Below are 126,304 nucleotides of genomic sequence, written 5' to 3' on the forward strand. Positions count from 1 at the left end.
AATTTTAAAACAGTTTTCTTAAATATGTTCCAAAGAAAACTAGCTACTAGAAGTGATGTGTTAGTCTGCTTTCCGTTACTGTGACAAAATAACTGAGATAATCAACTTATAAGGAGGACAGGCTTGCTTTGGCTCACTGTTTCAGAGGTTTCAGTCCATAGCTACTTGGCCTGTTCCTTTGGGTCTGTGGCAAAGCAGAGCAGCAGGTGGGAACACATGGAGAGCAAGCTGCTCATCTCCTAGCCAGGAAGCATGAAGAGAGGAGGTGAGGTCCCAATACCCACTTCAAGTACACACCTGACGACCTTACCTCCTCCCGCCAGGCCCTGTCTCTTAGTTTCCACCAACAACCTGGGCTGGCAACCAAGCTTTGGGAACGTGTCAGATCCAAACCCCAGCAGGTGGCACTCGATGCAAGGCTGGACGGAGGCGAGGCTGGGTGGAGCGCAGCTGCAGGGAGTGCCTCCCAGGTACTACCTGGACCCAGGCCACGGCGTGAAAGTCCCCGGGACAGCGCAGGGTGCCATTCCCAGAGCAACTCGTAGGATTCGTGTTCCGAGGAACGCCAGCCTGGAAGAGTAAGCGCCGTTCAAAAGACGTGTACAACAGAAAAGGTGTCCAAGGCAGTGACAGAGACCGATGACACCGTGGGCCACAAAGGGACCCTCAGCAGGGCCAACGCCCAATTGTTTTTCAGGCCACATTATCCACAATGCAGTAAAAATAGAAAATAAAAATGAAAGAATAAACACACACACAAAAAAAAACCCAAATCACTTGGAAATTTATTCCTTAATAACTCGAATCAAAGAAAGGAAGAATTCCGCAATTATAGGCCACGGGAACTCCACATAGCGAAACTCAGGGAGTGCCACCAAAGTGCTCCCCGCTGCTCGAAGTGTTTGTGTTATTAAACAAGAAAGACTCAAAATAAATGAAGCATTGAACCCAAGGAGCAAGAAAATAAGCAACAGGATAAACCTAGGAGAGAAGTAAAAGATAAAAATGGATGAGCCAGGTGCAGGGGTGCAGCCTGTAATCCCAGGGACCCAGGAGGCTGAGGCAGGAGGATCACAAGTTCAAGACCAGCCTCTGCAACTGAGCAAGACCCTGGCTCAAAATAAAAAATAAAAAAGAACTAGAAATGCGACTCAGTAGTAAAGCACCCTGGGCTCAATCTTCAGTACCAGATAACAATAACAATAATAGATAAAAGAGAAAACATAAAAATCAGTAGAACTAACCAAGTTGAGACATGGTTGCTGGTAAATAGCTATCAGATGGCCAGCTTTGTGGAAATCTAATTAAGAGAGGACTCAGGAGGAAAGGGATTGAGACGCAAACACTCAGCATGAGAAAAGGAAAGCAAGTTAAACCCAAGGTGCAGAGGATTGTTCAGGTCCCAAGAGAACTCTAAGTGTATGGTGCACTGGTTCATTTGGAGAGTTCGGTGGTGAGCAGGTCTTAGCTCCGGCTGCCATGACCAAATAGCCTGAGTGGCTTAGACAACAAATGCATTTCTCACAGTTCAAGTCCAAGGTCCAGGTGCCAGCAGGGTGTATTCTGGGGAGGTCTCTTTCTGGATTGCAGACATGAGCTACTCCATGTGTCCTGGGCCTTTCCTGTGTGCAGGGTGAGAGGGCTTTGGTGTCTCTTCCTCTCCAGTCCCATGTGATTAGGGCCCCGCCCTTATGACCCCATTTAATTGGACCTCCTTATATTCAAATAGCATCACCTAGAGAGTTAGGGCTTCAACCTATGAATTGGAGAGGGACATAATTCAGTCCCTAACAGGATGCTTTTCTAGGAAATGGAAATTACCAAAAAAGAAAATGGAAATTGCCAAGAGAATTAGAAGCCATGGAGTCAACTTTACATTTGATTGACCTTAGCCAAAAGGCCATGAAGCAACTGGAATTGACTTAAATTGACAGAACCATTTCCAAAAAGGGTGTGGATCAAGTAGTTGGCAAGATAGGAGGCAAGTTCTTTCAGGCTTTCAAAGAATGTATCTGGACAATTAAACTGTCCAGAAAACAAGCAAAGAAAAAACTGAATGCAGGCTGGTTCATTTTACAAATCTAGCACAGGTGAGACACCTGCCCTGGCAAAGGTGATCAACCTCCACCCAGTCGGCCTTTGCCAAGATGCCAGGTGAGGAGCATGCATGTCATAGGCTGAGAAACCACGTGAGGCTACACTGAATGTCATACCATGGAAAGAGTTTTCAAAATAAGACCTTCAAGATTAACACCCACAATATATAAAGAATTCAAAACACACCCCCCAAACCCCACAAATAGCCCAATTAATAAATAGGCAAATTAATTAAATAGGTACTTCTCACAAGAACACAAATGGCTGGCAAACATATGAAAATTGTTCAACATCCAAGCAATCAGGGAAATGTAAATCAGAACTACACTGAAATTTCATTTCACCCCAGTCGGAATGGCAGTCATCAAGAATACAAACAATAATATATATATATAATATCATAAAAATACACACACACACACACACACATATATATATATACATATATATATATATATTTTTTTTTTTTTTTGGTGGTGCTAGGGATTGAACACAGGGTCTTGTGCATTTTAAGCAAGTACTCTACCAGCTGAGCTATATCCCCAGTCCTACAAACAATAATTAATGTTGGAGAGGATATGGAGAAAAAGGAACACTTCTACACTGTTGGTGGGATTACAAATTAGTACAACCACTAAGGAAATCAGTAGAATTTTCCTCAAAAGATTAGGCATAGAACCACCATATGACCCAGCTAGATAGCTCCTCAGTATTTATCCTAAAGAATCAAAGTCAGCATGCTATATAACAGTACATGCACACCCATGTTTATAGCAACACAATTCATAGTAGCCAAATTATGGAACCAGTTTAAGTGTCCATCAGTGGATGAATGGATAAAGAAAATGTGATAAATATGGTATATACACAATGGCATTTGATTCAGTCATAAAGAAGGAAATCATGTCATTTGCAGAAAAATGGACAGAACTTGAGAAACATTATGTTAACTGAAATAAGCCAAACTCAGAAGGTCAAGGGTCATATGTTTTCTGTCTTATATGAAAGTAGAGAGGAAAATTGAAAAGAAAGGTGATAGTGGGGGGAATCTCATGAAAATTGAAGAGAGATCAGTAGAATAAGGAAAAGGCAGGGGGAGGGAGGAGGGAAGACAAGGGGACTATGGGGCAGTGGTATTAGCTGCATTATATTGTCCTGTTGTGCATGTACAAATACGTAACAATGAAGCCGCCATTGTGTATAACTAAAATGCACCAGCAAAAATATAGAAAAGCAAATAAATAAATAAAATAAATTAAGACCCTCAAATTGAAGGGGCTGTCAGGAGTCCAACAGTTGAGACCAGGGGACCTTGAGAAAGGAGCAGCCCCCAGAGAAGGGCGGTGTGCAGAAGTCCTGGGTCAGAGCTCAGGTGCATGCTCGGGTGGCCTGTGCCGTCCACACCACCTGCCTTGGGACACAGCAGGGAGACCATAGAGCGGTCACGCCCACCCTAGTGGCACCTCACATGGCGTGGTATTGCCAATCACTGCTTCGTGGCATGCGGAGGGAGGTGAGCTCCGTGGAGACCTAACACTGAACTGTGTGGAGAGGGAGTGAGCTCCCCGTGACTAGGGGGCCATCCTCCAGGTGTGCTCCGGAGGGGACACTGGCCTTGAAGACATCAGACTTCCTCCACGCCTGAAGAATTCAGGTTCATCATGACTCAAATCCCCCAGGGGTTCCATCCCACCCACAACAATAATCGCTGTCCCCGCTGACCAGGACACACGAGTTTCGTTGTTAGAGAACACCGTCTGCATGCCTGGCGACTTCCCTCCCTGTGCCTGCCTTACCACCGTCAGCAGCATCTCTCGGGCTAGAGCTTAGGGCGGGAGGGGTGAGAGGAAACAGACCAGACCTCACCTGCATTATTAGTCACATCCACGCAGACAGGCGTCTGTGCATCCCTCTTTCTCTGCTCAGGTTGCCATGGTGAGCAACCAGTCACATCCCAGGCTCAGAGCAGGTGCGGGGAGCAGGCTGCCAGCTTGAGGACCTTTCAAGATGTCCATTAAAAGCACCAGCAACCCCGACCTTCTCTCTACATAATGGACTTAATATCAGCCCACGGCACTAATGGGTGCTTGGCCTCAAAGAATCGTGCAGTGGTTAATGCCTGTTCCTTGTGATGTGATTTCCATGAACAATAAGGAGCTTCTTCTGGCCTCCCTAGGCAGACTTGCAGGGGCCCCAGTATCCAGTGCGGGCCACCTGAGTGAGCACCAGGTGTGGAACCAGGAATAAGAGGAGCTTTGGGGTTGTGTGGAAGGATGCTGGCCTTCCCGTTGACGGCCAGGAGAGCCAGGGCCCGATTCCTCCACACTGGGTGGCAGGTGTGGAGAAAATGGGCTCCCCGTCACACATAGGGCATGAACTACACTCACCAAGGCCAACTTCTCAGCAGAGGGAACCGGGAGCTTCTCTTACCCCATGGGTGGGCTGGAGCACCACGGGCACAACTCCTCAGCCTCCTTCCTCCCAGAGAGAAGCTGGCTGGGCTGGAGACCCTCAAATCCCACCCGCCTGGGGCAAGGGCCTGCCAATCTCTAGAAGGCCCGAGTGAGCACCGACTCCTGAACCCCAGCTCCAAGCTGGGATTTGGGTTTTCTCCTTGGGGAGGAGGGCATGTGTTATGTGTGTGCAGCGAAAAGGGAAAGGAGGGCTGGAGCAAGCAGGGTGGAAGGGCGAAGTCCTCGGCACACCTGGTGAAGCTCCTTTTCTCTTCTGGGCACGTACAGGATCCTAGAGGTCAGGCGTAGCCATAGGACTTACTTTGGGAGCAAATGTCAGTGGGAATTATGCTCATCATTTTCTGGGGACAGCTTTAAAAGCCAGTGTGTGATTCTCCACATCCTCCTCCTTCTTCGAGAAGGAAGCAAGCATTGCTACAGTCACTCCATGGGTCCCACTGACCATGAAGAGCAGATTCCCCCCACCCCACAGCTACCTGTTCAGACTTTATATAGGAGTGAACCACAAACCTTTGGTGCTTTAAGAGCCTGAAGTTTTGGTGCTGTATGTTACTGCAGCCTAACCTCACCTATTCTGACTGGCACACCCAGCATAATTAAATAGCATGGTCATGAAAGCTCCTTTTTCTGGACTTCTCAGTCTAAACCTGGGTTTCCATTACAATTTCTTACTATGACATCAATGACTATCATATAACTATGTTGTCCACATGTCATATGATAGGAACGAGATATCCTCCATGCAAAGTCACATCACAACAATGTAACGATGGGGACAAAGTCAATCCATTCAAGACTCAGGAGGGCCATGTACCATGACCAGGATGTGGCAAAATGGAAAAAGTACCATTTAAAATGGTGGAAAAATGGTCAAAAAAGGAAAAAAAAAGTCTAAAGCATCAAAGATTAGATTTAAAATGAAACAAAACATGCAAGATCAACATAAAGAAAACAAGATGCCTGGTGGTGTAGCTCAATGGTAGATGCCTACAAGACAGGACATCCTGTGTTCCATCCTCTGCATGGGAAACCAGGAAGGAATGAAGGGAAGGAACTAAGTCAGCAAACTAAAACTGAGAAGATACCATCAAAAGAGTTTAGTAGGGTTGGAGTTGTGACTCAGTGGTAGCGCATTTGCCTGGCATGTTTGATGCCCTGGGTTCGATCCTCAACACCACAAAAAATAAATAAATAAAATAAAAAGATTCACTGACAACTAAAAATATTTTTAAAAAATAGAATTTAGTAAATTCAAGGCACTACACACACACACACACACACACACACCCTTTACCCAGATTCACACAGCTGATAAGAGGTGGGACAGAGGATTTAAATCCAAGCAGTTTTTTGAACCACTAGCAAATTAAGAGATTGGAAAAGAATTGACAAGTTGTTTACAAAATTCATCAAGTTGTTGGCAAACTTTTCTGAAAGGGGCAGTCAGAAAACATTTGCAGTTCTATGGATCATCTGGACTCTGTTGTAATTACTCAAATATAGTTTGACAACAACCGATAGACAGCATGTAGACTTTATTTACAAAGTTTAATTACCTGGATTCAGAACATAGGTCATAGTTTCTTGATACTTGATGCAGAAGAACTAACTTTTTAACGATTACATCACTGTTATTGTTTCCCGCCCAGTGATTTTTCTAGTTTCAATGTCTTCCCCTCAAAGTTAAATGAGCCGTCAGGTGGCATACGCCTGTATTCCCAGTGGTGGGTGGGGCTGCAATAGGAGGATCAAAGTTCAAAGCCAGCCTCAGCAAAAACAAGGTGCTAAGCAACTCGGTGAGACCCTGTCTCTAAATAAAATGCAAAAAATAAATAAATAAATAGGTCTGGGGATGTGGCTCAGTGGTCAAGTGCCCCTGAATTCAATCCCCGGTACCCACCCCCGCAAAAAAAGTTAAATGAAAAAAACTTTTTAAAAAGTCTAAAACTGGGTCGCTTGGCCCTTTCTCTTCTTGTCGCCTCCCCGTTCTAAAGGCTCCTGTCTCCTGATGGCCAGCGTCCCCTTGCAGCTGCAGTTTGTCTCAACACATTCAAACCTTAGCACAATCTTCTTCGTGGTTTTAGCCTTGGCCGAGCTGCTTCCGGTCACAGCGCTTCCTCCCTTGGGTGTGAAGGGCTCCTTGCCCTTCTTACGCGGGTCCCTCTGTGAGGCTGGTGCTCACTCGCCATGCTTTCACAGGAAGTCCTTTGGGTTTTATGTCCATTGACAGTGTTTGCGGCAGGTGCCTACATGACAAAAACTGCAGATCTCGAGGCTGCAGCCCGCCCCTCTCCACACTCGCACCTTACAGGACAGGGAAGGATGGACTTAAAGGACTAATTCTCGAAGATAGTCAAGCTTTAAAAAATAAAAAACACTTGGAGATTTAACTCAAGGGTACTATGCCGCTGAGCCACATCCCCAGCCCTTTTATGTTTGTTTTGTTTTGTTTTTTGAGTTGGGGTCTCCTAAATTCCTTAGGGCCTCACTAAGTTGCTGAGTCTGGCCTTGAACTTGTGATCCTCCTATCTTAGCCTCCCAAGTTGCTGGGATTACAGGCGTGACCACCACACCCAGGATTCAAGCTTTTTCTCTTTCAATAAATAACATGCAGAGACTTGGTAGGCATGTGCTCTACCACTAAGCTAAAACAAAACTACTACAGTTAATTGTTTAGAACTTCATTGTACTTATATATATTAATTTACATTGACTATATAATTTATATCATTTGAAGAGGATGCTCATGTTTTATCTATGATTCTGAAGTTCCCAATCAGGAATATGGTATTTCTACTACCACTGAGATCTTGAGAAACAGAAACAAAACAAAACAAACAAACAAAAAACAGTTTAACTCTGGAGAACTCAAGGCCAATTTATCCATGAAAACTTGGAACTAGGAAGGTGAGCAGAAAGTCAGCACACCAAAACCACTTACACCCAGAGACGTTGCCAGTAGTGTGCATTTGGACTTTGGTTCAGTCCTGTGTGGGCAAGTAGAGCCACCCAATATGAAGAGTTTCATGAAAAAAATCTTTCTCACTTTAAGCTGGGACACCAAAGGACTCCATCTTCAGGGCTCTATGGATAGATTTAAATCCTTCCTCACCCCAAAGAGACTGTACCTTGGCTTCAGCAGCACAGCCGGAGGGAGAAAGGCAAGCCTGCCAAGTCTGCCTACAGACCAGCCCTCATGCCAATTCCGACCAGGTGCAGGAGCCTGGCCTAGCTAAGGAAGCATGAGGTGGGTTAAGGAACCCTCTGCCTAGCAAAGCCCTTCTGAGGAAAGGCACATCTACCCCAGGTTTTGTGAAAACTCCCTAAATAAGTTCTCAAGGACAATAAACAGTAAGTCATTAAAGATAATCAGCGCACAAAGGGACAGTGCCCATCAGTGAAAACCTGCAGAAACAGATCCACACAGGCTCAGACACAGACTGGAAAACAACACAACTTTCCATGCTTTACAAAAGTTACAAACTTGAAAATACTTCAGGGAATGAGAAACTATACAAAGTGATGTAGCAGTTTTGAAAAATAACCAAACTGGGATCCTAATTAGAATAAGATGTACTCCATGTTTGTTACAATTATGTCAAGATACACTCTACTGTTAGGTATAAGTAAAAAGAGCAAATAAAAATGCAAAAGAAAAAGAAAAGCAACCAAAACCTCTAGAAACACAAAATATAAAAACCAAAATTCAAAGCCAATGGGCATATTTAACAGCAGACTGACCTCTACAGAAGAGAGAAATAGTGAACTAAAGTATAGATCAGAGGAAATTATCCTAAATGAAGCACACAAAGAAAAAAATATACAGAGGAGAGGATGTGAGATGCTGACAGGATAGGAGAAGGCCTACCACTGGGGGCTCCAGTTTGAAGGGACAGTGGATGCACATTTTCAAAACTATTGAAAGATACCAATCTACAGATCCAAGATGGCCACAGGTAAATAAAAAGAAATTTACAACTCAACATCATGATGAAACTGTAGAAAAACTAAAGATAATAAAAAATTCTTTATAATACTCATAAAGATAAATATTACCTTCTAAAGAAGTTAGGCAGCTGGGTACACCTGATGGTGCACACCTGTAATCCCAGGGGCCAGAGGCTAAGGCAGGAGGATCATGAGTTCAAAGCCAGTCTCAGCAACTTAGCAAAGCCCTAAGCAACTCAGTAAGACCCTGTCTCTAAATAAAATACAAAAAAGGGCTGGGGATGTGGCTAAGTGGTTAAGTGCCCCTGGGTTCAATCCCCAGTACCATGAAAAAAAGAAAAAAAAGAAAGGAAGAAAGGAGAAAAAAAAAAAAGAAAAAGAAAGAAGAGGATGAATCAGACTTCTCCAGACAAACAGAATCAGAAAAGTTTATCAATAGGAAATTCTAAATGATAAACTAGCCAGGCATGGTGGTAGCATTCCTGTGATTCCCAGCTACTTAGGAGGCTGAGGCATGATGATGGCAAGTTCAAGGCCAGTCTCAGCAACTTAGTGAGATCCTGTCTCAAAAAATAGAAAGGGCTGGGGATATAATTCAGTAGCAGGATATTCCTGGGTTGAATCCCTAGTACTGTGAAATATAAATAAAAGTTAAGCTTTAAGCAGAAAGACAGTGACCCCACATGATAGGTCTAAGTGCAAGGAAAAACATAATAAAAAAGACAGGAGGAAAGATGAGGACAAATGTAAACAAACTTCTTTTAAAATATTTTTTTAGTTGTCAATGGACCTTTATTTTATTTATTTATATGTGGTGCTGAGAATAGAACCCAGTGCCTCACACGTCAGGCAAGTGCTCTACCATTAACCCACAACTCCAGTCCCTGTAAATGAACTTTGACAATACAAAATGACAATCACAATAATATCTACTTAAGCTTTTTAATTAAATTTAACATGGAATAGAATCATAATAAGTGATGATGATTATGAGAGGATGAAATAAATAAAAAGCCCTATATTACCCCAGAAGAGGGCAAAATATTTAAACTTTGAACTTTAATAAATTATCTATGAATGTTTTAATTTGTAATTACCAAGCCATTAGAGCATAGGTAAAATAGTTGGGGGTAATGGAAAGATTTTTTGAAGTATTTAAAATAAGGAAAGGAAAAAAAAAAAAAAGGAGCTGGGGATGTGCTCAGTGGTAAAGCACTCCTGGATTTAATCCCCAGTACCAAATAAAATGAATAAACAGCAAAATAAAGTAAGGGAAGTGGGTGGGGCATAGCTCAGTGGTAGCACTTGACTAGCGTACACCAGACCCTGGGTTTAGTCCCCAGTGCTGCCAAATAGGGGAAGGAAGGAGAAAAGATAAATCCAAGAATGGGTTAGAAAGCACAAAATAAGATGGTAAACATTTAGGGACTTTTATTAAAGTAATATGGGAGGTAGAAGACTTAAATAACAACATACATGGCATGAACAATTTTGAATGTTTTCCTCCAAAGCCATGCCCCCTCCCAAGCAATGGACAAGAAGTAGCCTTTTCCTGATGACTTCAGCTGCCCATTGTGACTGCTCATTGACATCACACAGCATATCCTATCCCTCTGAGTCAAGGGGGGCGGCCACATAGCTTCTTCACCTCCCTGTGCGGCTGCTGTGATTTTGGCTCTTGCGTCTGCTTTGTGTAGTTCTTCTGCTCCACGGGCCTGTGTGAACTCTGTTCTCTGCAGAGCTGTTTCTGACAAAGCTCAAAGGTTCAGACCTTCACCTACAGAGTTCTAAGGGCCACCACTGGGCAGAGGACAGCTCCACCCTTCTTACAAAAGGGATTTTCCACAAGGGGTATTTCATTTAGACTCTGGGCAGTGGGATACTCAACTTCAAGTACAACGTCTCATGGAGCCAGAAGCCTTAGAAATCTGCCCTTACAATCCTCACCACCGAATCCCACTCAGCAGATTCCAGTACCACCTGGCATCGTGCAGGAGAAAGAACCCCAAGAAAGCCAAAAAGATGGCCAGCTGCAAATACAATGCCTGCCACGTGGTCCCCATCAAAAAGCTGGAGGAGCACGAGGCTGCCTGTGTCAACAGGAGCTCTGTGGAGGAGGAGGACACCCTGAGCCCTCTGAGAGTGAGTCTTCCGAGCGCACAGCCCAACGACGAGCCCCTGCAGGTCTCTCCCTGGCTTTCCAACCCGGATATCTGGAATGTCGATGGCGCCAACTGCCACCCCATGTTTGTCCTTAAGACTTTTGTTCCCCAAAAGCTTGTTTGTGAAAGTGACACAAGAGAGTCAGAGAGAGAGGAGACCAACCCCCAGAAGATCCTCAGACCGGGAGAGTAAACTACCAGCAGGAGGAACAACACACATCTCTCAAATGCATGAAAGGATATGCAGCTCATCAGAATAAAAGGCATGCAAAGTAAAAGACCCCGGATGCTCTTTCTCCCCCAGCACCTAGTGGATGGTTAGGGTTAGAATGTAAGTTGACCCCACCTCCAGGGAGGGCAAGGTGGCAATAGCTACGTGGGCTGTGATGGAGCGATTCTGCTTCTAGGCCTTCATCCTGGAAATGCACTCACGCAGGTAGAAAATGGGGTAAGTACAGCTATTCCCTGAGCTGTCTGGAGCAGCTGCCAAAGGTCAGGAGTGACCTGACTGTCCACCAGGAGGGGCTGCCGAAGTCGGTTATGGCGCAGTCTCCAATGAGAGTACGCAGGCTGCTATAAACCAAGTGCTGAAGCCTTGGTACTGACGCGGCTGGGCTGGATGAATAGCTCCATCAAGGGCTTTGCTAGACTAAACCAGGCAACAAACAACTTGACCGTGGCCATAGCACGAAAACAGTCACAGATGGGGCATAAAAGAGGGAACAGGGGTTCCATTAACCTATTTACAGAAACAGGCAGGCGGTGGGCTGGATTTGGCTGGTGAGAAACAGTTTCCCGATCCCTGAATCTAACTGATGAAAGTCAAATCCAGGGCCATCTGTAGATATGCCACCACTTTTTCAGGGTTGAGGGGGGAAGAGGTGACTGTCTGTGCTTATAGGTGCTTAAAATTAATCTTCAAGGATACACTAGAATAGGGCTCTGCCCACAAGGCCTTACGTGTTTACCATCTGATCCCGACAGGAAGTTTGCTGACCCTGGGCTGGGATCCTGGCTCAGTGGTGGAGCACTTGCCTCTTGCGTGTGAGGCACTGGGTTCGATCCTCAGCACCACATAAAAATAAATAAATAAAGGTATTGTGTCCATCCACAACTAAAAAACAAAAAGTTTGCTGACTTCTTCCCAAAAACTCAGCCCAACTGCCTCAGGGAGAAGTAGGGAACTGCAGGATGGGAAGAGAATACATGTGCATGTGTCCTCCAGTCAAAAAATTAAAATCCGTATTTTTAAAATAGCAGATGGAAGCCAGGCACAGTGGCCCATGACTCTGAAGTCTGAGGCAGGGGGATATCACAGGTTCAAGGCCAACCTGGGCAACTCAGCAAGAGCCTGCCTCAACATTAAAAAAAAAAAAAAAAAAAAAAAAGGGCTGGGGATGGAACTCAGTGGTAGAGCACCCCTGAATTCAATCCCCAATACTAAAAACAAAAAAATACAAAACACCCAGCAGATAGAAGACTTCCTTTTGAAAAATTTTCAAGAGGAAACCTTAACTGCTATTTTTTAAAGAAATAATCACAGGGGCTGGGGAGGTAGCTCAGTTGGTAGAGTGCTTGCCTTGCAAGCACAAGGCCCTGGGTTCGATCCCCAGCACCAAAAAAAAAAAAGAAATAATCACAACTTTCCCACTATTCCACCCTTACTCTTTCACCTGTTTCCATTAATATTGTTTTTCCAAGAAGGAAATAAAGATATCTTCTTGCGGTAGAGAGATAGTAGTTCTGGGCATTGGCCTTACGAACTCCATGATTTTAAAAACAGCGCATGAACTAGAGAATTGCCTGAGAGGAAGCAGAGGAAACAGTGATGTGGAGAATATGTATCTGCACACTATGAGCCAACAGGACCAGGAGAAAGAAATTAATCTTGTTTGGGGTAAGAATGAAACAAATCAGTCATGAGCTAATCATTGTTGAAGATGAGTGACAGATAAATTCTACCATTCTCTCTACTTTTATATATTTATTTTTTACTCCTTTCCTCTTCTAATTTATTCATTTATTTTCTTATTTTGGTACTGGAGCTAAAACCCAGGGCCTTGCTCAGGCTAAGCACATACTCTACCACTGAGCTATACCCTAGCCTTCTACTTTTACAGACACTTGGAATCTCCCATAATGAGAACTGTTTTAAATGTATACACATATATACAAAATGCAGTGGTGTCTTCAATTGGATTGTAGAACAGAAAAATATGCAAGTGGAAAAACTGGAGAAGCCGAAAGTCTGACGTTTAACAACGGGCTTCTTGGTTTTGCTGATGCACCATTGTTCCCTAAGATGCGAATGTTTGGGGAAGCTGCGTGAAGGGTACACGGGTACTCTGCACGTGATCTCTGCAAGTTTTCTGTACATCTAAAATAATTTCAAAATAAAAAGCTTAAATGCAGAGAATGAAGAGCAACAAGACAAGAACGGACTCTGCGCATGCTGTCTGGGTTGAACCCCAGCTCTGCTGCCTGCTGGCTGCTGGACTTCAGGGAGTTACTTAAGGTCTCTCTGATGGTTTCTTCATCCACAGTTTAGGGACAGTAAATTCATATGATTGTGAGGTGGAACAAATGATTCAACATATGTAAAATTATCAGAAAAGCCCTCAATATTAACAACTATTAAATAGTGGTATTATTCAGCAAAAAATGTAAGGGGTAAGAGACAATGATGAATAAGTGAATTTATGAAAGAGTTAAGCAAATTTAATCATCTGGAAAAATAATCAAATTTTGCATTTAAAATGATTTTCAAAACTTCTAGACAAAAAAAAAGCTAGGGGAGGATATCATCAGGATAGAAACATTGAATAACAAATGCATATATTAAAAATGTTAAATAGTTTCTAAAATAAAATATTTAATATTTCCAAAACCAGGCAAGAAGAGAAATGGGACCAGAAGATTACAGAAAACTTGATAAATTCAACAGTAAAGAGAAAACACCAAATTAAATGGTAAATAATCAATCCAAAAATATCAATATATCATATAAATATAAAAAGGGTTTAACTCACCTATTTGAAAACATTCCATTTAATGCACTAAGTCAAATACAAGTCCATTCTGATCCATAATAGCCAATTCTTTTGAACCAGAAATAGTAGTAAATATCACCAACCCCTCCCAGCCACAACTAACCAATCACAGCTCTCCTTCCCAAGCCTGGACAATACCTTCAGAATCCTCAACACAATGCCCCAGGCCACCACACACAGTGACAGGAAGCGCCATCTTGCCCAAGTTCCCTGTGGGCAGGCTTCTACCCAACCCACTCTCACCCTCCTGGCCTAACTCAGGCTGTTTCAGGAATGACCTGTCAAGAAAGGAATGTCAGTTCTAAAACTCCTGAGCTGGGATTTGTTCCCTCACCTCTTCATTCTTCATACTGTGGTCCACTGATCACAAAATCCTAGCCATGACTGGCCATGGCCAGCAAAGGATGAGGCTGCCCCTGGCTGAGCCACAAAGGAGAGCAAGTTCTCTAAATTGGGTTCCTGGTGGAAATAATCTTGGGGAAGAGGAAGGAAGGAAGAAAGAGGACCTGCCCTGGGGCCAGGTGTCTTGCAAAAATTATTTTATGAAGTCCTCGGCCCCAATACTTGAGGAACAGGTTCCAATACTCAGATATAAAGAGTGAGTCTTAGTAGCTAAGTAATTGCTGTGGTTCACAAAGCTAGAACCCACCCCACAAAGCTGGAACCCACCCCAGAAATTCCACTCTCAGATATGTAGAATACAGAGATGAGCACAAGAGCTTACCAAAATATGAGGACAGGATGCTCACAGGAGCACTATTTATAACAGCCAGGCTGGAAACAATCCACACACCCTTGGGGAGCATGGGTAATTTGGGGAAAAGTCATATGAAGAATACTAGGCAGTTTTATCTATTTCAAAATTGAAAAAAAAAATAGATTTTAAATGTCCTTATCACATGCCAAAAAAAGATAAGCTTAGGCATGTGAGGTAATGAATATGTTAGCTTGATTTAATCATTCCACACATGAAAGCATCACATCATACCCCGTGAATATTTACAATTATTGTCAAAAACAAAACGGATGGTCATGAGAATGAACCATTGACCCAGATAACTTGACTGAACTCACATGGTGTGAAATTCAGTTCACATGCCTTTAAGAAGAAAAATCTATGGCATTGGAAGTCAGGATGGTGGTTATCCCTGGTAGGTGGGGGAGGGTCCCTGGGCACCAGTCCAGTTCTGGGTTTTGGTCTGGAAGCTGTTACATGAGTCTGTTCACTTTGTGAAAGTTTACTCACACCCACTTTGGGTTTGCGCTGTTTTCTGTATGTTGCACTTCCACGGAAAGTGAACCTTTAATGCTGTTTTCCTACTGCACCGGACTCCTTCATGGTTGGTTACTACGACACAGGGCATGGAACAGGGCACACTGGGGTGCTGGCCTTGAAGTCCAAGACTGGGTTCAAGTCCTGACTTGCCACACTTAGAACTAGAAACCCAGCCACTCATTCCTCCTCTCCCGTGTAGGGCTTACCATGTACAAGAAAGAAATAAGAAAGAATTTCGTAATAACTGAAGAGCCTGTGTTCATCTGAGCACCAAGTGTGTGTTATGTTCTCTCTAATCCCTTTGATGGCTCTGAAAATTTAGGGATTTTCCATTTTATAGCAGAGGAACCCTAGGATCAGAGCAGTAAAAGAGACACACAACTAATAATAGCCACGCTGGGATTTATGCCTTGTCTATGGGATTCAAAGTTAGAGCTTTAGCCAGGACTACCAGGAGGAACATGGAGGGTGCCAAGATGCCAGGCCCCCTGCTTTCCCCAGGTGCCTCCAGCCCAACGGAACAACCAAGACACAACATAGTCACAATGGTTCTGCATTCCAGAATCCTCCACCCGACTGGTTTCCAGCAAAGTTCTGGAATCTCCAAAGTTCCTAAGCTCCTCCCCCACCTGATTGAGCCCAGGACACAGCCTTCATTTTCCTCAGGGTTTTATAGTAGACACAAGTCGCTCTGCTGTAATAGCTAGTTATCACAAAAATGCCAAGAAACAAAACCATCTTAACATACAGTGGCTTAAAACAATGTTCTTACCATGTATCATTTGGGGTCTGGCTAATCTAAGTCCACAAACAAGCAACCCCAGGATATTGAATATTTGGAACATAGTGTGAACAAATGACCTAACTTAGAAAAAAAGGGGACACTTCCCTAGCCACATTCTTTTCAGATGCAGAAGACATTTAAAATGTTGATCATATGCTTGACCATGAAGCGAATCAACAAATTTTAAAGCTTGGAATCCAAACAGACCATGTCCCCTGACTATAGTAGAATTAAATTAAAAATCAACAATAAAGAAAACAACAAAGTCTTCCCTACCCCTTTGGTCCCAGCTGCTCTAGGATTTTCTCTGCCCCATTGCTTCATGGCAGGATAGAACAATTACTGAGCACCAACTGTGTACTAGGCTTGTGCTGATGCTTGCTGAGCAGGTTGCAGGGGCTTTTATGGAGAAGATGGACATCCTTCCAACTACCCCTTCCCAAGGGGCATTTGACTCAGGCTTGGCACCCATCCTTGATAGAGACCAACATAACTTTCACCTGCATACCTGCAGGTCAGTACCGATTAATACACAAGTCACACCTTCATCCTGACCAGGTGAGACCACTCGTCTTATCAATGAAAAGCTTGATTCCCAACTCTGAAACTCAATTTTAATTACTTTCAAACACATCTGGCCAAAGGTAGAAACATAAAACTCATCCTAGGGGGGCTTAAACCTACACTGCTATGATCTCTAGAGACAATAAAATAGACCAGACTTGCTCTGGGGGCTGCTGAGAAAGTGGCTCACTCTGACCCTCAAGCAATTCCTGGTCTACCTGTCCTGGGAAGCAGTTTCCCTATGAACCAGTTTCCTGTGCCCCTTAGCTACTTCTGATGCTCTAGATATTGCAAGCAGATTTTTTTTCTTCGAGAAACAATTCACAATTGCTTCCCAGAAATGAACTTGACCATCAAGTAACAGTCACCTCTCCCATTACTAGAAGTATTAAAGCAAAGGCCAGAAAAGTGCTTGGTAAAGATGCTGAAGAAGGGGCCTAAAATTCAGAAAAATTCCTTCTAAGGCCCATTTTATCTGCTGCAGCAAAGCCACCAGTGGCCACAAGGTGGCCTCAGAGAGGCACCATCAGGGCACGGTCTAATCCACCAGCATACTGCTCTTCCTGCAAATAGAAAACCTAATTGAAACAAAGCATAAACTATTAAAATTAAATATACAATTGACATGTGACCCACCAGTCCACTTCTTATTGCCAAGGGAATCACAAGCAGCTTCTTGAAGACATTTGTGAGCTCACGCTCATAGCAGCATTATTCACACTGGCCTAAAAATGGAACCAGCCCAAGTGCTCACTGACAGATCAACAGATAAACAAAATGTGGTGTAGCCATACAATGGAATAAGATTCAGCCTTCAAAGGAAGGAAATTCTGACACATGCTACCACAGGAATGAACCTGGAGGATATTGCTAAGTGAAATAAACCAGTCACTGAAGGACAAATTCTGTGTGATTCCCTGTACATGAGGTTCCTGTAATAGTCAGTCAGAGACAGGAAGTGGGGTGGTGGTTGCCAGGGGCTATGGGGAGAGGGAGCAGGCACTGTCTAGATAGGTAGTTTCGATTTTGCAAGATGAAAATGTTCTGGAGGTTGGTTGCACTGGGTTCTGCTGAGCTAGACTTATGAAAGAGTAAGAAGGAAGCCAGGTATGGTCAGGTTTCCTGTGATCCCGGCTACTAGAGAAGCTGAAGCAGAATTGGAAGTTCAAGGCCAGCCAGGGCAACTCAGTGAGACCCTGTCTCAAAATAAAAATTTAAGAAGGGTTAGTAGCTCAGTTGTAGAGCACTTGCCTCAGATGTACAAGGCCCTGAGTTCAATCCCCAGTACTAAGGGAAAAAAAAACTTTTTTATGTGTTTTTAAATTTTTTTGATATGTGTTTTCACCACAATTAAGGAAACAGAACATAAACCCAGTACAGTGGTGCACACCTGTAATCCCAGAAACACGGGAGACTGAGGCAAGGAGGATTGCAATTTCAGGGTCAGTCTCAGCCACTCGGTGAGTCCCTAAGCAACTTAGTGAGACTCAGTCTCAAAATTAAACTATAAAAAGGGCTGGGAATGTGGCTCAGTGGCTAAGCCCCTCTGGTTCAATCCCAGTAGCAAAGAAAAATAAAACAGAACATAAACAACTGAGCCCAGCCTGCAGAAGGGATCTGAGTCAGGTCTGCAGGGCCACTGCAGGACCTTGGCACCCCAGGACAGTAAGCACTCAAGAAACACGTCATTTGATATGGGACAGGGAATCCTGCATCTGGGGTGTGACTGGGCTCCTGGAGGGGTCTATCTGGGCACTGCAGTGAATGAAGTGGCAGCTCCTTCTATCAGCCTCAGATAAAGTGCATCCCAAGAGGACGTTCTGTGGGGTGGACATCACCAGGGTAGGGGCATTTGTGATCAAAGGTGCCTTGAATCTGTCAAACTGACTCCCTGGAGAGTGAGGCTGTGGGAGATGCTATGGAGACCCAGGAAGAAGGAAAGATGGCAATGCCCTAAATCCTTCAAATAATGAATTTGAATAAACAATATGGGGCCTGCTGTTCTCACCCTGTGCCAATGAGCACACTGGCTCAGTGAGCGCCGTGCCCAGAATGCACCACCTAAGAGCTTCCTGGAAATGCAACGGCTCAGGTCACCTGAGACGGAGTTGCAGCCTGCATTTGACCAAGGTCTTCAGTCATTCATCTGCACAACCCAGGAGCTCTTCACTAGCCCCTTAGTGCTGGTTCTCTCTGAGGAAAAGAGGCATAGGTGGTTAAGAGGAAGCTGCTCCATTTTAATTTCTACATTTATGAATGTCATTTAAATGCTATGTAAGTTTTTTAATAATTAAAAAAAAGACAAATATAGAGGAGTGGTGGGGTAGGCTGAACATATCAAATGCATAGGGCTGGAGATGTGGCTCAGCGGTACAGTGCTTCCCTAGTATGCGTGAGGTCCTGGGTTCGATCCCCAGCACGACGAAAACACTAATAGAAAGACATACGGCATGGCCATTAAAGGGGAGATGATGCAAGTAAATGGGCTCCCACGTCTCAAACTGCGCCCCAAGCCCACGCCCTGTGCCTTGACCTCTCTCCCCAAGAGCCTCCCTCAGTGTCACCTCCCCACTTCACCAAGCCCTGTGGCTCCCTCAGTGATACCATTCTTCCAGGCAAGCTTCTCCCAGCCAAGCCTCCTCCTCCACCGTCATGTTGGCCCAAACCCAGGCTCAAGCCATTGGCTGTGACCTCCCCCTGCCTGTCCCTGCCAGTCAGGACACTTGATTGATTGATTGATCCTGGACCACACAACCACTCCTGCACCCAGCTCCCTATGCCAGCATCTGTCAACTTCTGCTATGTGACAAGCCACCCAAAACTTCGTGTTTCAAAACAATACAGATCTACTATTTCTACCAGGTCTGTGATCAGCTGAGCAGTCCTTCTGCCTGGGCCACATCAGGTAAGGCTGGTGGTTTGGGATGGCCTCGCTCCAGTTCTCAACTGGGACAGCTGAGAATTCTTGTCACCTTCAGCAGATTCCAAGTCACTGGGCAGAACAAGTCATGTGACCCACTCGAGCATGTAGTATAGGGAGCAGTGACTCACTGGGGGCCACTACTGGAATAACCCACCCCAGCCTTTGTGTGGGCTTCTGCTTCTCCCGGAGGCCACCATCCACGATCTTACCTAAAAAGCCCCTTCCCAGGCAGCCGCCAGCGCTCCCACCCCTGTACCCCCGTCCTCTGCCCCTCGGCACTCAGGCTGGCGCATCTCACAGATCTAGGAAACACCGACCCTGGACCAATCCCATGACCAAGTTCTCTCATGGCTGCAGAGCCCACTAGAAAGAACTCTGAGGTGCCCCAAAGTCATGATCAAACAGCAGCTGGGCTCGAGGCTCAGCTTGAGGCAGTGGTTGGTTTGAGGCCAGGGGAACCCACGGCCAGTGTCACACAAGGTTCAACTGTGTCATCCCACTGCACCTTCCCACCAGTCAGTCCAATCTCACCCCATTTATGGCCAAGAGTTCTGAGAGCTTTGCAGAGATGCCTGCTGGGAGCAAAGCCAAAAGAACCTGATCACTGGGCCCCTCTGGGGAAAAGGGTCTGGAGCACCTCAGCCAGAGATGTACAGGCAAGACTGCATTCCAAGGATGAGGGACCAGGAAGAGTCCAAAGCAGCACAAGGAGAAAGGCATTTTTATTTTTGCAAGAAAAGGTACCAACAGAGGTTGAGAAAAGGAGCACCCAGCCCTGTCCCCTGTCCCAAGCAGGGGTCTGAGATGAGGCCAGCCTGACCCAGAGCTTAGGAGAAGCCAATAAGGGTTGCTCCCTGTGGCACTGGGGAGGGGACAGGCAGGCCCAGGAGTGGGACTTTGTTCTGTTAGCACCAGGAACCGCCTGCAGCTGGACTTGGTGACAGGACAGCGTGTGGCCCTCCTGCCGCCACCTGAGCAGTCAGTCGAGGAGGGGCTGGCAGCAGAAGGCTCCCTGTAGGTAGTCACTTGAGTGTGACTCTTGAACCCAGACCCCTCCGCCACCTCCGACCCCTGTAAACATGAGAACAGGTACGTGTCCTCCAAGCCCTTCAGGACAAGATGAGGGTCCGCGATGTGTGGCTGGGTTTCAAGCGGCCCAGGAGCTGCCGGGCTTTTTCCTGCATGAAGAGCTGGTCCCTGGTCCCCCCGCAGGCCACCTTCTTCCAGGCGCTGGTCATCTGGGAGGAGGCAAGAGGGTTACCAGCCAGGTAGGACAGCAAGCTCCCAGCAAACCTTTGTGGCCCTGGCCAGGGAGGGTGAGGGACATTTCTATGACCCTCCCTCTAGAAGCCAGGACACCTGTCCTCTCTCTGAGACTTCCCTGGGTGGCCCTCAGGGAGCTGCTCCCCGTCTGTGGGCTTTAATTGTGAAGCAGGAGGCTGGTGAGGACAGAGATGCACTAAGCAAACCCACAATGCCTTAGTTACAGTGAGACCAGGTCGGAGTGAGACACGGGAGTCTCTCCGCGTGGGGTCGAAGGCTTCCCCGAGGAAGTGGTGCCTGGACTGAGGTGACCGACAGCAGGGGCAGCATTCGGGCAGAGAAGAGCCTCAGAGGCCCGAGGTGAAGGGGGCAGCAGAGCAAGGCCCAAGGAGGTGGACCAGCACTCACAGGGGCAGGGGCTGGAGAGGGGCCTCTGGGCTTCGGGGCGGCCACCTTCCCGGGCTTGGCCTGTAGGAAGCCCTGGTTGAGCAGGCTGTTGTCCTCTTTGACACCTGGCAAGGTGAGGCTGGAGGAGCCGGATGGGACATTTGTCGGCTGAAATCAAAACCAAGTCAGTTGCACTTAGCGACAAGATCTTAGTGAGCCGGGAGGAAGACAGTCTGGCACCACCACCTCCGGGCTGCTGAGATTCTGGAAAGGACATTGGCTTCCCTAAGCCCGAGCCCTGGCTTCCTCCTTCAAATGTGGAGTGTGATGAACTTGCCCAACCTTCTAAGGATCGAGCACGTCTGCAAAGTGCCTCTCAGAGGCTGCACCCACCCCGGCAGAAACGCTGCTCCTCTTGTGGAGCCCCAGGGCCAACATGGCACCTAGCTTTCCTGGTGCCAAAAACGCCCACCAATACCAAGGAGATGCAGCAGATCACGGGAGAGGACTCCAAACCCTCCTGCCACCCATCCAGCCTCCCTGCTCTGCTCTGCTTGACAGTCCACCAGACCTGTGCCCTTTCACAATGAGGACCCCAGAGAGTACACGGTGGCATCAGGGCTCAAGCCCCGCCCGCCCGGCCCCTGCAGGCTCCTCACCACCCGCAGTGGCGTTTTCCTTTGGGGTAACTACTTCACAGGCCTCTCTCGCACAGAGAACATGCCTGGTGTGTATGAGGCCCTAGGTTTGATTTCCAGCACCACCAAAAGGGAAAAGAGACATGCCCAGCCTGGTGGGGTCCAGACACAGTGAGATTCTCCACCAGGAGCACAGGAGCAGCAGTCTAATTTAAGACATTATCAGATGGTTATTAACCTCTGGTCATGACCCACTACTCCTCTCACCGTCTCCTTCTGGAGGTCGGGACAAGCCAGGCTCACCCTGTCCTCAACTGCAAGGGATCACCAGCACAACAAGGCCTCTGGGACCCACACTCTGTGTAGGCACTGACCGCCCATCTGAGGTCAGCCAGGCTTAGCACAGGAAGCCTATTGGTCTGGGAGCTGGATGGCCCCCGCCCCAGGGTTGATGTGTCCCAACCACCTAGCTGTGCCTTGAGACACACCACCGACCCTCTGTGGGGTGACATAATGCAAGGGAGGGTGCTGGGGACCCAGACCCATGGTTTGGAAACCACAGTGTCCTAGCAATGCCACTCCCGCCAGATAAAACCTGTGAAAGACAAGCAGAGCTGCTGAGGGAGGCGGGCCCACCCCTCCCCGCTGGGCCCGGCCCTGCAAGTCCAGTTGGAGAATCACAGACCACCACAACCGACACTGGCAAAACAGCTGCAGAGGCAGAGGCTCCCAGGGAGATCACCTCCCCGGGCAGAAGAGCCTCTGCAGCCCTGAGGCAGCACGGCCACAGCCGACCCCTTACCAAGGACAGACCCTTGGGCAGCGTAGACATCACCAGCTTCACATCCTCATCCACGATGTCAAGAGCCAGAGACTTTCGCACCTTCTTGATGGGGCTCCTCCGCAGCTGGGTGGGGAGGAAGGAGTTGTTAGGGATTCCTGTGGTCTGTGCGGGGACGGCCCTGCCACAGCGGAGTCAGTGAGGTCTCACTGGTGGGGACTGGCTGTTGTGGACATGGGGAACCAGGACCCCTCAGCCCTGGTACCAACAGCACCCGGGTGGACCCTGTCCTGCAGGACACTGCAGTAGTGAGCAGGACACAAGATGAACGTCTACCCACTAAGAAGCCTGCTCCTCAACCCCAGGTGGACCACACGCAGCCCCGTCACCCCAAGCTTTCATCACTCCAAACTCGTCCCTAAACATGACTGGCAGAGAAATCGCCCCAAGTGATGCCAAAAACATGTGCCCACAGGCAGTGCAGTGGGAAGGAGGCTGGCTGAGCTTGGCATCTGCGCCAGTCTGAGGACAGCCCTGCCCTCACCCAGGTGTGTCCACCTGTTCCGCCTCACCTAAAACCACTCCCCAGCCCCTCACACGCCACACTCTTGCCCGGCTAGCTCTTCCCACCTGAAAGAGTCCCTGGGAACCTGAGTCCCCTTTCTACTGCCCTTCATCCCCGTGGATTCAGAGGTCATGGGATGCCTGCCCGCTGAACTCTATGAAGGGGTGACGGGGCCCTGGCACTACTGCAGCCACCACAGCCAGCCCAGGGCCCACCTCAGAAGAGTCCGGTCACAACACTGGGTCAGTGAATTCACCATTCACAGGGAGAAGGGAGGGTCCAGGTAAAATACCGGGCCTCTCGTCAGTTTTCTCAATGAGGCATCCCACTTTCGCCAGCTGTCCCCAGGCCCATGTTCCTCCCTATGGCTCCGGCTCCCCTGCCCAGGCTGCGGGCAGGGACTCGCACCCCCTCCACTCACCCCAGGCTTCCTCTTCTGTTTCTCAGGCCTCATGTCGTCCTCGATGATCAGCTCAATGCCGGCCTCAGAGCGCAGCACCTCCTTCAAGTCTTCCTCCAGATGTGGGGTCTGGGGCTGTGGGCAGGGCAGAGGTGGTCACATGAGTCTTACACTCAGGCTACAGGACACAGCCTGCTCATGGGACAGTGGGGCACATCAGTCACAGCTGGGCCAGCCGGGAAGCAAGCCTGTGCTAGGACACTGACCTCACATACATCATTCCCAACAATGGACAAGTGGACAAAGACCTCAGCTCCCAAGGCTGCCATGGCTGGAGTAGTCCCATACCCCACAACAGCCCCCACAGTCCTGGGCAGCACAGCAGAAACTCGGGCCTGGGCCAAGCACCTGCCCAAGGCCACCGGCTGCTCTAAGAGCCTGAATTTGCTGAAAGCCTCTGCTACACACTAATGGGGACTCTTGGATCCACTTCTCTTGCCCAGGCCTGGGGTTTTGGCAATCTCTCCAACCTCAGGGGAGGGAGGGAATTCCTGGAAGTGGAAGGTGTAGGGCACAGTGACACATGCCTATGACCTCAGCTATTAGAGAGGCCGGAGGATCACAAGTCTGAGGCCAGCCTGAGTAACTTAGCAAGACCTGTCTCAAAATAAGAAATAAAAAGGGGATGGGGACATGGCTCAGCAGTAGAGCACCCTCAGTTCAATTCCTAATTCCACACACACACAAAAGAAGAAAAACAACCAACCCTGGGCTTAGATCACAGCTGGCAAAGCAAAGCCTATTTGGACAGCACGCAGATATTCAGCATGGCCTAGTATCTCCACTGCAGCAGGAAAGGGCGGTGCGACTCATACCTTGCCTTGACCACAGGCCACGTGGTCCCTAGAAATCCCATCTAATTCAGAATAGTGCCACTGCAGACCAGGGACCCCAGCCACGCAGAGGGCAGCACACAGTGGAGGCCCAAGGCATGGCAGGCTGTTCAGACTTCTCTGCAGCCATGTCTTTCTCTCCCCCACTCCCCAGTTCCCAACTAGCCTCCTGTTTCAGAGGGGCCCTGAAGGACGCCTGCTCTTTCTTTTTTCCCAGGGAAAGCAAGACCTTGCCGTCAACGGAAGCTTCCTCGCCTGCCCCCGCCCCACCCCCCCAAGCCCTGGTGGCTTCCCTATGCGCTGAGAGTCAACAGGCTCCAGGGTGAGGAGCGACGTGCCACTTTTCAGAAGCAGGCACGGGACCTGAGACACCCTTCAGCTTTCCAGCACCTGCTTCCCAGCCTGCACTGTACACTGAAAGCAAAGCAGTCATTCGTGTGTGCTCCACCATCCACATGCTGAGCAGAACCAGGGTGCTGCTGTGAACCCCAGCACCTGCTCAACACGCTGGAGGAGCTCAAGGAAACGCCAGCCAAGTGATGAGAGACAGCCTGGTGTCCTCGTTTATAAAAACATGCACCTCAGAGCGGAAGGGCCCTGTGACCCACGTGCTGGATGAGCCCAAAGACCCTCAGCGACCGCCCACGTACCAGGGGCTTCAGTGGTCCATACTTCTCCAGGGCGTTCTTGAATGGGGTTGGCGTGTGGGGAGTGTTGTCCATGGAGTACTTTTGATCTGGGGTTACGAACCTGCCAGGGACCAGAGGAGCAGGGTCAGTGGTGGGCCAGACTTCCACCTTCCTTAGGCTCAGGGGTTGGAGATCCCGCCCAGCTCCCTGCCCCTCAGGTCTAGGCCAGGGGCCCAGAGGAATGGCCATCCTCAGAAACAGGAAGGACAGGAATGAGTTTTAGGGGCCAAGAGACCCAGACAGTGACACAGAATGCTGCTCGGTCACAGTCCACAGCCAGACCTGGGACTTTCCAGAAATAAAGTCTATGGTCATGCTTCAGGCACGGCGGTGGTCCTGGGGACCCCGGAATCTAGGAAGACCACATCCCTCCGCAGCCTCTCTCCAGAGTGTGTGGTGAGCAGCCTCAGGTACACGGTAAGGCCAGCACCCCCCTCCCAATCATCACAGCCGGGTCAGAAATATAGAGGGAACGCGTTCGCAGGGAGAAACCTAGAAGAGCCTGGCCCAGAAGCAGAAGCACTGCGATCCCTCCCTCAGACACAGCATCCCAAGAACGTGCCTGTGACGGAGAAACCTGCGAGGGAAGAGGGAGGGGAAGGGGACAGAGACGGAAGTGGCACCTCACACCCCAGAGTGCCAGCAGCAGAGGCCAGGGTGGGTCACGCAAACTTCAACTCTGGCAGCAGGAACCAGGCTCCCAAAACATGACCCCCTGTGCAAAGCCCTGGGCTGGCCTGGGTCACCTACAGAGGCTGCCCACTGATTCTCAAGGTAGAGTAGGGCACCTGGAAGAACACACCCATCGTCAGAACGAGGGGGCAGAGGCCAGCTCCTGGATGTGGCCACCTGTGCCTCACTGGCTCCTTCCCTTAGCCTGAACCAATCCACGGGAGAGGACAGGTAGGTCCAAGGCAGGTCATTCTTATCTTCCTTTCTCAGGACTCGGAGCTTAAGCAGGGAGCCACCATGTCTTCCCTACCTCTACTCTCCCCCACGCAGGGCTCCCCTCTGGAAGGCAGAGTGAAGAGAGAAGCCTGGACAGGCGTCAACACCTGACAGTGCAAACCATGGCTCAAGGGGAGCCTGAGAAATGCCGGCAACTCCAGTCTCCCCAACCCACCACGTCAGCAAGACTGAGCGCTCGTGCGTGTCAAAGACCCAGCAGGTGGGGGTGAAAAGGAACCCAGCTGGGAGTGGAAGATGGAGTTCTGGAGGCAGGGGGCTCAGTGGTGGGAGGCCACAGAAAACCACAGCAGCAACTCCAGAGACATTCCACGCGTCCTCCCTGCAAGGGCCTCAAACAATGAACAGGAATATGAAGGTGAAAAGGAAGGTGGAAGGGGCCGGGCTGTGGCCCTGGTAGAGCACTCACCTCGCAGGCAGAGGCCCGTGGTCCATTCCAGAACGGGTGGAGGTGGGGGCAAAAGTAAATAAACACAAACCCATATGCAGCTTAGCAAATTGAAGAGGTAAAAAATTCTGAGCCTGGTGGCACTGCCTGTAATCCCAGCTACTCGGGAGGCAGAGGCAGGGTGATTCAAGTTTGAGGCCAAACTAGGCAATTTAGCAAGACCCTGTCTCAAATAAAAGGCTGGGGATGCAGTTCAATCCAAAGTAGGGAGGGGAGGGGAAGGAAGGAAAAAAGAAGAGAAGGGAGAAGAGAGGAGGGAGAAGAGGAGAGAGGAGAAAGGAAAGAGAAGAGAAGAGACTAAAAAAATAAAAAACCTATAAGGAAGGATCGAGGCAGAAAAAGACTACAAAGGAAGCACCTGGGTGGATGTCAGCTTTTCCCACGACCTGAATACTGTAAGAAAATGAGGGACAGGCCACCGTTTGAGGTCATGTCTATTCTCAAGATTTCTGTCTCCAGCTTCATTGCTGAGAAACAGGAAGAAGGCCCAGATCTGAGCACAGCCCTCGCCCAGGCAGCCTGAGAACTCTATTACACCCACTCTACTTTTTAGAAATAATGACATACGCAAAACTTTACTGCAGAATAGGTTCATGTCAGATTTTGCCCAACCAACTGCTCAAGAGCTCCGCCACTTTTAAAGCAGGTGGAGCTCAGCTGTGATGTTCAGGAGGATGGGTGTGCAACTCGCACTGGGTGTAAAGGGGTCACAACCCCTGGTCAGTCAAGAAGCTTCTAAATTTGTTAGTGAACACTCCCTTTCAAAAAACCACAACCTTTTTTCTTCTGAGAGCAATAAAGCCAAAAAACAATAAAACTAGAAAGATGGGATATAAGATCAGAGGGCAACAAATACCAATAAAGTCTGGAATTTAAGTCTAAGTCATTCTTGTCCTGGCAAACATCAAAAAGAAGTTTTGAGGGGCTGGGGAGATAGCTCAGTTGGTAGAGTGCTTGTCTTGCAAGCATGAGGCCCTGGGTTCAATTCCCAGCACTGCCCAAAAAAAAAAAAAAAAAAAAAAAGAAGTTTTGAGAGAGAATATAGAAAACCAAAAATTCTTTAGTGATAATAACCTGAATGAAAGATGAAACATCAGGCTTCTACTTCTGCCCAAAACAGACCATCAGGGAGCAGATGTAGCCTCCCACGTGGAAGAGCAAAGAAACCAAGATGCAACAGATGAACAGACCCCAACACCAGGCAACAAAGGACAGGGACCCCTGAGACGGGCTCGTGGGGGCAGGTCAGCGACTGCTCCAGCAAACTGCACTGGGACTGCTGGCCACGGCACAAGCAGCGGACACTCAGGTGAAGCCGGCAGACCCTGGAGTTGCAGATACTGAGAGTCCAGGGAGTCCTAGGCAGCAGCTAGAGGTCACAGGGCACAGCACCAGAGAGGAGAGGGGGGCAAAGGAGAGGCTGGAGACGTGCAGAGGAGCCCTGGTGTACTCAACAGAGTGCTAAGCTGCACATTCGTGTCAGGAAACACCAGAGACCCAGGGAATGACCTTCAGAAAGATTAGAGGGGCTCGGTGCAGGGGTGCACACGTGCACGCCTGTAATCACAGCAGCTCCAGAGGCTGAGGCAGGAGGATCGTGAGTTCAAAGCCAGCCTCAGCAACACAGCAAGGTTCTAAGCAACTCAGTGAGACCCTGTCTCTAAATAAAATACAAAAAAGGGCTGGGGATGTGGCTCCAAGGTTGAGTGCCCTTGAGTTCAATCCCCAATAAAAAAAAAAAAAAAAAAAAAAAAATGATTATAAGGGAGCAGCACAGCACACACAGGGCTAGGAATACTGCTCATTCTCACCAGTCAGAAGGGACAAGCTTTTCATTCACAAGGCATCCGGTACAGCACTGAAGGATCTGGAATTGAACTGCCCTATCCTGTTCTCTGTTTTTTTTTTTTTTAAGTTGTAGATGGACACAATACATTTATTTATTTATTTTTATGTGGTACTGAGGATCGAAGCCAGTAACCCTGAGAGACCAGGCGGTTGGGAGACGGGGGTGAGAGCCAGCGACTCATGGGCAAGGCAAGCGCTGCACCACTGAGCTAAAACCCCAGGCCTCCATCCTCTCTTAATGTATCTTGAGGAAGACCCTTAGGATCAAACTTTTTAAGTAACTCAACTGCATCACAGAACAAACTCTAAAAGTATGTAGGAATACAAAAATATACACCATTGCTGGACATGGTGATGCATGACCATAATCCCACTGATTTGGGAGGCAGAAGCAGGAAGATCATAAGTTTGAAGTCAGCCTGAGCAACTTAGTTACATCCTCAGAATTTAGTAAAAAACTTAAAGACCTGGGTGTGGTGGTGTATGCCTATAATCCCAGGCTCAGAAGGCTGAGGCAGGAGGATCTCAAATTCAAGGCCAGCCTCATCAACTTAGGCCCTAAGCAAGTTAGCAAGACTCTGTCTCAAAACAAAAAATAAAAAGGGCCAGACAGGTAGCTCAGTGGATAAGTACCCCTGGTTTCCATCTCCAGTACCAAATAAATACATACATACATACACACAGCATCTCACAAAATAGAACCGTGCCTGGTAGGTAACTGGATACTCCTGGGCTTGAGAAGGGAAAGAGGGGAGGCATCAATGCCTTCTGGGGTTTGGCATCTCTGTTTAAGGGCTTAGATGTAAAATCTAGAATTCTGGTTTGAATGGAGAATCATTTCTCACAAAACCTATCTTTTCATTGTGTGTGTGTGTGTGTGTTTACCTACTGATTTACTTGTGGTACTGGGATCCAACTCAGGGCCTGGCACATACTAGTACTCTACCCACTGAGCAACATCCCAGTCCTAAAACCTATTTTTTTAGATCTACTGTTGAGATTGATTTCTAACCAAAGGATGCATGAATTGTTTCTGAAATCACCCGTCATCATATGGGGCTAAATTCCTGAATTGGTTCCTGAACCACACAAACTTCTTCACAGGACACCAGCAAACTTCTCCTGCAGCAAAGGCAACAGGCAAAAAAGCAGGGAAGCAACTCCGTCTGGAATTCAGTTACCTGACCCATGGGGAAAAGACCAGAAAGCTCTTCCAAAAGACAGGCACTGGGCAGCCCATGCAAGCTGCGGAGGCGAGCTGCTTCCAGCCCACACGCAAGGCTATCAAACACTCCAGGTCTGCACTCGGAGTTTGTAAGAGGGGAAGAGATCTCAGTTTGTGTGTCAACTTGGACTCTGCTCAAGTTAAGAAATAACAAAAATAAGGGAAGAAGGTAAATAGCAGTCTACGCTGACAAACATGAAGAGGTGTGGTGACCCAAGGGAGAACACTTCCCAAGACTGATGTGCTTTCCCAGGAGCAGCTCCCCACTGCCCCAGGACACGCACCGGCCACTGAGCGGGGAGGGGCAGGTGGAGGCCAGCACTCACGCAGCATGCTTCTGGTGCAGGGGTGTCTTGTCCCGGTGTAGGGGCGTGGTGACTACCACCTTCTGGCTGCACACTGGAGTGGACGTCAGCGAGGGGCTCTCTAGCTCCAGGGTGTCCTGTTTGTTCCAGAAGTTCAGAAACTGCCAGGGAAGAAAGAACACAGGACAGGATGACTTACAGGTGGCTTCCTGAGGCCCTGGGACTGGGGCAGCAACTTCAGAAGCCCCTCCCGCAATATAGCTGCCCTAAGGCCGAGGTACCCTCCTGAGCTGTTGGGCACCAGCAAAGACCAAGACAGGTGGACAGGACCCACAAGTAGTTGTGAAGACCCAGGCTCACCATCACCCAAATCCTAACTCTGACACAGTGCAGTTAAGACAGAGAAAGCCGACTGCGGTCCTTTACAGCTTTGAAGTGGCTGTGAAGGCACAGAGGTGGCCATTTGCAGGACTAAGCACTCCAAACAGGCATTAGTCCCTGTGAATCCTGAGACTCAGGTACCCCCAGCCCTTTCACAGAAGCACGTGGTGTTCAAATCCTTGCACCAGGTGTGTAGGCCAGGCTCACAATCTAGCTAGAGCTGGCATCTGCGCTCTCTGCACACCTGCACCTAAGCCCTCCCTGCCCTAAGGGGTTGTCCTACAGGTAGCCTTAGGCCCACCAGCCCAGGCAGTGTCTCTGGGGAAAGCGGCCATGCTCCCTATCCCTCAGGGCTATTTGGGTAGCCCAGGGCTCTGCTGTCATCCTTCTCCACCCAGGCCCCTACTCAAGACAGGCTAAACCATGTCCCTCTCAGGCTCACATACTAACATCTAAACCCCAGCACCTCAGAATGGGATTGTATTTGGAGACAGGGACTTTAGTTTTGTTTTTCAATTCTGGGGATCGAACCTGGGCCTCGCATATGCTATGACTGAGTCCCCAGTCCCTGCATATGTGGATTTGAAGGAGGTAATTCATTTAAAAAAGTCATTAGGGTGGGACCTAACCTAATGATTGCTGTTCTTATGAGAAAATAAGGGACTGTAAGAGAAAAGACAAAAGATTAGGACAGTGTCCCACAAGGGAGGACAATTAAGACACAAGGAGACCTCAGAACCAAGGTTGCCCACTCCTTGACCCTGGGCTTCTTTCTATGATAAGAAAACATTTCTGCCATCCAAGCCACCCAGCTACAGTACTTTAATAAGGCAGACCTAGCAAACAGGATCCCCCCAGGAAACGCCATTAGCCATTTCGAACCACAGGCTGAGCCTCAATCCTCCAGGACAGAAGCCCTCCTGCACGTGCCACTGCTGGGCTGGGCTCCCTCCACAGCCTCACAGGACAGGCAGACCCTGTGCCTCATCTCAACAGTCACGCTGTGGAAGATGGGAGATGCAGGACCTGCCTGAGCAGGTACGATACTCCTATCCTCCCACTGCCCAGGGAGCACGTAACCTAGGCTATGCCCAGGCTCCATGGCCTGTCCTGCCCCCAGGCAATTTCACTCTTGGTCAAGGTGATGGAGGAAAGGAGACCCAGCTCTAACACTGCTTTCCAGGAAGCTTGGGTGCCTCCCCAGGCCCTTAAAAAAGGGCTAGCGTCTTTCCTGGCTGCCCCAACACCAGCCCTAGAGGCAGACCCAGGATCTGGCTTGCTTTCTGTAAGCTCCTGATGACCCAGCAGTTCCCACTTTCTACACTGTAGTCTGGTTAATTCACCGTCAGCCGGCCCCCAGGACTGACTACCCCACAAGGGGCTGTCACCTATAGCTCAGCTCCCTGGGTACTTGGCCAAGTGCTGTGGAACAGATGGTCAAGGGACAGGATATTCTAGCAAGTAAGATGGAGTTCTCTTCCCCTCTTCAGCGCTCAGTGGTCACCTGCGCTCCACCTCCTGAGTCCTCGCGGCCCCCCAGCCTAGATGCACACACAGCACCACAGGCTGCCTCCTTCACACCTCTTATCACATTTGAGCTTCCTTATTAACAGCCTTCCTGCCACAGCGGAAGCTCTACACAGGTAGAGCCAAATACAGCTGCGTATCGCCAGCTCACGGCAGCTGCTCAGTCAACACTGGCTCAACGGTGCGTGCTTCTGGGTCTGGCCTGAGTCGGGATACGCACCTGGGAGGGCGAGAAGGGCAGGGTCTTGACAGGCGTGCTCTTAGGGGTGAGACTGTTGCAGGAGTCCAGGAATGACAGACTGGCACTGTTCTCTGTGACAGGGGACAGGGCCACTCGCCGCTTCTTCTGCCGCTTGAGCACGGAGGGCGGTGTACCAATGCCCAACCCCCCAACCTCAGTGCTGGGGGAGATGGGGATCAGTTCGCCCCGGCTGCTCCGGCTGAGGTCTGAGATAGTGTGGCCATCCAGGCGGTACTCCGTGACATTGGGTGCCGATGCAGCTGGTGGGCAGGCTGGCAGTGCCTGCGGCTGCTGCTGCTGCGATGAGGCTTGAGACTGCCCCGGGCTGCTACCAATACTGCCCTCCACAGAGGGCTCCTCCGGGAGGTCGAATTTACTCAGGTCACACCAAGCATCGGGGTCCTGTCAGAGAGGGAGGTTAGGAACCACTCTACTTTTAAAGCAGAAGGACTCACTCAGAAAGAAAATACACACGGTCCCTTAAAACCAATGTTGACATTTCCATGCATTTCCTCAAAGAGTTTCTGGTGGCCCAAGGGATCGAACTCAGGGCCTCGTGCATGTTAGGTGAGTGTTCTACCGCTGAGCCACGTCCCCAACCCTGTACATTTGTATTTTCATAGTTACTTTTAGAAATCAAAATATAGACAATGGAAGGGATGCCTGTCCATCATAGGTGCCTCCCTGGGGCACTTTGAAAGTTGTTTCAATCCCAACAATCCTACTGGGGAAGCAAGACTTCTCCTATTTTCAGACCAAGGAACTGGCACTAGGTTTCTGAGAACAAACCTGAGAGTCACCCCAGGTCTTTCCACCTTTACCCAGAAAACGACAGTGCAAGCCCAGAGGCTTCCGGAAAGAGGACTCTGCTCGGTCCTGGAGGTGCAGCCCTCAGCAGAGCCAGGCCTAGCAGCGTTTCTGGTCCTTGGGACTTGCTGGAGGTGGAGGAGGTTCATTCTTAAAGGTGGAAGCCAGCTTGGGGGCAAGGTGACCTCAGGCCCACGTCCCAACCTCAGGGAGGTCCCGGAACTGACAGCATCTGGTAGATCAGAAGCACATCCCACAAAAGCAGCCTAGAGCCAGGGGGACGGCAGGTTTCTCACACACTGCAACTCCCCTTCAGAAGCAGAAAGAAACGGAAAGAACCCGAGTTCTGGGCCAGACAGCCAGCCTGATTCCGGGACGATGCAAGAGGTACAGACCCCAGCTCATGCAGCAGCCTCGCATGGATACGGGCTGCTTACCCTGAGCAGCAACAGACCACTTACCACTGCAGAACCAGCCCCCAAACTGCACTTCCTGGGTCTCCCTCCAGGGAAACCTAACCAACCGTGTGCCCTCATCCTTGTGGACTGTTGCAGCGCCCTCCTCTGGAAGGCCTTCCCACCCCACCCGGTGCTGCAGAGAGGAGTCAGGTCACCTTGCACACACCGATGCTCATACCAGAGGGCAAGAACCAAGTCAGTGTCCTAGGACCTGCCCAGGGTGGCTACTCACATCAGGTCAGTAAATGGTAGTAGGATGACAGAGTGAAGAGAAAGACAGGTCCATGAGGAAAACGTTCCCTGCTGGGGGTGCCCTCTGTGAGCTGCTCTGGCCAACATACCGACTCGATCAAGTCCAGCGCTTCAGAGAAGCTGGACCCCACAGCAGGGATGAGGAGGTTTGCCGCCTCCACCACCCACTTGTAGGGCAGGCTGGTTTCTGGAGGGGAGCCCTCTTGGTCTTCATTCTTGGGGAACTCCTCCAGCAGCTCTGGGGTGCGCACCCCATCCGGCTCTGCAGGGACAGGCTCCTGCTCCTTAGACATGGCAGCTGCCACAGTGTCCCCCTCGCTGCCCTCCTCTTCCTTTATGGTGGTGGACGTTGGCGGCCAGCTGGTCATGAGATTTTCCTGTTAGACACAAGTGTGCATTTTTGTTTCGAGATATGGACTATGTAGTGGTTTTCAGCTAAAAAATACACAACTTGAATCTAATAATAAGCAAACTCAAATGAACCCCAAATGAGAGACATTCTACAAAAAAACTACCCATACTGCACACTTCAAAAAGTATCAATGTTGTGAGACAAGAAGCCTAATGAAAGCAACAGAACAGCTAAAGGCACAGTCCCAGAATGATTATGGGAAAAGGTGGCATATGGACTGTGGATGAGATGAAAGCCCAGAATTAATTTTAAAGTCCACTGGATAGTCATACTAAGGTAATGGAAGTGAATGCCCTTATTCTTGTAAAATCCACACTGAGGCGTTCAAGGGCGTAAAGGCACAATAACAGACTTTCAAATGGCAGATACATAAAAGAAATACATACAAAAAAAAGAGGAAGCAACTGGCAAAATGTCAAAAATTAATGAACCCAGGAAAGCATGTACGGGAGTTCATTATACTATTCCTGCAACTTTTCTGAAAACTTAGTGGACAATTTGAAAAAATGTATGTACAGTGTATTAGTCTGTGATAGGAAAGAAAAAAAAAAAAAAAAAAATGAAGGCAAATCCTTCAGATCAAAAACTCCCAGCAGAACTCTGGACACAGCTCAGCATGTTTCTATGAGATGCTAAAGCGGTCTTCAAAAGGGCACATGCAGCAGCGAGAAGGCTGCCTGACAAATAGAATTACCACCAAGGAATAACTGTAACTTTTTGCTGAATCTCTATTTCATCTTTTGTTTATTTTTTTGTTGTTGTTTATTTGGGGGGGCAGGTACTGGGGCTTGAATCCAGGGACACTCAACCACTGAGCCACATCCCCAGATTATTTTGTATTTTATTTGGAAACGGTCTCACTGAGTTGCTTAGCACCTCACTTTTGCTGAGGCTGGCTTTGAACTTGTGATCCTCCTGCCTCAGCCTCCTGAGCCACTGGGATTACAGGCCTGTGCCACTGCATCTGGCTTCTATTTCATCTTTTGTGTGGCAAGTTTTTGACATAGCTGGCGTCAGGCTGTACCCTCATTCACAAGGATTTTTTTCCATTTTCTATCTCATTACAAGTTTATTACTGACAGTTTTTGATAACTGGTTAAGATTCTATTATGATCTTAAGAAATTACTTGTTCAAGGAATATGCTTTTAAGAAAAAAGAAAAACCTGTCTCTTAAAGATACATCCTTAAGTATGTGAAATCTAGGGGTTAAAATAATTCAATACAGGCAAGTGAGCAGAAGTACAGATGAAAGAAGGGTAGCCACGAGTTAGCAATTGTCGGGCTGGGGTTGTGGCTCAGTGGCATAGGGCTTGCCTAGCATGTGTGAGGCACTGGGTTCAATCCTCAGCATCACATACAAATAAATAAATAAATGAACCGTGTCCATCTACAACTAAAAGTATTTTTAAATTAAAGAGTTAGCAATTGTCGAAGATTAAAACTGAATGTTGGGTGCATGGTGGTTCCCGGTACTCTTCTTATTCTTCTTATCATCTACAATTTTCAAAAGTTTTTGAAAAAGAAAGAAAAAATAGCACATGGGATAATCAAGGCCATGTGGAGAACAAGGCGCAAGATCCCACATTAACAGGGGCACAGTGGGGCTGGGGGAGAGCACAGGCCTGGATTCAGATAGAGCATTGCCACTGCGTAGCTGACTCTGAGCAAGTATATGACCTCTGCCTGTAAAATGAGGACACTAAGGTTTACAATGCAAGGATATTAGGCAGATCAGCAAGGACCTGTGAAGTACCTGACCGAAATGAGAGCTGTTAATGTCACTGCTGTCAGGTGGATACAATGAAAATGGTTTGTCACACACACACACACCCAAAGAAAGGAGATAGGATGGATTAACACGTCTGATTGAAAACTTTTAACTGCTACCTATAATGGGGCAGGTGGATGCCAAAAACACTATTTAGAAACTACCAATAAACCACCGCCACTTAGGTCAAGCACACAACTGCAATCTCAGTGAATCAGGAGGCTGAGGCAGGAGGATTCAAGTTCAAGGCAAGTCTGGGCAACTTACTGAAACCCTCAGCAACTTAACAAAACGCTATCTCAAAAGAAATAAAAAGGACTGGGGATGTAGCTCAGTAGTAAAGTACCCTCAGGTTCAATCCCCATTACCAAAACCAAAACAAACAAAAAACCAAAAGAGAGAACAACCAGTTTTAGGAAACCAGTTTTGTAGCTTCTTATAAAGTTAGGAATACAGTCACCATATTTACATAAAGAAACGGAAACACATTAAAGCAAAATCCTGTACATGTGCCTAAGGATATAGCTTAGAGGTAGAGCACTAAGGATATAGCTTAGAGGTAGAGCACTTGCCTATCATATGCAAAGCCCTGGCTTCAACGGATGGCTCAGTTAAAACAAAACCCATAAGGTGATGTTTACCATAGCTTTATTTGTAAATACTACCTGGAAACAATGTCCCACAGCTGGGAAATTGATAAACTGTAGTACATCCATACAACCGAATATTATTCATCAATAAAAGGGAACATACTACAGATAAACACAACATGGATAAATCCTAAATATATTATGCCAAGTGAAAAAGTAACACTATGTATATGGCTCCATGCATACAACCTTCTTATAAAGAGAAAATTACAACCCAAAATAGCCAAAGTAATCCTTACCAAGAATGAAGCAGGAGGCATCACAATATCAGACCTTAAACCATATTACAGAGCAATAGTAACAAAAACCACATGGTATTGGCACCAAAATAGACATATAGACCAATGGTACAAAACAGAAGATACAGAAACAAACCTACATGAATACAGTTATCTCATACTAGACAAAGGTGCCAAAAATATACATTGGAGAAAAGATAACCTCTTCACCAAATGGTGCTGGGAAAACTGGAAATCCACATGTAACAAAATGAAATTAAACCTCTATCTCTCACCTTGCACAAAAAAATCAATTCAAAGTGGATCAAAGACTTTGGCGCTGAAACCCTGCCCCTAAGAGAAGAAAAAGTAGGCCCAAATCTTCATCATGTCAGCTTAGGATGGGCCTTCCTTAACAAGACTCCTAAAGCACAAGAAATAAAATTAAGAATCAATAAATGGGATGGATTCAAACTAAAAAGCTTCTTCTCAGCAAAGGAAATAATCAATAATGTGGAGAGAGCCTACAAAGTGGGAGAAAATCTTCACCACACGCACCTCAGATAGAGCACTAATCTCCAAGATATATAAAGAACTCGAAAAACTTAACACCAAAATAACAAATAACCCAATCAATAAATGGGCTAAGGAACGGAAGAGACACTTCAAAGAAGAAATACAATCGATAAACAAACATGAAAAAATGTTCATCTCTTGCAATTAGAGAAATGCAAATCAAAACTGCTCTAAGATTTCATCTCACTCCAGTCAGAATGGCAATGATCAAGAATGCAAGCAACAATAAGTGTTGACAAGAATGTGGGGAAAAAGATACGCTCATACATTGTTGGTGGGACTGCAGATTAGTGATACCACTTTGGAAAGCAGAATAAAGAGTCCTCAAAAAACTTGGAATGGAACCACCATTTGACCCAACATTCCCACTCCTTGGTTTATATCCAAAGGACTTAAAATCAGCATAATACAGTGATGCAGCCACATCCATGTTTATAGCAGCTCAATTTACAATAGCTAATTATGGAACCAACCTAGATGCCCTTCAACAGATGAATGGATAAAGAAACTGTGGCATATATACACAATGGAATGTTACTCAGCCTTAAATAAGAATGAAATTATGGCATTTGCAGGTAAATGGATGGAACTGGAGAGCATTATGCTATGTAAAAAAAAAAAAAAGCCAATCCCAAAAAACCAAAGGCTGAATGTTTTCTCGGATAAGTAGATGCTGACCCATAGCAGGGGGTAGGTACGGAAGAATGAAGGAACTTTGGATTATACAGAGGGGAGTGAGGGGAGAGGAGGGGTAGGGTGGGTGGAAGAGGAAGGACAGTAGATTGTGAGATAGACATTATTACCCTAGATACATGTATGAAAAGGATTTTTAAAAAAAAAAATATTTATCACTGTCAGAAAAGTTAATGAAAATAAATAAAAGTTAGAAAAAGACAAGATTACAGACAGACAACAGGCAAAAGTCTTCAGAGGATAAGGGCAGAGAGAGTGGGCAATTATACTTTGGAATCTGGGGGGTTAATAAAACGTTTGGTATTGATTGTGATGATGGTTACCTAACTACATGCATTGTTAAAACCAGCAGAACTCTCAACTCAGGGTGACTTCTGCTGTGTGTAAATTTGACCTTTCAACTTTTATAAAATAAACAGATGAGGAAGCTACCAACACACCGGAAAGAAAGTTACAAGATAAAGGGACAACATTTTAATATACAGTATAAATATATTTGCAAATCAAACAACACTGGGTACCGTGGCAAACGCCTGTAACCCTTGTGACTCAAGAGGCTGAGGCAGGAGATGACAAGTTTGAGGCCAGCCTCAGCAACTTAGGGAAACCCTAAGCAACTTAGCAAGCCCTTGACTCAAAATAAAAAATAAAAAGGGCTGGGGATGTGGATGTGGCCCAGTGTGCAAAGCACCTCTGGGTTCAATCCTCAGAATCAAGAAAGAAAAAAGATAAACAAAAACAAGTGAAGGCAAATGACACATTAAGAGAAAACAGTCACCCTCACCAGTCAGAACATTGCATTGTGATATGTGCATAAAAGTTACTATGCCACACAAACATTCCACAGCAGACATTATAAATATATGTAATTTGTATCTGCTAATTATGTCTTTTTGTTTATTTGTTCTTGTGGTGCTGGGGACTGAACCCAGGACCTCACACATGCTACCTAAGTGCCACACTCCCAGAACTGTCAATTATGTCTTAACAAAGTGGGGGGATAAAGATCAACTCAAAAATAAGCATAAAGTTACAATTAAAGCAATGATAATTGTATTTGGTGCTCATAAAACTGGCAGATCTTTTATGTAACCACAGTCGGCACGAACAGTAACATGTGCAACGAGCAGTCCCACGCTGTCACCATAAGGTCAAAATGGCGCCCAGTGTGGTGGTACACACCTGTAATGCCAGCTACTCAGGATGCCAAAGGAGGAAGATGGCAACTTCAAGGCCAGTCTGGGCAACCTAGCAAGACTCTGTCTCAAAATAAAATTTTAAATAGTGCCCCTGGGTTTGGTTTCCAGTACCCCCCCCCTCCCTCTAAACATCACTGGAGGGACAGGTAAAAACAGTTGCTCTGGGGTGTGGGATGGGGGTACATTAACATGTTCATATATCGGTTTTATTTTTAAATTTTAAATGGAAAGCTTTATGATTTCATATGACTTTCTAAAACAGGCAAAATTACAGAGATAAAAAATAGGAGGAAGCGAGGGGTAGGAAAAAGGTCATCCAATAGCAGCACAGGGGACTTGGTGGTGGCTGAACATGACTGCATGCTTTTTTTTTTTTTGCGGTCTTGGGGTTTTGAACCCAGGGCCTTGTGCTTGAGAGGCAAGCACTCTACCAACTGAGCTATATCCTCAGCCCTGTTTTTCTTTTTTTAACAGCAAAAATGCTTTCCATTGTAGGACTGGAAAAAGCAACAGGTGAGAAGGAAGCTGCTGATGAGGACAGGAGACTGAGAGCCTCTTCCCCAGCCTGTCTCAGCATCCACACCAGACAGCTCTGTTCTCCTTCACCTGCGGGCACACAGGTATGTGCAGTGCCTATTACAAGAAAGGTCCTAGGACACCAGCCGCGTGGAGACCCTGTGGCAGAGCCCAGGGACGCAGTGGATGAGGAGTGCTACAAGATGGTGTCAGATAACCGTGAAATGGAACCAACTGGAGGTGAAGCCCTGAGGCTGGGCTGGGTTGCAGCCACCTCACCTGGCCTTCTGCAGGCTGAGCACTCTGGTGGCCGTCCTTGTCCTCAAGCTCCAGCAGCAAGTACACAGGGGGCTTGCAGTCTTTGGAGTCGCTGAGGAAGCCTCCCGTGTCCACCTTCCTCTTGATGGTGGAGTTCCAGTGATTCTTCACGGCGTTGTCTGTCCTGCAGGGGAAACCAGAGACCTCTGAAGCCCCAGTTCTGGGCTGGCGCACCCCGAGGCACACCACAACCTCCCTGAGCTGAGTTCCACTTTGGCAGATGGAGGTGCAGCAGGATGAATTCTACGGCTTCACAGCTCTAAGGCACTATCTGTTTCTAGCCCTGGAAGAGGATTTCTACCCATCTCTATGAAGTAAGCAAAGGTATTATTTAGGCTATGGTGAAAACTGCAAAATCTAAAATGTATTTGGAACTCACTCCCCCCACTGCCGTTGTGAATCTGCAGAAACCGTAAGCATACTGCTGACCCCTGACAGCAGTCTCACAATGACCTTGCATGCAAGTCTTGCTGAGCTTGCAGACTTGGAACGGCTGGAGAGGGTACAGGGTCCACGTACTGTCTACCTCTCTGAGCCTCTTCACCTGAAAGCACAGAAGACTGCTTCGTGTTCCATCACTTAATGGATACTGAGGACACGTCAGCAGAAGTGTTAACAGTACATAGAGGACAGCGGTTGTGGAAAAGCACAGAGCAGGATGGGGTAGTACAACCAGCATGCGGAGGCACAGAAGCACACAGCGTGGGCGTGGAGATGCAGGACACTAGAGAAGGAGGCAGGGTGTGGTGCACGTGGCAGTCCAGCCAGGAGCCAGGCCACAGCAATGCAGAGCTGCCAGCACACACTAGGCACCGCCTTCTTCCGGGCTCTGAACAGAGAGCTTTTCCATTGAGACACGATCAGAAGAGAGTAACAGCTCAACTGAGCAGTTCAGGAGGAGGGTCTGTATCTCTGGCCCTTCAGGACACAGGGCTGACAGGGCAGGGTGTGGGGCATGGGATATTGGTGCTTTGCCCAGATCCTCCAAGTGCACGTGTACCCAGCTCCCAGCTGCTCTAAGTGCTGCGGTCAACAGCTTCTACCTATGACTTTCTCTGGAGGACGGCCTTGGAAGACAACCCAACCCCCGCAAGCATGCAAGCCCCTGCCTGCTCACGCACCAACCCACACACCGTGCCTCATTCAGGCCCAGACCAGACTTCACCAGAGACCCCATGCTTGCTCCACCCTCTCCCTGTTCTTCTCCGCTTTTTCCCCCCCGCACAAGTGGCAGCCCCTCCTCAGTAAATTCCTTGTACTTGATCTCTGTGTCTCAGGTTCCTGACCACTAGGAGACCCAACCTACAACACCTCCCCAGTCCTCCCACCCACAGGTTAGAGCCCAGGATGCTCCAAGCTGTGAGACTCGTGCCTCTGCTCACAGACATTTATGACGCACCCACTGCACGCCAGCCTCGTTCCAGGTACTGGGGAAACCCAGCAAATGAGACAAGTGGTTGTCATTTAGTCTCATCTAGTGGGGGAGACAGGCATTAAATCCACCTGCAACTGGGTACAATTACTCAGAAGAAAGGTAGGGCACTGCACTACAGAGGTCACCGGGGACTAACCAGAGTCTGGAAGGACAGAGAGAACTTCACTGAAGAAATGAGACCCTCACGGAGAATGAAGGGCAAGAGCCCAGAAGTCACACAACAGGGACAAGGCAGCAGAGGCTTCCAGGCCCCCAGAACAGCACAGAGCTGTCAGGAAGAGTTCATGGTGTCTGAGGGACTGCAAGGAGGCAGAGTGGCTAACGACTACCAAGTGATCAAGGGTGACAGAAGATCAAGGTGAGGCTGGGTGGCATCTGCAAGGCCAACCAAGCTAACGAGGGTAAGAGGCCTGCATCTCCAACCCAAGTGTCAGGGAAGCCCCCAAAAATGACACACTCGGGCTTTGAGTTGTGAAAACACCTAATTCCAGACTTCAGGAGAAACGTCACCTGGAATTTTCTTCTCCCTCCCAGGGCTGTACTGCCATGACAGAGAAAAGAACTAGAATGAAAATAAATACTGTAAGGCAAAAATGCACAAGGACTGAGACCAGGGTAGAAGACAGCACAAACAGATTTTCACAAGTACTTGCAAGCGGAAGGAAGATTTATTCTTAGGGAAGAAATGACTGGGCAACCCTGGCCACAGCAGAGGGCTGGAATGGTGCACTAGGCTGAAGTTGGAACTGACAGAAAATCTGCATACCAGATGGGAGGCTCCTGCCCGCTTCTCCATGCCCTGATCTCTAAGTCCCATCAGGCATCAGTCTGAAGGACTTATTTATCTCTAGGAAAAGTAACCACCCAGGGAAAACTGATCAGTTCTTGGAATATCCTTCTGAAAGGCCACTGGCTACTCAGTCACATGCAGCAAAGTCCATCAGCAGATACGCACAGTCTGTGTGCAGTGGGCTTCCGAACCATTTTTAGCAACTGGTTCCTAAAGATGAATGGCCGTCAAGAATCAGGAGACTCTCAATGAAGCCTCCAAAATGAAATGATACTTGCAAAACAAACAAAAGAAACAGGGAAGGAAAACAATGTAGGAAGGAGGAAGTATTTTCAAAAAACATAAAATTGTGAAAAAAGTTGTTACAAATATAAAATAAAAATAGGGCCAGAAAAAGTGAGGAAAAAGTGTGACCTTATAAAGTAAACCTTCTTAAGTCAACATAATTTCCAAAGAAAGGTGAAAAGTAAGATCAAAATGTATACACAATGGAATATTACTCAGCCATAAGAATGAAATTATGGCATTTGCTGGTAAATGGATGGAACTAAACAATATCATGCTAAATGAAATAAGCCAGTCCCAAAAAACCAAAGGTCAAATGTTGTCTTTGATATGTGGATGCTAACACACAACAAAGGAGGGTGGGGGGAGGAAGAATAGAAGTCCATTGGATTAGACAAAGAGGAAAAAAGGAAAGGGAGTGCGGAGAACAGGAAGGACAGTACAATTAATGGGACGTAACTTTCCTATCCTTGTATTTGAATACATGACCAGGGTAACTCCACATCATGTACAACCACAAGAACAGGAGCCTAATTAGAATAAGTTATAGTCCATGGATACAAAATAGATCAAAATACACTCTATTGTCATGTATATCTAAAAAGAACAAACAAAAATAATGGTAATTCCTAAAATCCATAATTATTAATAAGCTCATAATACAGTCATTATAAGGTTTCAGGTGCTGCTCATGAATTTCTTATTGAATCCTCTAGAATGTTCTCTTTAAAAGAGTTTACTATTGTATCTATTTTATATATAAGGAAAAAATAGATAAGAGATTTTGTTTTGTTTCACATGCTGGGGACTGAACCCAGAACCTCATGCTTGTTAGGTAAGAGCTTGACCACTGAGCAACATCCCAGCCCCTAGATGAGGACATTTAAACACAGGGAAGAAGAGGGAAGAGTAGAACTCAGTTTTATTTACCATAATGCTTTTCTCTAAAAGATTTCTAACTAGAATACATTGAATGTGATGCAATGAAGTATTTACCAAAATATATTGTAACCCAAATCTACCAATAAAACAATGCTTGTTATGGAGATAAAGAAAAAAAAAAAAAAGAAAGAAATCTCCCAGAAAACCAGAGATGGAAAATAGGTCGTATGTGAGACAGTACAATAAGGTTTAGAGGTGAAATGACTAGGTTATGATAGTTTTAACCCAATCAGTGAATTAATCCTGACAGGGATTAACTGAGCGACAACTAAAGGTGGGCAGGGTGTGTCTGAAGGAGGTGGGTCCCCGGGCATGCCTCTGGGGACTAATTTTCTTAGCTGAGTTTAGCTCTCCTCCCTCTGCTTCCCAATCATCATGTCTTCAGCCATTTCCCTCCACCGCTCTTTTGCCATGATGTCCTGCCTCTCCTTGAGCCTCAAGGAATGGAGCCGGCAGTCTATGGACTGAGATCTCTGAAACAGTGAGCCCCCAAATAACTTTTCCTCCTCTAACATTGTTTTTTCAGATCTTTCAGTCACAACAGTGAAAAAGCTGACTAGAACAAATGCTTTCAATATTCTGAAGGAAATTATTTCCAGACTCTTTTCCTCCAAGTCATCAATCAAATGTGAGGTAGAATGAAGATGTCTTTGGATGTGCCATTACCAAAAATTTACCTTCCTCGTACTTATCTCAGGATGCTAATAATGTGCTTCACCAAAACAAGGAAGTAAACAAAGAAAGAAGAGAAAGCTAACACAGAGGAGGCAAAGGAATGTTCCAAGGTCACAACAGGGCAATAGTCCTGGAAAGAAACCAGCAAATGGAAAAGAAAAGATCTCCAGGATTGGTTCACTGAAAAAAAAAAAAAAAAAAAAAAAAAGTCAAAAATATTGCCAGATACATTATAAGCATTTCACTAAGGCCCTGGGTTCAATCCCCAGTACCGCCAAAAAAAAAAAAAAATCATTATAAGCATTTGTAAAATAGCACTTATGGATGCTCTGAGAACAGGATGGGCCACTGACAAAGACTTAAGAGCTATAAGACTTAAAAACTGTGAATCAAAAAAAGAGGCAAAGATTAACTCCACGAAAAGCAATATCAGACAAGAAGGAAATACCTCAGATATCAGTTCTAGCAATTGAGTTATATTTACAAGGTAGTAATAATATAAGCACTGTTATTTTAATTAAAAATTTTTGTACTATATTGGGCAATAGGTAGGTCAGGAGGATAGGAAAGTCTAAGAAAGCTAAATGTTCTCCTGTAACTAAAAACCAAGATTAAAGAAGAAATCAGCACATCCATTTATAAATATGGAGGTAAAAACCAGAAACTAAAAAAAGATGTCTATTTCAAAAGAAAGTGGAGACTTTCATTCAGTACAAAGTGGAGGAAACTGATGTTTTGGATTATAGTACAGTACAACCCGATTTTCTGGCTGTAGCCCCCCTTGGCACTGTGTCCTCCGTGGTCAGGAAGCCTGGGGCACCCACCTTTTCTCCTGACAATGTGTGCCTCCGGGCAACCTGGAGACGAGGCTGGATGGAAAGTAGAGAGCAGAGTACAGGACCGCAGTGCCCTCCAGGAAGCATGGGCTTGCCTCCTGGACCATCACCCTCCTGCCCCAGTCCCCACGCCCCCAGAAGGCAGCTCACCTCCCCGGCAGCATCTTGGCAATCTCGGCCCATCGGTTGCCCAGCACCTTGTGGGCCTCACAGATGATGCGGTCCTCCTCCTCCGTCCAGCAGGACTTCTTCACCTCAGGGTTGAGGTGGTTGTGCCAGCGCTCGCGGCACTGCTTCCCCAGCCGGCCCTTCAGGTGCTTGGCGATCAGTGTCCACTTCTTCGTGCCGTACTTCTTGACCAGCTCAATGACCTTGCAGAAAAGCCTCTGTGAACCAGGAGGTGCAGGCCCCCCTCACCCACACTCTACCTTCACATCCGTGCGAGCCTCACTGTGGTGCTGAGAGGTACCACTGGCCACAACCCCTCAGGAACACGGGAGTTACTAAGGACGCAGCTCAGAGCATGACTCTCTGCGGTCCACGTCCATGTCCCTGTCAGTTATTGCCTGAATGAACCAGGGCCAAGAGCAACTGAGGCTCTCTAAAGTGGAGATCAAGCAAAGGGAAAGGACCCCAAGGTCCTGCCTTCCTCTTTAGGGCTCAAACCAGTCAATGCTCTAAAGAGAAAAAGGCCCAGAAGCTGCCTACAGGGCTCAAACCCACAGCACCTAAGGCTCACTCCCCAGATGCAGAGCCATGTACACTAAGCATAGGAGATGTATCTTCCTACTCCCAGACACATGCCAGGGTGCCACAATCCCTCTAGCACTTTTGTAGAAATCAAGAGGGTACAGTCCCCAAGTCACAACTGACCATGGCTTGATTTCAGTTCCCAACTGCCTCTCGCCAGGCTCTGTTGCTCAGAACACAAACCACAGCAAATGCAGCCTCCAGAACCAGACCAGGCCCCTCCTGAATTCTAAATACATACGTTCTCATGTACACATAGGCCACAGCACACTGGGAAGAGCAGACCCTTCTGGGCAAAGGGATTTGGTGAGGAAATATAAAATTTATTTTTGTGTAGTTTAAATTTTTATAGCAACCACACATCACTTTAAGAAGGAAAAAAAGGAGCTGAACATGGTAGAACATGCCTATAATCCAAATGTGGGAAGCTGAGAAAGGAGGATCGCACATTTGAAGCCTGCTGGGCAACTTAGCAAGACCCTGTTTCAAATTAAAAAATGAAAAGGGCTGGGGATTTAGTTCAGTGGTGAAGCAACTCAGGTGCAACCTCCAGTACCAGGAAAAAAAAAAAAGAAGGGGGGTGGAGTTTAAAACCAGTGTAAGCATTTCCAGCTCCCTTCACTTCCCTGTCTTCCTGGGCTGTGCCTGCCACATGGAACAGCACCCCTGGGCTGACATCAGGGAGAAGCACCAAGATGAGGAACTCCCGCAAAGCCGCCCAGGGCGGTCAGGGGCTGCCTTCCTAGTGTGCACACATCCTCACCCTCTTTGAGCCTTGGCCTTCCTCTTCTGCCCACCTCAAAGGGCTATGGGGCTACAAAGAAACAAGGCACCCCTAAGCTCTGAGCTCCTTTATATCACAATAAAGATCAGCAACTGCCGCCTGCTAAGCAAACCCCTCGCACGCCACCCGCTCACTGTGTGTCATAAAGCAGGTACCATTGCCGTTTCCTCTTATGAGTGGGAAAAAGCAGTCAGGCAACTTGTCCAACAGCCCTGAGCACATAAGTGAGAAATGGGGAGACCTGCAGACACTCTGAGACTCAGAGCCTTGGGGCCAGTGTGGCCATGTCCGGATTGACAAGCAGGATGAGTCACACCCACCATTTAGCTGGATACTCCTGCCAGCAGGCAGGGCAGCCTCACGATGCCCAACTCGCTGGCAGTGAGTGAAGTCCCACTCTGTGTGCAGCCTGTGCCAACAGTTACCTTCTGGTCTTCCTCTTTGGTCCAGGGCCCTTTGACAAGGTCCGGATTCAAAACCCTCAGCCACCGGTACTGGCATTGCTGGTCTGTGCGGTTCTGGGAAGAGAACAGGAAGAACAGGAACCTGTGAAACTTCTGGGATGAGGACACTGGGCTCAGGACCCTGAGGCCTCAGGTGGCTGCATCCTATCCCACGCACCCATCACATGCCACACTCCCACATGACAGAACCTGGTGCGTTCCCTGTACTACAAAGGAGGACAAACTCAGGTCCTTGTGGAAAGCGACCTCCCACACCTGAGCCCAGGGGCCCTTCTACAGAAGCCTTCTGGGGCAGGAAGGGATCCGTTTTCTGGGGAAGCAATTTTATTCCTTGAAGTATTCAGACTACATATGAGAGAGGGAGATGAAGGGGAGAGGGGTCTGCTGACTCTGCCCTGGAGTTGCCTGAGGGACCCCAACAGTCAGCCAGATGGCAGCTACAGTGACACTCCAGACACCTAGAGGCCAGGGGCTGGGGTCCCAGCAGAAGCCCTTCACCCTCAGAAGGCCCTAAATGCTCAGAGGTGGTGGGACCAGCCAGCTCTCAGGGGCCTCACTGTGAAGCCTGCTGCAAGTATCACTTCCCCTCTGTGGAGACTGAGCATCTATTCTCTCCCAGTTTGCAGGAAGAAATGCAAATATGCTGGTGACCACGGGTTACAATGTCTCCAAGCCTAAAGGCTTCCAGGCATGCTGAAGCAGGTATGAAACATTTCTGGGAGGCTTCCTCACACCGGTATGGAAAGAAAGGTCCTGGGCAGGTAGTTTTGTTGGGGGCAGCAGCAGGTGGGGAGGGGGTTGGTAAAGAACCCTCTTTTTTTTTTTTCCCTTGGCAGAAAGTCTACCCCAGCAGAGGGGCTCCAGAAAGGCCTACTCACGGGAAAGTGGCTGGCCAGGAACTTCCAGTCTTGTTGTCCAAACTGCCTCACCAGAGCCCTCAGCTGCTCATCCTGCCAATGAAAGGAAGACCCGCTCACATTGGCAGGAACCCTCATGGCCACCCCTGATGGAGCCCCTGTTATCCACTCTTCATCAAGCGAGCACTTACTTTGTGCCAGGTGCTAGTCCTAGCAACAGCCAGCGACAATTATGTCCAGACCTCATGGGGTTTACAATCTGGAAGGAGGCAGATGCTAATCAAACTGCCCCATTACAGGGGGATCCCCTTACAGGGGACACAGTGATTGCGTGTCCATAGAGACCAAGGGAAGGTTCTAAAGAAATGAAGTATAGCTGGAATGCAGGGAGGCGCAGAGGGAGAAAGATGGTTCTGGAAGGGATGGCAGGGGCCAGAGCACAGGGAGGATTCACTTAGGCCTCTACCTCAAACAAAGCCACTGGTACATTTGGGCAAAGCACAGTTAAGGTTCCATGTGTTTGTTACAAAGTTCCCTTTGGATGCTCCAGAAAAAACTTAAAAGAAGAAAAAGTGCATATGAAGGCCATTATCACACCAAGGCCAGAGCTCATGGCAGAATCAAAAGTAGCTCGAAGGCAAAACAGAAGCTGTAAAAATATTCTCCAGAAAATTAAACGACGATTCACACAGCAACATGAACCTCAGCACCATGATGATGAGTGAAAGAAGTCAGACATCACAAGTCACTACATAATCACATGAATGAATTCCAGAAAACATAACCCAAGGTAAAGGGGCAAAAGGTAGTCAGTGGTTGACTGAGGCTAGTGGTGGAGGGAGGACGCTGGGGAAAATGGAAATGTTCTAAAACATAACGATGCTGGTAGTTTCATGGCTGTAATATAAGCATCTGTGGAAACTCACTGAATTGTACTGTAAAAGGTTGTGGTTGGTTTTACATTAAGTATTCCTCAAATTGATTTTTTAAAAAATCTGCCAGGAGTGGTGGTACACACCTATAATCCCCGGGACTTGGGAGGTTGAGGCAGGAAAATTCCAAGTTCTGGGCCGGCCTCAGCAACTTAGTGAGACCGTCTCAAATCAAAAAATAAAAAGGATAGGGGACGTAGTTTAGCACCCCTGGGTTCAATTCTCAGTACCGTTCAACCAAAAAAAAATAAAAAAATTAAATTAAAAATAAATAAAACTTCCCACAGCTCCAAACTGCAAACTGCACACTCCTAGAGTTTCGGAGTCCAAAATTTAAGGCCTCTAGGAACTGATCTCACTCTTTCCACCTCACTCAACACTTCCCCTTCAAAAGCCAAACTCCAGCCAAACTGGACTCCAGCACTCACTTTTCTTATCTACAACCACTTCCTACTCTGAGTTACCCAGTTTTTTCCAGTTTGTCTTCCCTCACTGATGGATTTCAAAGGTGCTTGCATAGCACTCCCTAACCTCAGGCAGGAGTGATCACTCCTTTGAAAGGTGTGCCGACACCCCTCATCCAATAATCAGCAAGTGCCTCCTACTGCCAGGAGCCCGAGGGTAAGACAGAGGAGACACAATGGTGAGCAGCCAGACACCACCCTGCCCACGGGGTGACTACTCTCCAGCCAGGGCAGCCACTGCCCTGGGTCAGGAACCCAGTCTTGTTTGTTCAGGGCCCACAAGAGTAGAACTCAGTGCCTGGTCCACAGTGGCAGGAACAGAAAAGGCATGTTTAGTACCTGACTGAAGAAACATCAGGAAGGACTAAAAAGGGAGTTGTAACTTGTACAGAGAGGCTTGCTGGCTGGTTGGTTTGTCTAAGATGAGCAACTATGTTGCCCAGTTTGGCCTTACACTTCTGGTTTTAAGAGATCCCGCAACCTTAAGAGTAGCTAGGATCACAGGCCTGGGCCACCATGCCAGGTTTTAAACAAGCAGACCTAGAACTAAACACGTAAGGAAATCAGAGGTGGAATGAAAAGACAAGACCAGGAGTATAAAATGGAGCAACCAGTTAAGGAGAAGATCTGGCTGGAGGGCGCTGCTCAGCGACAGAGTATGTGCTTAGAGTACGTGAGGCCCTGGTTTCAACCTCCAGTACCAAAAACACAAAAAATAAGGAAAAGAAAAGGTATAGTGGTTTCTATAAAATTAAACCAACACCCATCCTATGAACACTATTTATGAATCTTGCCAAGAGGAATGAAAACATATTTACATACATAAAACAAAACAAACAAAAACTTATAAAAGAATCTTCATATAACTACTATCCACAATTACCAAAATCCCCAATAGTCCAAACATCCATTAACACAAATATTGGAATAACCCCGTAATAAAAATGGATAAATTACCCAATCATGCCAGATACAAGCCAGGCAGTGGTGCATACCCATAATCCCAGGTACCTCAGGAGGTGGAGAAGAAAGACTGTAATTCGAGGCTAGGCTCAACAATTTAGTGAGGTCCTAAGCAATTTAGCAAGATCCTGTCTCAAAATAAAATATAAAAAGAACTGGCTACATAGCTCAGTGGCTTAGTGCCCCTGGGGCATAATCCCTGGTACAAAAAAAGAAAAAGAAACTGTAACAAGTTTGAGGCCAGCCCTGGCAACTTAGTGAGATCCTGTCTCAAAATAAAAAATAAAAAAGGGCTAAGGGTGTAGCTCAGTGGTAGAGCAACCAGTTCAATCCCGAATAGTAGGGAAAAAAAGATACAGAAGAATACAACGGTATGATTCCATTTATAGAATGTTCAAGAATAGCACACACTGAGATATTAGTTCAGTGATTGCCTGAAAGTGGGGGGTGGGGAGTGCCACACCTAACCAGGAACCCATGCAAGAGAACTTTTGGAATAATCAGGATAGTGTTTACACGAGTATGTATTTGCCAAAACTGATCGAATTGTTTCATTTAAAAAGGTGCATCTGTAGCGGGGGTGTATCTCAGTGGTGGAGGCTCTGGGTTCCGTCCTACCCACCTCCCCCACCAAAAAACACAAAAACAAAAAGCATCTGATTATATACAATGTGCTTAGTGTACATGAGGCTCTGGTTTCAATCCCCAGAACCAAAAAACAAAACAAGGAAAGAAAAAGAAAAGGTCTGGCATGTCTAAAAATTAAACCTTCACCCACCCGATGAACATTATCTATGAATCTTTCTAAGGGTAATAAAAATATATTAACCCCCCCCAAAAAAAAACTCAGGCAAGAATCTTCATTTGATTGTACACAAATTAAACTTCATTAACATGATTAAACAATAAATTATATTTTCAATACTTCTTCTAAAGAACAAAAAGATGTAGCTAGTAGAATTCAGAGTTTCATGTTACAAGATTCAATATGATTAATTAAAAAATAAAGAGGGGGTTGTAGATGTTGACTGCAGTCCAAAGATGCTATGTTCAGATGTTCCCACCAAAACTCACGTGACAATTTAATCCCCCCACTGTGAGGTATGAAGAGATGATTATATCAAGTCTCTGCTCTCATGAATGGATTAATTCATGAAGGATTAATTCATTCATAGATAAATCAATGGGTTAATATCTTGATAGTGGATCTGTCCAAAAAAATTGGTTATTTAAAACTCTTTCTCTCTTACTTTTTTTCAGCACTCGGGAGTGGTACATACCCTGTCCTTTTTCTATTTTGAGACAGTGTGTTGCTGGTCTTGAACTTGCGATCCTCCTATCTCAGCATCCTGAGTCACTGGGATTACAGGCATGCACCACCAAGTCCAGCTGATTCTGTCTCTTGTATGTGATGCTCTGAACTGCCTCAGAGCATGCAAAGTCCTCAGAGCAAGAAGGCTGTCACCAGATACAACCTGTCAACTTTGGATCTCCCAGCTTCTAGAATGGTACAGTCAACAAATCTTTATTCTTTGTAATTACCTAGTCTCTGGCTACGAGGTTAGAGCAATGATTAAGATAAAGAATATCTGGGCAGGGTGTGGAATATCTGTAATCCCAGCAACACAGGAGGCTGAGGCAGGAGGATTCCAAGTTCAAGACCTGCCTTAGAGACTTAGCAAGACCTAAGCAACTCAGGAAGATTGGCTCAAATTATTTAAAAAAAAAAAAAAAAAAAAAAAAAAAGGTCATGGGATGTAGCTCAGTCAGTGGTAAAGCATCCTTGGGTTCAATCCCAAGTATCACAAAAAAGAAAAAAATAATAATAATAAGATAATAAGCACAATCAATATTCATAATATCCATGATGCAGAACACACCAGACTTTCAGGCAGCACAAAAAGAACTGTAGGCCCTGAGGTCTGAGACAAACTCCACCCCACGGTGTCCTCAGATGAGAGTGCCTAAGAATGTTCTGAGAAGAGACGCGGGAGAAGCCGAGGACCCATCCCCGTCTTCCTTTGGCTCCTCCTCTTCATCCCATCAGTGGGGACATCAGGCAAACAACCCAGGCTCAGCTCTCTGGCCAGGCCCCCAGGCGCCATCAACCCTCTTCACCCCAGTTCTAAGGAGTCGCTGTGTCACTCACCTCCTCATGGGTCCATTTGACCTTGCACTTGCTGTCTCTCTGCTCCAGAACGTCTGAGTCGATGTCCTGGTAGTGCAGCTCATCCAGCTCCTCACTGCAGGGAGAAGGAGCTAAAGGTCAAGGGCAGTGTCCACATGCTTTTACATCACGAGTAGACTGTGTGTGTCCAGCAACCAGACAACTCTAGGGAAAGGTTTGGGGAGGCAGCCTTTTAGTTATTCTGCTTTTTAAAAAGTTGGTACACTTTTGCCTTCCTCTCTTTCTACATTTGTTAATGAAATGAGGTTATGGAGTTTTTTTGTTTTCTTTCTTATTCTTTACTGTTAGGAACATTCTAATGATTTCAAAAGCTACAAGAAAAAAAGTTAAGGTTGGAGATGTGTTAAAGAGTTTTGCCAAGAATGAAGCCTGGGTTTGAGGCCCAGCACCACCAAAACAATAAAAAATTTTATGATATTCAAAACCAGATTCCTAGTTGGGTGTGGGGGGGTGGGGTACACGCCTATAATCCTACTGACTCTGGAAGCTGAGGTGGGAGGCCCACAATTTCCAGGGCAGCCTGGGAAATTCAGCAAGACCCTTTCTCGAAATAAAAAATGAAAAGGGCTGGGGACGTGTGGCTCTGTGGCAGAGTCCTCAGTTCAATTCCTGGAAACACACACATATACACAAGATTTCCAATCAATATTTTCTTTTCAATAAAATTACATTTGCAATGGATATTTTAAAGATAATATATGCGATCATCAGGCACCAGAATTTTAAGAAACATTAGTTACTTGGGAGCTGGGCGTGGTGGTGTACACCTACAATCCCACCAACTTGGAAGACTGAGGCAGGAGGATTCCAAGTTCAAGACCAGCCTCAGCAAGCAGCTAAGCAACTTAGCCCTAAGCAACTTAGCAAGACCCCTTCTCAAAAAGTAAAAAGAGACAGGGATACTACTCAGTGGTTAAGTGCCCCTGGGTTCAATCCCCAATACCCCCCACCAAAAAAACTATTAGTTTTATTAGTTACTTGGGGAAAACATTTTAAATACATTATCAGTAACTATGATTTATCTAGTTTATTGGCTACAAATTTGGCGATGATGCTTATCTCCAGGTTATGTCAGGTGTTCAGAGAGGACTGGTGACCTCCCCTGGTTCCACCCAAGACCTGTCTTAAGTTACCTTTGTCAGATACATTCCTAGGTCAGGCATTTGTAAACTGAAAAAAAGCCTACAGATTTCCAAACAAAGCAAGCACAGGTCTTGTCGCCTAAAAGAAGGCTTCCTTTGGCGTCTCCACTCCTTCCCCTTCTTCCCCAGAACTCAGCATTGCTTCCTAGCTACTCCTACAGTTCCACAGGATGCTAGAAACCCTCAAATGCAACTGCCTGTCTTGACATCAACCACAAAGGTTAGCTCCACTTGTGTACTCTGGAGTGTGGCACTAAAAGGCCTTGACTGTTTGCCCAGGGAATGACTGGATCTAGAAATGAGTAAATAAATGTGTAAACCTGCTGCCTCCTGGTCACTAAGAAATGCTAATGAAAGAGGAAGTGTGTCTAAACCCAGCAATATATTGGTCACAGAAGGATCTGGAATTCAGTCTTGTCTTGTCATTCCTGACCCAATTCATGAGTCTACCACCATTGTGAAGGAAACAAAAATCTATAAGATTCTAGTAACAGAATGAAATAGGCTTTAAAAATCAACTGCCCACAAACACCTTGCTGACAGAAATAATCTTTGCTTCTCCAGTACTCAGCACAAAGCCCAGCTTCTAGGAGAAGCTCAGCCAATGTCAAGTCCAGGGTGAAAGGTAGTATGCACATTCTGGTGACAGCATCTCAGAGCTGGGAGAAGTCTGTGTCACCCACAGGTGCTGGCCATCCACTTCCATTCTCATTGTACCCATGTAACAGATGTGGAAATTCAGGCTCCCAGGAATTATGCCACTTGCCAAATCCACAACCAGGCTCTGAACCTCCTTAACTGCACAGTCCTCACCTTATAACCTCAGCTTTAAAAGTAAAGGTGCAATATACCCTTTCTCCTGCCCTTGGATGAACTGGGCTCTGCACCAGGGCCAGATGAGTAAGGCTGAGTGAGAAATGAGGCAGTGAGGAACAGGACAGTCACAGCAAGTGGCCAAGAGCTGAGGCTGTGGAATGCCCAGGTGCAGAAGCCATCCCTCATATGCAAGGGGGTTCCTCCACTGAGTTCCAGGGGCAAAGTTGCAGAGGACCTGGGGATGGCCAAGGGAAAGTCATTCCTGGAGTAACACTTCCTGAAAACTCTTCCTGGGCATTAGAGCTGCCCTAGGAAACTGGGGACTGAGGAAGACATTCCCTGTGCCAGGTGTCCTGACCACAGCTAGGAACCAGATGCTTCCTGGTGGAGAGGAACTCTGGGGAGAGGCAGCAAGAAGGGCTTCTCAGATCTGTAACGTCAGCCTGTGAAGGCCAGCATCACCATCTGAAGACCAGACCAAAGTTATTTGGGTTGCACAGACCCAGGGCGGGAAGAGGGCTGGATCGCACGGGCCCCACACCCAGACAAGATGAAAAGACCACAACTCAGGTCCAGGCTCAACCCTGTCATTTATTCTCTGGGGAATAAGTAAAATGAAGCCGCAGTTCCTCCCTTTGCCCCAGGGGCTGCTGGCAGAGCGGTCCTGATACACATCAGTTTCTGTACCTTCAACCCCAGCTGCCCAAAACTCGTGTGGAACAGGAAGAGAGATCTCTGAAACTAAAGCGAGGCAGGCGCGTGACCCAAGTGGGAGAGACAATGGAGCCCCCGCTTGGCACACACCGCAGTCGGGGCAGAGGGCTTGGGGGTTCTGTACTTCCCGGAATGTGAGAAGGAATACCTACGGGCAAATATGAACCATAAGCGGGCTTGAACGACAAGTGTACCCCAGTCTTTGGCCTCCCACTTGCTGTGACTTGGACAATCACTTTCTTCCCATGGGTGGCCTCCCTCCCCAATAAAGGGCTTTCCAGTTTAACGCCGGGCGTCCCACCCCCACCCCGAAATTAGGCGGGAGACAAAATGACATCACGCAAGGCTTGGTCCGGGTCTCTGGAGACCCGCCTGTTCCGGCTCCGAGGCCCAGCAGGCCCGAGACCGAGCTAGGGGTCCCCAGAGCCCCCCGGCGTTGCGCGCGACCCAGCGTCGGCTGGACGCGGACGCAGCATTTTTCGCCGGCACCCCTCCACCACCATCTCGTTGCGCTCGTAGGGGCCCCGGCGAGGCAGCGAGGAGAAGAGGAGGACCCCAGCCCACCCGGCTCCGCTCACCCGCGAGTCCGCCGAGACATCCCCCCGGCCCGGGCCGCGCCGCGCTCGCCCGCCCGCGGCTGAGCCCGGAGCGGGAGCCGGGCCGGGGTCAGGACGCGGGCTGCTCCGGCCGCTCCGGGCCCCTGGCCGCGTTCCGAGATGTCAGAACGTCCGCAGGTCCCGCCGCCCGCTCGCTGGAACTGCGGCCGCCACCGGCGCGCACAGAAGCACTTTCCTATCTCCCGCCAAGCGCGTCGGCGCCGCCCGGGCCTGGCGCGCGAGCGCAGGGGCGGCGCTGGAGCGGGGGTGGGGCCTGCGGGGGGCGGGGCCTGCGGGCCGGAGCCTCAGGGAGGGCGGGACCCAGCCAGTGCTGCGCGCGCCCCGAGCCCGGAGGGCCTGGGGCAGCGCCTTGGGAGGCGTGGGCCGGCTTAGGCTGCCACGTGACTGAGACCTGATTCGGGCCACGTGTGGATCCTGGGCGGCTCAGGAGTAGCCCACAGAGCAGAGACCCAGAGACAGTGAGGCACCAGGGTGGACAGTCAGGCTAGAAAAACCACCTGGGCAAAATCAAAACTAGTCCAAGCCACTCCTGCGTCCCTACAGCTCTCAAGCCACCCTTAACAGGCGGACTGCGCCTTCTGAACAGTTTCCTGTCCCGCCTCAGAGCGTCCCTCCTAAAATGCAAACGAGATGTCTTCAGACCTTAAGTTTTCTCTCCCAATGTCACCTTAGATTAAATACCCTACTCCGTAATAGGGCTTATAGGGTTCTGCCAGTTAACCACGCAGGACCTTGCTGAGAGAACTGGGCTGCTTTTGATTGAGCCACAATCTGAACCAGGAACTCCGCGCCCCTCCCACCAGGCTAATTCCTGCTTTACCCTGCCCACCATGTTTGTTGACTGATGCATTTCCCCCTTTCAGCTGTGATCATAGGCGGGTGAGCAAGGGGAGGCAAGCAGCCTCTCAATTCATCCCCAAAGCCAGTACCAGACCTGATGCAGGAAGCCCCAGGTAAAGGTTGTTGACTTTTAAAAATTCAGTTTGTCATGCACTTAACAAATTCCTAGAAGGTCAGCAAGAATTTTCCATTTTATGTTGTCACTAACCAGATACCCACTTAGTGTCACCCTGGGAGGAGTGGGAGAGGCCTGGAAATGAACTGAGAAAGGAGTCTGGGGCAAACATGCCAAAAGCCAAAAGCCTCAGATCCTTCCAGAAACTGCTGGCTACCTGGATACAGTTCAGTCAGCCTCTGCAAACTTCATTTACCATAGAAGGAAGACTTAAGAGCTAGAAGATTGCACATCATTTAATTCATGACTTCCTCCACCTACTCTGGAGCCTGATAAAGTAATTTACATGGACACTCCCTCTTCACTGTGAAGCTCTACAGCCAGACTTCTTGGGGTTTAAGTCCCAGGCTACCACTCATTGTTACTGGTTATTCTTTTTTCTTCTTTTGGTACTGGAGATTGAACCCAGGGGTGCTTTACCACAGAGCTCCATCTCTAGCCCTTTTTTTATTTTTTATTTATTTATTTATTTTTTTTTTTGTGGTGCTGGGGATGGAACCCAGGGCCGTGTGCATGCAAGGCAAGCGCTCTACTGACTGAGCTATCTCCCCAGCCCCCCTTTTTTATTTTTTGATAGGGTCTCAGTTATTTGCTTAGAACTTTGCTTAAACTGCTGGTTTGGAACTTAGGATCCTCCTGCCTCAGCCTCCATTGTGGCAGGGATCACAAGCATTTCCATGCACCACTACACCAGGCAACTAGTTGTCATCTAAAGCAAATTACCTAAGTTCTCTGTGCCTCAGTTTCCTCATCTGTAAAAATGGGACTTATCAAACTCTTTGATTTTACTCTGTACTAGTCACTGTTCTGTGTATAAATTTTAATTCATTTAATCCTCATAACAACCCTAAAAACTGAGACAGACTTTCCTAAACCTCAGTTGTCTAGTTCTAGAGTCTGTTGTAGGAAAAATTAGCCTCCCTCTGCTGCCCTTTTGGCTTTTTTTTTTTTTTTTTTTTTTGTACTGGGGATTGAACCCAGAGGTGCTTAACCACGGCACATTCCCAGCCCTTTTTAAAATTTTTTTAGATTTTGAGACAGGGTCTTACTGAGATGCTTAGGGCCTTGCTAAATAGTTCAGGCTGATCTTTAATTTATAATCCTCCTGCCTCAGTCTTCCAAATCGCTGGGATTATAGACATGCCCTGTTCACAGCCCCTCTGGCTTCTTTGCCTGGGCTACAAATTAAATTTATATAAAACAGATGATGAGGTGATGAGAGAAGATGCTTAATACTACATCCTTAAAGAATGTAAATTAAAACCACAATGAGATTTTACCTACTAGAATGGTTAAAATTAGAAAGACTAATCATACCAAATGTTGGTAATGTTACTAATTTTTGACCCACATTGGGTTCATTCTTTCTTGGAATCTTGGAACCAAAACCAAAGCTGAGTGCTGATTACACAGTGAAGGAAAGTTTATTCTTCTGCTAGAGAATAAAGAGAAGTCAGGAGAAAAACCTCCCAGATAAGCTCCTCAAAGAATTAGGGTCCTTTAAGAGTAAGGAGCTGGGCATGGTGGCACACACCTGTAAATCCCAGCAGCTCAGGAGGCTGAGGCAGAAAGATCGCCAAACTCAGCAACTCAGTCAGACACTATTTCAAAATAAAAAATAAAAAGGACAAGGAATGTGGCTCAGTGGTAAAGTGCCTCTGGGTTCAATCCCCAATACCAAAATTAAATAAATAATTTTTTTTAAAGGGTAACAGGAAACCAGGCATAGTGGCATATGCCTTGTAACCCCAGGCACTTGGGAGGCTGAGGCAGGAGGGAGGATCACAAGTTCTAGGCTAGTCTAGAAAATTTTTATTGTTTTTGGTAAGGACTTGCTAAACTGCTGTGGTGGACCTTGAACTAAGGATCCTTCTGCCTCAGCGTCCCAAATCGCTGGGATTACAGGTGTGCAACACCACACCCAGCCAACCTAGACAATTTAGTGAGACCCTGTTTCCAAATAAAAATTTTAAAGGGCTGGGTGAGAAAGCTTAAGATGAAAAAAAAAAAAGAAAGAAAAATTTAAAAAACCATTTTCAAGATCAAAAGTGAGGGGACTGGGGATGTAGCTCAGTGGTAGAATAACTGCTTGGTATTTATGAGGTCTTAAGTTCAATACTCAGTTTGCAAAAAGAAAAAAGCGGGGGGTGCAGATTTCAGTTAAGGAATTTGTTCTGGGGTGGAGTTGAGTCCATTCTGGAGATAAGGGGCCCACTGATCCTTGACCAGTTTCAATCTGGGTGAGAAGCAGAACAAACCAAATAGAGCTAGCAGAGGGGAATTTTATTAGGGTCCTATGCTACAATGAGGTGGTAATGAATCTGGGGGTGAACAGCAGGTCCACAGGCATCCCTTCATGGCTGGAACTCTTGCCCATTCCATTTTGTATCTGGTTTCACAGTAGCAGCAGAGGTCCAGGATGTCAGACGTTGATGAATATCAGATCTGGAATATAACACTGGTTAGCAACAAGTCGGTTTCTTAGGGTTTGAGAGGATGTTTGCCTAACAGTGCGAAACAACTAGAATTCTCAAATATTAATGGTGGGAATGAAAAAAATTTATATGGCCACTTTGGAAACTGTTTAAGTCATTTTTGTTTGTTTTGGTGGTGCTGGGTACCAACCTGCGCCCTTGGGCACATCAGGTAAGTCCTTTACCACTGAGCTACATCCCCAGCCCCACCCAGTTTAGTAGTTTCTTAAAATGCTAAGAGAACTGTAGTGGTCTGGCCTCCTTGCTTTCACTTGGCCCATTATCTGAACCAGGAACTCCCACCCCTCCCACCAGGCATGCGAGCACTATGGTATATGCCTGCAGTTCCAGTTACAGGAGGCTGAGGCAGGGGGATCACTGGAACCTAGGAATTCAAGACCAGCCTGGACAATTCAGTGAGACCCTTCTCAAAGGAAAAAAAGTACAAGCATACACCTATAATATGATCCATCATTCCAAAAAAAAAAAACGAATGCATATGCCACAAGAACAAAGACTTTTACATAGTTTTATAGCTTCAACCTGGAAAAAAAATCCAACAATTGATTGGATAAACAACATGATCAACATAAAACAGATCTATCCACACAGTGGACTACTACTCAGCAATAAAAAGGAGCTAATTACTAATATAAATAAATTCAAAATAATTATGCTGTAAGAAGCAAAACAAGAACACACTCTGGTTCCATTTATATAAAACTCTAGAAATTGCAAACTAACCTATAGTAAGACACCAATCTAAAGTGACAATGGACATGGAGGAGGGAGGATAGCCAATAAATTTTGGTAAGTGATGGATATGTCCCTTTTCATGACTACGGGTGTCTCCTGAATCAGTGGAAGAAGTGTGGGGGCACTGATCAACACATAGGACCATAATCATTGTCTGGGTTTGTAGAACCTCCTTACCAGCCCTGCCTGTGACTTCATTTATGCAATTACAAAGCAGAGAACTTTAGTCTCTCAGAAACGAATTCAATTTCTGATGAGGGAGATGAGACCCAAGACAAGAGCTGGGGTCCTGGGCTAATACACACAGTCCACGCTCAGGCCCAGGCCCCAGGCCCAGGCCCAGGCCCAGACCCCTTACCCTGAACCTTCAGGGACATCAGCCTTCGCCAACACTTAGCCTTTTCAACTTAATTCTTTCAGTTTTGTAACACCGTCACTTGCAGTTCGGCAGCCGAGCACGGAAGGGCTCCCGGGGCAGGGAGTCGAAGTCGGGGAGAAGTCGCCAAGGCCTCCTCAGAGGCAGGTGGAAATCACAGCCGCGCGGGCTCCCAGCTGTAGCTGGCGGCGTCTGCAACCTCCTCCTTCAGACCGAAAGGGGGCCAGTGCTCGGAGTCACCCCGGCAGTGTCGCCACTGGTTGGTGGCCCCATGCCAGTGACATGGTCTGTTTCGAGGGGCCTCCCGTGTTAACTGGGAGCCAAAGACCCCGGCCACAGCTCAGGGAGAGCACCAACAGCACCGCACGTCCACCCCGAGTGCTCCGCGTCAGGAGCCCGCGCTCCGCTGCCGCGCAGGGCATCGCGGGAGTCGCGCCGCCTGACGTCACTAGGGGGCGCCTGCGCGCGGGGCGGGCCCCTCACCTGAGGAGCCCTGGCCACGGCCCTGCACCTGCCCGCCTGTCATTACTGTGGAGCTCGGTGGTCCATACTGCCCAGGGCGGGTCATAGGCCCCGCACAGGCCACTAGCACCGCAGATTTCCATGTCACTCGTCAAGCCTGGAGACTTTTTTTTTCGGGAGCGGGGGTACTGGAGTTTGAACCCAGAGACACTTGACCACTGAGCCACATCCCCAGCCCTGTTTTATATTTTATTTAGAAACAGGGTCTCACTGAGTTGCTTAGCACCTCACTGTTGCTGAGGCTGGCTTTAAATTCGCGATCCTCCTGCCTCAGCCTCCGGAGCCGCTGGGATGACAGGCGTTCGCAACCACGCCCGGCTACACCTTGAGACTTTGACTAGGTTAACTTCTCTCTGCAATTAGATTGTGAGCTGCCGGAGGGTACTGAGGATGATAGGTTATTGGGCTTCATGTGAAAATCTGTTATGTATCACATGAGCAAGGCGATTCTTTTCAAAGTACGTATTTCTCCTATCTATAAGGCTCTGGGAAAAAAAATCACTAACACTGGTTGCAGACAGGGGAACTGAGGATAGAGTTCTTTCCCTTCAACAATCTTTCGTTGTATGCGCAAGAATTACTTGGTTAAATTTTTTAATTAAAATTAAATTCAGAAAGTGGTGGGAGCGGGTGGGGATGGAAAAAAAAAAGGCATATGTACCCTCTAGAGGACCTTTTAGCAAACAGTTTTAAAACTGTCCTGATATTTGCTTTTACAAATCAGAAGTAACTTATCAAAGTCACACACATCCATGAATCATAAGATGCCACAAATTGGCCACGCACGGAGGCAGAAGGATTACAAGTTCCAGGTCAGCCTCAGAAACTGTGAGAAACCCTGTCTGAAAAAATACAAAGGGCCAGGCACCGTGGTACATGCCTTGGGAGGCTTAGGCAGGAGGATGGAGAGTTCAAAGCCAGTCTCAGCAAAAGTGAAGCACTAAATAACTCAGACCCTGTCTCTAAATAAAACACAAAATAGGCTAGGGATGTGGTTCAGTGGTCAAATGCCCCTGGCCCCCTAATAAAAAATAAATAAGTAAAAAAAACTGGGGCTGTAGCACAGTGGAGAAGCACCACTGACTTTAATCCCCATACCAGAAGAAAACAATCAAAAAAAAAAAAAACAAAAAAAAAAAACAGAAATAAGGGCTAGAGCAAGCAACTGTACAGTTCAGTTGTTAGAGCACTTGTTCCCTTAAATGCTAGTATTTCATCCCTAAATACTTTATAATACTGTTAACATTTTTACTATCAATATTTAGTGCATTTTAGACTGTTATCCCCAAATTATCCCCAAAATGGGTTTAGATTTTTTCATTTAGATAAGGGTTATTTTATTTTTGAGGTAGTAGGAGTAAAACCCAGAGCCTTGTGTATTCTAGGCAAGCACCCTAACCCTGAGCTACACTCCCACCCTTCCCCCCAATTTTTAATTTCTAAAAATGTTGATTCCTTGACAAACTAGTTTTGTGACTTAAATGATAAAGCTTCATGTGAACAATTCATATTTTGGGACTGAACATCTTCTAAAACTGCTCACCCTTCAGGATATCCCTATCTTCTGTGGCAATCAGGGTCCAAATCTTGCCAATCTGACCTTCAACACCAGACTTAATCTGTTTTTGTTGGTTTCTGGTTTTTGTTTTGGTGCTGGGGATTGACTCCAGGGGCACTTTAATACTGAGTACATTCCCAGTTCTTTTTATTTTGAGACAGGCTCTTGCTAACTGCTGAGGGTCTTGTCAAATTGCTTAGGCTGGCTTAGAACTTGTGATCCTCCTGTCTCAGCCTCCTGTGTTGCTGTGATTATAGGAGTGTGCTACCACATCCAGCCCTAATCTGTTGTGAAATGCCACCTTTCCTACAAAGGTAGTTTAGTCCAAATCTTTATTATTTCCTCTTGGAGTTTATCACATTATCCCCTAAATGGCCCTCCTTCTGTTCTTCCCATCTGATGGAACCTACCGGCTAAACTATCCCCATTATGCCATATCTCTTAAACACATTCGGTGGCTCTGCAATCTTTGATCTGGCTTCAGGATTCCCTAGAGGCGATTCCCAGTACATTTCAGTACACTGCTATATACTTCCATCCATCAAGTGCCCCATCAGGCAGAACAGTCTCTCTTATTTTTCCAGGACAGCACTGTCTACCTCTTTAGGAACAGAGTGTCATATTTTGCCCTGCGTTATAACCCCAAATGATCACAGAATTGAATGCTTCAAGAGTTCAGAGGAGGTTGGGCACGGTGGCACCTGCCTATTATCTCTGCAAATCAGGAAGGTGAAGCAGAGGGATCCAAGTTCAAAGCCAGCCTCAACAACCTGTCTCAAAATAAACAGAGTTGGGTATATGGTTCAGCAGTTAAGCACCCCTGGGTTCAATCCTTAGAATTAAAAAAAAAAAAAAAAAAAAAAAAAAGGTTCAAGAGATCAGAGAAGAGAGGGAAATGTGTACGTGGAGACTACAGCCTCTAAGTGTCCAGTGGACAGCTAGCTGACCAAGGGTGATTTACCTAAGGAAGGTATCTATTATTTTGTCTTTTTCCTTAGGTACAGTGGGGCAAAGAGACTGTGGGTTAAGTGTGTTTTGTATTCCTTTGAATTAGTCCATAAAGCTGTACAGTATTTCAATAAGCTTGAGAGTTTTGTTAAGTCTTTGACAAAAGAGATTCAAACCCTGAAATGGAGTCAGAACAACAACAAAAAAAGACTCCAATGATAGACTGTTTCATAAATTATGAAAGAACAGATTCAATCATAGATTTAATTTTAAAAAGAAACATTTCTTCCAAAAGCATTTTGTAAGTCAGAAATCTTACCTATCTGAATACTACAGAAGATGCACAGACCTTCTAAAACTTGTGAGGAGTGTATAGACACTTTGGTAAGGAGTTGAGGAACAATTAAAAAATAGAAAGAATCAGGAGGCAGAAAATGCGTCACGAGGCATGGTCCTCAGAAGTTGTTCTGGAATGCTATTTCACTTGTATCGATGTCATGTTCCTGGATGAGAAAATAAAATGTAGTATTTTAATATTTCAGTACAGAGCCTGAAATATGAGCTTTGGTTTTTTAAACTTTTTTTATGAAGAGATTGTGAATCACCATTAATTAGGGCACACAAGTACCCTCTGGCTTTAAGACTGAATTCAACCCTAAGATCATTTCCCACTGCCAGGACAAGAGTTTCTGGTCACTGCCCACCACCTATGGTAATGAATGATAGCAAGCACAGTTGCAAAGACTGCACTAGACTTCTCAACCTTGACCTTGGGTGCCTGTCCTCTATGCCACCAAGGTGAGTAGTACTGTTGGGAATCTAAACACCCCCTCACTCCCCCCGCCAACCCACATGTCCCTGCTGAGCAGCATCTGTTACCTCTTCTTTGGGCTCCTCTCATGGCACTCACCACAGTAACTGCCTGTATGTCCCACACACACAGCTCTGACAAAGCCAGGACTGCATTCATTTTGCTTACTGCTATGACCCCAAATTCTTGCACCATGCCCAGCACCTCTCAAGTGTACAGTGAACACTGTCAAATGAGTACCCAGCAGAGCTGGCCCCCTTCTAGAACAGGCTCAGGCCCAGAACCTAACTGGTCTTTTTTTTCTTCTTCTTCTTCTTCTTCTTATTATTATTAATATTATTATTTTGGTACTGGGGAATGAATACAAGGGCACTTAACCACTGGGCCACATCCCCAGTCCTTTTATTTTTTTATTTTGAGACAGGGTCTCACTAAGTTCCTTAGGACCTTGCTAAATTGCTATAGCTCGCTTTGAATTGCGATCCTCCTGCCTCAGCCTCCCAAGCTAGGATTACAGGCATGTGCCAACATGCTCAGCCTAACTAGTCTTTCACCTCAGTATTTAAAATCCTAAGCATTTATTTTGCCTGCTTACATTAAAATACAAAACATTATTTTTTTTCTACAAAAGTAACATATTCACTGTAAATATTTTAATAGGCAAGGAAAATTAAAATCCCTCAAACACTACAAACCTGTACCAATACCTTTACATTCCTGTATGTATCAGGCAAGTGCTCTACCAGTGAGCTACACCTGCAGCCCTTTCAATGTTACTTTGAGACAGGGTCTCTCTAAGTTGAGAGGCTGGCCTTCAACTTATGATCATCCTTCCTCAGCCTCCCAAGTTGCTGGGATTACAGGCATGCACCACCACACTGGCTGGGAAAGAGGATTTCTAATACAGGTGCTGCCGTCACGTTCTGCTGCTGTTCTGTCCTCTGCTCAGTTGTCTCTGGCTACACTGGCATCACTGCCACAACTGAAGTAAGACAAGTGCAGCTCAGCCTCAGGGACGTTGCAAAGTCTTCCCTCTCCCAGAGCACTCCTTCCCCATCTGTCTGCCTGGCTAACGCCCCTGGGATCTTTAATCTATGGTCATACCCTAGGGTACTTAACCAGTTACTTTCTGATGAAGATTTTTCTCAACTGAATTATATTAACTGTGCAGTGAGGCCGACCTTGACCACTCTATTGAATGCTCACCACTTGCCACCACCATACGTGGCACACTTGATCCCTCCTTTCCCTGCTCACCAGCAGTTTATACCAGAACACTTACCATCCAGTACACTAAGGGACTTGCTTCTATATTCTATTCTTGTATATTGTCACGATGCTCCAGCTAGAATATGAATTCCGTAAGTGCAGGGATCCCTGTCTGTTCTACACCCAAGAAATACTTAATAAATACTAATGAATGTCATAAAAAAACTGTCAATGGACCGTACTATCACTTGATGGGCTCCAACCTCAGTGGGCCTCCTGGGTCAAATTTCTATACCTGGTTCAATTTCTTGAATTCCACCACTTGGAAAAAGATGTGCTCAAGGATATGTTTGGCATCCTGTTGATCCTTTGGTAGTTTACTGGTTACTCCAAGAATGTCCCCACACTTTCTCACATAGAATTCCAGGTCCTCTTCAGTACCTACGCACAGTATAGACTTAGTGTATTTTAGATCTTCCCTATCAAGATCCTACATATTTTAACTCACTGTTTACTAGGCTGACACAACCATAGGACTTAAACAATGACAAAGTTGATATCTCAGATGTGCTATTTTTATAAATTAAGACAAAAGTAAAAAATGACACACTTTATCAGACTAAAGTTAGATTGGTTTTGACTTTCTCTTTTTTTTTTTTTTAAACTGGGGATTGAACCCAGGGGCCCTTAACCACTGAGCAACACCCCAGGCCTTTTAATTTTATTTTTTATTTTGAGTCAGGGTCTTGCTAAGTTGTTTAAGGCCTCATTAAGTTGCTGAGGCTGATCTCGAACTTGTGATCCTCCTGCCTTATCCTGAATGAATGTGACACAATTTACTACCATTCCCCTGCTACTGGACAGTAAGGCTATTCCCAATTTTACTGCATTTTTAAAATAAATCATGTAGAAGTCATTTATAGTCCTTCACTCATCTCCTTAAATTATATTCCCAGGAGAAGGTAAGTGCTGCCCTGTGGACCATGCCCCTGGGCACATGTGCACAGGTCTGCTTGCTGGGCTAAAGGCAGCGCACAGCAGCAATCCAGTCAGGTCCACTCGCCATGGAGCTGTGTGCCTGGGGCCTCATTTCCTCACCCACAGGTCCAGGTGGGCATACCTGGCTCCCAATTCGAAGGCTCTTTATGACATTCTTTTGGCCATGACTCGTTTTCCTTATCTAACTGTTCATATGACCAATGGCTTACATTTGCTAGGTGGGCCAGGTCAGGATTCAGTCTATGGTTACTTAATAGGTCAGAACTAAAGGCCTATAAGATCAGAGCTTAGCACTGGGTTCTAACTGAGCTAACCAGTCTCAAGAAAAACAACCAATATCATTTACATGAAATGAAAAAAAAAAACTTAACTTTAAACATCTGTACATATTTTTTCTCCCTAACCAAATTTCTCTTATAGCAAATCTCAGAAGTTCACAGTTAAATAAAAGTCATAAAGAAAATTTAAAACTTGGCCACACTTACACTTATTGGTGATCTGAGCAAGCCGTGCTTTCTCGGATGAGAATGTCTCATCTAAGTCAAACAGTTCCAGAGGAGGAGGTGGTAACTCCCTGAAGCTAGGGGGAAAAACCTAAAAAGAAACAGTCTTTCCTGAAAGAGTTATCCAAAGCCATAACAAGCAGTGCTGAGATGCACAGGAAATTAGAGGCCAACTTAGCCCTTCCCTGGGGATGAACCACCCAAGCTCCCATCACCTCCTCCTGCACTCATACAACAGATCCATGCCAAGCAGACTTGAGCTCATTGTAAGTAACCAAGTAGAACCAGCTCTAACTATGCCATTAAACTGACCAAGTCAACATAAGGATGCCAACTAACTTGGCACATTGATGCAAAGGTTGGAGCTTAAGTTTGTACTAAACATTTGATTATTCAATTTGTTTCTCATTTGATCATGAGATCTTTAGGGACAGAATTTATTTGGGGAGGCATTTTAGTGTAGCAAGTGGTGAACTTGGTCAGAATTCATAGGAATGAACCAGTAATGTGCTGGTACACACATAACTATGAGTTCTCAAAACAAAATAAAAGTTAGCAAGCTAAAGCCAACTGGCTCATAATATTCCAGAATGTACAGGACAAAATAAGGAAGGTCTTTCTTTCCTATTCTATTCCATTCTATTCTATTCTTCTATTCCAAGTTATAGTCTATATTCTTTTCTATATTCTATTCTATCTATTCTAGTCTAGACTATTCTATTCTCTATTCCATTCTATATTGCATCCAAGGGTGCTTAACCACTGAGCCACATCCCTAACCCTTTTCTAAATTAAAAAAATTTTTTTTTACTCTTTTTTTCTTGCTAAGTTGCTCTGTCCTCACAAAGTTGCTAAAACTAGCCTCAAATTTGCAATCCTCTGGGGTTGGGACTGTGGCTCAGTGGTAGAGTGCTCGCCTAGCATGCATGAGGCCCTGTGGTCAATCCTCAGCACCACATAAATATAAAATAAAGGCATTGTGTCCACCTGCAATCAAAAACAAAAAGAATCTTAAAAAATTAAAAAAAAAAATTTGCAATCCTCCTGTCTCAGCCTCCTAAGTTGTTGGTATTACAGGTGTGCACCACCAAGTGCAGCTCCCCTGGGCATTTAGAACTGCAATGAATCAGAGTGTCCAATGCCTAGAAAAGCAGCACAAAGTTTGTTTTTTTGTTTTTTTTTTTCTTTTTTACTTCTTGCCAGGCCAACTCATGATATGCTCTCCTGATCCCTCAGGAAATTCACCATGCTAGTCCTATAGAATACTAACAGGTTGCCTGTCTAAGCATTTCCAAGACAGAGCACTATGACTCAGTGAAGAGTGCCACAAAGAGCACATGGAAGGGTCTGCAGTGAGAGCAAGGGTAGGGCTCTGCAGTGGGAGTCCCTGAGCACACCTACTTACCGCAGGCTGAAGGGCTGGCAGTGGCGTCTCAAACTGAGGTTGGATGAGCTGGAGTGGTTCATGCTTCACGTTTAGCTGCTCATGAGCCCTGTATTAATAAAACAAAAAAGCTGGGATCAAGGGGAGATGCTGTAGCACACCTGTCTCACCACACTGCAATATTCTCCATCAAAGATGGTGGTTCAGCACTATTTTTTTTAATTACTGCTATATCTAATGTAATGATTCTTTTATAAATCTCTACTGTATCATACAGTATTATTTATTGAGAACTGAAAGGAAAACTTTCTTTCACATATTCTCATCAAGCTTTTCCTAAATAGGCTTTTGGTTTTTACCAGATGCACAATGATGCACAATGATCATTGTGACTCTGTTTCCTTGTTTGATTTTACCATCAAAAGACAGGAGTACAAGGCTGGGGATATAGCTCAGTTGGTAGCGTGCATGTCTTGCATGCACAAGGCCCTAGGTTCAATCCCCAGCACCACGGAGAAAAAAAAAAAAAAAGGAGTACAACTCAGATGTTTCTCATTTAAAAAAAAAAAAAAAATTAGCCACAAAAAACAGACAGGAGTCCAATCTAGTCTTCTCTGGCTAATGAACACATTTACATGCTCTGCCCTTCCATGTCCTTGTTCACTCCATAGATTCTGACCGAACATCTACTAGTCCCAGGCAGTTTACACACGTACAGTTTCCGTAAAAAAAGAGAGCCAGCGGGTTCTTGTGGAACTCACATTCTTGGGGAGGAGAAACACATAGTAAACAAAAAACAGTGATATGCCAGTTATCTCTAAGTATTAAGAAGAAAAGCAAATCCGGAGACAGGGCAGAGGCTGGGAGTGACTTGTTGGAGGAGTCCTAAGTGAGAGAGGGAGGAAGTCACACAATTATTTTCAAGAGTGTCCCAGGCAGAGGCAAGAGGAAGGGAAGAGGTAGAAGGGAGTTAGGCCTTGTCACATTACACAGGGACCAGAGGGGCTATGATACACAGAGCAGTAGGAAGAAGTTTACAGCGTCAAGTGCCATCTTACCCTGAGGTGTTGGGCTGTGTGTCTACTCTAACACTTATTCTGTCCTTTTGCATTTTACCTAATTATGAAAGCTAGTTAAACTCCTCTGCAGAAGAGGCTAATTAAAATATACTCACCCAATTTAAATTTTATACATATTTGTGACCTTTCAAAATTAAGCTAGAAAAGTAAACGCCAGTGGATGGACAGGCTCTATGCTGAGTGATTTCAGAAAGATGGTCTGTGAGGCCTGTGGCTGCAGAAAGGTGATCAGCTGAGCTTACTATACTCACCGTCTCCCTGTTCCCAGGTGCTTGGGGAGAACCTTTCCTAGCAATGAGCAGCAGATTCCCATAGAAGGAAGAGAAAGAACTTACTGAGTACCAACTACCTGCTACATATTGTGCCTGACCCTGTGCTAGGTACTTAGACTCACTTAATCACCAAAGCAACTCTGGAATATGGGTATAATCTCTTAAGGAAGAGGAAACTGAGATGTAAAGACTTTACATAGCTTCCAAATTCATACGGTTAATAAAGGACAGAGGAAGATCAGAACACAGAAGCTCAGCAGTCCTGCCAACCAGTATCACCTATACTCAAAGAATCCTGCTGCTGAGTCCTGGTCTTGGCCATCCTGCCATGATTTGATTTCTGTTTTCTGTCCCTGGCAAGCTGACTGTGCTGGAGCAAATACTTTGTTTCATTAAGTCTTCCCCTTCTCTACTCAGTTTGCCACCTACCCAAATCTTCTTCCTGTCAGCAGTCAGCATGTGCTTGATGGGATGGGAAACTAATCTTCAAACTAAACAAAATCTAATTCGTATGGTCAATGTGAATGGGAGAAGGGGAAGAACAATGCCAAAGTAAATACAGATCTGTGAAATGGGACTGAACTATGTATTTCCATTTATTTCTAGAAAACTCTGGCCTGACCTCTGACACTGCATTTTCACCACCTTGTTTCAATCCCAACCCATCTTACCATGAACTCTCAGAACAGGGTCATCACGCCATCTACCTTTACCTCAAATCTCACAGGCCTCAATAAATATGAAATGAACAGCCAGGTGTGGTGGTGCACGCTTGTAATCCCAGTGACTTGGAGGCTGAGACAGGAGGGTTGCAAGTACAAGACCAGCCTCAGCAACTTACTGAAACCCTAAGCAACTTAGGGAGACCCTGTCTCAAAATAAAAAATAAAAAGGGATGGGGACGTGGTTCAGAGGTTAAAAGCCCCTGGGTTCAATGAAATTAATCAGAACATCCTATAGCTGATATAAACATTTAAAGCCTAAATCAATTTTAACTCTGAAAAGAAAATTCACTTGTTACTGACAAACCAAAACACCTGAGCACATTATGTTGCCATCTGGAAGTCAATACTACTGCCCTCTGCTGTGGTATGAAAGACAATACACTCAAGAGTTGTTGAAAGCCAGGCGCGGCAGTGCTCACAGTAATCCCAGTGGCTTAGGAGTCTGGGGCAGGAGGATTGCGAGTTCAAAGACAGCCTCAGCATTTTAGCAAGACCCTAAGCAACTCAGTGAGACCCTGTCTCTAAATAAAATATAAAGAAAGGACTGGGGATGCAGCTCAGAGGTTATGTGCCCCTGGGTTCAATCCCTGGGACCAAAAAATAAAAAATTTCTGAACCATTCACTATTTGACTCTGCTGACACTAAAACAGTAAGCAGTCCCAATCAATCCTTTATTCACCATTGAAACTAATGGCCTAGTTGAGCACATCAAGAGAGAATTAGGCCCAAACAATAGAAGCTAGTTGAATTGCCACTGCCCAGTTTAACAGTCTGGTATAATTTAACATGGTACTTGCTACATTATTCTAAGAGCCTTGAATTGCAGAGGAGAACATCAGAGCTCAAAGCCAAGCAAGCAGTCATGGCACATGCCTATAACCCCAACAGTTCAAGAGGCTGAGGAAGGAGGATTGCAAATTCAAGGCCAGCCTCAGCAACTTAGTGAGGCCTTAGGTAACTTAGCGAGACCCTGTCTTAAAATTTAAAGGCAAGGGGGTTGAGGATGTAGCTCTGTGGTAAAGCACCTCTGGGTTTAATCCGCAGGTATCACCTCCTCAAGGATGCCATTCTGAACTGGGCATGGTGGCACATGCCTATAATCCCAGTGGCTCAGGAAGCTGAGGCATGAGGATTGCAAGTTCAAAGCCAGCCTCAGCAATGTAGCCAGGCCCTAAGCCACTTAGTGAGACCCTGTTTCTAAATAAAAAATAAAAAGGGCTGGAAATGTGGCTCAGTGGCTAAGTGCCCCTGGGTTTAATCCCTAGTATCAAAAAAAAAAAAAAAAATCATTCTGACCATTCTATTAAAATATAACCTGCCCAGCACTCCCAGTGCCCAGTAGTCCACTTGAACTATGTACCATCTTCTAACATATTCTTCAATTTACATATGTACCTATGTAAATGTCTTCATGCCTATCTGAACTTTGCTAATACAAGGACCTCACTGAAAACCTCTCTCTCAATGTCCCCAGTTCATCTCCTGAAATCCTTCTCACCAAGAATACACAGAGTGCTAAGTAGACAGACACAAGGCCTTGAAGAAATGTTTGTTGAAGCAATCAACATGCAGCTAAAAGAGCAATTCTTCCATAAGATTCTTGGTCAGAATCAAATTCCTTATATTCATTATGCCCACCTCTAGTTTATACTTCACATTTAGGATTTATCTAATAAGCTTATATCTCCTCCATAATGGGAAATTTCAGAGAAAGTTTGTAGTACAGTAGGCACTCAGAATTTGTTGAACTTGAACATAAAGACGGTACAAAGACAAGTACCTGTACTTGTACCCTCCACCTTTGGTTTATCTAGGTATAGATCCTGAGCCAGGCAAAATATGCTTAAAATTGTTATTCCCTGACCATCAGGGATGGAAAATAATGAAGCAAGAAATGAAACAGGAGAAAGCACTGGCTTGAAAGTCATTTGGGCAAGGCTTTAAATCCCTGCTCACTTTGGGAAAATACTGTCCCTTCTTTAAACCTCAGTTCCTCATGTGGACACTGAAAAAGTATTCAGTGACATAACTGTAAGGGCCTGCAGAATGACCTACCACCTCAGTTTACTGGGACTTAAATTCTCTGTGTTAAAACCTAGAAAAGTCCTGGGTTAAATGGAAAAGGTCAGTCATCCAAAGTGCTTGGTACAGAGCTTGGAACACATGGAGGCTAAGAACTAATAACTGCTGACAGTTCCTCTACATCAACCACACCCATAATCCCAGTTTCTCTTTTGGCTTCATCGAAAACCTGAGAACATTTTGTCTGCCATCTTTCCTGTGACCCTAATTCCGTCCCCAGGCTCATGTTTTCAAAGAAACATGAAAAACTGCAGTGTAGCTCAGAGAGCCCCAGGTACTGACTTGATGACCTTGGGGAGGGAGGCTGTATCCAGCTGGGAAATGGACAGGTCGAAGAGGGTGGTAAAGTCACGTGGGTTCTCATCGCCCTCCTGGAGACACACTCGGAGCCGCTCTGACAGGGTGGCTGTGTCAGGTAGCATCATGTAGTCGGAGATCTGAAAGCCACAAGAGGGTTCCTTTCAGCACAGCAGGAACAAGAGTTTATTCTGTCGAGTCTCCATTGTCTGAGGTCTCAATCTGCAGTACTTACACTTTCTAGCCAAGAGACTTCACTATTCATGATCACGGACTGCTAAATCTTAAATAAGCCACTTTAAGTGGAAAGAGGAACAAAACCCTCTTGGTTAAAGCTCAAGGCTGGCTAAGTCCAACTCTCCAAATACTCAAGCAGGTACCAACACAGCTGAAGAAAAACACAACAATGCTAAGGGTCTCCTTTTAATTTCACAATGTCTCATCTTGACTACGAGGCACTCAACTCTATCTTCCTAGTCCACTTCCATACCCATACCGATGCAATACTTGCCTTTTGTCAAATCCCATCCAAAACAATTTTCCTTTATGAAATTTTAGTGCATAAAGTGACTTTATTTTCTATTTTAGTGAGAAAACAGAAGCAATCATAAAAGAAAGTCCACCAACTCCCACTACGATGTGTACCCCACACCAGCATCTGGGTCATACTGCCTGCTTTGTGTCCTGTCAAGTGCATGACTGCCAGTGATTCCAGCACAGATGGCCCTTCCTTAACACTAGATCCCAGCCCTTCTCTCTTAGCCAGGGACATTCTCCAGCACTGCGCAGAGTCCTCAATGATGACATATGCTCAATGCTGGTAATAGTAAAAGACCAGGGAAACCTAAACATCAATAGGAGATTGTTCAATACAGTACAGTACATTCAAACAATGTGAAATACAGTCTTAAAAATAAACAGAAAAAGAGAACATGGAAATATTGGACACATTGGTAATATTAAAAGGTAAGAATACCTTTTATATTACCATTGGTAATATTAAAAGAATAGTCGACATACATAGCATAAAAGAAGAGGGTGAAGAGTACACACATACTCACACACTTGCTTTTGTAAGTATAACATATCTTTGGAAGAACATGTAGGACACTACTAAGATTGTGGTCATTGGAAGGGGAACAGAGCATCCAGAGTGAAAGATAGAAGGGAGATTATTCACTATGTATGCTTTTGAATTCTGAACTATGTGAATGTATTACCTATTCAAAAAATAAATTCAAATTTAACTAAATGAATGCTGCCAACAAGGAATTTGCTCTTTATTGCCCTTTGAAATGCATTTAGCTAACAAGGCCAACTTGGTAATAGTTTAAAAATGGGTCCTCTGAAGTCATCTGCAAGGTACAGTTTCCTGTATTCTTTAGCGCCACCACTGCAGGAGACAGGCCTGAACATTACATAAATAATAAACAGACAGGCTCACTTTTTTCTGTAGCTCAAGGGTCAAAACGCTCTAATCTTCTATCTCTTTTATTAAACAACAAATGAGAGAAGAGCATAAACAAATAAAATATCCTTCCCAGCAACTTGAGGGAAAGAGCAATAACAAGGGTACCAACTGTGCCAGACACTCTAGAATGCAACTCAGAGCCCAGGCCTGGGACAGTAAGCACAAAGGTCCTGAGGCTGGTTCCCTTAATTCTCTGCATAGGGTCCTTCCACAAAATCCTAATCCAGAAAACCATTAAAACCTTAGGTATACAGAGAGAAAGAAATTTAAGAGTGCTCGTGGAACTGACTTCCTGGCAGATTTTGAGGTTAAAACTTGTTAGGTCAACTCCTCCAGCTTTTTAGTGAACTACTGTTTTACTAAGTACTACTTGATACTAAGATATTATCTGAGTTTAAAACTCATTCCAATATAACAAGGTTTGATCTAAAACCATATGAAGTTCAGGTTTTCAGAATTTCTCACTATGCAATGTTCCTGGATGCAGCATTTACCTTTCCAAAGCCTTACAATACAAAGTACAGTTGCTACCAGGTCTCGGTCTCAAATCTGGGAGATACAGGCATGGTTTGAGAGAAAGGCCTTAACACCACAATCTTCCCCTGGCTTCCTTCTGAATTAGTCTTGGGTTAGGTGTGATGGACAGTGAAGAACAGGACAGCAGGAAAGGAAAGGCTCCAAAACCAGGCTGACCTGGGGGTTAGCAATGGCTTGGCCAGGAATTGACCTAAATACAGACTCCGAAGGTTTTCCCTACTTTAGTTTCCTTAGCTAGAAACCAGGAATGATAGAAACTTAGCAGGACCAAGGTGTCACCCAGAAAAAGAGCAGATGTAACCTCTCAGCACTGCCCCCTTGACTCACTATACTCACTAGGACTGGCAGTTATCAAAGATGCTGTCCACTCTGGCCTAGGTATTGTGAGAGCTGAAAAGTGAATTCCATGCTGTATCCCAGTCATTTAACTTTGGGGCTTACAAAATTTTTCAAGAGAAATTCAAGGAAAATATTCAAATGTTTAATTTAATCCAAATAAGGGAATATCTCAGACAGGGGCTCTCTTGTTTCCTAAGGCAAACCAGCTTCTCAGAAGCCACAGCGGAGGGAAGAAGCAGTCAGTGGACAGCCATCTCTGACGAGATACCTTCTTGCCATATCTGCTACCCACAGTCAAAAAATAAGTTTCCTTTCATTCAGAGTTTAAGAAACAGAAAATTAATTTAAAAAGGCTTTGAATCAGGAGACCTGGGTTTGAGTCCTACCTCTGCATTTGCCTACAGTTTGATCACATTGCAAACACGCAGAATTTTAGTTTTCTCATCTATAAAATGGGAATGAGACTATCTACCTCCCAGGATTGTTGTGAGAATTAAACACAATGACCTATGTGCACGTATATGACAGAGTCACATCCCCAGCCTGTTTTTTAATTTTGAGACAGGTTCTTGGTAAGTTGCTCAGGGCTTCACTAAGTTGCTGAGGCTGACTTTGAACTTGCAATCCTCCTGCCTCAGCATCCCAAGCCACTGGGATTACAGGCACACACCGCTATACCCAGCTCATTTATAAGTTTCTAATGATTCACAACGTCCTACCTCTGGGTCTTCAGCATCAATCTGGTTTAGATGGATGTCTCCTGTTGTGAGCCACTGGAAAACAACATCCTGAATTTAAAAAAATAAATACAGTATTAGATACCTGGTAATTTAGAAAAGCTAAAGGTTAGGCTGGGGAGATAGCTCAGCTGGTAGAGTGCTTGCCTCGCAAGCACAAGGCCCTGAGTTCGATCCCCAGAACCGCAAAAAAAAAAAAAAAAAAAAGAAAAGCTAAAGGTCAAGACTAGAGATTAAGTCAATCAAGAAAAATAATAAAGGGAAAAAGACTAAACCAATGATTCAGAAAAAGAATAGCCAGACTTCTATTGGTGAAATCACATGAAAACTTAAAAGGTTTTCTTCCCCTAATGCAACCTTTATTATCAGAAATTCATCATTTATCTTAGGATACTCTAATACCTAACTATAAGTCAAAATTTATTAAAACTTGTTCACAATCCTGGAAAAAAAACTTTTAATATGATGACAGTCTGATCTTAAAAATATAGCTACTAAAAAGCAGAATATCTAAGCAAGGTACTATGCCAACATGTAATCCTAGCCAGTCAGGAAGCTGAGGCAAGAGAAGCATAAGTTCAAGGTTGACCTAGGCAACTTAAAACAATAAAGGGCTGGGGATGTTGCTCAGTGATAGAGCACCCCTGGGTTCAATCCCCAGTACTGCAGGGAAATAAAAAAGATCATCTAGCTCTCCCAGATTATACCCAGAGGTACTGGAACTTCATGAGGATTCCATAGAAATAAGACCGTAATCAATCTCCCAATACAACCCTTGTAAGGCGGAAGGAGTTAATTTCACTAATGGGTGCGACTTCCTGTGGCAAGTAAGTCAATAGAATCCCACAATGTACAGATCTGTGAAGACATCTGCTTCCCACTCTGCTGTTCTCTCAAGACATGTGTTCTTTACATTATTCTAATAGAACAACTGCAATGTCTCGACTTTGCTCCCTCATCAGTCAGTGACCAGTCCTGTACATAACGTCCATAACGCCCCTCTTCTCCACTCACCCTTCACTCCTTGATTCAGTCTTCACCTTCTTGCCTGGATGACTCCACCAGTTTCCTAACTGGCTCTAGCTGCCTGCTCCTTTCTCATTCCACACAGACGACAGAGGGATTTGGCAAGGCCCAAGGCTGTGGCAAACCCTAGAGTGGTCGCCATGGCTTTTAGCATAAAGTAAGTTCAAGTTCTGCGGCTTTACACTTGAGGCCCTTATTCAGTTTGCTCCTCTAAGGATAGGCTCCCATCCCTAGTTGGCATGCTTAGAAACATTTTTTCTGGACTATTCCATATGTCATTCTCTTTCTCTATGTGCTATAAACTTTCTATAAGCAAGGGACTATGCCTGATTCAACTCTGTATTCTTAGTGCTGCCATATAATAGATTCTGAATACATGGTTTTAAATGAGTAAAGGTGTTTACAAACATTAATACATTAATTTGATGAAAGAGAAAAGCTTACCATGATTTTGCTGTTTTCTTCTTTATCCAAATACTGGTCACTGAACATGTGACACGAGCCAAGCACTGCCAGCTTCCCACCTTGGTTCTACTGATGACAAAGCACTGTCAGACACTAGGATCCTCAAACACACTGCATGTATCCCAGTCCCCAAATATTTACCACCAAAATCATGTCAGCAACTGTCTTACATACTAAAAAGTGCCAATTCACATTAGGATTTTAACAGTCTAGTGATATCCACTATGATAACAACTACAACTTACTCTGCCTCTCATTTTAGACATTTCTATATTCTCCTACTCCATTTTAACAAAAGTAATATAAATTGGTTCACCAGCCTTTTCCCATTGTTAGTTATCATATAAATGAAGATCATTATTTTTTTTCAATGCCACAGATAGAATTCAGGGTCTTGCACATGCTAGGTAAGCACTCCACCACTAAGTTATTCTCCCAGACCAATAATAATTTTTTTTTTTTTTTTTTTTTTTTTGTGGTGCTGGGGATTGAACCCAGGGCCTTGTGCTTGCAAGGCAAGTACTTTACCAACTGAGCTATATCCCCAGTCCAATAATAATTTTAAAGGGAAAAAAAAGAGGTAAACCCAAAGATATTCTATCAGAGCTATAAAGACATTTATGAGGACAAAAAAACAAAACAAAAAAAAAATCCAGTGTTTAAGATTCAAACAAAAACTAAACTATTCGTAAGAAAAATTCACAAAAGAAATATCAACTGGTTCATAAGGAAAAATTTCAGTATTAGTCAAAGTATTTTTGCCTATCAGATTAATAAATATAAAAAAGACTATAAACAGTGTTGATCAGGTGCAGTGAGATGAGTTCTTTTACACATTGTTGCTGAAACTGTCACACACTGTTGCTACAATTGTCAAAATATGCAACAAAACAGACCGAAATACACAAAAAGTCTACACGCAATGTTATAGCCATAATCACAAATAATTAGAAATAAATCCAAATGAAACACTAAGAGTAATGGAGCCAGGAATGGTGGCACACACCTATAATCCCAATCACTTGGGAGGCTGAGGCAGGAGGATCACAAGTTTGAGGACGACCTTGGCAACTTAACAAGACCTTATCTGAAATTTTAAAAAATTGTTTTAAAAGGCTGGATATGTAGCTCAGTGGTAGAGTGCTTGACTAGTAAGCAAGAGGCACTGGAATCTCCAATATCATCAAAAATAAGTGAAAAACAAAACAAAAAAAGGAATCAAATAATCATGGTTGTAGTAAGAAACCACCAGAGGTCTTTTAAAATAGTATCTCATTTACGGTTTACTGACAGTTTATGTAAACTGTTCCCACATCTCAAAAATAATGCTTTAGTTTTAAAATAATATTTCCAGACATTTCGAAGAGAAAACTACCATAAGAGTCCCATGAATTTTGTTTAAATCTTTCACAGCATAGATATTAATTTACTTCAGAAAAAAAATGAGGCCCTTAACTAAGGAGAGAAAGATAACAGCTAGGTCTCACAAAGAAAAACAGGAATGTGAAGAACAAGGGATATTTAAGTCCCCAGAAAAAATGGGAAGCTGGTGAATTCCATGTCTTGATGGACAGATGAAGGTAAATTCAACAAGACATGAATTAAAAGGCAGTGGGAAAATGGCATCATAACACAGAGCCCTCTGGACCACTGTTGCCACACTCCTTGGGGGTCTCCAAAAGAGAACTGGACAACTAATCTTCTGATAAGTTCTCCTGGGATAAACCAAAACAAGAACAGCATGATTCTGGGCAATTCTGTACAGCTAACTCCCCTTTTCCTGAATGGATGCTCTGTACTCTGTGAGCTCACAGAATCACAGGATAAAAATGGTTTAGAGTTATAAAGCAGGTACCTTCATGCTCTTGGGGAAAAACTGTGGACTTAGAACAGTAAGGGATAGGTTTAGGACTTGACAACATTGATTATAAGATGACCCACTGCTTCCCATGAAGAAAACGTGGATACCTAAAATACTACTTCACAGGACTGACAGGAAGATCAGTGAGAAAAATGTCAAACTCTCATATACAAACTGGTAAAGTAGTTTTCATAATTTCAATAATAAAAATAACATGCACACCATATTTAACAAAGGCTGTACCTTTGAGTGGTAGAAAGCCAGAATGGGTCTGTTAAGTGGGAAGCAGACAGAGCCTGTGGACAGAACAGCCACTGCTGGTTTCATGACACTCAAAGTGGCACCAAAAGGATAGACAAAGGTGAGAGCCCTGGAAGAAATTAGAGAAACATGCAAGTGTTTATGAAATGAATTTTTAAAATCCAAAAGTAAACTTAAGTGTTTCTTGGGCAAAAGTCTGATGCACCATTAAATACAAATTTTTTTCTAAGTTTTGGTTTGTTAACTCAAAAACTGGGACAACTCTAGTTACCAGATAAGGAGTGTCTTAGCAAATATGAATGTGAACTAACAGTAAAGTGCAAATGATTGTAACCAGAAAAAGTAAAGTAGCCTCAATGGAGGGGGAGGCCAAGAGGGGCCTCATCAAGGAATGATCTAGGGTTACATACATATGAGCCTGCTCTGCATAATAATGTCTTAAAAGTATGTATTTTCCTCTTAGATTTGGCTGCTGCAATCTCTAAGAATTAATGTCACATCATGGGAGGGCATGTCATCAGGTAAATGCTTAGGGGCATTTATGAACAGGGGCATATATGTACCTCACATTAGACACTGCTACAAAGACTTGCCTTGGAGTCCTTTCTCACTCTCCACCTCTCTAACACAGACTTAAGAGCATTTAGCTGGGTACAGATGCACATGCCTGTAATTCCAGCAACTTGGAAGGCTGAGGCAGGAGGATCACAAGTTCAAGCCCAGCCTTAGCAACTTACACTCTGTCTCAAAATAAAAAATATAAAGGGCTGGGAAAGCAGCTCAGTGGTAAAGTGCCCTGGGTTCAATCCCCATGTGACCTGGGGCAAAGTATCTCTGGAGACTGTGGGGTACAGATCCTGGGGTGAGGGTAACCCATGTAGGAGGGACTAGGGTTTTACTGAAAATGGAAGCTCTACAAAGGTAGCTGTTTGAAGGAAGTGCTCTTAGAATGGAGAGAAATAGAAGTCTTAAGTTCAGAGCATAAATTAAAGATCTGGGAGTAGGAGAAGTCATGGAAAAAGCACCCATAAGGAATAACCAATAAAGATTTTCATTTTCCTCTTTTTTTGGACCATGAGAAACCTTTTCCTAGTTTAACTTTAAAATTATTTCCTGCCAAGGTTTGTTTTCCCATCCCTTCAGTAATGTCTTTTCTACCCTTTTGACTTTTGTGGTCACACCATGGGAAAGAAGCCAATACCTGCCCACAATCTCCATTCTCCCCCATCTGCCCCTAGTGCAGCAGTATCCCAGTAAGTAGGGACTACAGTCATGAGTTCTAGGCCAGGAGCAGAAGGAAATCATTAGTTGACCGTGGGGGAAGAACAGATAAGTGAAAATAGCCACATGGATGTCAACATGAATCTACCCCCCAATTCCCTGACATTTCCCCCAAATGACCTCAGGGGAGATGAGCTAATTTTGTTTTCTATGAATTTTGTTACTGCCTTTTGATGATTTTTTTAAAAATGTTTTTCTGGGAAGGGAAAAAATAACAAAATGAATCAAACAGCATTACTCTATGTAAATTTATGATTACACAAATGGTATGCCTTTACGCCATGTACAAACAGAAACAACATGTATCCCATTTGTTTACAATAAAATAATAAAAAAAAAAGTTTTTCTTTTCTCATTCCTTTATAAGACCTCTGTGTACTGCAAATATTTTTCTCAGTTACTATACTGAGAAAAATATAATTTGAGGTATATTACCCCATAAAAGTTGAACTTTACATAAAAAGTTAGAGTATGTTACAAAGTTCTAGCAATTAAAATAATATGATACTAGTGAATAAAAAACAAATAATATGGATTAGAATCAAACTCCAAATACATATACAAGGTGAGAGTTATTATATAATAAGAGTGACATTTTAAACTACTAGAGATGGATGGCATAATTTCAGCTATTTGGAGAAACATTTCCATTTTCATACCATACCCTAAAATATATTCTCAGATGAATTAAAAATTTATTTAAGAATAACCATAAAAGAACAAAAAGAAAATATAGGTGAATATTTTATTATCTTAGAATAGGAAAGACATACTCGCATGTACTAATAATCAAAGAAATGCAAACTAAAAAACAAAAAGAGACACTATTTTTACTAGAATACTACATTTTGGCAAGAGAGGAAAAGGGGGCATGTTCATAGGAACTGTAAGTGTGACAAGCTGCTGGAAGGGCGACTGGGCAATGTATCACATTTGACAATACGTCAACAAGAACACTTTTGACTCAGAAATTCCAATGCTACCTTACTAAAATTAGCATAAGAACACAAAAACTATACCAAGATGTTCACTTGTGCTTTTTATTTGTAACATATAAAATCTTGTTTTTAACCACACGGAACAGAGGTCAACTGCTGCCTTCTCCCTTTAATGTGTGCTCCTTGCTTTATCTCAAAAGCTCCTCACTCTCAAGATGGTTGGCATCCTCCTTTGGATGTGTATTTCTTACTTTACCCCAAAGACAGCTCTCTCTCGAGATAGCCTACTTTCTTTCCTGAAATGTGCATCTGCTTTCCTAAATAAATCTACGTCTCAGAAACAAACAGAAAGGAAGTACAGGTTCTGGAGCAAACTGCCTAGGTTTAAATCTAAGTTCTGACAGTCAGGTAAATTTGGGCAATTACCTCTTTGCATCTCATCTCCAACCTTCTATGGTTGTTGTGAGGATTAAATGAAGTAATATACATCTATTAAAAAGTAAATGCTCAAATAAATGTTAGGTGGTATTATTAAGGTGAAATATTAGCCAGGCACAGTGGTGGAGGCCTGTAACCACAGCAACTTGGGAGGCTGAGGCAGGAGGATTTCAAGTTTGAGACCAGCCTCAGCAACTTAGTGAGATTCTGTCTCAAAATAAAAAATAAAAAGGGATAGGGATGGAACTCAGTGGTACAGTACCCATGGGTTCAATCCCAGTACTACAAAAATAAAGAAAAATAATACAGACTTACTTAAATGTCTAACAATAGGGGATTGGTTAGATAAAGAAGATATATCCAATTAGACATATCCAATTTAGTTTTGTCATTAAAAGATAAAGCAATTATCTATGTTTTTATATATGAAAAAGAACTAGAAATCTAAATTCCATACTGTTAAGATTGATTATCTTTGAAAGGCTGAGGCTGGAGGATGACAAGTTTGAGGGTAGCTGCAGCAACTTATCATGGCCCTAAGCCACTTAAGTGAGACCCTGTCTCAAAATAAATAATTCTAAAAAGAGCTGAGGACTTAGCTCAGTGGTACAGTGCCTCTGGGTTCAATCCCCAGTACCTTCCTGCGATCAAAAAACAAGAGAGGCTGGGGATATAGCTCAGTTGGTAGAGTGCTTGCCCCACATGCATAAGGTCCTGGGTTCAATCCCCAGCACCACAAAAACAAAAACAAAATCACAAGAGAGAAAGAGAGAGTGAGAGAGGGCAGACAGGCAGACAGACACTGATTATTTTCAGGAGAGGGGCATGGATTTACAATGCAGAACTTCTACTTTCTACCTCTCTTTTTTGGTAGTGAGTATTGAACCCAGGGGTACTGAGTCACATCCCCAGTCCTTTTATTTTTTGAGATAAGGTCTTGCTAAGTTGCTGATGCTGGCCTTGAATTTGCAATCCTCCTGCTTCAGCCTCCTGAGGTACAGAGATTACAGAGATTACAGAGGTGTGCCACTGCCTGGCTACTTTCTTTCTTTTGAACTGTTCAAACTGTTTTTATTTGTTATTGATGAGAATTACTTTTTAAATTAGAAAACTCTTCACCTTCAAAAGGAAAATCCTTTGAAATAAATCCAGCCTCCCCAAGTGGCCTGAGAAACACACTTACTGGGCATTGTTCCCACTGCTCTCCTCATCAATGATTCCAGGCACCGTTTTTCCTGCTGCTCGGCTAATTTCCCTTGAAGAAAAAAAATAAAACCTAGTCAATAAAAAAAATGGAGAATCTCACATTGCATTTATTAATAATAAATGTGAACTAGATGCAAGAGTTTTGTAGACTTTGTGACACATTTTTTTGAGCCAATAAAATTCTTTTTTTCTTTACAGATAAAATACATGGATTTATTAATAGTAAAATACAGCATCCAGAATAAAAAAATCTTTACAGCTCAAAGTAAGGAGAAATTAATTTTAAAATGTCCTAAAAATTCAGATATTGCATGAAGAAGTAGTAAGACTGGGTTAAAATAATACAAAGCTCATTCTCCAAACATAATGAAATTAGTAAGAAATCAGAAATTAATAAGAGGTATCCACAAACATATAGAAATTAAATAACACATTGTGAAGTAACAATGGATTAAAGAAGAAATCACAAGGGAAATTAGAAAATAATTTGAAATGAATGAAAATGAAAATATGAAAGAATTCAGGTTATTCAGAACATATTCTTTAATTAAACAGAATTAAATTAAAAATCAACACCAGAAAGATATCAGGAATATTTTCAAATATTTGGAAACTAATGTACTCGTGGAGACAGCATATTGTTGGGTCTTGTTTTTAAATTCAATCTGCCAGTCTATGTCTTTTGATTGATAAGTCGAGGCCATTTACATATAATGTTATTGAGAAATCATTTTTATTCCCTGTCATTTTTATTTATTTCTGGTTTTTAATTTGAATTAGTTTCTCCTTTGATTGACTATTCTTTTAGTGTAGCTCCTCTCTTTGCTGGCTTTCACTTTTATTTTTCATTCCTTCTTTATGAAATATTTTATTGAGTATGTTTTATAGTGTAGGCTTTCCAGTTGTGAATTCTTTTAACCTGAATAATCTGAATTCTTTTAACTTTTGTTTATCATGGAAGGTTTGCATTTCATCATCAATTCTGAAGCTTAATTTTGCTAGGTATAGTATTCTTGGCTGGCATCCATTTTCTTTCAGAGCTTAATATATATTATTCTAAGACCTCTTAGCTTTGAGGTCCTACATGGAGAAATCAGCTGATATCTGAATTGGCTTCCCTCTAAATGTGATCTGACATTTTTCTCTGGCAGCCTTTAAAATTCTATCCTTATTCTATATGTCAGGCATTTTTAGAGTAATGTGCCTTGGTGTGGGTCTTGTAATTTTGTATATTTGAGGTTCTATAAGTCTCCTATATTTGATTTTCCATTTCATTCTTTATGTTTGGAAAATTTTCTGTATTATTTCATTGAAAACATTGTGCATTCCTTTGGTTTGTATCTCCAACCTTCATCTATCCTGATAAATCTTAAATTTGGTCTTTTCAGGTTATCCCATATTTCTTGGAAGTTCTGTTCATGGTCTCTTTTAACATCTTTTCTCCACAATCACCTTTGTTTGCAAGATTATATATTTTGTCTTCATTGCCTGAAACTGTCTTCCAAGTGATCTAATCTGTTGGTGATGCTTTCCATTGAGTTTTTAATTTGTTATATTGATTCCTTCATTTTGATGATTTGATTTCTTTTCAGAATCTCTCCTTACTGAAGTGATCTTTTACTTCCCATATTTTCTCTCTGATTTCACTTCTTACATTGTCCTTCACCTCGCAGATTACTTTAACTATGTACATTGTAAACTCCTCTGGCATGTCTTCCATGGTGGTGTCGATGGATTCTGTTATTGGAGTATCTTGGTTTGTTTGGGGCAATTTGTTCCCTTGCTTTTTCATGTTGTTTTTGTGCCTAACCATCTAACAGTGTGGATCTGAGGCAGTGGAGTTTCTACCCTGAGGACTTAGAGTGTCCCTGAAGGTTTCCAGTACCTCACAGTTTATGGGGAGACAAATAACAACAACAATCAATGCAAGCAATATACAGCATGAAACCATAGTTCCTACTATGACATCTGCAATGTTAATTTTCACAATCAACAAAAATTATATGATGAGTTATTTTCTACAATAAAGACAGTAAGTTTGTAAAAAGGATTTACCGTTTCAAATGATGAACAGGGAGAGAACAGAAGTCATATAGGATGTGATGATTATGAGGGAGGAGAGAAGATAAAAGTAAAAGATTAAAGGAAGAGTGAAAGAGAACAATAGGGTATTAGTAAAAGAAAAGAAAAAAGACTTGAGGGAAACAGGTGAGAGAAAAATAAATACGCAAAAAAAAAAAAATTGGGTTGGGGGGGGTACCAGGAATTGAACTCAGTGGCATTCAACCACCAAGCCACATCCCCAGCTCTATTTTGTATTTTATTTAGAGAAGGGTCTCACTGAGTTGCTCAGCACCTTGTTGTTGCTGAGGCAGGTTTTGAACTCCAGATTCTCCTGCCTCAGTCTCCCAAGTCGCTGGGATCACAGGCGGGTGCCAACGCGCCTGGCTAAATATTTTTAAAAATAAAAATAAAAGAATACAAAACAAAACTGAAATATACCAATCAAACATCCTAATCCTCAAAAACCTTATCCATGAAAAATAACTGGCTTCAAAAATGCTAGAAATGAGGAAAAAAAAATATGAATATGTATCAATGTCCATGGACCATGAAGGTCATGATTAATCAGATAGAGAAAAAAAAAAAAAAAAAAAAACCTTAATGAAAAGTTAAATTGTTTCCTTTAGAGTTCAAAAGATTCTCAGCTTCTCTTTTCAGCAGTGTCAGGTGGGGTCATCTGGAGTGTGATGCTCCACCTTCTGGGTGGACTGCTGGAGTAAGAGAGGTAATCCAGTAAGCAGAAGTCCTAGAGGCCAGGTTTAAGGTATGCTCCACGTTCTTTGTGGAATGCAAATTGGTTTGGAGATTTTAAATCAGCGCACCTGCAGGGACTAGCAGTTGCCAGTCCACACTGGAAGTCTGCACACCAGGGATCCCCCTAAGTTCCACTCATTTGGTAGAGAAGCCAAGTCTTATTCCACTATGTCACCTTGCTGAGAAGCTGCCTCTCTGCCTTCTTGGTTTCATGCATGGAGCAGGCAGGAAAGTGACCTTCTCTTTCTGCCATCTTGAAACTTCTCTTATGACACATTTTTTTAAAAATTAAAGTATACCCATACACCCACATGTCTTTCAGGAAGCTTACAAAAGTTAACAATATATTAGGATCAGTTCTTTTTCTTGAGTCCTGAGGAAAGAGTGCATATCTTAGACCCACACTCTAGACTATCCTCAGGGTCAGTAGAATGCCTGGCCTACAACATGTTCAAGTGTGCAATGAATAATTCTGAATGCGAGAAAAAGCTCCTGGGGGCATTGGATGTTGCCCCTCATGCATTCATTTCCTACTTCCCAAAAGCCCCTAATCTATTTTAGACAGCTAAGAGAAAGCTAACCCAGCCTCCAGGAGATAGCCTTGCTACACCATCAGGCTTGTCCAGGATGGGCATGAGGCCAAGCCAGATCAAACAGATTCTCATGATTATTCTTAGTGGGAATGCTGGGACCAAGTCCTGCTCTCTTGCCCTGGACAGCATGCAGATATGAACGTAGAAACTTAAAAAATAAATAAATAAATAAAATTCAGTCCACACATACAGAACTGTAAAGCCAAAAGAACTGGACAGAAATGAAACTAGAGCCCTGATGACATGAATCTTTCAGTCAATCCATATCCAAACCTGCCCTATTTCTGGGCTTTTTCAACTACACGAGTCAATAATCAAGTTTAATCCTATTTGGACATGGTTTTCTGTTACTTGCAACTGAAAGTATTCTAACTGACAAAAGGTGAATGTGAAGAAAGGTTGCAAAGGATGGAGGAAGATGGCCAGGCACAGTGGCACACACCTGTAACCCCAGTGGCTCTCGAGGCTGGGCAGGGGGATTGAGAGTTCAAAGCCAGTCTCTGCAACAGCAAGGGGCTAAGCAACACAGTGAGACCCTGTCTCTAAATAAAATACAAAACAGGGTTGGGGATGTGGCTCAGTGGTAGAGTGCCCCTGAGTTCAATCCCTGGTACCAAAAAAAAAAAAAAAAAAAAAAAAAAGGAGGAATATAATTTGATGAATAAGAAGTAATAAAATAAAATAAATTAGAATAAAGTAAAAAGAGAGTCAGGGCAATGAAAACATGTAAGAAGAGATAAGAGTCATCTGTAAAGACCTCTCTGCTTCTCAACATGCTTACCTGTTCAATACTCCATTGGAAACCAGAGCTTCCTTAGGATGGAAATACTTGTAATATACATTTCTAACCACAGCATCTTGTAGGGAAGAGAGAGAGATGCATTTTAGATTAGAAATAAGTTTGATGTTAAAGTCTTTTACAACTTTTGATCTGAAAGGAACCCTGGAACTCTGTTGCAATCCATTGAATTTTATTAGTGGAAGAAGCCTAGGTGCAGAGAGCTCAGACTACTGTGAGCTCAGACTGCTGAACCATATTACCTCAGCCAGATCTTTTTCCATTGTACCAGTGGGCCGGGAACCCACTATTTATTGTTCCACTAGGAACAATAAATAGGAAATCACTGCTTCTATTAGAATTAAAAGAATACTACTAATAATTACCATTATTAACCATGATTCCATATTCTTCTAGTAGAAAATTAATATTGGTGTCAAATCTGGATTCTCCACCTTCTCCTAGCATCACAAGGATATCCCCACCACTGTCAAGGTACTTCTTCAGAACTTCAAACTACACAAAGAAAAAAAAATCAATCTATGAATATACATACTCAAAAGACTTCTGACCAAAACATTATACTATGAATAAAACTTTACTAAAAAGTAAAAACTTCGAATCTATAAAACGTTTAAATATAAATGTACATGAGATAATATAAAATATACTCTCTACATAGGATTTCCAGGCTTATCTTTGAACATAATGCCTCAAAATACTCAAACTGAATTGCCATTTTCAAAATTGACTATCTGGACAGCATAGCAAAAGTGTAAAACTATTAGCTAAAGGAAACTCGCAGATCTCCATCTAGTGCATCCCTGGTCTCCAACTACCAGATACAAGTTACACCTACTCTTCCAACAACCAAAAATGTCCCTAGACACTGCCAAATGTCCTGTCAGAAGGAGAGAAGGAAGAAGAACTACCTCAGCTGAGAAACATAAATCTAGATATACCTTCCTTTCACTGCCTGCCAAGAATATCAGGCTGAAGGCATTCCATACCTCATCAGGGAAGAGTTCTGACCAAACCACAGTGAGAAATTTAAGTTGTTGGCTTATCTCCTGGGAAGCACTCTCTAACTCTCACAAAGCTGAGGAGGGGAAAAAAATCTGGAGTTGATCTTGCTGATCTATTCTGGGGAAAGCTGGCAAGGGGAGGATGTCTAGACAAATAGTTTTGTTTTGTTTTAATACTGTTAAACCCAGGGATGTTTTACCACTGAGCTACATCCCCAGCCCTTTATATTTTTTAAATTAATTTATTTATTTTTTGGTACTGGGGATTGAACCTAGGGGTGCTTAACCACAAAGTCACATTTCCAGCCCTTTTTATTTTTTATTTTGAGACAGTCAAGCTAAGTTGCTGAGGCTGGCCTTGAACTCGGTCTCCCAAGTTGCTGGGATTACAGATGTGCACCATCATGCCCAGCTTTCTTTTTTTTTTTTTTTTTTTGTTTTTTTTTGAGAAAGGGTCTTACTAAGTTGCTGAAGGCCTTGAACTTGCAACCCTCCTGTTTTAGCCTCTGAGTTGCTCGGATTATAGGCATGTACCACCCTGCCTGGTACAGATCAGTAGCTTAATTTTCTTCACTAAGTATTCCACCAGAAAAGAAGCTGGGCACTGTGGCTCTTGCCTGTAATCCTAGCTATTTCAGAGGCTGAGGCAGGAGATCCCAAGTTCAAGGCCAAGTTCAGCAACTTATCAATATTCTATCTCAAAAACCAAAAAGGAGTACAAACAGAGAAACAAGATGTACCCCAGTTGTTTACAATAAAAAAAATTAAAAAAAAAAAAAGGGGTGAGAATGTAATGCAGTAGTACAGCAACCCTGGGTTCAATCCCCAACATCACAAAAGAAAACAAATATGAACATGCACTCTAATATGTGTATATCTGTATACATATTTTTGTTTTCTATATTCTCAGAACATAGTTTTGGGATGGGAAACACTACTGAGACTTGGAACCTACTATGACTGTGGTTCTGGGATTTGTCAATGGTATCTAAATGCAGTGGAAACAGAGGTGGTATTGGTATCTTTTGTATCCTACCAGCTGTCTGGCATTTTGAGAAAAAGAGATATATGAAAGGACTTGTTATGTAAATAAGGAGTTTCACATTACAATGTGGAAGCAATGTGGGATATTTGTATGATTCAGGCCTGTGACTCTCAGCGGAGGCATTAAACCATTTAGCATGTATTGTGAATTGATCTAACATTAATATTTAAGGACATTTTAGCAGATGGTGGGAAGGTATGCTAAGGCCCTGCAATGCTCAGACCAATTCCCGTAGTAAAGAATTAACCCACAACGTTTGTCTTCTCAATAGTCACGTGCATTTAAAAAAAGGGAAAAAACCCACCAACAACATAAACTGATCTAGAATCTAACTCCAATTTATATATATAAACAAAAAATATTTTTGCATGATTTAATACAAACCAAATTCTCAGGTATGCAACTACCATGTAAATTGAGAAAATTATACTTTATTTTTTTCAGCAATTTACCAAGAGTGCGTCAGTATTTTGGCAAATTGCATCACCAGTGCAATGTGGCTCATGATCTGAAATACCAACACACCTGCATCAGCTTGCTTTTTTGTACTTGTCTTACTCGTAGTATTCCATGTATTTGTTTAGCCTTTATTTAAAATGTCAAATATAACGATGTGTTCTAGGGTACATATGCCTAAACACAAACTGAAATATGCATATTCTTCTAGTGTGTCCATGCTTAAACATTTTCAATGTGAAGAATGTATATTCTTTTATAAATCATCTTCTTTTAATTTCTTTTTATTATAGGTAATCTACTATATTGACTTGTTTTCAATGGCGGTGGGTTATATTATCCATGCATTTCAATTCAGGAAAATAAAGGTGGTATTTATAATCAGGATACAATGGTGGATGCTGTTCTGACAGGTTGGAAAATACTCGTCTGTCATGTGGTCATCTGGTGGTAGCTTAATAATGTCACCAAGTGAGGTGGGGTAGTTGAGGTGGGAAATGCAGTAAGACTCTTCAGCCTAGTTTCTAGTCTGCTATTAGCATCTAATACCAGACATAGGACAGTATCAAGGAAGTATCACCCCTTCACCCCTTTATTAGTCTTAGGAGGCCAGCAATGACCAGGAAAGAATTGATCTTTTTCCTTGAGGAAGACCCCTGCTACCATTGGAATCAGCCCTTGGAAGAATAAAAACAGAAAATGTTTGTATTCAGAAAGAAGCCAAAGGTTCTTCTCTTCCTTTCCTTCCCTCCTCACTCCAACTCCAAAGATCTGGTGAGAGGACATTTTATTAGGCTAAAGTTCCAAAGAACCAAGTCTGCCTCTCAAGGATGCATGTCTTTCGGAAGCCTGAAGTAAGTCTTGGCCTGGTGCCTGTTCTCACTTGGAAAAAGGCCTACTCATCGGGCTCTGACCTTCTCTCTGGACACCCTTACCTTCCTGAGGCTGCCTCCTTTGTGGCAAAGATCTAAACATTTCTCTGGCTTTCCTAGCTACAGAAGGGAGGTGGCCCCGCAAGTAATAAAGTACTCCTCCTCTATAGGCTGTTGCCCTCGGTGATACATTTCCCTCAAGGTCTCAGTGGGTAGAGGCACTGGTCACCTCTAATCTCAACAATAATTCCTATTCCTGCTCTCGATTAACCTGAGTTACATCTCCAAGCCCGTCCCAGGTAGGAAGGACATCTTGCAATAAGTTAAGAAAATAAAAACACCAGAAATGTACCCTTGTGACTCTCCTCCCACTGGCTCCACCTAGAGTAAGAGCAGGAGACCCGGCCTGCCTCCACAGCCTGCCTCCACATCATCTCTTAAAACTAAAACTCTATACCTATTAACAATTCCCCATCTCTTCCAGGCCTGCAAACACCACTAATTTTTGTCTCTATGAATTCAATTACTCATATAAGTGAAATCATATAGTATTTGTCTTTTTTTTTTTTTTGGTACTGGGGATTGAACCCAGGGGTGCTTTATTACTGAGTTATATCCCCAGTTCTTTTAATTTTTTTATTTTGAGAAAGGGTCTCAAGAAGTGGCTCAGGCTGCACTGAATTGCTGAGGCTGGCCTCATACTTTCAATCCTCCTGCCTCAGTCTCCTTAGTCTTTGGGATATTAGGTGAGTGCCACAGCACTTGACCAGTATTTGTCCTTCTCTGACTGCCTTAGTTCACTTGGCATAATGGCCTTAAGGTTCATCATGTTGTAGTATTTATCAGAATTTCTCCCCCCACCTTTTATTTGGTACTGGGGATCAAAGCCAAGGACTTGCTCATACATGATACCACAGAGCTACACTCTAATCCCTCTCTATTTCTAAGGCTGAATAGTATTTCCAGCAGGTAAATACCACATTTTGCTTATCTATTCATCTGTAAACAGACACTAGGGCTATTTCCATCATTTAGCTATGGTAAAAAGTACTGCTAAGTACAAAATTACTTTTTGAGCTTTTGCTTTCAAGTTTTTTGGACGCATATCCAGAAATGAGATTGTGGAACTCAATTTTATCAATTTTGAACTGCCATACTGTTTTTCATTAATGGTTTCACCATTTTATATTGCTGCCAACAATGTAGAAGGGTTCTAATTTTTTCACATCCTCACCAACACTGACAATTTTCAGCATGGGTTTTACATTTATCATTTTTTATCTAGCCCATACAACAGAACTGAGAAAGTCTAATTTTAAATCAAGTTTTACTATTTTCAAACAAAAATATGGCAAAGAAGTATGACTAAAGCTTGATTAGCCCTCCTTATGTGTTTGGCACTTTACATGGATTATCTCAGTTATCACAACTCCATCATGAAGTCAGATGACGTGACTGCTTTCAGGCAACACAGGAAGTAGTGGAGTGGGATCTAAGTTCAGTGTCTTAGAGCCCATCTTCCTAACCACGCCTCTGTATTTCTGTTTTATGGATATTTCTTACCTCAGCTGCAGTAAATTTTTCCCTTGGCCCAGCTGTAATCCACAGTTTCACTCCAATTAGCTTCTCAGATGTGATTTCCTCTTTTAAGCTGGAAACATTTTAAAAGTAAATGTTAAATCCGTAACTTAAACCAACTTAGGAACTATTTTAGCAAATTGGCTGCACAGAACCAAGGCAACAGAGACCAAGAGATGAAGGGGCTCAGAGGTACATCTAGCAGCCTCTCTCCCAAGGTTAGAATCCTCTCCTAAGCCTGCCAGAGAGATATGGCTTCTAGTCAAACACTTCCAAAAAGCCAAGGTGTCCAAATTAAGCCAAGTTAAGATATGAAGAAGTCCTCCAGCCAGGGCAACAGCACTGTAATCCCAGCAACTCAGAACACTAATGCAGGGGGTTTACAAGTTTATGTCTGAGGCCAACCTTGCCAACATAACAGGGCCATATCTCAAAATAAAATTTAAAAAGGGGTAAGGGATGCAGCTCCATTTAAGCCCTGGCTTAAATTTCCAGGATTGGGACATACACAAAGAAGTCCTCCAACTACTAATTCAGTCATCTCTTATTTCTTCTATCCATTAGTTTATATGACTATAAATTCATTCTCATTAAGAATACATACACAGACACGTACATATAAAGACAGAGATGTTCTCATTTAATCCCATTTTTCCTTTCCCTAAACTGATGTGTTGACCCAAGTTAAAATATGGAGAAAATCTTCAACATCTCTTTTTTTTTTTTTTTTCAGTGCTGGGGAGCCCTTTATCATTGAGCTACACCCTGAATTTTCTTTTTTTTTTTTTTTTTTCTTTCTTTTTTGCAGTGCCAGAGATCAAACCCAGGTCTCACACATGCCAGGCAAGCACTCTACCACTGAGCCACCTCCCTAACCTTCAACATCTTATTATATGGATATAATAAGAAAACTTTTTGTTTGTGATTTATAGAACAACTTAATAATGTGGTGATTGCAATCTTTAAAAGATGTTTTAAAGGGCTGGGGATATAGCTCAGTTGGTAGAGTGTGTGCCTTGCAAACACAAGGCCCTGGGTTCAAACCCCAGTACCACAAAAAAAAAAAAAAAAAAAGATATTATTAATAATAATTCATCCGCCCTGAATAATAATAATAATAATAACAACAACAACAATAATAATTCATTTACTTCTTTTGGAGTGATGGTACCAGGGATTGAACTCAGTCAAGGGCACTCAGTCACTGAGCCACATCCCCAGCCCTACTTTGTATTTTATTTAGAGACAGGGTTTCACTGAGTTGCTTAGCACCTCACTTCTGCTGAGGCTGGCTTTGAAATTCTGATCCTCCTGCCTCAGCCTCCCAAGCCACTGGGATTACAGGCATGTGCCACCGCACGTGGCTATAAAAATTCATTTACTTTTGAACAATTTTTTTTTCTGTATTAGGGACTGAGTCCAGAGATACTTTACCACTGAGCCACATCCCCAGTTTTTTTTATTTGTTATTTTAAGGCAGAGTCTCATAAAGTTGGTTACAGTCTTGCTAAATTGCTGAGGCTAGCCTCAAACTTGTGATCCTCCTACCTCAGCATCACTAGCCACTAGGATTACAGGCATGCCCAACCATGCTGAATCTTTTGAACAATCTTTAAATTGAGCTCTTCCTACCTAACCAATTTATCATTCATAAGGAAATCAAAACTTTTCAGTTTAACCAGTAAACTATCATCACTTAGAAGCAAAGATAATACACACAAGATTCAACTCACTTCTGAATCTTCCAATTACTCCGAAGTCTTTTCTGCATGGATTTATAGCCATTGTTGGTGGTAAATACCTCCTTTTTGTATGCATTGAAAAGAATGGTGCTCCGAACCTCCTTCTCCATGGTTACCTTATGGAAAAAAGATAGATCAGAAAAACAATACACAATATTCCAAAAGAAAGACCCCAAAAGGAATAGTTGCCTTTCAGCACGTGTGCTTGCTTGCTCCCTCCCTCCTTCCCTCCCTCCCTCCCTCTCTCTTTTTCTACAGTGTTGGGGATTGAACCCAGGGCCTCACACATGCTAGACAAGTGCTCTAACAGTAAGCTACATCCCTAGCCTATTGCCTTTCATTTCTAATTTACCAAAGAAGGGTATACAACTTCAGCCTATCTATGAAACATTCACAATTCTCAAAAGTGGAGAATGAAATGCATAATATAGCTACAGAAACCAAAGACCAAACCACACCCAGCTCATCCCTGGCTTCTGCTTCCAGGTTCTTACCCAGGCCCTCCCACCAGCCTACTTCCATGGCTTTGCCCACCACCACCCTGCTCTTGTGGCCTGAGACCATGATTCCACATTGATTCGCCACTGCTAACTGCTATTAAGTGTGGGATATCATCTTCTAAATTCTCCCCTCCCCCCACCCTCTCTCCATATACACATATATATTTTAACAGTTTATTTCACTAAATAGTGTATCTTACCATATACACTATTGTCCAACACAATTTTTTCAATTAACTTTGTATACCTGACATCCTTCCATGTCAATACATATGGATCTACCATATTCTGCTAAATAACTATACGTATTCCATTTTGTGGATGTATCACAATTTATTTTATCAATTATATATGACTGGCAACTGTCATTTTTTCCAAAAATTTTGCTAGTAAAATACTAAAGACACCCTTTGTTTGTTTTTGTTTTTGCAGTGTTTGGGCTCACACAGGGCCTTATGCCTGCTAGGAAAATACTGTATCATTGAACTAAACCCCCCAGCCCTAAAAACATAACTTTTGAACATGATGTTTTTATGTACTCTGGATATTTGTAGAATAAATTCCTATTTTTTGAATGGCTAAGTCAATGTACAAATTGCCCTCCAAAAAAAAGTAATCACTGTACTTCCATTAACACTAACACATTTTTGTTTTCAGACGATCCTTTCTAGCTCTGGTCTTTGTCATCTTTACTGATAAAACAGTAGTATCCCCTTATCCTTCACGGTTTTTCTTTCTCAGGTTTTGGTTAACAGAGGTCAACTGTGACCTGAAAATATTAAATGGAAAATTGTGAGCCATTCGGAGTGGCATGATGAAATATCGCACTGTCTCCCTCTGTTCTGACCTGGATGTGAACATCCCTTAGTCCAGTATACCCATGTTTTATGCACTACTCAGCTGTTGGTCACTTGGTAGCTGTGTCAGTTATCAGACTGATAGTCTTGGTATTGCAGTGCTTGTGTTCAAGTTACCCTTACGTCCTAGCCTAGTGATATATATTTCTGCTATTGCCATTGATTATTTTTTGGCAAAGAACAAAAACCTAGGAAAAGGGAATAAACTTCTTTTGTTCATTTTGTGGCTCTTAAAGGGAGAGTGCAATGAAAGCTACAATTTCAGTTAACAGCTTATTGTAGTTGAGTCCCTGGTGAAAGCAGCAGACCTGGGGTCCTGCCCTATCAAAATTATTCAGAAATAAGTTTCCTTAAGGATAGGAAGGGACTTTAAAACAACAATAATAACATTAAAACAATACCTGGAGAGTGCTGCCCAAGCATTCTCTCGGCTCCCCCCCCCCCATAACCTTACCAGTCAAATCGGGACTTTCCCAGATGAGTGATGAATAGACTAAGGGTGGCAGCAATGACAAAGGGTCCAAGACCTTACGACTGCTCATCCAAAGCTCTTTCATACTCAACAGAACAATTAAAACCCGCGCAGTCCGAGGCGGTGGAGATTCAGGGCCCAGCCAGTTACCTGACCCCAGCAGACCTCAGATTTCCCAGGAGACTGGCCCAGAAGCCTCGCGGGTAATCGGGCTGGGCCGCCGTTTGCGCCTAGGCCGCCCCAACGCCCCGGCCCACCCCTTACAGTCGGAGTCCTTCCTACCTGAGGCCCAGTGACCACCATCTTCACCTGACGTCGCCCAGCATCCCGCGGACAGGTATCCAAGGCCGCCTAGCAACTGCGGAGGCGCACCCGCGCGTGAGAAGGTGTGTCCCGGACGCGGAGCTCCTTCCGCAGCGACGTGATGACGACAGAACGGCCGATGCGCGTTGGCGGCTGGCGTCCGGCGCGGGCGGGGCTCATGTGGGATTATACCATTACTGTGGATGAGGGGTACATACCAACACAGCGAGGATTAACTTTTGGGTAAAAAGAAGTCCTTTTCATTCTTTCCCTGAATAACAACTGCGATTAAAAACTGATAAGAATGGCAGGTCCCAAAAGGCCAAAGTTCGCTCCAGCCCGAGGGCGGAAAATAGTGGAAGCTTCCGGCGGCGGGGGCAGGCGGGGAGGAGCGCCCCGGCCTGGCTCCCCAGGGCGCAGGCGCAGAACGTCTGGGCCGGAAGGCGGGCGGGTGGGTGTGACGGGAGTTCTGATCGCTGGCTGCCGGAAGCTCCTGCCTAGAGGTGTGAAGCGTGATGCGAGGAGATTGGGAGGCCAGGGAAGAGGTCCCCGAAAAGGGCGGGCCGGTGAAATGGGGAGAGTGGTACCCTCAGATGTGCCCTTTTATTAGCCAGACATCGTAAAACGCCACAGTGCCAGGCCTGAGCGTCGGGGACATAGCGGTGACCTGCTGCCCTCTAGGCGTCCGCAGCCGGGGAGTTAGACCTTGGCCGGGTCCTAGCAAAATGTAAACATATAAACTGTCTTAGGGAGTTGTGAGGGGGCTGGTCAGAATGGCGCCCCCTTGAGCAGAGATCTGAAGGAAGAGTGGCAATCATTAAGTCAAGAACTAGGGGAAAGCGTTGTGGGCAGAAGGGCTTGTGCAAAAGAGCCATCACCACATACATGTTGTCTTGACATGGCCGTGAAAATGGGAAAGAAGACGCCCACAACCACCAGCCGTCCACCCTTCTCCCCAGGTGAGCACTCTGTGCCTGCCTCAAAGGGCTATGGGCTTGTCTACAGGGCTGTGTGGCAGCCTCCAGGCTCAGACAGATGAGTGCAGAGACATCTAACTGTTTTGATTTACATTTATGTTTGTCTTCAATATATACAGGGTAGTGAGACTTCAGGATATTAAAACACACACAACTTGAGTTGCTTTTTCACAGCTATCAAGACAGCAAATTCAAAAGAAGAGGGTGATGGAGAGGTTTTTGGTTTTGTTTTTGTTTTTTCCCCTGTGAAAGGGACGGAACCCAGGTCACCCACGTGCAAAAACGCCCTACCAATAAGCTGTATCTCCTGAATGAATCCTCTTCTTGAGGATGCTGCTTTTGGTGCAAAACTGGGTGAATACAGTCTGCAGTTAGGGATATAAATGGAAGTGATGAAATTGGGACAGGTCTTCAGATGCTTCTGCCTTTCGTGCAGTCACTATTTGCTTGAAGACTAAGAGCACCTGCCCAAAGCACTTCTCTCACTGTCCTAGGTTTTTGAAATAACAAGGTTTTTCAGTCAGCTGCCACCAAGTTCAGTTCCTGGCTGTGACTTGCACCAGCTGGATGCAAGACTTTGGGCAGTTTACTTAATCTGAGTGAATGTTTCCTATCTGTAAAGTGAAGTTAATAATTTCTAAATGCTGGCTTATAGTGAGAATTGTAAGTCATACATTTAAAACTTGGAATGTGCTCCATAAACATAGGTGTAGCATGATCAATTCAGTAGCATAGTGTTTCTTTGTTTTTATTTTCTGTCCTGGTGAAAATTTTTGTGATTTTACAATCTTGGATAGAACCACTGTGTTTCACAACTCATAGCTGATTATGTACCATTGTGTCTTGTAGCTACACTCTTGATTTTTGTTTTGAGGAGTTGGGACTTTGTTCTCACGTTCCATATTTGGCAATCAGCAAGCACTAGTAAGCTGGAAATTAGAGTTTCTTTCAATGTTCTCAGCACATGTCAAAACTTAACATCAGTTCTTCCTGACCCAGCTCTTATCTCCAGTAGGTCAGTGTCCTTGTTGTTCTTTCCATGGTCTCTCAGCCACCCCCATAATTCTTGGGGTAGGAGATTGGGGGAACAAAATTGGAAGGAAGAGAGTGGGACTGAGTTCAGAGGCAAAGGCAATGAAATCGCCAGCACACTGATCCTAAGAAACTTCCTCCCCTTGCCCCCAAACCAAAAAGCTAATAAAGCTACCTTAAGTACATACTACAGGTTTGAGAAGGAAAAAAACACACTTTTATACTGAAATAAGGCAGTATAATTTATCCTATAAGAGCAGGGTTCTGGACTTCCTGAGATTGTACATGTTCACATTCTGTCTGCTATGAATTGCCTTTAGAAATGACTGATATTGAACACATAGAGCTGCATAAGTGTCCAGGAAGCTCTGGTCACCAAGACCTGGGCTCCCCACAGGAGGTGGGGCAGGGCATGAACTTGGCAACCAGGTTCAGACCATGAGTCGGGGTCCAGTTTGCTGTCTCTTCCACAAGACCTCTTTTTACCACCACCTGGTTGTCCCAGCCAATTCTTGCCGTGGCTCTCACTAGAGATTTTGATGGTCATTCTGCTTGAACCTAACAGTCTGAGTAAGGGTCAGACTCGCACAAAGGTTAAAGGTGAGAGCCATGGAGCCAGTTATATGGCTCTAAATCCCAGATCTAACCTTTATTAGTGACATAGGCTTCAAGCAAAAAGCAACTTCTCCAACTGTTTCTCAAATGGCAAAAATAAAATAATAATAATTCCTACCTTATGGTTATTTGGGAGAAAATTACTAATGGATATCAAAGAGTCTAACACAGAAATTCCCTCAGCATAGGCAGGCATTCTGAAGCTGACTTTGGCCAATTAAGCCAAAAAAAAGGAGTGTGTTAAAAGGCTCAGAAGCTCAGGCTGAGGCAGGAGGATTGCAAGTTTGCCAGCCTCTGCAACTTAGCAAGACCCTGTCTCAAAATAAATAAAAAAGGACTGAAGATGTAGCTTAATGGTAGAGCACCCCTGGGTTCAATCTCCAGGACCTCCCTCAAGAAAAAAAGCTCAGATGCTTTTTTAAAATAAGTTATTATTTATTTTGGTGGTACTGGGGAATGAACCCAGGAGTGTTTTACCACTGAGCTACATCACCAGCCCTTTGCTTTCCGTATTTTTTATTGATGCATTATAGTTGTACATAATGGTGGGTCAGATGCTCTTGAAATCATTGACACAGCTAGAGAATTGGACTTGAGGCTTTCAGGAATGCAGACTGGGCTGATGAGGAAACTGCTGCAGTTGCTGCTGCTGAGGATAAGTTACTACTACAGTTTGCACTGTTGCTACCTCTATACCAGGAAACCAGTTTTGTAGCTACCACCTGAAAGAGAGCTTCTGGTCCCTTTTATGGTATAGATGCATTTCTGGGTCACATTCCTGGCCCTAGTTCAGGGGAAGGAGGTAGACTCATCGTGGCTCATAAAGTAGCGGATTCCCTGACTATTGGAAGGAGCTTAGATGCCAGGCAACCAACCCAATAATATGTTTAGTACTACCCACAACAAAGAAAGACACCATCAACACGGAATGAGAGAGACTGGGTAATACCTGTAGGTTTGTTACATCTCTGTCTTTTTATGCACTGAGTTCAAAATCCAAACATCAAGAGGCCTTTCTGGTTAAGAGTGCCAGCTGCCCTTTGCTATTGAGGGTATTCATATGTCCAGGCTCCATTACAGTAGGAATGGATGGTTAATGAGATATCAGCACAAGTCGTTGGATGGAGCTTCTGGAAAAATACTTTATTTTTTTGTATTGGGGATTGAACTCACATCCCTGGTCCTTTTTTTTTTTTTTTTTTTTTTTTAAATCTTTTATTTTGAGACAAGTTCTAGCTCAGTTGCTGAGGGTCTGGCTAAATTGCTGAGGCTGGCTTCAAATTGCAATCCTCCTGCCTCAGCCTCCTGAGTTGCTAGAAAAGCACTTTTAATAGTGTCCTTTTATTCCCTCCTCTTACTTATTCCTTTCTTTTCCCTGTCCAGGACACAAAAGTGGAGACTAGAGAACCAGTAACCAACTTGTGATAATGTATCAACTCTAATATCAGAAGCCATTTGTCAAGAGACCCAGCAGAAGTACAGAAAGCCTCTGAGTAGCTAATGACCTGTCCTACCAGCCCAGGCCACCTAACATTGTCCTTCTATGTGATGGGGAAAAAAATACCTACTTCTTGTTCAATCCATCAAACTCATTACATTAAATCTTAGTAGCAGCTGAAAGTAACTCCTCCTATTACCAGCTGTCCTCAGAGGCTTCACAAGTGCTTCCTTAGCAGTCCAAGATGTCATCATCTTCTGGCGCATAGGAAAATCCCAGGAATGCACTTGAGGCCCCTGAGCTGCTAGCCATGGTATCAGGGGTACAGCCAATAGACTTGGATACTGCTTCTTGGGTGAACTCTGGGTCAAAGTGTTTCAAGTCAGCAGGTCCTGCCTGTCAACAGAAGCCAATAATGAGGAGGGGACACTGGGATCATAGCTGCCCAAGGAACCCAAAGCCCAGGAGAGGGGTGTCAGGCCTCCCCTCAGTGCCTCTTGGTGATCCACACTTAACCGTCACTTTCCCACGCATTTACATTAATCATCTTATTCCACGTGACTGATTTCTCTAACCCCCAGGCCCCCTGCCTGCTCTACACCAACCCTCAGACAAAGGTCTGTCAATCGACATATATTCACTGAATGTTTACCAGGCATTGTTCAGGACACTGGAAATATGGGAGAACAGACGAGAGCGAGCCTCTGCTTACTGGAGCTTACAGTATGTGGAGGGCAGGAGGATTGAACAGAGCATTTATATAGGTAGAGAGCTCAGGGTCCTAGATGGAGAAGATAAACGAGGGTAATACAGTAGACAGGGACGAGGGCCGCTTTAGCGACTTTGTAGGAAGAGTAATCTGAGAGATTGCAAAAATCATTACAGATTCTCCATTTACCATCCAGAGATGGAGGTTCTTTCTCCATCTTTTAAATAGGGGTTACAACTTGATTATGCCAATGGAACAACTGGCAAATCATCTGAGTGGAGGCTGGAAAATGGTGCCTTGGGAATCACCTCCCTTGCTGTGCTTGGAACACTGAGACCAGCCTGGGAACAAGCTCAGAATACTTTCTGGAAAGCGAGAGTCTACAGGAAGGAGGACCCAGGTGCCCTGGCAGCCTGCCAACTCCTAGACATGTAAGGCAGTTCTAGATCAATTCCATCCCATTGCTGACCACAGACATGAGAGAGCTCTACACAGAACAACTGACCTGGCCCAGATTGAAAAAAACACCATGAAATATGAACAAGATACAATATTGTTGTTTAAAGCTGGGGTTGTAGCTCAGTGGTAGAGCACTTGCCTAGTATGTGTGAGGCCCCGGGTTCAATCCCCAGCACCCCATAAGAAAAGATTGTTATTTGAAGCCACCTAGTTTTGGGGTGACTTGTTATGCAGCACGAACTAACCAATACTGTCTTTCTGCAAAGGTGACCCAATCAGAGGAAAAGATAACACCCCCTGGAGGTTGTGAAGTAAGCAGGTGAGCAAGTGGAAGGGTCTGCAGACCTGCTTTCACATGCAAGTCTTGGGCTCCAGAACCAAACATGCCATGGTTTCCAGCTTCTCAAAAGGGTCACAGGCCCAGTGTAGTGGCACACACCTATAATACCAGCTCCTTGGGAGGCCAAGGTAGGGGAATCACAAGTTCAAGACTAACCTGGGCAAATTAGCAAAAACCTGTTCAAAAGAAAAAAGGGTTGGGAATGTAGCTCAGTGATAGAGTGCCCCTGGGTTCAATCCCCAGTACAAAAAAAAAAGCCACTGGGCTCAGAGCTGCAAGACCAGAACATGGATCCTAGTTCTGGCCCTTGTTAATTGTGTAGCCCAAGTCAATGCAGTTCCTTTCTATCATGGGACCACCAAGAGCTAATGTTTAAACACTAACCACCTCCACCATGGATCAAAGAAATATAAATAAAAATGCTAAGAGATGCCACTTTTTATCAGATTTGCATAGTTAAAAATAAGAACAGCACGTGCTGCAGAAGTTGAGTAAGATGAAAACTCACCAGAAGACAGACAGGAGGAAGATTGTTCTCACTGTGGACAGGCATATGCAAACCAAGAGCCTGAAAATGGTGATTTTTTTGTTTTTGTTTTTGTTTTCGTTTGGTACTGGGGATTAAACTCAGGGGCACTCAACCACTAAGCCACAAACCCCAGCCCTATTTTGTATTTTATTTAGAGACAGGGTTTCACTGAGTTGTGTAGTGCCTCACTTTTGCTGAGGCTGGCTTTGAACTCATGATCCTCCTGCCTCAGCCTCCCAAGCCACTGGGATTACAGGTATGCGCCACCATACCTAATGGTGGGTGTTCTTTGACAGGGCAGTTCCCCATCTGAAACCCACCTTAAGAATATAACTAGAATTCTGGGCAAAGATACATAAAGATGTTCATCAGCACATTATGACATAAATAAATGGTAACAACCTAAAGTTCACCATGAGGAGCATAGTTGAGTAAGTTTTTTTATAGACATAAGATGGAAATATTATGCAGCCACTAAAAATAATATTTATATAAAGTTTCATATTGCATGGGGGAATAATAACATAGCCTTTAGGCAACAAAAAGGAAAAAGATTGTACACATACTCGTATATAGTCAAGCCTCTGCATCCATGGGAATCTATAACCATGGATTTAAACAACTGCAGATTGAAAATATTTTGGGAAAAAAGTGTATTGGTTCTGAGCATGTACAGACATTTCCTAAATAATATAGCATAACAAATATTTTCATAGTAATTACATTGTAAGCGGAATTGTAAGTAATCTAGAGATGATTTAAAGTACATAGGAGGGGCCTGGGGTTGTGGCTCAGTGGTAAATGCTTGCCTGGCATGTGTGAGGCACTGGGTTTGAATCTCAGCACCACATATAAATAAATGAATAAAATAAAGGTCTATCAACATCTAAAAAATGCAGATCAAAAATAAAGTACATAGGAGGATGTACATAGGTCATATGCAAATACTGTGCTATTTTATATAAGGAACTTGAGCATCCCACAGGGACAACTGTAGATAGATAGATAGATAGATAGATAGATAGACAGATAGACCAATACATACACACACACAATGTATGATTTACTATGTAAAACATACACACACACACACACACACACTCACACAAAGACTGGAAGCCTGCCAGCAATGGTTCCCCTTGGTTGGTGCGATACAAAGCATTTCCTCTCTGCTGCTTTGAAGTTCTCTGCTCTACACACTTTCTGCAAGGAATGCATGCCATTTTTATTGTCAGAGAAATGTCTAAAGCTATCTCCATAGGGCGAACCCCTGCCTGGGTGTGCAGTGTGACTCAGAGCACTTCACAAACTGGAAAGGGCTCTGCCATGAGGGTTATTGGTGCTCAAGATGAAGGAGCAGCTGCATGGCTCTTGCCCCAGAGCTGAGCTGGCAGAAGGGACTTGGGAGTGCTAGAAATGGTTCTGCCTCTAATTTTTGCATGTGACTTGGATAAAGTATCCAATCTTGTGGGCCCTCAATGTCCCCGTTGAGGCCAGGCACAGTGGCACATACCTGCAATCACAGTGACTCAGGAGGCTGAGGCAGAAGGATCACAAGTTCCAGACTAGCCTCAGTAATTTAGTGAGGCCCTAAGCAACTTAGTAAGACCCTGCCTTAAAATAAAAAATAAAAAGGACCGGGGATGTGGCTCAATGGTAAATTACCTCTGGAATCAATCCCTAGTACTAAGAGAGAGAGAGAGAGAGAGCAAGCTCAAATACTCTCCAGACTCCCACCAGTGCTAGGAATCCAGAATCCAAAATCCAGAATGCTAAGCCCTCTTACCACATTTGGGTTGAAAGGTGGAGTCAGTCTCTTGTGGTACAAGTCATCCCAGTTTATGGGACTGAAGAATACATGGTTCTTTATCTCCAGCTGCAAGAAGAAGGTGCTAATCAGAAGTAGCCCTCCCTCCCCACCCCCACATCCTCCTGAGTCCCAGCTCTGTAGCAACTGGCTTTTAACTGCATGGTCCCTTGCAGTTCTGGATGGTTTCCTGGGACAAGAGAGTGTTCTGCAACCAGGCTCTGGCCCCCACCATCATCCAAAACCCCCACTTCCATACCCTCCCCAAAGTATATCCACAACTGGGTACCCTCTCTGAGTACTTAGACCATTCTAGGCTCTGGAGGGAATGTCAGGGAAAGAAAACTGGTTCTGGGAGGGGTGGGGGGAAGCAAGTGAGCAGGAAGTTGGGGACCCACCCCTGACCCTGCATCAGTACTACATCTTGGGTCTTCCCAGAATGCAATCCAGAGAAATAGATGAAATAGACCCTCTCAGGAAGGTTTGAGAAATAAAGCCCCAAAAAAGCCACAAATTCCCGGAGACCCAGAAGTGAGGACTCAGCCCGGGGCATGCTTCATTACCTCTTTCCTTATCATAACCAACACAGGGCCAGTGCAGAGGCACGTGCCTGTAATCCCAGCAACTGAGAAGGTTAAGACAGGAGGATCGCAAGTTCCAGGGCAGCCTCAGCAATTTTGTGAGACCCTTAGCAACTTAGCAAGCCCCTGTCTCAAAATAAAATGTACAAAGGATTGAGGAATGGAGTTCAGAAGTAAAGTAGCCCTGGGTCCAATCCCCAGCAGCAAAAAACAAGCAAACTAGCAAAAAAACAAAATCCTCAACAACATTGGCACCCACTTCCCTCCCAGCAGGACCCGTTCTCTAACTCTGTTTCTCAAAAATTGAGTCTCCCTGTATCAGGACTGTGCTGTGAGCTAGTTGAAAAGTCAGACTCAAATATCTCCAGAAGAATACCCAAGAAATTAGTAATTTGTGCTTCCTCTAAATAGAGGCAGAGGGACTTTTTCTGGATACCCTTTCGTAGCCTCTGAATTTTAATCTGTGTGAATGAATAACCTATCCTAAAAATTATACATGTCTTTTTCTTTTCTTTTTTTTTTTCTTTTTTTTTTTTTTGCGGTACTGGGGATTGAACCCAGGGCCCTTGTGCTTGCGAGGCAAACACTCTTACCAACTGAGTTATATCCCCAGCCCAATAGGTAAGTCTTAAAGATGCAAATTTCCCTTGGAATGAGAGAACTTACCTTTCTGGGCAAGGATACCTATGGTTCTTTAAGCTGGGCAAACACCCCAAAAGTTCACTTCCCTAAATCTGGCGAGTCAAGCTTTGGTGCAAACACAAAACCTTTCCCTTCCATTACTGTCCATCTCTGCTTATTATTTCCTTCCTGACTTTTGTGATAATTGCATATGATCTTTATTGTTGTTGTTGTTGTTTTTGTCAGCCTCCTTCTGCCCCCACACTTAATAAGGGCAGAGACCTAGACTGTTAAATTTCTAGCACCTAGCTCAATGTCTGGCACATAGTAGGTGCTCAGTAAATATTGGTCAACTAAAAGAATTGGATTAAAGAAAGTAGACAGATGGTAGCAGTAGTGAATTTCCAATGGATGTGTGAGCAGACTGATTTTAGAGGAAAGCAGGAAGCATGTTGATGTACCACTGAGCTGCCTTTGCAGGGAGCTGGGAGCCCCAAAAGAGGCCTGTGCTCTAGCTGGCAGGTCACCTACAAAGTCTGCCTTGGAGCCCAGCCGTTGCCTCTGGTCCTTGTGGAGAAGGCCTTGCAGGAGGTCACAGGCTGCCACTGTCCGGCCCCCAGGGATCTGTAGCGGCTGGTGCAGAATGTTCTCATACATCTGGGACACATCTTGGCTGTAGAAGGGTGGCTGGTAAGAGAGGGAGAAGCTGGAAGGTCACCCAGGTGAACGTGGAAATGGGTCTCAGGGAGACTTGGAGCCAGTGGGTTTGCTAGGAGGATTCAGTCAGACCCATGGCACGTGCGCTGTGGCTCACATGGCACATGGGGAGAGATGGGACCTCCAGGCACCCGTCACAGGGGACAGACAGGGCTGCTGAGAAGGTCGCAAGGCTCTTACAGTGGGAGGTTTGCGGACCTCCTGGGGCATCCCCTGTCCCAGCTGTGCTAGTCCAGCTGTGCACCAGGCTTACCCTTTGACCTTCATCATTTCACTCCAGCCTCACAACCATCCGCTGAGAGGCTGCCGTTTTTCAGATGAGAATACGAAGTTCAGAGCAATTAAACTGCACAGCTAGGAAGACAGTCAGCCCCCAAACCATATTCAGGGTCCACTTCTCCTTTGCTGCTCCTCCTCCTCTTCCTCTATCAGTTGGTCCTTCTCCTGACCCCACACAGCCGGCTCCTTCGCCATGCCCCGCCCCCAGAGAAAACCTGGTCCACCAGGTGGAGACCTACACAGGCAACCCGGATGGGTTCTCAATCTATCGGAAGGACTGTGACCACTTTGGCCTTAGTTTCCCTCTCAGTAAAATAAGAACAACTCTGGGTTCTGTAGTCCCAGACTCCAAAGGCTGTATTGACGGGGCCAAGGTAAGTTGGTGTGCAAAAAACTGTAAAGTGCTAAACTAACATTATTGAAAAAAAAAATAGGTCTAACCTTTATATTCACTTTGGCATCACCTTTTATCACCCGGGGTGAGATGACTCGTTTAGTTCCCTGAACACAGCTTGAGCAAGCCCATGAAGGAGAGACTCCCCCAAGGCCTTCCCCAGAGAACATGTCCCTTATAGACAGGTGTGGCCCACTCACCAGGCCGTGCAGCATCTCGTAGAGGACAGCCCCTAAGCACCACCAGTCCACTGCCCGATCGTAAGGCTCCTTACGAAGCACTTCAGGAGCCAAGTACTGTTGGGGAAACACACTTATTTAAAAGGTGTTCAAGATGTGGAGAAAAAGGAATGCTTTTACGCTATTGGTGGGATTGTAGATTAGTCCAACCACTCTAGAAATCAGTATGCAGGCTCCTCAGAAGACTAGGCATGGAACCACTGTGACCCAGCTACTCCACTCCCTCAACATTGGTGCCCATGTATTCAGCCTTAAGAATTAAAGTCAGCATACTACCAGACACAGCGGCACACATCTGTAATCCCAGCAACTCTGGAGGCTGAGGCAGGAGGATAGCAAGTTCTAAGTCAGCCTCAGCAACTTAGTGAAGCCCTAAGCAACTTAAGTGAGATCCTGTCTCAAAATAAAAAGGACCAGGGATATAGCTCAGTGGTAGAGCCCCCCTGGATTCAATCCCCAGTCCCAAAAGTAAGTAAATAAACAGAGTATGCTATAATGATACCCATGTTTATAGCAGCACAATTCACAATAGCCAAACTATGGAACCAGCCTGGGTATCCATCAACAGATGAATGGATAAAGACAATGTGGTATATTCAGTCATAAAGAAAGATGAACGTATGTCATTTGCAAGAAATGGATGGAACTTGAGACCATCGTGTTAAGCGAAATAAGTCATACTCAGAAGGTCAAGAGTTGTATGTATTCTCTCATATGTGGAAGCTAAAGAGGAAAAAGGAAAAGAAAGATGGCGGTGATTCCGTGAAAAGCAAAGGGGAATCAGTAGGATAGGAGAAAGAGACCAGGCAGTGGGAAGAGGGAAGGAAGGGGGAAATGCTGGGGAGGGATGTGGGTCAAATTGTTATATCATGTGCCCGTGCTAATATTTAACAACAAATCCATCATTACATACAACCAAAATGTACCAGTAAAAATGGAGATTAAAAACAAAAAGATGCTCAGCCTCCGTTTCTCCATCTGTAAGTAAACCACTTAAAACAGAAGATCGGCAGAGGTGGAGCCAGCTGATACTCGCGGGGTGAGCACGTGTTCATTTGGCATCCGTTTGCCAAAGGCCTGGCTTGTGCAGGGCCCTGTGCCATATTCCGGGGACAGAGAGATCAGCAGGACTGCCCTCCACAGCTGCACAGCTGGACACCACAGGGAATGTGTAAAGGGGCTGCGACCCTGGCCGTGATCCGCTCACCAAGCCATAACCCTAGTTCAGAAGTGTATCTAGCAACTTTATTTTTGCTCAAGGGGTGCTTTTCTAATTAGTGTGTCCAGCGTGGGTGTCTTCTAGTGTGTACAGAGGCATCTAAGGAGCTCTCAGTGTCTTAGCAATGGGAGCGCCCCAGAGTGCTCACAGTGCAGTGGGGACACTAATGGACAAAATCTCCCTCATACACTTGTACTGAAACCTGAGTGGCAGAGAAGAAGTCAGGAAAGTGTGACATTTCAGGAGTGCTTGCCACACACCTGTGGCTGGCATGAAGAGAAACCCGAGGCAGAGCTGTGCCTTCTTCTGAACCCCAGAGCTTGGCGGCCTCTTAACCTGGGATCTGTGCCAATGAGGAGAGTGAGCTCAGCAGCAGGCAAAACTACCCTGAGAGACATGGTGTGGGTCTGCAGAAGGGCAGAGTCACACAGACCTGAGCCCTTCTTGGTGAGGTCTCAGGCAGGTCAATTAAACTCTCAGAACTTCAGTTTCCTCATCCACAAAATGGGGATGCAGAATCCCTCCTGGTGTCTGGTGTAAGGCCACATGCAAGCCCTTGAACGAGGGAGCCATGATGGTTACTCTTGTCTGCACCCCCTGAAACAGTGGCAGTGGAGTTGTGGAAGACATGCACTGGGGCCATGTGTCTCCTACACAAGTCAGGATTACATATCCCCTGGCAGTGACCAGCTGCCAGCTCCTGGCCATGTCCAGGGACTGGATGTCTTGGCTACCAGGATTTGGAGGGCCAACCTTATTCAGGGAACACTGTCCACCCACAAACATAAACAATAGCTCCTGTTCAGAGAGGATATCTGTCCATCAGCCACTCTGGTTCCTGACCAAAGAGGCCCACCTGAGAGTTGAGGCCCAGGTTTCTAAGCCTGTGGGGTAAACCACAGAGGCTCAAGTGCTGGCCAGTGCAGGTGGAGAGGAGCTACCCAGCCTTGCAGCCTCGGCCCTGAAATCCGTCCAAGTCTATGGGATCCCCTGCAGGTCAAAGATCCAAGGTCCAAGCCTCGGGGGAGCTCAAGGAAAGATCATAATCCCATAGCTGCAGGGAGTCTGGGCCTCCTGTGTGTGGAGAGTCATGCAGAATTACCACTGAGATCCACACATTTGACCCTCCAGGCTCAGTGACCAGAAGAGGGAGGTGGACCATGTGTCCGACACTCGTGAGCCCCTGTTGCATGTGGACTTTTCCCTGTGAAGCAATGCCATTCGGTACAGCAGCCAAAAGCCATGTGTGGCTACTGAGCACTTGAAATGTGACTAGTACTCCCAGTCAGATGTGTGACAACTATAAAACACACGTTTGACCCCAAACGCTTGGAAACACGAACAGTTCAATAATTTGTATACTTATTGTATGTTGAAATGAGAATATTTGGAATATATCGGGTTAAATAAAGTGTAGTTAAAATTAATTTTACCTGTTCCTGGGGTTTTTCATTGGTGGTGCTTTGTTTTGTTTGTACTAGGGATTTAACCCAGGGTCACTTTACCACTGAGTTATATTCCCAGACCTTTTTATTTTACTTTATTTTTTAAATTTTAAGACACGATCTCACTTAGTGGCTTAGGACCTTGCTAAGTTGCTGCAGCTGAAGAACTTGTGATCCTCCTCCGTCAGATCTGAGTCGCTGGGATTATAGGCATGGGCCACCACGCCAGCTTGTTTTGGTTTTGAGATGGGGGTCTCACCATGTTGCCCAGGCTGGCTGGAACATGTGACCACCCAGCCTCAGTCGCCCGGGTAGCTGGGATCACAGGCATGTGCCACTGTGCCCAGCTCTCCCCTGTTTCTTTGTTTTATTTTTGCAGTGCTGGTGGTTGATCCCAGGGCCTCACACATGCTGGGCAAGGGCCGTACCACTGAGCTACACCCCCAGGCTTGTCCTTTGACTTTGAAAATGTAGCTGCAGGGAAGTTTGAAATAGTGTCTGTCGGTTTGAATGTTATTTCCCTTGGACAGCAGAGCTTCACCAGAGCTGGCTGCGTCCTTGCCTCTCCAGGGTCTCTCCATTACACAGAGGAGGAAACCAAGGCTCTATACACAGCTGGCTGGTGTGGGTCGCGGGGGCGGTGCCTGGCAGATGGCAGAAGCCCCTCAGCTGTAACCTGATGGCTCTACTCAGGAGCTGTGGCCTTGGCCATCCATGGCCCGCCCTCTCCTAGGACACACACACTTACCTCAGGGGTGCCACAGAACGTGGACGTGGTGTCCTCAGGCTCCACGCCTTCCTTGCAAAGGCCGAAATCTGTCAGCACCACGTGTCCCTGAGGATGAGAGACGGCAGGGGCTGGAGGCTGGTCTATGTCCCGCCTTAACCCCAAAGCCCAGGTGCCACAGTGCAGGCAGTGGCTATGGATCTGATGCCCAGGCACAGGCTGGAGGCTCCACTCAGACCCAGGGCTTCGAGAGGACCGCAGGGCACAAGGTGGGGACATGCCATTCTCCTGTCTTTCTAGCTCGGCATGGACTCACCCAGGCCCAGAACAGTGAAACTCCAGGAGGTCCTGGCTGGACAGCAGCCACGTGAGAGAAGGCCCTGTGCAGCGTGTGGGGTGTGGAGTGGGTGGACACTGCGACTCTGCCTAGCCCTCCCCTGCTGAAGCTGCCACCCGCCACGGCTGGGCCCTGCCCCCTCCCTCGGGTAATCCATGTCCAGTGATAGGTTGGCGCTCCGGGCCTTGACTTGGGACAATCCTTAAGATCCATCCCAGCTTGGGTCCCCATCCCTGTGAAATCGGCTGAGGCCTTGCTTGCAGCCACCATGCAGGTGAGATTTTCCCTCTGCCCAGCCCTGTCTTCTTCACCCCTTAAAGCTGTATCTCCCCAATAAACCTGCTCTCACCTCTCCATCTCAGATTCTATTTCCAGGCAGACTGTCCTCCTGGTCCAAGACAAGGAAAGACTCTAAAACCCACCAACCCTCCCATCTCACGGACCTCGTATACACATGTGCACACACACACATGTGCATATAATGCACACATACGTGAGTAAACTTGCGTGGGCACCCAAGCATGTGCATACAGAAGTGCACCCTCTCCCTGTGTGCATGCATGTACAACACATGCACACCCACGCACACAGACACATGATCAGAGAGCTCTCTCACGCACACACCAACCTGGCAGTCCAAGAGAATGTTCTCTGGTTTTAGGTCCCTGCAGAAAATAAGAGAAAACAGCCTGGTGGAGTCTCCGCTCCATAGTGAGAGAGTTGGGGACCCTGGGTCCTGGCAGGAGAACCATTCACCGAGGTTCCCAGAGTGCAGAGGGAAAGCCTAGGGAGGCTGGGCACTTGGCTCTCGGAAGGAGGACACCCAACCCTAGTCCTCTGGGATCGGAATGTAGGGGTCCACACAACCCCTGGCTGTTGGGACAGGAAGGCCCTGGCCTGGCTCTGAGCCACAGTCCATCCTCACCTGTAAATGATGTTGAGGGAGTGCAGGTAGCCGATGGCGCTGGCCACCTCGGCAGTGTAGAACCTGGCCCGGGGCTCCAGGAACCTGCGCTCCCGCTGCAGGTGGAAGAAGAGCTGAGGAGAAGGAGGCGTGTGAGAGGGGCTCTGGCTCCAGCTTCTAGGGCACCCACAGAGGAGTCGCCATGGCCAGAGTGGCCGTGGAAGGAGAGAGTTTCCAGCATTGACGAAGCACAAACTGTGCTCCAGGCTCCGAGTCAGGCCTTTGCGTCTTATCTCATCCTCATGACGACCGTCAAGGTATCAAAGAGGTCACCAGTTTCACATAAGAGCGAAGTGGGAGGTGTCTCGCTCAAGGTCACAGAGCTCATAATTGGCAGAGCTGGAATTTGAAACTGGGTGGTTTAAGGATGTGCCTTTCTCCAACCCAAGCCATACACCCAAGCCCTGTCACACGAAGGTCAGGATACATCTCCCAATGGGTCAATGCCTGGTCTATTTTATTGACATGCAGAGCCCTTTACTTAGGGATGCAGGACAAAAACTCCCCTCTTGGCTTCAGACCAAAAACCATTCAGTCACAAGTTCAATCTGGGGTCACTGAGGGAAGTCCCACTAAATCTTGCCGTCTTGCCCAGTGAAACAGAGTGAAGTCCAAGAGGGAGCCAAGTTTGTCCTGGCCATGCTTCTGGTCACCAGGTGGCTCCAATTATGACAGTGACAAGTTAACCCCCTGTCCTACGGCCTATGGTATCAAAGGGCAGTGTTGGAAATCTTGACCAGAGAGCATCTCTTAGTATCAACCTTTCCCGGGTCAACTGAAGGGGGTCTGTGGACAGTTTTGTGAGAGAAAGGCAGGAAAGCAGCATTCAGGCCTGGTGTGGACTGTGTGACCTTGAGCAAGTGATTGACCTCCCTGAGCCTCAGTTTCTTCAGCTACAAAATGGGTCTATTGAAAGGATGAGGTGAGACCATTCTTATTACATAGTGGGCTTGCGGGATGGATGCCCTCCCTTGGACCGCTGGTCGCTCACCTCTCCTCCATTGACATAGTCGAGTACAAAGTAGAGCTTCTCAGGTGTCTGGAAAGAATAGCGCAGGCCCACAAGGAAGGGGTGCCGCACGTTCTTCAGGAGCACGTTGCGCTCCGCCATGATGTGGCTCTGCTGTGGAGTCAGATGGGTCCATGTCACAGCTATGGTCTCTCTCATCTCACTCAGCAGAGCCAGCATGACCTTGCTATTGGAGGTTGTCCTGCCCAGGACTTTCTTAAGCTCCTGCTCAAACATCCACAATGGCTCCCTAGTGCCCTTCAAGCCAAGCCCAGTCTCCTTGCCTAGTATTCAGGGCTCAGCATGATGGCTTCATCCCCACCTGCTATGTACTGGTATAACTTCAACCCCTGGATCCGCAGTCCCTGCCCCACCTCGGCCACCAGGGAGACTGAGGCAGGAGGATCACAAGGTCAAGGCCAGTCTCAGAAACTTAATGAGACTCTAAGCAACTTAGCAAGACCCTGTCTCAAATAAAAAATTAAAATGACTAGGAGTTAAAAAAAAAAAAAGGGGCTGGGAATGTGACTCAGTGGAAAAGCACGTCTGGGTTCAATCCTCATTACCAAAACAAACAAACAAACAAACAAAGTGTATGTGATACCTGCATAAGTGAGTTTCAGGGAAAAATCTTTAAGGAAAAAAAAAGCCATGTGCTATCTATATTCACATCTCTGCTCTTGCTATTTTCCCTGCCTGGACATCCATCCTCTTTTCGGACCACCAGAATGCTATGTCAAGGCCAACTACAATGCGTCTCCCTCCAAAAGACCTCCCCTCCCACCCCTTGAAGTCCTTGTGTGTGTTAATCACTCTTCCCCCTGAGTCTCCTGACTGGATCAATCAATCCTCTCTCCCTGTCCTCCTGGTGGGGTTGGGTGTTAAAGGGACTCAAGTTGGCTGAGTATCTAGAAATCCAGGTTGGCCATGGCTTGAAAGACCTTTGGAGAATATAAGGTGTGGCCCCACAAAACGTGTCAGCCTGGAGAGGGCAGAAAGGGTGTCCATCATGGAGCCCTGGATTTCCATGGGAAGTCAGAGGCCTGGGTTGGTTCTCCTGAACGCCCTGAAGGTGAGCAGCCTCACCTGCCTTTCTGGAGAAGGGCCATAATCCTGGACACAGCTGGAGCCCCTGCTGTGACCCCCTGTGTACAAGGTCCCCTGGAGGTGGAAGCCATCTTTGGAAGCTACTCAGGAGGTCAAGAAGCAGAAGTGCGTGTGCCCGAGCTGCGGTACCTCTTTATTCTTTAAGATGGACTTTTTCTGCAGCACCTTCACTGCGTAGAACATCCCATCCGACTTGCGCTTGGCTAGGAGGACCTGAGCATGAGCAGGGATATAAGCCCTCTGGTGACAGGAGGTGGCTCCAGCCCTGTCCTACTTGCATTCTGCAGTTCGCAAGCTCTCTCTGCGTTCATGCAAGTGGCGGGCAGGAGGGCAGGAGGTCGCCCACCCCCACCTCCCCACTCACCTTCCCATAGTTCCCTTTGCCAATGACTTTGAGGAAGTCGAAGTCTGTGGGCCGGGCACTGGGGACAAGGAAAAAACATGATGGGCATTTGCAAGCTCAGGAAAGCTAGTTCCTAAGCGCGAATCCAGGCTTCTTTTTAACTTTGGAGCCACGCCTCTTGCCCCTGAGAACGTCCTGTCCTCCCTGCCCAGAGAGGCTTGCAAGACTCACCCTTTACCCCACGGGGCTCCAGTTAGCAACAGGCAGGGAGAGAAAAGCAGACACGCTACAGAGAAGGCAGGCATCTGGCCCCCCAGCACTGGAGGGGCAAGAAGTTGGGAAGCTGCTAACAGGGCAGGTGCTGGGGGCTTCCCACACAGAAGGTTCGATATAGGCAAAGGCTGGAGAATTAGCAGAAGATGACGCTGGGGCAGAGCCCTGGGCCCAGAAGGCAGAGGGCCTTCAACACCAGACCAGAAAGCTTGGATTTCATTCCCAAGGCTCGAGGAGCCAGCTCTGAGGGGAGCCAGGTGGGAAAGTCAGTTGAGAGACCAGAACTCACTTTGGGTTGGCTGAAGGCCCCAGGTTGATGTTCCCATTGGCTCTGGAGGGCTGAAAACATTTAAAGGAAGAGGTGATTAAGATTGGTCAGCCTCCTCCCTTTCCCTGGGCTGGGCTCTGGTCAATTCTCCAACACCTCCACCAGACTGCTTCCCTCCCTCCCTTCCTTCTTTGGTTTCCTTCCACCCTTCTCCCCATCCATGTGTCCACCCCAGCCAGACAACCACCATGGAACCTGCTTTTCACAAGAACCTTCAACAGCTGTTGGCTGTTAGATGCTAATTGTAAGGCTGAGAAACTGAGGCCAAAGAGCTGTGGTCAGGGTCTTACAGGCAACCAAGCTGGGACTTGAATACTCCTGTCTTCTCAATCAACTCCATAATTTTGCTACCTCATATACTTCTTGAAGCCCTTGCCCAAATCTCTCCTCAGCTCACTCTGCAAATGGCCCACCTCCATGAGCTCACGATGACCCTGTCACTTCCCAGTCCTGGTCTAGGACAGCCCAGGGGGCTGACTGGTGTCTCCATAAATTCCCTCAACCTTGGAAGAAAGTGAGCTTCCTGGTTGAGACCATGAGCCACTCACCTGTGGGCTAGGGATCCCGATAGGGCTAGAGGCCATTCCGAGGCTGTGATCGTGTGGGTTCTGGGAGTACAGGGAGGAACAGAAGTGAGAGAGCCCCCATCCCAAGCATCAGGCATGGCTGCCTTCTCCCTCCTCCCCAACCCCGAACCCCCGCCATAGCCTAAGCAGCTTCTTTCCCAGAGTCCTTCCTGGAGAGATACGAAGTGATACCTCCTGAGCCCAGCCTTTCTCACCAAACATCTCACAAGGGGCGGCCCCTTTCAGGCTAGGTCTTTTCAAAAGTTGGGGACAGCTAGGGCAGCAAGATCCCTGAAAGTCATGGCAGCTCCAGAATGCCAGGATGGCAGGGGCAGCAAGTAGTCCCCAAGCTTAAATCCTTCCCACCCCCGCCTCTCAGGCGGACACCTGAGGCCTAGCGAAGGACTTTCCCACAGTTTGTGAGGGGCAGACTGTGCTCCCCAGACTACCATATAGGCATGTTGGTGACTCTGGATTCCTGTGGACGGTCCCCAACTGAGCTCTGTGCTGACTATAATCCCCTTGCCATGAGGACTTCTGCCCAATGCCCAGGAACAGCAGCTGCCCTGGGGACCTCAGACCGGATCCCCAGAGAGCCACAAGACTGGCCAGTGCCGATTTGAGGTCAGGCAGTGGAGGGAGTGGCCGGCAATGTCCTCCCTGCCCTCGCCCTGCAGCACGGAAGAAGCCAGCATATTCAGACCCAGCTCAGAGTGCTCAGGACCCCACAGCCCCTGCACCTCCCACTCAGAAGGTCAAGGCTGAGAGCCAAGATCTCACCTGAGAGCCCAGTTGCTCATGGGGTTCTGGAAATTTTACATTCCAAGACCACAGCTTTGACCTGCTGTGGGGCCTGGGCCGCAGCCTTGTCTCTCTGAGTAGAAACCACCCATCTGTACAAGAGTGGCCTGGAGGCTTCACCCCGTGGCTGTCTTGGGAGCCGAGAAAGTGACCATAGGGGAGGGAGGGAATCCTCCAGCCAGGCCGCTCTGAGAAGCCCGGCCCTGCGGCGCCCCAAGGGAGGGAGCCGCAGAACAGGGAGGACAGCCAGCACCCAGGGCGGAGTTCCTGCTCACGCTGCAGCTCCTTCAGCAGCCCTGTCCTCTCTGGCCACACATACCTGAGCAGCTGAGGAGCGCTCTCCGGGAGAACCAGCAGCTGGAGCCGAGGACAGGCGGCGGACAAGAGAGCCTCACAGTGTTCTCCCAACAAGGGCCGATGTGTCCGTGCCTGGTGCTGCTGGGCCCAGCACGGAGCTCAGAACTCCCAGCGGCAGCTAAGGGGCTGGCTGATGTCACACGGCATCCAGCAGAGCTTAAGACAAGACAGGAGACTTCTATTCCCTCGGGGACATCACCTCCCCTGGGGGGCATGCGAGGGGTGGGCAATAGCCCCAGAAGAGCCTGGACACCCTGGGGATTTGTTGGAATATAGGGAACTGTGTGTCGTGTGCATGTGTAAGTGTGCATGTGTCAGCGTGGCCCTGTGTTTCAGGTGTGTGTGTGGGTGGGTGTGTAAGAATGTGTGTGTCAATGTGACTGCAGTTGTACATTTTTGTCAGTGGGTGTCATTGTATTTCTGTGCCTGTGGTTGGTTGTGGATGTGCTTCTGCATGACTGTGGAATGGTCAGTGTGTATTTGTGTACGTGTTAGTGTGGTTGTGTGGGGAGGTGGATGGGAGTCTCCAGATGTGTATGAATTTCTGTCCCTGTGGGTGTGTGACCGTAGAACTACAAGTATGTGTACCAGTACGTCCGCTTGCATCTGTGTCCATACTGGTGTATATCAGTAAGTTTCTGGGTGTGTGTGCATGCTCGTGTGCACACATGTGCAGGGAGCCCGTCTGTAAGAACATATGATCCAGCAGCCTATCCAGGAGCTGCGTAGACCATGTGGGCTGAAGCCCAAGAACTTGCAGCTGTTTCAGAGAGGCAGAGCTGGGTCTTGCTCTGTCACTGCTGGGCACGTGCCCTTTGAGTCATCCCTGCCCAGGCCAGGGCTGAGTGGCCCATAGCTCTCCCGATGTGTAAGAAAGCGTCCCATGGCACCCTGGCACGTGAAGGCCTTGCTGTCTGGTGAGATCATTAGGTTCTCACAGGACCATTTCTGCTCCCTGGGGCTCCTGAGGGGTGAGCTAATGTTCTAGGGAATGAGCCCAACACAGCCCCTGTCCTTCTGGAACTTTCTGTGTGGCTATAACCCACTCCACAGGAGGGACCCCCAGAGCTGGGGCAGAGGGGTTGGTCAGGAAGGAAACTGAGCCCAGTGGCCTCAGGAGCTCCCGGCAGGCTCTGAAACGCAGGGCCCCTGGAGGCATTGGCCCAAGAAAACGCCAGTGAATAGTATCAAAGTCTTTCATCTTTCCACAAAATAGAAATGTTGAACCAATACACAGATCTGCAGGACGTCATGTTGACAAAACACATGGCCAGAACAAGGGCATTTCTTTTCAATAACAAGACCCTGGCGGGCCCTTCATTCAGTAACACTATTTATCAGAACAAAATAACTGTGACAATTATATGCACCCCACAGGGCACTTCAGAACGCTGCCATCCGCGATGACTCCCGTTCCTGACCTTACACCCTGTCCAGATACTGTCCATTTCTCTGTTCTCCTTTTCAGTTAAACTCCTCAAAGGAGTTGTCTGGACTCAGTGTCTCTGCTCCTTTTTTTCTTCCTTGAACCCACTCCAAACAGGCTTCCATCCCAACAGTCTAGTAAACCAGTGAACAGAGATCTCCATGTGCCAAAGCCAGTGAGGAGTCCTCCCTCCTCCTCTTCCTCAACTTCTCTGCTGCAGAGGAAGGTTGGCCTCAGGAGCTTCCGGGGTCCTTCTAGTCTCTGCCTGCTCCTTCTCCATCTCTTACACTGAATCCCCTTCCTCTTTATCCTTCAATCCTGGCTTAGTATCTACACTCATTCCTTATTTTGATCAACTAAGGAATCAGTTTAGTGGCTTTACCAACTATATTCAGAAGCTCCCAAATTTCTCTATCTAGCTCTGATTCTCTCCTGAACTCTGGACCAACTGCTTCCTTGGCACTTCATTAGTTAGATATCTCAAGGGAACTGGGATTGAACTCAGGGGCTCTCGACCACTGAACCACATCCCCGGCCCTATTTTGTATTTTATTTAGAGACAGGGTCTCACTGAGTTACCGTAGTGGCTCACTTTTGCTACGGCTGGCTTTGAACTCGCAGCTTTGAACTCGAGCTGCTGGGATTACAGGTGTGTACCATCATGCCCGGCAAGAACTCAGTCTTAAAATGGACAAAATAAGTCATGACTTCCATTCCTTCTACTCTGCCCCAGCCTGGTCCTCCCTGTAGGGTTCTACTGCCTATATAAAAGTTCAAGTTAGCAACTCAGAATCATCCTGGAAACTTAATACCCTCATACCACTTCCATTCTCATTAAAGTCCCATTAAGATATGTCCAGAAAATAAAACCTGCACAAGAGGGAGACATCTGTGCTTCATGTTAATTGCAGCACTATTTGTGATAGCCGACATACGGAATGAGGCTAAGTGTCCATCGATGGAGGAGTGGATTAAGAAATGAGGGTGGGGGCTGGGGAGATAGCTCAGTTGGTAGAGTGCTTGCCTTGTAAGCACAGGCCCTGGGTTCGATCCCCAGCACCGCAAAAAAAAAAAAAAAAGAAAGAAAGAAAGAAACGAGGGTGATATATGTATAATGGAATACTATTCAGTCATAAAAAGGTTGAAATCCTCTCATTTCTGGCAACACAGATGAAACTGGCAGACATTATGTGAAGTGAAATAAGCCAGGTACAGAGAGACAAATAGTGCATGATCTCACTCTTTTGTGAATTTTTTTTAAAGTTGTCATAAGAGTTAGAGAGTGGAAAGTAGAATAGTGGCTACCAAGCCTGGTGTGGCGGCTGAGGCAGGAGGATCATAAATTGGAGGCCAGCCTCAGCAATGTAGCGAGACCCTGTCTCAAAATAAAAAGTTAAAAGGGCTGGGGGTATAGCTTAGTGGTATAGCACCCCAAGTTCGATCCCTGTTATCACCAAAGAAAAAAAAGGAAATCAGATTATGTGCCTTCTTTGCTCAAAAACTCTAGTGTCTTCTTGTCATACTTAGAATTGAAGTTCTGAGTCTCCACCGAGTTCTTATGAGATTGCACACAGGAGACACCTGGGCTCATCTCCATCTCCAGCCGCGTCTTCATTGCTTCCTCACGCCCATCCCCCCATCCTCAACTGTCCAGCATCCACCTGCCTATCCATCCTACCCAGCAGCTTGGGTTTTCTCTCCGTCCCTGAAACACACCAAGTGCCCTCTGGTCTCTGCCCCTTGCGCTTACTTTTCCCTTTTCCTAGAAAGTTCTTCCCCAAGACATCTGCATGTCTGAACATCACAGAGATCTCTACTTCCATGCCACCTCCCAGAGAGGCCTGTGCTGATTACAGGTGCCAGGTTGTAATGGTTTTTCTGGGACTTAGGGCTGTCAGTGCTAAAACCGGTACTGTCCTGGCCACACGAGGGTGGCTGGTCACTAACAATAGCAGTCCCACCTCTTCCCTACCCTCTTTCTCTCTTTTTATTTTTCTTTGTAGCACACGTATTGCTCTGGTACCTTATCAAGCCACTACTTAAATGGTTTTGTTTTCTGTCTCAAAAGAGAACATCAGTTTCACAAGGGTGAAGATCTTTCTAGTTCACTACTGAATCTTCGCCATTTAAAACAGGCCTGGAAGTGATAGATGCTCAGGACATATTTGACTAAGGAAATCAGGAATGGATTGATAAATTATGGCACATACATAAAGTGAAAATTCCACAACCAAAAACTCCCTATAAACCTACATTAGTCAAAATGAGAACATGTATCTGATGCAATCTCAAGCAAAAAAGCAAATTTCAAAATGGCACATACAAAACAAGTATGTGTCCATGTGTATTCATGTGTCTAACCACACACGCACACACACACACACGCACACACAAAGGTGGGAGGCCATGGCAGTAGGTTCTTAGGTTGCTTTTATTGTTACTTTTGACCTGCTGCATAAAATTCTGTGTTGTGTAAAATTTCTCCAGATGTTGCTGTTTGGTTACATTTAAATATGAAGTCCCTATGGGAACTTGGACACACCATTGCCCACTCCGCCCTCTCCCATTGCCTTGACCATGACTCCCACTCCCGAGCATCTCTCACTTCTTCCCTCTTTGCACCACTGCCTGATTATTTGGCTAGAGGTCAGGCATTGAGATCTCCTGACTGTCCTGTGGTGGCCCCTGTGAGCTCCCTCTGGGCATCTCAAGCCTGTCCCTCCCACCCCTGACTTGCTGCACCCGAGACCTGCCTTCCTCTGCCCGGTCACTTTGTGAACCTGCAGAATGGGGTGGGGTAGGGGCACTGCTGAGTTCTCTTTCCCTGGAACATTCCCCCTCAGCCTGGTCTGCTTGGCTGACCCTGTCATGGGACCTGGTAGCCTCGCCAGCGCTTCCTTCCTTCTGTTTTTTGGCACCTGCCTCCCCCACTGTCCTTTATTCCCTGTGCAGCTCAAGGGCCAGCTTGCTCTGAGGCTGTTCCCACCGCCCCACGGGTTAGAAACTGTCATCATCCTGCTCCGAGGAGGAGGCGGAGGCTCGCAGCAGGGAAGTGAGTTGATCAAGACCCAGGTCAATGAATCGTGTAACTAGAATTTGAACCCAGGCAGTCCCACTCCCCAAACCATGGTCTGGACTTCCCAAAGAAGTCAGGAAGTTAGGAAAGGGAGGAGTGAACGTGGGGAAGGAGTGAGGACGTCAAGGTGAGCCAGGGAAGAGGGGAGCAGGTGGTGCAGTTCAGAAGGGGAGGAAGGAGGAGCGGAGGGAAGAAGTTAGAAAAGAAAACCAGGGGGGAAGAAAGGGAGGGAGGCGAGATGTTAGAAAGGAAAAAGAAGGAAGGGCCCGAGGAAGGAGGGAAAGGAAACAGGCAGTCAGGAAGGAAACTAGTTAGGCAGCTAGTTAGTCCACTCAGCAGGTGAACAGGCAGGCAGCAGGCGGCTGCTCACAGCTGGCCTCTCACCTGGAGACTCTGGGTCCCGGTGCCGGTTCTGGGGAGCTCTGCCCCCTCTTGCAGCATGGTCCTTCTGTCCTGAAACCCAATCCTGACTTGCCGAGTGAGCACCCTTCCCAGGCAGGAGTGACCTGTCACCCAGTCGCCTGACTCTCGAACGGGCTGGAGTTCAACCTCCCAGCCCTGCCAGCTGGGAGCTGGCTTTGGGGCCTTTCAGTTATTAATTAACTGCTGGACAGGATTACCATGCTGGCTGCACCCACTGGCGGCTGGACAACCCCGCCCTGGGGTCCCTCTGACCTTTTAAAAGGTACTTCACAACTTACGTTGTGTCACCTTGGGCAAGTGACTTAGCTCCCAGAGCCTCGTGTGGACTGGGGATGGTGCAGGCACCTCCTGCTGGGAAAGTCCTGAAGCCCTTTCAACACTGTCCTGTGTCCCTTCTCCAAAAAGCCCTTCCAAGCGCAAAGGCCAACTCCTCCTCAGAGCCTTCCTATGCCGGTGGCTGAACCACTTCTTTCTCGGCACCTGGAGAACTGACAACGGAAAACTCACACAAGACTCTCTCCCACTGCTTCCCTGATGGGGGCCACCAGTCATGCCATCCTCGGAGAAATGGAGGACAGCAAAACCTCATGTCCTCAAATTGTCCTTCTCTGTTCCCATGAACCCAAGTTAAGCCTGGACCAGGATGTCCACAAATATCTTGAAGGACTCTGACTTTTTCTCATGTACTCTGGGAACTAGGGAAGGCAGTGCTATCCCTGGAGAGCTGCTTTCTGGCCTGTGTGTCAGGTTCTTTGGGATGCTGTTCATACAACAGGACAAAGCAAGCTAAGCTAATGATGTCACTGCTTCTGTAGCCTAGCTTATAAAACCCCTCTCCCCACAGTAACTGGCGTGGGATTGAGGGCGCTGTGGAGAGGACAAGTACCACTTGTCCAGACAGCTGCCACTGCACAGGGTGTTGTGGGGGGTGGAGTTGCTAGTTGACGGAGCACAGAGAGTGATGGAGGTGTGATCTGGCCATCCTGTCACCATCGGGCCTTCCTTGTAAAAATAATACCTCTCCAGTCTTGCACACTGGCTCCGATTACTTTCTTTGGTCTCTTGGCAACCTATTCCCCTGCCCTAGCTGGACTGTGAATGGTTGAGTCTCTAGATGCTTCCAGAGATGGCAGCTCCTTCCCTTCTGAGCTGGCCTCATTTAGGGACACCACTGGCCCTCTCTTGTGTCGAGTCAATGCCTGCCACCCAGAGTTCACCTGCCCTGGCACTGCCCTGTTATTATCCTGGGAGGAGAATCACAGCAGAGTTGAGATTATGCCTTGCTCGGCTCTTTGGAGACTGAGACTTAGAAACCAGTGCCCAGCTGATCCCAGCTGTCATGGAAGGAAGGCTTTCTTGTGATTGACCCAGAGCTGTGCAAGTCAAATGTTCTAACTCAGGGCAGGGGCAGGACTGGCCAGCTGGACAGGTGGGAAAAGCCCCGCCCAGTGATCCTTCTGCTCTAAGCAACTCAGAGTTTGACTTTCACTCTGCTTCCACCATTGCCTTTTCAGTAAATGGTCAACAACTTAATGGTCAGGTCTGTTGTCTTTAAGAGGGACCGCTCTGATGTCCTGCAGGGCTGAACTCACCGCCTCCACCAACATACACACAAGCCCGTGCCTGGCCCCAGCCTGGAGAGGGCAGGTGACTGGCCGAGGTGCCCGCCCCTTTCATTGCCTCTGCCCTGGAACCCCACCAAGCTCCTCCTCCCTGAACTCCCAGGGCTGGTTTTAACCAACCCACGGGATGGTGTGATTGCACAAATTGTATCAAAGAATTTCAACAGACAGAAGAATGTCAAATAAAAAGTGAAATCTTCCCCTCCTCAAACCCATCTTCAATCTCATTTCCAGAGGTAAATGCTGTTAACTAAAGGTTGCCAGTCCTTGCAGATTTTGCTTTATGCCCTGATCTACACATCGGGATATTATATTCCCCCGAGAACAGGGCTCTATGACACGTAGCTTCAGGAATTCTTTTTCTCACATACATCTTTCCATGTTAACACAGAGTGATTCATTCTTTTTCAATGGTTGCATCCATCACACTGCATAGAGTGGGATTCATTTCACTACCCCGGTGCTCTGTTCTTTTTTCTGATAAGACATCTGGGTCTTGGGCAGACTCTGTTGTTTGAACACGAAGGTCAAAGACATTCTCTGGGATGAGAAGAAGGATGCCAAAGGATTGAGCCAGTGGGAACCCACCTCCATGAAGATTCCTACCACCTTGATATTGCTCAGCCCACTTCTCTGTCCTCTGACCCCACCGCTATCCCCACCTGCAAATTCATCCACAGGCAGAGTGAATAACAGGTTCCAGGTCAGAACAGAAAAATCTGCTCCTCACATGAGCCGAAAGCAGGACCCTTGAGTCTACAGACTCACATGTAGGTGAGACATGGGCCCCGGTTTTCTTTTTGAAAAAGAAAAAAAGATTTTTAGAAAGCGAAAAATGCATAAAGTTGAAAATCAAATAGGACTACTAGGGAGATAAGGAAAAAGATCAGTTCCTTGGTGTTGTGTGTGTGTGTGTACACACGCATGTGCATGAGATAGAGAATGAGAGAGGAGGGAGAGAGACCGGGGCCGGAACCAGGGGTGTTCTACCACTGAGCTACATCCCCAGCCCGGTTTGGTTTTGTTCATTTTTTGTGGTACTGGCGATTGAATCCAGGGGCACTTTACTACTGAGCTCCATCCCCGGTCCTTTCTATTTTTGAAAAAGGGTCTTGCCAAGTTGCTAGGCTGGCTTTGAACTTGTGATCCTCCTGCCTCAGTCTCCTGAGTGGCTAGGTTACAGGTGTGAGCTGCTGTGCCCAGTAGTCATTCCTTGCCTTTTTCAGATGTTTCCTTTGGTATTTACCTCCATGTGTCTAAATAATATGCTTATCCTTGTATTCTTCCATCTTTCATTTCAATACATTTTCAAGGGCTTTTCTTCCTACCCTGGAGCATGGATATTTAAATCTTGCTCATCCAAACACACATTTCTGCTTTCCCCAAAGTTAATTTATAATTGCATTTGGCGGTTTGAGAGATTGTGTAATAGAACATAAATATATATTCAATACATATAAAGAACATACATAAACAGTCACGAGTTGCTTAACAACGCAGGCATGTGTTGAGTAATGAGACATTAGGCGATTTGGGTTATGCAAACATCATAGAGTGCATTTACACGTACTAAGTTGGCAGCTTATTCAATCTTATGGGACCAACCATCCTCTGTGCAGTCAATCATTGACTGAAGATCATTATGGGATGCATGACTGTACATTCGATGTTCTTGAATAGTCCAGATGCTAAGGCAGGAGGATCACAAGTTCAAGGCCAGCCTTGGCAACTTAGTGAGACCCTGTCTCAAAAAAAAAAAAAAAAAAAAAAAAAATGGGGGTACTGGAGATGTAGCACAAAGGTAGAACCCTTGTCCAGTATGTGCAAGGCCCTGGGTTCAAACCCCAACACTGCAAAAAATAAAAAAAATCATTTGATGAAGCGCATTCTCCTGTGGCGTCCCCAGGAAAAATTCAGACAAGGTTCTAAACTTGTGTTTGAAGATGCTCTGCCTTCACATTTGATTGACAACTTGGCTTCTCCCTTTCGAATCCTAAAGATATTACTCTACTGTCTCTTATCCTTTCAACGCATTGCTATTGAGTGGTCCAAGGCCATTGTAATTCATGTCCCTTTGAATAAGACCAATTTTATTGTGAAAGTTTTTAGGATCTTCTTTTTTGGTCTCATTATTCTGACATTTCAGGACAGTGTAGCTTGGTGTCATTCCTTTTATATCCTTTGCTGGACATTCAGAATGACCTCTCAATTTGGAGAAGTTTCTTCTTTTACTTTTTTCTTTCTCTTTCTGGTTCTGGGAACTGAACCCAGGGGCACTCTACCACTGAGCTAATCCCCAGCCCTCCCAGCCCTTTTCATCTTTTAATTTGGGGACAAGGTCTTACGAAGTTGCTGAGGCCGGCTTTGAACTTGAGCTCTTCCTTCTTCAGCCTCCCTAGTCTCTGGAATTCAGTTGTGCAACCCCAGCTTTCCATCTTTCTTAAAATGCAGAAATACTTTTAATTTTTTTTAGTTGTCAATGGACCTTTATTTATTTATATGCAGTGCTGAGGATCGAGCCCAGTGCCTCACACATGCCAGGCAAGTGCTCTACCACTGAGCTATACTCCCAGCCCCTTCATTTGTTTTTGATTGATATAATTTGCTTTCTCTGTGCTGGATATGTAGCTCAGTAGAATGCTTGACAAGTAGCTTGAAGTCCCAGTTTGAAACCCAGTACTGAAAAAAAATTTTAAAAGTGACTTGCTTTCTCTGTTCTCTATCACTGGAATTCCTATTAGTTGTGTATTAGATTTTTCACTAGTCTTCTGAATTTTTTAACTCTTTCCTATTTTTCATCTTTATAAAAATTCTGCTTTCTGGGAAATGTCCTCAATTTTCTTTCAAAACTTGCGTTTTTATTTCTGCAATCACATTTTAAATTTCCAAACGCCCTTTCATCCGTTTCATTGCCCCCTCCTCCATTTTTGTTGTAGCCATGGCTGGTAAAAGATTAACTTCTGACAAGTGGAGTGATCAGCTCTTCTGCTGTAATAGGAAAGCAAGAGGGAAGGATGGATGCGGGCCGGAGGGGACATGCAGAGCAGGTGGCAGGACGGAGTGGTGTTTCTTTTGGTGACTTTCATTTTCCCTGTGACATAGATAGGGAGGACATCCACTGAGGTAATGGAGAAGGTAATGGGGTAGGAGGCTGAAGGAGCATAAGAAAAGTCAGAGCTAGCTCCCCAAACTCGGGGCTCCATGCTTCCTAGGTCGCCCTGAGGGCTCTGTCCACGCTGAAGCCAGAGGTGGGCAGTCTGCCATGGTGCCAGTCTGCTCAGTCGGGTCACTTCCTGGTGGAGGTGGAAGATGGGCCCCTGGACAGCTCCATGGCTTGTGCTCTCCTAGCCAAGTGGTCTGGAGAGCAGCAGAGCAAAGGAATGAAGGGTCTTGGCAAGAAAGGGCTGGAGTGACTGAACCTGACATTTCTCCCACGTTCCTCCTGCTCACAGGCTCGGGGACCTTACGTTCCAGTCCTTCAGACTGACATTTCCCCACCTCAGAGTTCCATGTCTTTTGAAAAGCTGGAGGCTTCGTCGACCCTTCTGCCCATGACCACCACAGCATGTCAAGGATCA

At 45.6% G+C, this 126,304-nt stretch overlaps 4 protein-coding genes and 2 non-coding genes across 13 annotated transcripts; 2 read left to right on the plus strand and 4 right to left on the minus strand.

The window, feature by feature from the left end:
* The first annotated feature begins 10,424 nt into the window (after positions 1 to 10,424).
* Gtsf1l (gametocyte specific factor 1 like) lies at positions 10,425 to 10,874 on the plus strand. The gene is made up of 2 exons (XM_047536091.1): positions 10,425 to 10,703; positions 10,779 to 10,874. Exons 1-2 carry the CDS (start codon positions 10,425 to 10,427, stop codon positions 10,872 to 10,874), a joined length of 375 nt encoding a protein of 124 aa, XP_047392047.1.
* A 9,109-nt stretch (positions 10,875 to 19,983) lies between these two features.
* On the minus strand, positions 19,984 to 55,532 carry Mybl2 (MYB proto-oncogene like 2). Its single transcript, XM_047540547.1, has 14 exons — positions 55,319 to 55,532; positions 52,030 to 52,123; positions 47,543 to 47,614; positions 46,626 to 46,718; positions 44,817 to 45,037; positions 39,665 to 39,827; positions 33,442 to 33,729; positions 31,815 to 32,237; positions 29,708 to 29,847; positions 24,856 to 24,955; positions 23,334 to 23,447; positions 22,369 to 22,473; positions 20,950 to 21,096; positions 19,984 to 20,516 (listed from the first exon to the last, which is right to left on the minus strand). Exons 1-14 carry the CDS (start codon positions 55,336 to 55,338, stop codon positions 20,388 to 20,390), a joined length of 2,109 nt encoding a protein of 702 aa, XP_047396503.1. The 5' UTR covers positions 55,339 to 55,532; the 3' UTR covers positions 19,984 to 20,387.
* Positions 55,533 to 58,607: 3,075 nt separating this feature from the next.
* On the minus strand, positions 58,608 to 96,095 carry Ift52 (intraflagellar transport 52). Of its 3 annotated transcripts, XR_007107117.1 has the most exons (15): positions 95,946 to 96,095; positions 93,826 to 93,950; positions 92,078 to 92,165; positions 87,503 to 87,632; positions 87,120 to 87,195; positions 82,906 to 82,977; positions 79,048 to 79,174; positions 76,923 to 77,009; positions 75,435 to 75,503; positions 72,354 to 72,508; positions 67,934 to 68,021; positions 66,511 to 66,619; positions 65,322 to 65,467; positions 63,326 to 63,509; positions 58,608 to 58,817 (listed from the first exon to the last, which is right to left on the minus strand). XR_007107117.1 is itself a non-coding variant. In XM_047540549.1 (14 exons), exons 1-14 carry the CDS (start codon positions 95,964 to 95,966, stop codon positions 63,462 to 63,464), a joined length of 1,332 nt encoding a protein of 443 aa, XP_047396505.1. In that variant the 5' UTR covers positions 95,967 to 96,095; the 3' UTR covers positions 63,226 to 63,461. The 3 variants fall into 3 exon arrangements, 2 of the variants coding, with proteins under 2 accessions (XP_047396505.1, XP_047396504.1); XM_047540549.1 differs by lacking the exon at positions 58,608 to 58,817 and having other exon boundaries at positions 63,226 to 63,509; positions 82,906 to 82,968; XM_047540548.1 differs by lacking the exon at positions 58,608 to 58,817 and having other exon boundaries at positions 63,226 to 63,509.
* Trnaa-ugc (transfer RNA alanine (anticodon UGC)) lies at positions 93,076 to 93,149 on the plus strand. The gene has a single exon. It is a non-coding gene; the product is annotated as a tRNA-Ala (tRNA).
* A 3,213-nt stretch (positions 96,096 to 99,308) lies between the features above and the next one.
* Positions 99,309 to 121,202, minus strand: Sgk2 (serum/glucocorticoid regulated kinase 2). 6 transcript variants are annotated; one of them, XM_047542004.1, is made up of 15 exons: positions 121,066 to 121,202; positions 116,142 to 116,335; positions 115,004 to 115,063; positions 114,417 to 114,466; positions 113,876 to 113,933; positions 113,641 to 113,724; positions 112,387 to 112,515; positions 111,357 to 111,469; positions 111,060 to 111,096; positions 110,116 to 110,202; positions 106,665 to 106,760; positions 105,606 to 105,761; positions 103,852 to 103,941; positions 102,045 to 102,104; positions 99,309 to 100,424 (listed from the first exon to the last, which is right to left on the minus strand). In XM_047542004.1, the coding sequence occupies exons 3-15, from the start codon at positions 115,037 to 115,039 to the stop codon at positions 100,260 to 100,262; spliced, it is 1,161 nt and encodes a 386-aa protein (XP_047397960.1). In that variant the 5' UTR covers positions 115,040 to 115,063; positions 116,142 to 116,335; positions 121,066 to 121,202; the 3' UTR covers positions 99,309 to 100,259. The 6 variants fall into 6 exon arrangements, with proteins under 6 accessions (XP_047397960.1, XP_047397959.1, XP_047397963.1 ...); XM_047542003.1 differs by having other exon boundaries at positions 112,387 to 112,518; XM_047542007.1 differs by lacking the exon at positions 113,641 to 113,724 and having other exon boundaries at positions 112,387 to 112,518.
* On the minus strand, positions 104,990 to 105,065 carry Trnaa-cgc (transfer RNA alanine (anticodon CGC)). Its single transcript has one exon. It is a non-coding gene; the product is annotated as a tRNA-Ala (tRNA).
* Positions 121,203 to 126,304: the final 5,102 nt, after the last annotated feature.

This window comes from Sciurus carolinensis, chromosome 2, assembly GCF_902686445.1.
Source record: "Sciurus carolinensis chromosome 2, mSciCar1.2, whole genome shotgun sequence".
Lineage (NCBI taxonomy): Eukaryota > Metazoa > Chordata > Mammalia > Rodentia > Sciuridae > Sciurus > Sciurus carolinensis.

Coding starts and splice junctions, on each gene's coding strand:
- Gtsf1l (XM_047536091.1), top strand. CDS start 10,425: ATGGAGCCAGAAGCCTTAGAAATCTGCCCTTACAATCCTCACCACCGA. Junction 10,704..10,778: donor CCAACGACGAGCCCCTGCAG/GTCTCTCCCTGG, acceptor TTTGTCCTTAAG/ACTTTTGTTCCCCAAAAGCT.
- Mybl2 (XM_047540547.1), bottom strand. CDS start 55,338: ATGTCTCGGCGGACTCGCGG. Junction 47,615..52,029: donor TCAAATGGACCCATGAGGAG/GTGAGTGACACA, acceptor TTTCATTGGCAG/GATGAGCAGCTGAGGGCTCT. Junction 33,730..39,664: donor CTCAGCCTGCAGAAGGCCAG/GTGAGGTGGCTG, acceptor TGTGTCTAACAG/GAAAATCTCATGACCAGCTG.
- Ift52 (XM_047540548.1), bottom strand. CDS start 95,966: ATGGTGGTCACTGGGCCTCAG. Junction 79,175..82,905: donor AGCAGTGGGAACAATGCCCA/GTAAGTGTGTTT, acceptor AATTTCTTCCAG/GGCTCTCACCTTTGTCTATC. Junction 72,509..75,434: donor TTGATGCTGAAGACCCAGAG/GTAGGACGTTGT, acceptor TGTGGCTTTCAG/ATCTCCGACTACATGATGCT.
- Sgk2 (XM_047542003.1), bottom strand. CDS start 115,039: ATGGCCTCTAGCCCTATCGGGATCCCTAGCCCACAG. Junction 111,097..111,356: donor TCCCTCAACATCATTTACAG/GTGAGGATGGAC, acceptor TATTTTCTGCAG/GGACCTAAAACCAGAGAACA. Junction 100,425..102,044: donor TTCCTCCTGTCTGTCTTCTG/GTGAGTTTTCAT, acceptor TTCTGTTGACAG/GCAGGACCTGCTGACTTGAA.